The sequence below is a fragment of the Myotis nattereri genome, assembly GCF_964212035.1.
Source record: "Myotis nattereri genome assembly, chromosome: 10".
Taxonomy (NCBI): Eukaryota; Metazoa; Chordata; class Mammalia; order Chiroptera; family Vespertilionidae; genus Myotis; species Myotis nattereri.
Genome location: NC_138085.1, coordinates 66,300,658 through 66,441,244, shown reverse-complemented (window position 1 = coordinate 66,441,244; position 140,587 = coordinate 66,300,658). Strand labels below are relative to the sequence as shown.

Genomic DNA, 140,587 nt, shown 5'->3' with positions numbered 1-140,587 from the left:
CACAATATAGATGAACCTTGAAGACATTCTGCTAAGTGAAACCAGACGCAAAAGGACAAGTACTATATAATTCCAGTTATTTGAGGTACCTAGAGTAGTCAAAATCGTGGAGATGGAAAGTAGAATGGTGGTTGCCAAGGGCTTGGGGGAAGGACCTGGGGAGTGTTTCATGGATACTGAGTTTCTGAATAGAAGATGGGTGCTGATTGCACATAATGTGAATGTATTTAATGCCACAGTACACTTGAAAATTGTTAAAATAGTAATTTTCAAGTGATGTATATTTAGCCACAATTCTTCCAAACAGGTGTGACTTTAATGAATCACTCATTAGAATTGACCTATACCAGTGGTCATCAAACTCATTAGTCAACAGAGCCAAATATCAACAGTATGACTGAAATTTCTTTTGAGAGCCAAATTTTTTAAACTTAAACTATATAGGTAGGAACATTGTTATTAACTTAATTAGGGTACTCCTAAGCTGGCTTTTGGTAAAAACGTCCTAAATCTGATTGAGGTACGTTCGCTGAGGTCGACCCCTTCCAACTCTCCCATCCACACTCGTCTTGTATACTTGTTTCAGATAGACGAGCGTGGATGGGAGAGCTGGAAGGGGTCGACCTCAGCGAATGTACCTCAAAACAATGTACCTTCCCCGCGCTGCGTATCCCCTGGCCCGCCTGCGCCGAGTCACCCGTCGCCCAACGGACAGACACCCCCCACTTCTTCTAACGCCACTTCTTCAAAATAGACTCGCCCAGGCCGAAAACCGACTTCTGCGCATGGGCCATGAAGTTTCAATCGCACTGTACATGCGCAACCGCACGTCGCATTTTGTGGAAGAGCCACACTCAAGGGGCCAAAGAGCCGCATGTGGCTCGTGAGCCGCGGTTTGCCGATCACTGACTTATACAGATGTGCCCTGCTTATTTAACACTAGAGGCCCCCAGTGCACAAAAATTTGTGCACTCTGGGGGATCCCTCAGCCCAGCCTGTGCCCTCTCGCAGTCTGGGAACCCTCGGGGGATGTCCACCTGCTGGCTTAGGCCTGCTCCCCAGGGGGATCGGGCCTAAGCTGGCAGTCAGACATCCCTCTGGCAGCCCAGGAGCCCTTGGGGGATGTCCACTTGCCAGCGGGGAGCAGGCCTGAGCTGCAGTCAGACATCCGTAGCGCTGCTGAGGAGGCAGGAGAGGCTCCCGCCACTACCACTGTGCTGGCAGCTGGCAGCCTGGCTTGTGGCTGAGCAGAGCTCTCCCTGTCGGAGCACACTAACCACCAGGTGGCAGCTCCTGCATTGAGCGTCTGCCCCCTGGTGGTCAGTGTGTGTCATAGTGATCAGTCATTCCCAGTCGTTCTGCTATTAGGGTTAATTTGCATATTACCCTTTTATTATATAGGATAGAGGCCTGGTACACGGTTGGGGGCTGGCTGGTTTGCCCTGAAGGGTGTTCCGAAATAGGGTGGGGGTCCCGCTGGGGTGCCTGAACAGCCTAGGGGCTGTTTTCAGGCTGGCCACACCCCCTTTAGGGTAGAGGTCCCCACTGGGGTGCCTGGCCAGCCTGGGTGAGGGGCTGATGGCTGTTTGAAGGCTGGTCAAGCCCCCCAGTGGGGACCCTCACCCCATGGGGGTGTGGCCAGCCTGGGTGAGGGGCTGAGGGCTGTTTTCAGGCTGGCCACACCCCCTTCAGGGTGGGGGTCCCTACTGGGGTGCCTGGCCAGCCTGGGTGGGGGGGCTGAGGGCCGTTTTCAGGCTGGCCATGCCCCCTGGTGACCCAAGCTCCCAGCCTCTCCTTTTTTTTCTTTTTTCTTTTTTCTGGGATTTATTTATCTTCTATAATTGAAACTTTGTAGCCTTAAGTGGAGCTGAGGGCTGGCCAGGGCAGGTGGTAAGCTTGGCTTCCTCCATCGCCAGGGGCAACCCAAGCCTCCTGCTCGCTCCAGCTCAGTGGCTGCCGCCATCTTAGTTGGGTTAATTTGCATACTCGCTCCTGATTGGCTGGTGAGCATGGCTGGTGGGCATGGCTTGAGCGTAGCGGAGGTATGGTTAATTTGCATGTTTCTCTTCTATTATGTAGGATTTGATCTCCTTAAAAGTGGATTCAAATCAGACATTTAAAATTAGTTCATATGCTGTGTGTAGTAATTGTTGATGAATTATTAACTTGTTAATTATCTCTCCTATTTTACTGTATCTTATACTGCAATTATACAAATTAACTTCACTAGAGAGTAATAAAAGATTTAATATAATAGACTGTTACCATTTGAAGACTTGAATTTGAAGGTCTAATTCTGAGGATAAGAAATTCAGTGGAGATGGGAAATCTCTGGCCCACAAAGGGACAAAAAATGAAGAAAAGAAATAAAGGAAAATAGTAAGACCTCTTCCTGTTGAATTGGGGGAGGAATGAGTGAAAAAATAAGAAAGCTCTATTGAGCACAAGGACAAGTTGTCAGAAGGTGACACGATGGGAGATTGAAAGGCCGCATTCAGAAGACGAGGTGGCATAAATAGAGGCTCTGCAAGGTTCACAGAAAGAAAGAGATGCAGACAATTCAGAGGAGTTTGTAATTGAACAGAAGCCAGGAGTCTTGAATCACATTTGGATGAGATAAATGGACTCTGTAAATGATCATACTTTTTGTCTGATCCAGGTTGCAGTTAATATTAGTCATATGCATTGAGTTCTGTTTCCTGATATGCCTATTGATATAAAGTTCTCATAAGAGTATTTGTCCCCAATTTTCTATAGTCTCAAGAGTATTAGGACAAGAGAACCACACCATCCAGCAATATTCCATAAATCAGCCAGACTCCCCCAAATCTGCAGTGATGAGAGGTGTTACAGGAATGAATGTTAAAACTGAAGTGTCCTACTCCTTGGAACTTTACTTTTTCAGGTCTTTGTTTTTTCTCCCTCCAGAGATGTTAACATTTCTTCTGCTGTTTTTAGAGAAGGAACATTTCATTGTGAATGGGGTTAAGGTGGGGCAAGACTTAGGAATGGGGATGTCTATTCTACCGATATTGTAATGTTTTAAAACTGTAAATTTAACACGGTTTTTCCTTTTTTTTTAATGTCTTGACATTAGAAGAGCTGCACCAATATTGCCACATCAAAATGTTGTGGACTTAAATAAATAAACCACAAGTCAGACTCCAGTTGGATCTACAAAAGCAAAACAATGTGGTCTATTAAGATAATTGTCTACATAATTTAAGTAAACACACATAATTGCTCAATTTCCTGATTGATTTAACCAGGGTAAACCCAAAAGTAAGTTAACTGTTTTTAATCTGATGTTAGAGGGTTAAACTGTGTGCCTTGGGAATTGCTTGTTGTTGGGTTTTTTGTTTTGTTTTGTTTAAGAAGTGTTATTTTTATTTCAGGTTGTAGAGAGAAAGTAACCTGGTAACTCTGAAGGACTAATTTGCCCTTTGAAAGACTGGATTGGCGTGTACCCTGAGTGTCCCCAAAAAATGTTAGCAGGGTTGACCTCAACCTAGTAGGAGGAAAGGATGCAGAGCAAGAGGGAATGTGATGGAGGCAACAACAAGCCAACCCTCCCCCGCCTGGTTCCCAGGTCAGCCCCGGGCAGGGAGGGGAGACGTTCTGACATGACTATATGATGAAAGTTGTTATTCACATTGAGTCAGACTTCTTTATACCTCAAAATGAGACTTTTCTGATTTCTGAAAGTGAGTGAAAAGCCAGCCAGAGTGGTGAGGAGAAACTGGGCAGAGCGTGTTTAAAGGCTGAGATGGGAGCGGAAAGGGAGCCTTTTCCTCATTGTGCTCAACCAAGTTCAACCCATTCAATAGTTCAGTGCCATGATCCTCGACAGCTTTAGCTCTAACCACCTAGGACAGCCATGCCAGCCTCCATGTTGCCTTGTGTGATGATGTAATAAAATGCTTTCTAAGTTCTGGCATCAGGGAAGAGTCCCGGTCAAGCTGCACTGACACCTGGTCCTGAGGTCCCTGGAGAAGTGTCTCTGTGTCATCTCCAAACCACAAAGCAGCTCCTGCTGCTTCCCCAGCTCTCGGTGCAGCAGGACCCCGTTCTCTGTGTGAGACGTTCTCAGAATCACTGCCTCCTCACTTGGGTGTCTGACCAGAGAAACGAACCTCTTGTTACTCCCCAGTATTCTTCCACCGTGGGTTCTCCCCCAACAATCCCAACACTCCCCCTCCACCACAGGTTTTTTTGGGGGGTCTGAAACCCAATTCGTGCTCTGAAACAGAGAACCAAACAGTAGACATGAAATCCTCTAGGAAACAATGCCTTGAGCGCTAACGTAGCAACTGCTGCTTTCTTTTTCCTTTTTACTGTTGAACTTGGAACTGTGATGGTTTTTGGACAAATGTCATAAATTACTGTTTTGCTGAGACTTAAAAACACCACCACCAAATTGCCAGTCCCATCATAAAAGAATGATGGACGGAGGATACCCACTACTGGAAGTCACAGGAGGCTGAAGACACCGGTCGTGCAGGTTAAAGGGAGTTTGAGAGAAAGTGCAGTTCAGGTGAAGGTGACAGTCACCTTTTGCTGTGAGGTGCTGTGATCTGGGTCACCACGTGCATCCAGCATTCCCACCTCAAAGTTTAGGGGTTTGGTATTTGACAATTAAGGACCATTTCTCCTTTGTTGAATACTTAATTTGATGCTGATATATCATCATTTTTACTTGTCAAAACATTTTTTAATTATTCACTTCTTCTCCTTTGTCATTCAAGTTTGCTTTGTCACAGCCTGTGAACACATTGATGGAAAATGTTGACAGAAAGGGGGAAAAAATAGGTCAAAGATTCTAGAGCAGCGGTTCTCAACCTGTGGGTCGTGACCCCTCTGGGGGTTGAACGACCCTTTCACAGGGGTCGCCTAAGACCATCGGAAAACACATATATAATTACATATTGTTTTTGTAATTAATCATTATGCTTTAATTATGCTCAATTTGTAACAATGAAACTGGGGGGCACCACAACATGAGGAACTGTATTAAAGGGTCGCGGCATTAGGAAGGGTGGTTTACTTACCCTTGCGGGTCAGGCTTGGGTTAGCGGCAGTGCTAAAGATGTCCGACTGGTGGCTTAGGCCTGCTCCCCCCGGGCATAAGCCGTCAGTCAGACAGCCCCCAAGGGCTCCTGGACTGCAAGAGGGCGCAGGGTTCTCTAGAGCCTCTCATCCTGATGAGATTTCACCCCTTTGTTCAATGATACCTTTCACTAATGGGATAAAAACAGCCAACACTTAGGAAGCAGCAGGGTCCATTTCCTCTGTCACTAACAGCTGAGAAATGTTTTCGGTTACAGAGAACTGAAAATCTCTCTCCAGTTCTCCCAGTAAAATGCACAGAGAAACAACAGCCCCTGGAAAGGCTGTTGTATTCAAACAAAGCTGCGACTACGATAAGCCTCTATTATTATGGGCAGTGTCCTACCTGTGAGTGATTTATAAAGGAGAATACGTTTCTATGAATTGTTTCCAAGATCGATTTGTTTCTAAGTTGGTTCTACATCTAAAAGTGATATTAAAATAGTCTCCTACAAGTGAAGGGTGACATAAGCTAAAGACTTTGTTCTTAATACTCCCTGAAGCTGCATTGATTTTATATGTGTTTAATAATAAATGGTAAGTGACCCTGGAAGCAGAGACTCATTGCCAGTGACTAAATAAAATGAACAATATTTAGTTCTTTGAAATTAAGTTCTTTATCAAAGATGTGCCATAGGAAATACGGCATGTACATCTTCCAAATATGTCAGAAGAGCAAAGAAGGATTATCTAATTATTAACTTCTTCAACATATTTATTTTATTTGCAAGTAATAATAGTTGTAATGCACCAAGTTATTTTTGAAAAATAATTTTTTTAAACTTACTTATAAAATAATAATATTTTCATTTATAGCCTTGGGATTTTTAATTAGGTTTTGAAATCCTTTGAATCACATAAAGTTCTCTCATGGTTGGTAATTGCATTATCATATTGCTTGTTTTGACAATTTGTAAATAACTGGTTTTAAAATAAATAATGTGTATGATTTAAATTCATGCATTCACTCATTCAGCTCAACCACAGCCTTCAAATATTATTCCTTATCCAAACTCCCTACATACATATCTTCTTTTATCCCCTTTCCTTCAAATTTTTCTATTCTATTTGTATCCTTCCTTATCTACACACTAGAGACCCGGTGCACAAAAATCGTGCACTCGGGGGGGGGGGGTCCTGCAGCCCGGCCTGCGCCCTCTTGCAGTCCAGGAGCCCTTGGGGGCTGTCTGACTGACGGCTTATGCCCGGGGGGAGCAGGCCTAAGCCACCAGTCGGACATCTTTAGCACTGCCGCTAACCCAAGCCTGACCCGCAAGGGTAAGTAAACTACCCGTGACTCCCCGACTTCGTCTTACTGTCATTTCCAATGATCAGGCTGCACAAGGCCTTACCAACCAAGTCTAGCAGGACGGGCACATGGAGAGTGCAGGGCCTTCATCTGACCTGCCACTGGAATTAGGTCAGCCTGAGGGGTTGGGGGTAGGGTAGATGTTTAGGCTGCATCCAAGGTGTCACCAGAACAAAGTGTTCACAGAACAGTAATGGACTCTATAGCAACCAATATCAGGTTAACAGGGTTCTCTGTCTGCACAGGTGAGCAAAGCATGGTGACCAGGATCAGGGAATATCTAGAGACTCAGTCAGGCACAAAAAGGGTAAAGCGTAGAGTAGTCTTCTGGCAAATAGTGAGCCTTGCTAGGTCATGACTGGTCTTGGAAAATGAACCAAGGCTGAGCCTGCCTGTAGGATCTGGTGCAGAGGTGGAATAACCAAGAAGCTAAACAAGTGCTAAACTAGGTACTCTCACTTGCCCCAGGCACTCACGAGACTGTGAGAGGTCCTAGCAAAGCAGAGCGGGGTCAGTTCATGGAAAGTTAAACAATAGTCACTGCACAAAACAACTGCATTGCTCCAAAATCTTAGAGCTCATGAGAGACACTTGAGAAGTTTTTTTTCCCCAAATTTGCCAATAATCTAACACATTTACTTGGCAGTATTACTTACAAGTCATGAACCTGAAACTTTCCTAAACTATCAAAAGAAAGAAAAATACTTTGACAAACTATGTTAGAGGAAAGATTAAATTTTATTGTCTATGGAAAATGATGCTACAAAATTGCAGACTCATAGAGAGGCAATTTAAGATTAACAGCCAAAATGTAAGGGAAAAGTATTTTAGAGAAATGTTAGAAAGTTAATTACTTTAAAATATTATGTTGTTTTCTGAATTTTATAATGGCTTTGATACTTGCCACATTTTGGAAAATATAATATTAGTTACAAATTTTTTTCTCATTCTAAATAAATATTTACTTTGATAACTAATTTTGTATTCTTTTTAAAAAAAAAAACAGATCCCACCAAATTATACAAGCTTCAGAATCCACAAAGTCTGGATCTGCCCCCTAGGCAGGTGGCCTCTGCTAAGGAGATAGTAGAGTCAGACAGGTATGATTTGACACCATTATTTGCAAGTAGTTAAATATTCACGAATATACAATTTTTAAGGCTTTTGTTAAAATTAAAATAGACTAAACTATTCTTCACTATATACAATAAGTGTCAGGGGGGAGATTTTTATAGCCAAACAGGGAGGGACCTGTGGTAGACATTGCCAGTCTATAACCACCCTAATCCTCAGGCTGCCGGGGCACACATATGGACTACATTTCCCAGCCCCTTGCTTGGTGTGATCATGTGAATGAGTTCTAGCCAAGGAATGTGGACAAAAAAAAGATGTACACCCCTCCTAGGCTTAGCCCATGGAAACTTCCCATACATGCATTTCCATTTCTTCCCCTCCCATTGGCTGAATGAAGACAAGCAAATTGATGTTGCAAACCACTGTCGGAGATGACAGAGCCACGAAATGGAAGGAAGCCGGGTCTCTGATTCACTAATTAGAAATTAACCAGATTTGAATAACCAGTTTGATCTTTAAGATAGCGACAAATACACGTTTTACTGGGTAGCCACTGGTACTTTCCAATGCTTTGGGGCTAAATATAAATAGGCACAAACTTTCTAGGGGGCAATCTGCCAATATATACGGTATCGGTAAATGTCCAGTTACACGATTTAGACAGGGGAAATTTAATGCAAGGATTTAAAAATTGTTAGGAGGAATTGAGGTACCAAATGGGAAGATGGTGCTACCTAGAGGGCATTAATACAGGGAACTACCTCTACCCTTTGGGCTGGAGAAGCAAAAGGCAGAAGGTGGTGTTACCCGAGTCTACTAGTATAAGCACCACCACTGACGCTGAGCAGAGAGCCAGGAGCCCACAATCCTGTTGATGTTTCTGGGCTGGCTGCTGCTGCTGGCCCCTGTAATCACCTACATTTGGCTCCCCTGGGAGCGGGGGAGGGGAGTCTTCTACCCAGTGGGTAAAGGAGTCTGGGAAATGTAGTTTATAGGCTCCTAGTCCCCACAGGAGAGTATAAAAGGGCAAGTATGGGTCTCAGAGCCAAAATATAAAAGTCCAGCACAAGCATCAATAACATACAAATATTTGTACTGTCTACTTCAATAATTTTCCTATAAAAGTTTAATGACATAGGCAGCAAAACACAAAAAGATTTATGTACAAGGACATTTGTAATGGTGTCATGTTCAGTAACGTTTGCCAAGCCTGGTTCTTTTTCTCCTCCTGGCCTCTTTGTGGTTGGGTGAGACCTTGCAACTGGATTTGACCGATGAGGTCAGAAGTGGCCATGTGTCCCTTCCAGGATGCATTTAATTACCAAAGTTATCTTTTCCCCCTGGCACGATGACCAATGACATTTGAGATGGTGCTGCTCTGTTAGACCTGGTCGCTATGTGACTATGATGTGCAGAGGTCCCTTGCTAACTCCACACATGAGTGAAAAATAAATCTGTTATTTTAAGCCTCTGAGATTTAAGGGTTGTCATAACAACACAGACTAGAAAAATCTGACTTACACACACTGAATGACTTATGAGAGCAGAGAATAACACACAACCAAAGTGTTGCATTTTATGGGAAAGTGAAATAAATTACTATACATCCATATTGTGGAATATATTGTTGCCAGTGAAAAGTACTTTTGAAGAATATTGAATGAGATGGGGAAATCTTCACCACAGAAAATTAAATGGGGAAAAAAAGAACATAAAACAATGTACAAGGTGAGGCAAAAGTAGGTTTACAGTTGTTCAGATGGCAAACAATACAGTAATTAATAATAATTCAAGAATAAACTGTGTTTCACATACAACTGTAAGCCTACTTTTGCCACACCCTATATAGGATGAGATTCATACATGAAATTATATATAAATTGCTTTTGGTAGTAAGTGCTCAGTGGTGTTAGTTATTATTGTGTAATCAGAAACCTGTAGATGTCTTAGTACTGGGCTCAATTGATGAGCCACCCCAGTACTGGGCACGGTTTCCATTCTGGCAGAGGGAACCCTAAGCACTGGCTTGCTGTCCCTGTGGTTGTGGTGACAGCCAATGCTGCAGTCCCTCATGACTCTTGTGAATATGATCAGCGTCTCACTTGGACTTCCCTCTTGCTGCTGGGACATTAATTGAATGGAAGCCAGAGGATAAATCTTCTCCCTCAAACCCCTGGAAGGAAGATGTAATAGCTTCGTATCATCTCTCTGAAGACAGAACAAGAAGGAGCCTTCACCAGCACTTGTCACCAAGCTGTGGCCAACTTCATAACCTGCTCTCCTTTGTCTCCTCTTGCCTCCCAATTTGCACTCCCCATTAAACGATTTTAAGGTTTAGCCTCGGGCACTGTTTTCAAGGGCCAGGGCCGATACTTCCAGAGCTGTCTCATGGCTCCAAGTATAAGAGCGATGCTTCCACAATAGCTCACGTCTACCTCATCGCAGCACACAGCAATGTCACCTCCGACATCACCTCCCCCAAGCTCTTTCAAGAAGAAACAGAGGTGAGGATAAGACACAGGCAGAACATACAATGGAGGCTTTAGTGCCATAATTGCTTAAATCTTAGCAAAGCTGTATGAATTTTGGATATTTATTTTAGAAATGCAAAGGAAAGCAACATACTATTTCCAAGGAGATGACAGCAAATATGAGCTTGCTAATAATACAAGCACGTATCACTTTTCTAATGTTTTGCCAGAGGAGGGTTCCATTACAGTGTGTCTCAATCTTCACAGGAAATTTATTTCTTCCTTCCTCTTTTATCTGATCTGACTTTCTGCTGCCCCAATTCACCTACTTGTACCTGGAGGACCTAGCCAAGCTTTTCTGTGATTGGCTTCTGACCCTCTGACATACACAAGCCTTAAGAGCTTAGAAGCAGCTATCAGCCACATCTCCTTCGCACAGATGTGTGCTCCAGACCCCCGAGTCCCTGATTGGCTACCTTGAACTTCAGGACTTTAGATCATGCTTTGGTCTGAGCCGTCTCTGGTCTTGAGCTTTTCTATAATTGTAGCCAGGCTCCTGGCTTCTTATGGCTTCTCAAATGTGGGTGTCCTGTTACCTGTGAGTCATCTTGTTTGTTGACTCTGGCCTGCCTTCACTTTCTGACATTGGGGCTTGCGCTGGTACCTCTCACCCTTCAGACTCTGACCTTTGGCACATGGCAGATGCGCCTGGCCCCAACTTTTTACCTTGACCAGTAACCACTGGCTTCCCATATCTTGTAGCATAAAATTAGATTCCTCAGTTTTAAAGACTTGACAGCTTTTTCTTGTTCACCCCAAAGAGTGCTAATTACTCACCAATAGTCTCATACTTGTTGAAAGCAGAAGCCAAAAGGAGTTATTTAGAATATGATTGTGTAAAAAAAAGAGTTTTATTAAAATAATAAAAGAAAATTGCAATTTTATGAACACATGGAAATGAGTTTCCACTTATTCTATAATTAATGGTGTCTAAAATTTATGTGTTCATTTATCTAAGAAATATTTAGCAAGCTTCTAGGAAAAAATGAATACATAAAATAAAATGTGATTATATGCCAGTGGCCAATAAGCAAATGAAGAGCACTCACGATCATTAATCATCAGGGAAATGAAAACTAAAACCAAAGTGAGATACCACAACACGTCTACCAGAATGGCTACAGTTTAAAAAGACTGACACCACCAGTCACTGGTGAGGACATGGAGAACCCACACGCTTCTTAAACATTGTTGGTGAGGGTATAAAGTGGTACCACCGATAGGGAAATGGTCTCAAAGTTTCTTATAAACTAAACATACACCTGTGTGTAAACATACACTTATGTCATACCCTATGACCCCACAACTCTAATCCAAACAGAAATTTTAAAAGCTCACAAAAAACTTGCACAAAGTCTTCATAGAAGCTTTTCTCATAGCAGCCCCAAATTGGAAACAACATGTGCATTAATAAGAGATTATACAGCAAACTGCCCTATGTTCTTACAGTGAAATACTGAGCGATAAATAGGACGAAATCACTGACACAAGCAATCATATGGACGAATCTCAAAGACATTACATTGAGTGAAAGCAACCTTACCTAAAAGAGTACATACTGTATGATATTACTTCCGTGAAGTTCTAAAACAGGTAAAACTAATTTATGGTGGAAAAAACTCACAAGTTTGCCTCTGGGAGATGAGTGGGGACTGACTTAGAAGAAGCATGAGGGAACTTTTGGGGGGGTAATGGTAACGTTTTAGACCTTGTTAGATCTTGTTGATGTGTACCCTCTTCAGAGCTAGCAAAGGTATGTTTAAGATTTGGATATTTTACAACATGTAAAGTTTACACCAAAAGAAAAATACTGTAAACAAATGTTAAGCTTGCCCAGCCAGTGTGGCTCAGTGGTTGAGCATTGACCTATGAACCAGGAGGTCACAGTTGAATTCCTAGCCAGGGCACATGCCCGGGGTTGTGGCCTGGAACCCCAGTAGGGGGTGTGCAGGAGGAAGCTGATCAATGATTCTCTTTCATTACTGATGTTCCTATCTCTCCCTCCCTCTCCCTTCTTCTCTGAAATCAATAAAAAATATATGTAAAAAATAAAGATAAATGTTAACCTCTAATTAGTGACATATATACTGGGGTATTTGAGAGTATGTGTACTAAAGTTTGCAATTTACATTGAAGTGAATCAAAAAATAAGATGGACTGGTGGGTGAACAGATGGACACATTGATAAAGCAAATATAGTAATATGTTAATGATAGCATGTAGGTTGTATGTATATGGGTGTTCACTGGAAATTCAACTTTGCTGTAGGTCTGGAAGTTTTCATAATAAAATGTTGAGGGGAGTGGAGAGAGACTGGGTAAGTAGGATAATATTAATTGCATCATGAGTAGTTGGAGGGAGCCAGAGGCTATCACTTTAATGCTGACATACAGAATTGTAGAAGCCTAACAAACAAAGATAAACACTAAGAAAGATAATATCATTGACTGAAATTGGAAAACAGTAGAGAGATGACTAAAAAACTAATTTTATTGTTCAGAGCATGAAATTAGTACACAATAAGTAAGGAGAGAAGGGATTGATTACTAGTATTTATAACATGTATTTTTAAAAATATATTTTATTGATTTTTTACAGAGAGGAAGGAAAGGGGACAGAGAGCCAGAAACATGGATGAGAGAGAAACATCCATCAGCTGCCTCCCGCACAACCCCCACTGGGGATGTGCCCGCAACCAAGGTACATGCCCTTGACTGGAATCGAACCCGGGACCCTTCAGTCCGCAGGCCGACGCTCTATCCACTGAGCCAAACCGGCTATAGCTATAACATGTATTTTTAAATGAAAGAAATGAAATCAAACATAGTGGTTATGCTAATACACGTAAGTGGGTTTAAATAACCTAAGATAAAAGCAAAATTCAACTCTATGATCTATACAAGAGACTTGCCTTAAAAGGGTGATGCAGAAAGTTTAAAAATAAGAAGTTAGGCAAAGTAGTGCCAGTCAAAAGCAAGCGAAAAGACAGGGTGGGGGTCAAGGCTTTGATATCAGGCACGGTAGAATTCAATCCTAAAAGTATTAAGCTAAACAAAGAAAGAAATGCATAACTGTCCAATTCAGTAGCCACTAGCAACTTATAGGTATTGAGCATTTCAAATGTGGGATAATGTGACTGAGTAACTAATTTTTTAATTTCTGTAATTAATTAAGTAGTGCAGAAACCATTTCCATCATCAGAGAAATTTCTATTGATTATCACAGAAAGTCCCATTGGATAGTGCTGCTTTATAATGTTAAAGTCTCCAAATCACAATGATGTAAAAGTTATAAATATCTGTGTGCCAAATAATATAGCATCTTTCATAAAGAAGAAAGGTGAGAAGATGCAAACCCACTGTAATAAAAGATTTAAAATAGCCCCAGCTGGTTTGGCTCAGTGGATAGAGCACCTGCCTGTGGGCCGAAGGTCCTGGGTTCAATTCTGATCAAGAGCAAGGACCTTGGTTGCAGGCTCCTCCCCGGCCTAGGCTCTGGTCGGGCTCGTGCAGGAGGTAACCAAACGATGTACTTCTCTCACACCAATATTTCTCTCTGTCTTTCCCTTTCTCTTCCATTCTCTCTAAAAATAATGGGAAAATATCGAGTGAGGATAGAAAAAAAAAGATTTAAAATAAATTTTCTCCATACAAGACAAAACAAGTAGAAATATCCAGTGCTTATATTTCAGAATTGAAAAATAGAGGTTGTAGGAAGACTTAGTGGGCTGATTCTTCTTTAAATCCTAAAATGTCTCTTAAATACCTTTCTCTCTCAGCACAAGGTTTTCAGTCCTTGGAAATATTTGGTGATGGTACTCAATAAATTTTGTTTTCCTATTAAACAAAAGAAGTAATGGCTGTATATGTAACTTCCCTAAAAATATATTTGCATCATAAGTTAACTAACCTTCAAAGTTGTGGTGCGAATACAATTAATGGAAATTTTTGAAGTGTTCTGAATTTTTAGGAAGATAGTCATTGCATAAGCATTTTTGTTTTGGCCTTTTAACAGAGTACATTGGGTCCCCAAGGAAAACCATCTTTGTCCTGCTTCAACTATTCACCCTAATTAAATCCTTCAACACTCAGGCCCGTTTGAGGAACAATGCTCCTGACTCAGCTGACATTTCCTCTGATAATAAGCTATTTGCAAAACATTTTGTGAGACTTCCTGTCTTAAGCCTACAACCTGATGACCCGTAGAATAATCCAAACTTTTAGTACTTTAATCTAAACTTTCATGGGGGGCAGACAGAAGAAGAGTCATATTGATTTTCTCTTTAAATTAAAGACACATCCATGGTCTACCCACATCAGCTTCCCAAAAAGTGTACAAACAACTGTAGGGCAAAATGGAGAACCAGGGAAACAGGTATAAAACTGGATACAATCTCATCAAAGCCATGAAAGCCACTCTACTTCCTTCTCTGATATCAACCATGTCCCTCACGAATACTATCCCAATGCTCTATGGCCACAAAACTGCCCACACTTATTCCATCCATCTTAGGGTTGAATAGTGTAGTTGGATAGGATTGCTTATAAGAGAAAGCTTCTCCCATCCTCATAATTTTCTTTTCTAGGGGCCATAAATAACGGTCTTTATTTTTAAGGATTTGACAAGAAGGCATTTTGATGGGTTTGCATATTAGGTGTTAAAGGTTACCTGTGTAGCAACAAATAGAGCCTGGCCATCAGAAGACTGGTCAGTTATGTGCATGGAGTAACTTGTGTTGCAAAAGATGTTTGTTTCTCATTTCAACTTCTTTACTATAATCTTCCTCTCTAACCCCCATATCTCATTGTTGATCACCAGACAGCACAAAGTTGGGAGCAACTCAGACTGAAGCAGAAAACACTGAAAAAGCCCCATGGCCTGGAAGTGTTTGCCCATCTCGAAGGTCCATTGGATGGCTTGTCCACCCTTTTCTCCAGAAACAGCATGTGGCCACCAGTCAGCTCTGTGTGACCAATAAGGTTTGCTTCAGCTTGCAGGTGGTCAGATTTCAGATCTTGATCAGCCCATTTCAGCTGTAGTTGATGATGACAAGGTTGCTCTTACTGAGTTAGAAATGAAAGTGCATTATCCACTCTGAGGTGCCTTCATCATGAACAATGTATTTGCCAACACCCAGGGCACCCTATAACTTGATTATCTTCCTATGGCACATGTCAGAGGAGACGGTCACACTTACCCTGTCTTTGGCAAGACTCCTAAAGTGGTAAGAGCTCTCAGAAGTGGCGGGTATCAGGAGGGCTAAGATGCCATCTAGGAAGGTGACCACATCTGTAAATTGGTGTGAGCCCTCAGGCTCCACTGGGGAATTCTATAAAATCCTATAGACAACATCTGGGAGTCAGAAAATATAGCAGTTCTGCATCCAGGCCGTCTTTGTGGAAGGCCTTTTGTTCACACACAGGTTGTGACTGGAGGATTACTTCACCAGAGAGACCGAAGCGTTTTGTTTAAAGAAACACAGCAAAAGCCTAAAACTGTTTTTGCTGTCCAACTCTTGGTGACAGCAGTGATTACGCAGTCTGTATATGCTGATGAGGTTTGCTTCAAGCAAGCATCGAGGACCACTTCAGGCTAAAGGAAACCGCATGGCCCAGTCTGAAGGGGGAGTTAGCCTTGATAATGGTGGGGGGATGAGCCCCGTGGAGAGAGACCCTGTCTGGATTCACTATGCGTATGTATCTGAGTGTTGGGTTTTACTCCTTCTCTCAGAGAGGCAACTTCACTAGTGAAGCATCAGTATATAGGGTTTGGAGTGTTTTTTTACAATATAGAAGTCTGATCTTTTAGCGTATCCTGTCTTACCCTCTTTCCTGTCAATTTTAGATGAGAAAGGAATGTGCTCAGAAGGCTGTGTCTTAGAATCCCGGGTATAGCCCACCGCACGCTCTTTACCCAAGACTGCAGAACATGGAACTGGCTAACATATAATAATAGAGGTCTCAAAACCAGAGTCTAGACCAGAGGTGGGCAAACTTTTTGACTCGAGGGACACAATGGGTTCTTAAACTGGACCGGAGGGCCGGAACAAAAGCATGGATGGAGTGTTTGTGTGAACTAATATAAATTCAAAGTAAACATCATTACATAAAAGGGTACGGTCTTTTTTTTCAATAGTTTTATTCATTTCAAATGGGCCAGATCCGGCCCGCGGGCCGTAGTTTGCCCACGGCTGGTCTAGACACTTGACCCAAAATGCATCTGTCCATCCAAGTGGCTATTTGGAGAAATCCAGAGTATCAACTTTTTTTTTTGTTCATTCATTCAAGAAAAATACATCGTTCATCAAATAGATGCCAGGCACTATTCATGAAGTTGGGGATTTGGCTATAGACAACAACAAAAAATATTTATCCTTTGGGAGTCTTATGTTGCGTAGAGAGGGGACAATGTTGAAGGAATATAGAACTGTGAGACAGAAAGCTAGCTGGAAGGTCTCCCAGAATGAGGGACAGGCAGCTATAGCAAGTTAACATACCATTTTGCTTGGGCATGAGGGATATACTTACGGAGCCTGAAGCTGGGCAGCAAAGCCAGTCAACCTAGAGCCTATTTTTCCATTTGTAAAACAGGGATAATGATATCTGTTTTTACATACTTTGAATTCCAGGTGTGGAAATGAACCCTGATGTGAATGCAAAGTTGTTCTCACTCTGGCATGAAAGTTCACTGGGCTTTTTGATCCTCTCACATTTTGAAAGCTGTGTGTTCCGGTAGGATGGCCCCCTGGGATCCAATCATGAGACCCACGTTCTGGTCCAGCTCTGCCATCAGGAGGTGTGTAACCTTAGGGAAGGTGCTTACTCTCTTAGAACCCCAGCCTCTTTACCAGTGAAATGATTGAGTTGAGCCAGGTGATCTTTAAGTTCTAAATTATTCTGGTCTCTGATATACGTCAAAGAAATGTCATTTCCTAAGATAGTTTTACCAATACAAGTGGTACTCCTAATTAGGAAAATTCCTGTTGTGGCTTTTGACCTGAACTAATATTTGTTCATTTAGTGCAACAACATTATTCTTGTTGTTTCATTTGACTAAAATTATATATATTTCCTATTTCTCACTTTTTTTCTTTGTATCTAGTTTGTTAAGATTCAAGATCTCGCTCAACATTTGCCATTATCATCTAAATTTTGGCTTACATTAAAGATCTTTTCCCTCTGTTTTCCTGCTCCAAATAAATATTCTTGATGTTGCTGATATTATATGGGTCCAGCATATTAGTAATGTACAGTAGCTTATATTTAGTGAGTGCTTATAATCAGCCATGCACAAAACATCTCGTGATTGTCACAGCAACTCTAAGGAATAAACAATCACCATCTTTATTTTATAAGAAGAGAAACACATGCATAGAGGGGACAAAAATTTACATGTCTACTAAGAGCCCACTTGAGATTGCCGGATCTAGAATTCAAATTCCAGACCTCTCTTCTAAACTGACTCAACTGGTATATGAAGAGAGGGGGAGAAAGAGAGAGAAGGAAGGAAATTAAACTGAGGGAGGGAAATTTAAATGTTTACACTATTTTTCCATTCTAAATACAAATAATTATATTTAGCCCCAGAAAATGTGTAGTATTATAATTTATATTATCTACTGTATTGAAAACTAGAGTACCAATGAGAAAAATAATACTTTCTTTAGCCATTACAATGTTGTTATCTGGGGTTTTTAAGGAAGTAGCGAGATGGAGGCAGCTTTTCTATCCTTTACTCTGAAATTAGGTCGTGGGCCCTATGGCAAGGGTAAGATAGGCAACAGGTGGCTCAAGGTCAAACATTGCCCAAGAATACCCAAAGGCTCCTGCCCCCAAAGAGGTAAAAACTAACTCACAAATTACATAATAATAAATGGTGACTCTTTCTGAGCATCTGAATAACCCAGTCTATTTTCACGTAAAGTCAACCCAGGAAGCTGAATTTAGAACTACAGGGCCAATAATATTCTTGGCTGGAAAGCTTGCCATTAACAATTGTGTGAGTGCAATGCTCTCTGGCCAACCTAAATTCACGGCCATCTGAGGAAAGGTATGACGTCTCAACTTTGCACATAAAGTTCTGGTGCCCACAACAAAGACGCAGGCAGTGGCCCCCTGCAGAGGAAGCATAAGCTCTGTATGTGTGGGCCTTCAGCACAAGCACAGCTGTTGGCAAGAGGTCTTTACACTCAATCACGTCTATTGACAATCTCAACCTGCTAGGTCATGGACTGAATGCTTCTCTAAAGTTATTTCTGAGTCACTGTAACTTCAGAGTTTTTTTGTTTCATGCAAAGATCAGAAATACAAAAATAGATTCATTTAATCAGAGACCGCTAGAGAATAACTTTCTGGTACTTGTAAATTCTTAATTTCTACAGATCAGCAATCACGCCTCACTGCCTTTAAAACAAGTACTTATATAATTTTATTCAGTTTCAAAGATATTATTTCCTCCCACCCCCAACCCATTCATGTGGTAGCAAGGGAGCAGAGAAGCCTGTGTGAGCAAATACATTTAGGTTTTATAAAACTTAAAAACATGTATATCTAGCAGATACCAGTCTGCATCTCATTTCTTTAAAACAAGTTTGCCTAAAACTAGAGGATATTTTCAATCCAGGTATCCGATTTTTAAAATAACATTTATCTTTTTTCTTTACTATTTTAAGCATTTTTAAATGTACAGTGCACTAGTGTTAACTACATGCACATTATTATGCAACAGATATCTAGAGCTTGTTCATATTGCAAAACCAAAACTGTACCCATTGGACAACAACTTGCAGCCACCATTCTACTTTGTCTCTGTGATCTTGACTGTGCTCACTGTCTTACTTCATTTAGCATAATGTCCTCCAGGTTCATCCATGTTGTAGTATTTGACAGGATTTCCTTCTTTTTTAAGGCTGAATAATCTTCCATTGTATATATATATCACATTTTTTGTATCCAGTATTGATGGGCATTTTGGTTACTTCCACCTCTTGGCTATTGTAAATAATGCTTCAATGAAGATGGGTCTGTACATATCTCTTTGAGATTCTGTCAATTCATTAGTGTATATATCCAGAAGTGACATTGCTAGATCATATGGTAATTTTATATTTAAACTAGAGGCCGGGTGCACGAATTCGTGCACAGTTTGGGTCCTTCAGCCTGGCCTGCAATTGGAGCCGATCAGGGCCATCTTGCCCAGTCCCAGTCGGGGCTGGCCAGCCAGGGGGAGGGACTCCAGGAGGATGGTCAGCCGTGGGAGGTTGGCTGTGGGAGTGCACTGACCACTAGGGGGCAGCTCCTATGTTGAGCGTCTGCCCCTTGGTGGTCAGTGCATGTCATAGCGACTGGCCGGTCATCCAGTTGTCTGGTCATAATGGTCGCTTAGGCTTTTATATAGATTTTTGAGGAACCTCTATATTATTTTCTATAGCAGCTGCACCATTTTACATTCCCCTCAAAAGGATTCCAATTTCTCCATATCCTTGCCAACACTTGTTATTTACTGTGTTTTTTTTATAATTAGAAATAAACTTTATTATCAATTTAATCTGACATTCTAACTTCTTTCCTCTCTGCAGAGGAGGCTGAATGAAAAGTTGCTTGCAGCAGTATTTACTGTTTGTTGTTTTTTTTTAATGACCATCCTACTGGATGTGGTTCCTCACTCCCTTGTACAAAAAGAAAAATAAACAAGCAAATAATTCCAAGTAATTTAATTAAACAATTGAATTCTTTGCATACAAGATTCAAACACTATTGTCTCTCTGGCACTAATTTGTTCTTCGTCCAATAATATAAAACACTGTTTATGCAAAAAGTAGTCATCATACATAAACCTTCTGATGCAGCCTTCCATCCCTAGATATAGAATCAGCATAAACGCGTATGTATATACACTAACAGACATGTATAAAAATGTTCATAGCAGCTTTATTCATAGTAGCCCAAAGCTAAAGACTACCAAAGTCCATCATCAGTACAATGGATAAATTAAGTGTTGTATCTAAATTAATAAAAGCATAATATGCAAATCGACCAAATGGCCAAACAGCGGAATGACCATCCGGACGACCTTCCGAACGAAGCATGGGCTGCAAGGACCGAGGCAGCCGGGGCTGCAAGGGCCTACTCTGGCACTATTTTCGTGCATCAGGCCTCTAGTATTTACAGAATAGAATACTGAACAGCAGTGAAAACAATGAACATGTGAATTTACTTGGACAAATTTCACATACATAGTATTGAGTAAAAAAAAAAAAAAAGATCCAAACGACTACACACATTTTATGAAAATAAAAGAAAGACAAAACTATGGAGGTAGAGGGCAGAATGTGATTTCCTTGGTGGAGTACTGACTGGTAGGGTACACAGGGGTTATTTGGGATGTTGTAAATATGCTATATCTTGATCTGGGTAGTAGTTACATAAGGGCATACGTATATGAAAATTGATTAATCTGTAAAGTATATTGAAATCTGTACATTTCTCTTTATATAGGCTATAACTATCAAAAAAGTAAAAAAAGAAAAAATCGTAGAAAAAGGGCCCATTTGCATTGGTAAGATAGCCCCATTTTTGCTTTTTAAGAGATGCTATCACTACAAAATCAAATAACAGGTATGTTTTGGGAATGTTGAGTAGGACCAAAAAAATTCCAAAGTTAGTGTTGAAGTGAACTTCAAAATATGGCAAAGAAATGGAAGACAGAGACACAATAATAAACTTCATTCACCCTGCACCTAAGCCACTCCCCAGCAGTAAATCAGAAAAATACGGTAACTTGGAGGGTATTCATAGTTCTCCAATTTACGTGGTCTCCTCAGCACTTGCATGTGTTAACTTTTAAATGCTTAAATTCGTCACTCAGTTGTCATTCACAACAATTACTTGGGGATCCACTGTGAGCTTAGCTTTGTTTATGTGCAGTTGTTGCCTTGAACAGTTAGGCACAGTTAACTTTTGATTGTATTCATCCCTTATTGCAACAAAGCAATCCCATGATGTAAGTAGAGGACTGAAAACCAAGCCATCGCTGAAAGATTAGTGTTCTACATAACTCAGCTCTAAATAGAGTTCCATCAACTCTTCAATATTACAGGAAGCACTGCCTCATGAGGTCATCCTAATTTATAGCCAGGACTCTTTATTAGTAATAATAACATGGCAATGTCTAGATTTGGAGATATAAAAATAAATCCTGTAATAAATCCTACTTTAATTAGCCTGTGTTTTCCATTGAAAGAGGCCTTGGCAACTTCAGTAGCAATATCTATTCTGGGATAGACAATTAGGTGGTACTGGATCCCTCCAGGATTAGAAATATATACAATTAAAGACAAATGCTCTTCTTATGTGCTGAGCCGAATGAAAAGTTACATTTCCTATCACCACCCAGTCCACCCACTGTCATCTCTCACCTGCACAATTGTAATAGCATCCCACCCAGTGTCTCTGCTTTAACCCTTACCCTTAGTCGACTGTCTACACAGCAACTGGAGTGGTCCTTTTAAAACCAAAGTCAGATCAGAACACTAATTTGCTCAAAATGCTCCACAGGCTCTCTATCTACTCAACATAAAACCCAAAGTCCTTACAGTGAATCACAAGGCCCTACGTTATCTGGCTTCTTTAGCCCTTTGACCTTCTTTATACCATCCTCCCCTTGCACTCTCTCCTCTCCAGACAGCTGGCCCCTTCCTGACCACTCCCGACCGAAAGGCTTTGCACTTTTCCCCAGATATGGCATAGCTTGGACCCTGATTGCATTCTTGACTTAGTTCACCTATCACTTCATTTTAGAGATTCCTGAATACTCCAAGATAGCCCCTTCAAACAACATCTATTTCCTAAACTGCATGCTTTATTTTTCTTCATAGCACTTGTCAGCACCCAACATGTTATAAATGAATGTGCTTATTTGGTTGTCCATATTTCTCCTCTAGAATGTGAGCTCCCCCTACTGGGAGAGTATGGGCTTTCTTTGTTCACGGCTGCCTTCCCACAATCTAGTGCAGTGCGAAAATATTCGTTATGGGCTTCATACGGCCCGTGGGCCGCGAGTTTGACATGCTTGTATTAGTTCATAAGATATACGATACATAAAAACAGTCACTTATGGTTTTACAATTTAAAGCTTTGATCAGCCTTGAATTTATTTTTGTATAAGCAGATAAAGAGTTGGTGCTATTTATTTTTTGTTCCAAAGGGCTATCCTATTGGCCAAGCATCATCTCCTTAATAACCCGCTGATTTGCTAATCTATCTTTATTGTTCATTTATGTACACATTCCTTCTTTCATTCAACAAATATCAGTTGGATGCCTACGGAAGGAAGGCCCACTGGATTTAAGCTGGAGCTCCAAGAATGAGGTTGAGCCAGCCTCGCAAAGAGCCAGGGGACAAGCGCACCATATGGAGGAAGCGGTGTGTACAGGGCTCCCAGGGAAAAAGAGAAAATGGGCCAGTGTGTCAGAGAGATGTGAGCATGGAGAGATGTGCTGTGAGATGAGGTTAGCGTGACCAGTAGGTCCAGATATTCAGTGCAAGACCATGGATTTGACTCCAATTGCATTGACAACCACTGAGAGCTTTTAAGCCAAAGGTTTTTATGACTCTGTTATGGTTTTAGGTAACAACTGGAAGTTTTGACGAGAAAGGCTAGAAGGAGGCTAATGAAAGAAGTATGAGGACTACAATAAAGCAAATTAGGGCATCATTGAAGTAAATTTGGGGAAACAAAACTTCCATATACCTTGAGGTCTAGTTCAGATCTCTATTCTGTTCCATTAATCTGATTTTTATTCCCATACCATAACACATTAAAAACATTTCTACAGCTTTATAATACATTTTATAATAAAAATTATATAATATTATGTTATATTACATATATAATATAACATAAATATAAATTATAACTTCATAATACATTTGTGGTAAAGCAAATTTTCTCATCCATACCAACTCAGATTTCCCTAAATATTCCTGCATGTTTATTCTTCCATTTGACCTTAGAAATCATATTGTCAAATTCACAAATAATCCTGATGAGATTTTCATTAGGACTGGATGAACTTTACAAATTACTTTAAGGAGAATTAACATGTTTGTAATATGAAGTCTTCCTATCATCCAATAGCAAGGCACATCTCTACATTTATTCCTATCTTCATGTCTGACCCTCAGTAGCTATTTTTATAATAATCTTGTTAGTCCTGTACATTTCTTTTGAAGTTAATTTCTTTTTTTGTTTTTTTGAAGTTAATTTCTTGATTCTTTTTGTTATCATTGCTGTTCTCATTGGGATTTTTTCCTTTATATTTCCTAACTTAGCTTTTGTCATATGTCCTCATATTTATAGTGGAAGGGGAAAGGATATGGGAGAGAGTTGAGGTGGTCGCATATTTTTCCCGATTCCTCAGTCTCACACCTGGATTAAAATTCTTGAAATTAAAAATCAAGAATTTGCAGCCTTTGCTATCTGGTTCTACCATCACATCCTCCCATGAAGCACAGAAAGCCTCCTGTCTCCTGACCCATCTGGGGAAGTGCTATAGAAATAAAAAGAAGTGTATGTATGTGAGTGTGGGGGGGGGGGATAAATCAATGTGCTTCTAAATATCACCCCATTATATTATATAAAAGTATACATATTTACATGAAAACAGAATGTTGAATGCCATTTTTTTATGCTGTCTCATATTCTGCTACTCCCCCAAGATGGAGGTCCACACACTCAAGGAGATGTGCTAGACATTTTCTCGGCACTTACACACTCTCACACACACACACACACACACACACACACACACACAAATCATACACACTCTAAAATGCAAAATGGAATCCTCCAAGGGATACAAATACAAATTGTTTTATTTTATTCTCATTACTCTTCTATATTTTCCAAATATTTGCCAATGAACCAAATTTACTTTTATGATTAGGGGTTTGGGGGAGTTAGCTACCTAAAAGAATTTCAAATAAATCAAAATAAAGAGGAGGAAGGTTCGATGCCTAGATATTCTCAAAGTATGTGGTTTCAAAGTAATACATGCATCTAAAAACTGAAATCTGACCATAAGATCCTCCGTAATTCCAAAATGATTGGAGGACAGAAGTGAGGAGAGACAGAGAAGTGGATGAAAGGGAAAGAAACCGAAAAGCATAATGAACTCAGCGTGACTCCACGGGGAACTCTGATAACTGGGGAAAGCCAAGCCTGTCAGGTTACTTGTTCTTCAGTTAAGAAATGGAAAACACGCCCTCAACAGGTAGGAGAAGGAAACGCGCCGAATGAATTGATCTTAGGCTCAAATGCCCAGAGTGCAGAAGCAATCCGTCAATGTCACAGCAAAGCCACTTCAGGTAAGTGTTACAAGATCACGGACAGTGGTAGGACTATCTCAGGCAGCCTGAACTTCAAAGAGGAGAACAAAACACTGGATAGAAGCAACAGACAGAGGAGTTTGATAGCCACTCCAGGAAAAGTCTAGTTTGAATTAATAAATTGGCCTTAATCTTTGAAAAGTGCTAGCATTTCAGCTTTGAAACCCCTGAAAAAAAAAAAAACTCCAGCTCTCTTTCTACCCGTTAAATTAGCTCTAATTGGCAGATGCATGTGATATTCTTTGAACAACAGTTCCATTGTGCTCTGGTGGGAATGTAACAGGCAGTGATGGAAAGGCTGGAACCACAGGCCAGTCTCATCCCCAGAAATATTAATGCAGCAACGAGCGTTTCTTCAGTGGCTGTTGTTTCCCAGGCATTGTGCCAGGGATGCAGTAAGACTAATGCACCGTCCTGCCTTCCAGGAGGCCACATCCCAGAGGGGAGATAGCTGGCAGGCCTATTACAACTATGATAGCACCCAGAGACCATCTTAAAAATGACACATAACCTTTTGAGGCCATAGGGACAAGACCTTGAAGAATTTGCCGTTTGAAGAGGTTGCCCTGACAGACAAAGCGCTGTCTTTCCCTGGGTGTAGCTAAGCAGAAGCCAAATGGCTTTGTTTCTGGGATTCTTTAGATCCCTCCGGAAGCAACTCTAGATTGAGTGTCCTCTGACATCCCTTGTGTTCTCTACATGCCATACTTCTGTAAGATCAGGAAGGACTGAGTTAGTAAAGGCTTACAGGAGTGAGACTTCCAGGTGTTGGCACTCTCTCTCAGTATAGGTTTTCATTTGTTCTCACCGCCTACCTGACTGTACCATGTATTTCTGCAATGCGTTCACCAGTGGGGTAGGAGATTTTACCAACAGGCCAAGAAGAATAGAGCAAGATGCCAACAGAGTACATGTGTCCCCTCTCTGAAGTAACACATAGAAATGAAACGTGATTTACATAGCACATTCATTTCCCCTTTCTTTTCAAAATTGCTCTCTTATGCAAGAGCTATTTCATCCAAAAAGAAACAAAAACATCACTAAGAAAAATACATTCTTAAGTATATTTATTAATAATAAAAAGATAAAAGAACAATTATAAAGGAATACAGAACCAATACATTAATCATTCCATCAACATACACAATACCAAACAACCAGACTGCTGTTTTCATCAAATTACATGAAATTGCAGGTTATTTGTATAGTATACTACCTCAACCTAAATTGGTACACTGCATTATATCTGAAAAGACTCAAAGTAGATGGAACTTTAGGGCCTTTGGAATATTTAAAAATAATCTAATAGCTGAAATAATTCTTTCCATATTCACAAGTGCAACACTTAAAATAGAATCTGTAATACAGCATACCACTTGCATATTTTAAAATTTCTCTATGCTGTTCACATCCCCAAAGAATTCAGGCCCAATTGATACCATTCAACAGGGGAGTGTGGCACTTTTGAAGAGAGATTATACTATTATATACCCAGCAATTTGGTGAGGACATGTCTTCACTTAAGAATAATACATATGACATAACTCACTTATGAGAAACTAAAGCATTGCTCTAGGTTATCATTTGTATCAAGGTTCCCTTTCTGCCCATTGAAAGGGCAAGATACAAAACTCAATAGCGCCCCATTGTGGAACTGTGGAACAACTGACAGCTAATAAGGGTCGCATTATTTTTCTTTCTGCTTTGTTTTGTTTTAAGGTTTTCTCTTTAAAAGAGAAACTTTCTCTAGTTTAGCTATAACAAAATTCTTTAGGAATTGACAAAAGCAAAGGATAGATCATTTCCATGAGTGTATTAATATACGCATGTTATAAATTTATATTTCTTAAAAACAAAATACCCTTCATATATCCTAACTCAGATGCTGTGACTATTCCAACAACTAAAGAGAAAATAAAAGGTACTTGTTCAAAATGCCGTCTTATTTTTCCACTTGATGTCTTCAAGGTAAGGATATTTACATCATAAAAAAAGAACACTGGCAACATTATAGAATTCTCTTTCCCCTAAAGGAAAGAGGCAAAAATGGGCATAAAATATAATGGCACTCTATTTCCAAGCTTCATCTCATAATTAAATCAATTAAATTTTATGAGAGCTATGTATATAATTCACACACTTACCTTTTTCTTTCTATTATGGAATGTATATTGTGCAGGTCTAAAAGCGAGCAGAGCCTGGGGCAAGGGCTTGAAAACCGTGCCTGTTCCTTCAAGCCCCACTGGCAGAAAGCACCTCACTGCAATGTGGTCCATCTGCTTGTTGCATGGCTCCAATTAACATCTTTTTCTGCATATTAAAGCTAGGACTTCTTCCTTGTTGAGTCCGCCCCCCCCCCCCACCGCCCCCGTTATCCCAATATTTAGGGCAGTCCTTATGCTTTCCTGGGTGTTCTGGGTTTGTTTTTTTTTTAGATTAAAAAAAATAGATTATTAATTCTGTCACATTTTTTAAAAATATATATTTTATTGATTTTTTTTACAGAGAGGAAGGGAGAGGGACAGAGAGAGTCAGAAACATGGATGAGAGAGAAACATCGATCAGCTGCCTCCTGCACACTCCCCACTGGGTATGTGCCCGCAACCAAGGTACATGCCCTTGACTGGAATCGAACCTGGGACCCTTGAGTCCGCAGGCCAACACTCTAGCCACTGAACCAAACCGGTTAGGGCAATTCTGTCACAGTTTTAGTGCTAAAACTGTGAAAACGGTGTTCTGCTTATTAGGTGAATTTTTCTCATGATCTTAGATGCTCTCTCATGCAACACTGTTTCTCTGCTTCTCACTCCCCTAGTGGCGAACCAGAGGGCTGCACCTCCAAACTTAAACGAAGACATAAATGCAAAATGATCTGAAAGAACCAAAACAGTACCCAGTGAGATGCGTTTCTAAAACAATGAACACATCTTCAAAACACTTGAGTTTCCATTAAAGAGGTACAAGTCACCAGAAACCTAGAGAAAAAATATTCCAAAAGTGGTGGTAGTCTCATCACAACAGTAACAAGAACATACATTTTTGCCCAAGTCCTGAAAGCAATGGCCCTGCCTCCTTTAAAAGAATAAGTAAGGATGGTTGAAGCAGGAGGTGCTAAGACACCTGAAGAATGAGCCACATTTGTAACACTAAGGAGACACTGAAAGCACAGGTTGAGAGGACGCTGCGAAGCAAAGAATGACTGGCACACGGATGGGCATTTACCAAACGGAAGTGCCATGCCATTAATCAAAAAGATGACGACGGCTCAAAGACGCCGATAAACAACAGGACTATCTGCAACTACAAATAATGAAGTAATCCCAAAACGCCAACAACGAAGGAAATATAAGCAGGAAATTTAAAAAACAAAACAAAACTATCTGCTGATCTGAAGGATAATTTCAGCATGTTATTATTCGGCAAATAAAAAAAGAGCCCATTCCGTTCGACTCAGAAACCATCCGCGCCGACATATACTTGTCACGATTTTACACTTTAACCAAGGCAACATTTCAAGACTGCCAGGAAGAAACAAGAAGAAACACTTAAAGATGGAAGTGATAAGAATGAATTTGGGCCTTTTATCCAGTCTTTTTAAAAAAAATCTTATAGAAAAAAATCTTATAGAAAAACATCTAGGAAGTGGGAGAAACCGACCTGGAATTGTGGATTATGTGCTCATCTTCCTTGAACGTGGTCTGCTGCTGACCGGGGCAGTCAGCATTGCCAGCTTGTGTCCCAGAGCAGACCACTCTGCTCCTGGTCAGTGCCCACAAAGTACAGTGTGCTAGAAGTTTAATAATCAGAAGTTTGGGGGCCAGAGGACGGGAGGACCCTGTGGCGCCCAGAGAGGAATTGAGGGAAGATACCGTGCTTCGGGGCAGTGTGTCCGAGCGGAATTATGTGGGAGATACAATCAGACGTCACAGCAAGCAGACTGCAGTCCTAGACGGACGTGACAGTTTTCGGGTAGAAGGAAACAACACTGACAGTCTAGGAGGGCGTGGCAGACAGGGGCGCTCACGGCAGCTACCTGCCCTCCCATTTCAGCCCAGGGTAGCTTCAGTTCTTGGGTTCCTCTTTTGCCCAAAGTGCAATTTTAATACATGTTTTTAAAATTCTTGGGCCCTTTATGGAACACCTGGTTCTCCATTAGAGTCAGGGGCCACTCTGTCACCAAATCTCCTTTCTCCCGAAAAAGAGAAGGTCAAAGTCACCAAGCAGAGATGGGACATGTTTCGTGAGCTCCAAAGTGTCCAGAGCGACGTGTTATGTTTTCTGCATGGTGGAATGCCCTGGCGTTTCTCGGACTGAATTAGGGGTTGAACTAATTGGCCAAGGAGATGAGAATGAAGAGTAAACAGCCATCTGGCTTCTGTAGCTACCGGGAAGCCTGGAGAAAGCCCGTCCTTTGTTCTTAGCAACCTATTCTTGGAGATGCTACACATCCAGCTGGCACAAGAACTGAACAGATCAGTTTACTTCTTGTTTTTCAGTAAGCTCTCACACAGCCCTCTCTTCTATTTTTATGGTTTTATGCATGTGCTTTGATATTTTTCTATTTCTTTTCCCCATTTTCCCCTCAAGAGCCGACTGTTAACCACGAAGCGTAATGATTGGAAACATATATTTGTTCAAGATAGCGTTAGAAGCAGTTTACATTTTTGCTTCGCTTTGCCCAAATGGGAACTTTTCTTCCTTTTAAGGTGTTTCCAACTACAAAATTAGGGAAGGAGGGAGGGCAGGCCACCCACGGAGAATCTGAACTCTGGTTGGCTTGAGTTCACTTTTAAATTTAGAGCCAGAAAGCTTGAAACTAAAACAAACTGCAATGCATTTGGCTACGTGTGGCAGGAAATGAGCTTTCCAATGCTGAAATCATAAAATAATTTATCATCAGAAATCCTCTTTAATGATAAGTAATAGCTTTTTCAACTCATAAATTTTACTTTTTTTTTTTTTTTTGTCTCAAGACAGATCTTAATTTGCTAACTAGGCAGGATGGCCATTGTTGAGGTAAAGGGGAAGGGACCACACTCCACGTGTCCCACCTGGCCTGACACTGACCTCAGAAGCCTAGTGCTCGGGGTGAGGGGCCGTCACGTGCAGAATGGAGGTTACTGACAGATAGAGAAGGGGAGACCACGGGAACCTAAGAGGAGAGTAAAATAGAGCAAGGAGCCTAGGACTGAGCCCTGCGGACACCAACAAACAGGGGAAGCAGAGGAGGAAAAGCCAGCGAAGGACACGGAGGAGTCGGTGTGGTGGGATGAATCAGAGAGGGTGCTTCGGCACGTAAAGGCTGTGGCCTGCCCTTGGATATCACATACCTGTGAGCCTGCTTGCCAAGTCCACTACTTTACAATTCCACCTTCATCTGAGAATTCCAGAAGGACATTCTCATACTGTTGCTATTAATGGAAGAGAGACAGAACTCTACAAATTGTTTTTTAAATCCTCAAAAATATTGCACATAAACCATGGCATTAACTTCAGTATCAGAACAACGTGTCGACTGCTACCTGATCAAAAAAGAAGGAATTCTCTTCTGGCTTCTTACATTTAGTATGTAGCAACAGCGCCCTTTGATACCTACATTTAATGATCACGCCTTCAGTGACGATGAGAATTTCATGATCAAAATTGATGGCGTCTGGGCGAAAGGCACTTTGCACACTGAAATTTAAAAGCAGATTCTACAAACCAGTTATTTACTGAAACCCTTGAGCTATGAGTGGCAGAGTGAAATAGAGTGGTCAGCAATTGTCTAGTGAATTTTTAATAAGTTAAACCATTCCCAGAAAATAAAATTTCTATTCTTTTTAATGGTAGCTTTGCTTTTAAATTTTTCCAGGACAGTCTGATATTTAATAACCCCAGTTAGTACACATGCTCAGACAAAATATTCACATTATTTATGATTTTGTAAGCTATTAACAGGAATACCAAAAACATTATATTTCTATCACTAAACATGTATTTATTTAACAAACATTTATCAATGTCTGCCTGTATTCCAGGCTCTGTACCAGGCCCTGAGGACAGAGCAAAGAGCAAAACTTAGCTCCTGGATTCAAGTTCACAGATATTCACAAATAATTCTAGCAAGTGACACATACCTTGAATTCCCTTCAAGGTCCTATGGAAAGTGAAGACACATATGTAGAGAAGAATGAGCAGGAGTGTGCTAGATGGAGCCAGGGAGGAAGGACATTCCTGGCTGAAGAGCTGCACCTGCAAAGACAGGAAGGAGTCACCTCACACAGAACAAACGGAGCAGGAGATCCGCTCCGCCTGTGCCCAGGGTAGGGAGGAGGGGGTGGGAAAGAGGTCAGTACGTCAGTACCATAGAACTGGCAGGCCATGCCCTGGAATTTAGACCTCCTCCTGCCAGGAAGCAGGATGTAATCAGATGTATGCTTACAGATTCCTCTGGAAGCAGCGCAGAAAGTGGACTGGAGGTGATAAGACTGGGAGCAAAGAAACAAATTAAGAATGTGTACAACTGTCCAGTCAAAAAGCGATGAGCACAGTGGAATATTATTTCACCCTAAAAAGAACTAAAGTACGGGCATATGCTACAACACAGATGATCCTCAAAAACAGGATGCTAAGTGACAGGAGCCAGTCACACAAGCCCACATAGTGTGTGCTCCATTCCTAGGAAGAGCCCAGAATTGGCAAATCTATAGAGACAGAAAGTAGATTGGTGTTTGCCAGGGGCTGGGAGGAGGGGGGGGATGGGAGAATAGGTAAGGGGTACTCTCTGTGGGGTCATGAAAATGTTCTGGAATTGTTTGTGGTAAAAGGTGCACTTATCTGAATTTCCTAAAAGCCACTGAATTGTACACTTTAAAAGGGTGAATTTTATATGTGGATTACGCCTCAATAAAATATTTTTTAAAGAAAAACAACAAGGCTGAAACAAGAGTGGGGACCATCCTCTGATGCTGACCTACAGAACTGGGTGAATGAAGCTACCACAAATCAAGGCATGGAATTCAGAAAGATGATAAGCCTCTGTCTGGACATTTCTGGACTTCTGGTTTGAGGCACCTGTGAAGTATCAGGATGATGATGAATAACAGCGAGGGGAATTCAGAAGAGTCCAGAGATAAGGAATAGAAAGAATTTAGCATATACAGGGTGTCCCCCCCCCCCAAAAAAAAATTGTATACACATTTTTCCTGATAGCTCAATTGCTGTTTCTTTCTTTTCAGATTTAACCCATGGAATTAATAATTATTCAAGTGTGTATGCATTTTGGGGGACACTCTGTACTTTGTACTTAAATCTATGGAAGTGAATTCAATAAACCAAAAGGGCCCCTGGGTGGAAAGAGGCCCAGGCTAGACCACTGAGGGCAGTCACTTTAAGGAACAGACAGAAGAAAAGGTGCCCTCAGAGGAAGGTGAAAAGAAGCTGTCAGAAGGCAGAGGTAAATAAATACCCCAACCCACTCGCTGAGTCCAGCCCCCGTCACTACCTGTGTCTCAAAATCCTGGGGAGCATCTCTCAGCACAGTTTTGCTAAATTAGGGAATCGAGGGGGCCAAGTGCACTCCTCCTGGACTCTGTGAGATGGCCGTGGCCCCGGGACTCAGCCCGCTAGCTGGACACTGACCATCAGACTTCCACACTTTCATGAAACAGTGTTTCTGCCTTGCTCCCCTGTCACCTGGGCGGGAACGTCATACTCTTCCGCTGTGCTGTTTTCATTTTCCTGTTCTGCTAATGAAGTGCTTGTGCTCAGCTGTCATCATAATTAGCATTCATTTAATTCAAGGGCTTTGTCATTAGTCGTTAATGCTAATTAATCTTTTCATACACTAATACATCACAAAACATGGGAGAGAAAACCATTTTTCTTATTAGAAAATTAAAGTAAGCCTAGTCAACCTAAAAGCAAGGTGGAAGGAACTCTAGCTCAACAAATCAGGCCAATGAAAAACCCCCTTTGCTGAAAAACGAACTCTCCCATTGTATTAGGTATTCTCAGTAATCTAGAGATGATTTAAAGCAGGGGTCCTCAAACTACGGCCCGCGGGCCACATGCAAATACAAATATTGTATTTGTTCCCGTTTTGTTTTTTTACTTCAAAATAAGATATGTGCAGTGTGCATAGGAATTTGTTCATAGTTTTTTTTTTAAACTATAGTCCGGCCCTCCAACGGTCTGAGGGACAGTGAACTGGTTCCCTGTTCAAAAAGTTTGAGGACCCCTGATTTAAAGTATACAGGATGATGTGTGTAAGGTCACATGCAAATACTACACCATTTTATGTAAGGAACTTGAGCGTCTGTGGATTTTGGTATCCCTGGGGATCTGGAACCAACCAAGGGATGACTATATTCGTCCTGTATCCAGGTACAACCAAATGTGTGTCTAGTTTTCTCTTTAGGATAGATTCCCAGATTAAGTCGAAGATTACAAACTTTTATTTAATCTCATAGCACAACTTGCCAAATTGCTTTCCAAAAATGTTTTTAAAATATATTGTTACTGACTTCAGAGAGGAAGGGAGAGGGAGAGAGAGAAAAACATCAATGATGAGAGAGAGTCATTGACTGGCTGCCTCCCACACTGGTGATCAAGCTGCAACCCAGGCCTGTGCCCTGACTGGGAATCGAACTGTGAGCTCCTGGTTCAGAGGTTGACGCTCAACCACTGAGCCACGCCCATGGGGACGCTTTCCAAAAATTTACAACAATTTCTACTGCTTGCTGTAAGTAGTGCATGAAAATGCTGGTCTTTACCCTTACTAGTGTTGAATATTTTCTTTAACAAATCTGTGTCAACAAGCTGAATAAAAATGGTGTTTCGGTGTCATTTTAATTTGTATTTCTTGAATGTCAAGATAGGTTAGATGGTTCATCCCACATGTGTATTGACCATTTGTTGTGTGTGAGTGGGTATGTGTGTGTGTGCATTTGTTTATATCATTGGTCTGCTTTTTCCACTTGGTGGTTTTCTGAGGTTTTCTTATTGATTTTAAGTATTTACATTTTACAAATATTAACCATTTGTCATATTTATTAAAAATACCTTTGCCCATTTGGTCATTTGTCTTTTAATTCCTTCACAATGTATGTGTGGATTTTTTTAAAACCACATTATAGTTTTTTGCTGTTGTAAACCTATCGCTATTTTCTTTTGTGATTTCTCCCATGGCTTTTCTTCCATTTTAGTTTTGTCCCTTTCAAACAGAAATACCATTCTCCATAGGACCTCTTTCCCACAGCAAAACTCTCACCTCTATCCAGAGGCGAGTCACTTAGACATGCTTTTCCAAATGGCAACCTGTCGTCGTTTTCTACATTAAGACCCAAACATTATGGCAAACACATTGACCTGTGACCAGGCTGTGTGAGGCATTCTTGGGGTCCCTTCCATAAAGAGACCCAGGCCCCCTGTTTGTGTTTAAAGGGCACTCAGAGCCCTCCCATAGGCATGTGGTGGGATGTGGTGTACCTCCAGCGGCACTACCTTGGTTGCTCCCCATCAAGGCCTGGGGCCTGGCTTCCATTTACTTCTCATTCACACAGATTTCACAAGCCAGCACAGTTGGGTGCCGTAGGCAAACAGTAAAGTTTGCTATATACGTCTCCTCCAGAGCAGCTATAACAAATATTAAGAAAAGGATCTGAATCCTGGATACTCTGATCTTACACATAACAAGGGCATATAATAAGTATCATTAATAGTAACAATTTGTGCAGCAATTTACAGATTACAGGGTGGTTTATTTTATCAGCTTCACCTCATTTGATAGTCAAAACAGTTAGGCAAATTACCTTCCTCATTTTACAAATGAAGAATCTGAGTGTTCAAGTGACTTTTCCAGACCGAAGAGCCAAAGATGTGAAGATGGGTCACCTGACACAAATATGATGATGTTTGTACTAAAATTTATCTATTTCTAATCCAATTTTCTATTCATTACATCATCTCTTTTCCTTTTTAAAATTTATTTTCTCGCCGAAACCGGTTTGGCTCAGTGGACAGAGCATCGGCTTGCGGACTGAAAGGTCCCAGGTTCGATTCCGGTCAAGGGCATGTACCTGGGTTGCGGGCACATCCCCAGTAGGAGATGTGCAGGAGGCAGCTGATCGATGTTTCTCTCTCATCGATGTTTCTAACTATCTATCTCTCTCCCTTCCTCTCTGTAAAAAATCAATAGAATATATTTTTTAAAAAAAATTTATTTTCTTATATTGAAGTAACTTCAGATTTACAAACGTGTGGTAAGAATAGTATGAAAAATTTCTGAATACTTTTCATCCCGCTTCCCCAAATACTAACATTTTGCATGACTACAATTCAATTCTCAAGATCAGAAAGTTAACATCGATACAACATCATTATCTAATCTTTAGACTTCATTTAAATTCTGCCAGTGTTCCCATTGACATCATTTTTCTGGTCCAAGATAGACTCTAAGAGCACATATTGCATCGCTTGTCCTATCTCCTCAGTCTTCTTCAATCTGTAACAGTTCCTCAGTCTTTGCCTTGCATGACCTTGGCACTTTGTAAAGGCATTAGCCTACTGCATTTGCAGACTCTTCCTTTCTTTGGGTTTGTCTGATGCGTCCTCATAATTGAAGTCAGTTACGCATTTTTTTAGCAGAGTACCTTAGATGAAAGTTACTGTGTTGTGTTTTCTCTGGGCACCATGTTAAGAGGTACATGATGGCAATTTGTCTACTTACTAATAGTGTATATGGTGATCATTAGGCTAAGTGGTGTCTTCTAGGTTTCTCCACTGTAAAGATATTATTTTCCCTTATTTAATGAATAAGTATCTCAGGAAAGATGCTTTGAGACTGCATAACTAGCCTGTTTCTCATCAACATCTTTTCACTCACTACTGTGTTGTTTGCTGAACAGTAATTTTCTATTTCATCAACCTCTTTTCATTTATGAGTTGGAATTATTTTGTAAAGAAAAGCTGTCCCTCTCCCCCCATTTACTTATTCAATTATTTATTTATACCAGTACAAACCCCCAAATTATTAGTTTATTATATGTTTTAAGTTATTAATATCATTATTTGGTCTGTTGTTCAAACTGTCCCAGATTTGGCTATCGAGAGCACCTTTACATTGGCCCCTGCATCCTTTTCACATTACCATCATTTTTCTCACTTATCAGCTCCAAAATGTTCCAAGCACATATTATGCTTTCCCATCCCCAGCCCTAGAATCAGGTATTTTCCAAGGATATGTGATTCCCTTTATTGGAGAATGATATTTAGAAATCAAGTTTTTGTTATACATATGCTCATTGATAGTGGGGTTTCATTGCTTCTAGGCATTCTCAGCAAACAGAGCTAAGAGCTATATGTATATACACACACACACATCTACATCAGTCTCTATACTGGTAAATAGGGAGAGCATTACTTGCTTTTTACTAATCCTTCTTTAATAGATTTCACTTTTTGAATTAATTAGCTAACATCTTTACTACAATGTGAACAGTAGTAGAGATAGTAGATATCTTTAATGAGTTTCTGATCTTAATATAAATGTCTCTAGAGTTTTCCCGTTAAGATGATGTATTTTCGGACAAAGGCATATTTATTTTATGTTAAAGTATCTACCAATTCTTATTTTCTTAAATATTTTTACCAGCAAGAACACAGATGAATTCAGACACAAGACATGGGAAGAAAGACAGTATGGTAAACATGGACACAGATAAAATATGCCAGTATGTGTATGAACTATAAAAATGTTCGCTCCTGCCCTGGGCAGTTTGCTCAGTGGTTAGAGCATCAGCCAGTGAACCAAAGGGTCTCAGTTTTTATTCCTGGTCTAGAGCACGTACCTCAGTTGCAGGCTTAATCCCTGGCCCCTGGGTGGGGGCATGTGCAAGAGGCAACCTATCAATGTGTCTCATATCGATGTTTTTCTCTCCCTCCCCCTCCACTCTCTAAAAAATCAATGAAAAAAAATGTCCTCAGGTGAGGATTAAAAAAAAAAAAAGTTCACTCCTGCCTTCATTCACACCCTTGCCATAGTGCAGGGGTCCTCAAACGTTTTAAACAGGGGGCCAGTTCACTGTCCCTCAGACCGTTGGAGGGCCGGACTATAGTTTTAAAAAAACTATGAACAAATTCCTATGCACACTGCACATATCTTCTTTTGAAGTAAAAAAACAAAATGGGAACAAATACAATATTTGTATTTGCATGTGGCCCGCGGGCCGTAGTTCGAGGGCCCCTGCCATCGTCTCTTTATGGGCAGTCTCATTCCCTGCCCCTGGACTTGGGCTCAGTCATAAAACTTGTCTGGCGAATGAAAAGGGTGAGAAATGACAGCGTGCCAGTTCTCAGACTAAGCCTTAGAGACTTCACATGTTTTCTGTTGTTCTCTTGTAACTTCGCCATGGCCCAGAGAAGCTTGTCCCCTACATAGCTGTTACTCTGCAGCCTGAGCACCCAAATCAGCACATGGAGGACAGAGGCTCATCAGCCAACCCACACACCTGCAGCGAGAAGCAGAGCTGCACAGCACGGCTGCCGGGAGCCGGTCCATGCTTGCTGTTTCAAGGGACCTGGCATATATGGCATACTGTTCTTAATATGTTTGCTCACCTTCTTGGCACTATGTGTTTTAACCAAGGTCTCTGAGAAAGGTTGTTTCCCCAGGTAGGGATTTTCCCCTGAAGTTAGGGAGGGAATAAAACCTCTTAACTAAGTGCCAGGCGGGTAATTAATCACTTTAACTATGAACAATCATGCTTAAGCTACATAATCTTTACTCCCTGGAATGGAGATAAGAAACGCCCTAACCTTTGTAATAGAGATTGATAGGATTGAATCAACTGGTATAAATACAGATGTAACAGGACAGCAAGAGACAGAGAGAGAGACAGAAATTGGCACAGAACCTACACAGAACGTTCTCTAGAGACAGAAGAACTTTGCTGGAGAGAACATGGCAAAAGATCCTGGACAGAAACTGGCCTCAGAACCTAGAGACAGAACCTAGCGAGAGAACATGGCAAAAGATCCTGGACTGAACCTGACTACAGAAATTGGCAAGAGAACCTGACTAGAACCTGGTGACTGAACCTGGCTGGAGAACCTGGACAGAACCTGGCTGGAGAACCTAGCGAGGGAACATGGCTACAGAACCTGGCTGGAGAACCTGGAGAACCTAGCTGGAGAACCTAGCAAGAGACCATGGACACAGAACCTGGCTGGAGATCCTAAACAGAACTTCGCTGGAGATCCAGACCAGAACTTTGCTGGAGATCCTGGCTAGGCTGCTGATCAACTGAACGCTGTCTCCGTGTCATTCCTTCTTCGCCGACTCCGTCCACACCTTTGGGGACCCCTGGACCCACTGGGGTTGGACCCCAGCATATGGCGCCCGAACAGGGACCCCTAGGTAAGTGCCCCGCCCTCGGGATGGATAGGACTCCACCATAGGAAGAGGGTGGATAGTCTTTGCCCCACAATCGGGACGGATCGGACTCCACCATAGGAAGAGGGTGGATAGTCTTCGCCAACTCCGTCCACACCTTTGGGAACCCCTGGAACAGGATTCCCCTAGGTAAGCCCCCCCCCCCATTGAGAACCTCCACATTCGGGACGGATAGGACTCCACCAGGGTACTGCAGACCCCCCTATAGAGGATAAGTAGGGTAAGAAGGTGGATAGTACAGAACTTAGATTGAGAAGATGTGCCATTCTGAGTCCAAAGAAAGAAGACTCTGTATTGATCTTTAGATTAAGAAGATGTGCCATACTGAGTCTAAAGAAATAAGACTCTGTATTGATCTTTTAACACATATGCTTGCTAGCAGAGGAATTAAGGTTACTCCTAGTCAGACAGAACGTTTTATACAAGAAGTATGTCCATGCTTTTCTGAGGAAGGAAAGGTAAATGTAAAGGCTTGGGAGGAGGTAGGCCCAAGGAGCCTTATCCTTAACCCCACTGCAGCCTTTCCACCCCGGGAAAGTGCAGGATTGGCAAGCTCTCCCTGGGGTGATAGATCAGGCCTCAGGTAATAGCGGAAAGCACCAATCCTATTCTTAAAATGGATACAAGAGAGCATTTCAGGTTTTTCTTTTTAATGCCTGCTTTTAAAAAATAAAAAAGGGGGAATTTGCCGGGAGCCGGTCCATGCTTGCTGTTTCAAGGGACCTGGCATATATGGCATACTGTTCTTAATATGTTTGCTCACCTTCTTGGCACTATGTGTTTTAACCAAGGTCTCTGAGAAAGGTTGTTTCCCCAAGTAGGGATTTTCCCCTGAAGTTAGGGAGGGAATAAAACCTCTTAACTAAGTGCCAGGCGGGTAATTAATCACTTTAACTATGAACAATCATGCTTAAGCTACATAATCTTTACTCCCTGGAATGGAGATAAGAAACGCCCTAACCTTTGTAATAGAGATTGATAGGATTGGAATCAACTGGTATAAATACAGATGTAAGAAGACAGAACGGAGAGAGACAGAAATTGGCACAGAACCTACACAGAACGTTCTCTAGAGACAGAAGAACTTCGCTGGAGAGAACATGGCAAAAGATCCTGGACAGAAACTGGCCTCAGAACCTAGAGACAGAACCTAGCGAGAGAACATGGCAAAAGATCCTGGACTGAACCTGACTACAGAAATTGTCAAGAGAACCTGACTAGAACCTGGTGACTGAACCTGGCTGGAGAACCTGGACAGAACCTGGCTGGAGAACCTAGCGAGTGAACACGGCCACAGAACCTGGCTGGAGATCCTAACCAGAACTTCGCTGGAGATCCAGAGCAGAACCTCTCTGGAGATCCAGACGAGAACCTGGCTGGAGAACCTAGCAAGAGAACAAGGACACAGAACTTCGCTGGAGATCCAAACCAGAACTAGGCTGGAGATCCTGGCTAGAGATCCTGGCTAGGCTGCTGATCAACTGAACACTGCCTCCTTGTCATTCATTCTTTGCCGACTCCGTCCACACCTTTGGGGACCTCTGGACCTGCTGGGGCAGGACCCCAGCACACGGCACAGCACAGCACGGCACAACAAAGCTTCGAGCAGCAGAGCCCCAGCTGACCAGTGCTCAGTGAACCAATCCTTTAGTTTAGACTCCATTTGCTTATTTGGCATAAAAGAGAGATAGAAGGCCTGTAAACTCCAGCCAACTATTTTGAGTAAAGTACTTGTTTTGAATAAAGTACTTTTGTATTTTTCTAATCTGCCAACCAGCAGCCTTTTGTTAATGTGAGGATCGACGTTATAACCACCAGTTCCCGATATCCTCCTCGTGGTCTCTGAATCTCTTTTATGCTATTCACAGTGACTTATCTGTATTTATTTTTCTGTCAATTTGGCCTCGAAGATTGTGGATGTTGTCCAATATACAGTGGTTCCAGCTCATTTCTTTCAGGGATGCATTTGGGAATAGTAATCTTCCTAACATTTAAAGAAAATGTTTTATTTATTGATTTGAGAGAGAGACAGGAAGAGGCAGGAGAGAAACACTGGCACGCTTTCCCACCCATCTATGCATGCCTTGGTTGCTCCTTGCCTGTGCCCTGACCAGGGATCAACCTGCAACTTTGGCAAATAGGACTGGTGCCGTAACCAACTGAGCTACCTGGCCAGCTGCTAACATTTTTTTTAATAGACTGAGGAAGAAAATGAATTCTATTGGTTCACTATCTCCTTTGTGCCACTACATTGACCTTTTGCATCATATTTCGTAACTCCTATCTCATCTCTAATCCATGTTTCCCCTCTTATGTATACCTAAGAACTCTTTCTTCTAATTTTTGGAGGCTCTTTTACATTCATGGCAAAATCTCTTCGGGCCATCTACTCTACCTGTTTGTAAGTTATTAGTGGTCCCAATTTGGCTCCATCAAATTTTTGAAAGGTGTTTATTTTCGAATACTTCTTTGCTTCTAACAGATAGTAATAAAATAAATTTAACAAAAGTCAATTATGGTAGTAAATTTTCCACTCTCCTGGACACTACTCAAAACATGTGTTTTTAGGAGGAACATTCCACAGTGTCTGGGAAACTGCAATGACACCTGCGCAGCACGTGGGGGAGGAGCCTCAAAACCGCGGAAGAGGAGTTCAAGGCACATCACATTTCTGTGAAAAACGGATGCAGCGTCAAACACAGTAGAGCCTTCACCATTTCGGCGAGCTTGTGTTATAAAAGGTGTGACTCAGTAAAAAGTATCGGGTGTCTGAAAAGGCTGCCTCAGTACTTGGACTCTTAAACTGCCATCCTGCATTTTTAAAAGTCGCATAAAAGAATGGATTTGTGTGAAATTCAAAGTCACATTGAATTCCCTGAGTTCTAGCTCTGGGGTCAAAAAAAAAGAAAGAATGAGGCAGCATTTTAAAGAGCCATCAAGTCCAATATTTATGACAACAATAAGAAACTTTTAATAGACACTCTTTTAAAAGAGATTTGAGTTTTTGTGCTCAATACAGTACAAGACGGGGGCCCCAAGTTTACATAATGACACACAGGTAGTTTAGAAGGTACTGATGCTTTCTCGCAACCACGGGTGACATATAAGCAAAGCACAATCTCAAGTAGCAGTGCAGGAAAAGTGAACATCACAGTTTCTGTTCTCAACTAGGAATGATCCAGAAGTCCAGTTCATGCCAGGTAGCAAGCTCACGGCCACTTACCAGGAAGCCGTGGTCTTGTTTTAAAGAAGTTAGAAGACTTCCCTGAGGCCGCCCACTGGGCTGTTTTATAGGTAAAAGGCTGCGGCCTTGGGTGTGGAGAGTGGAATCAATTCTCTGCATCATCCTCACTGGCCCACACAGCACTCCAGGACTATGGCTTTAATGTTTTTTATTCCATTGTACCCCGTTCTCTTTCCCCATAGGCAGGCATTCTAGTGTATTTGTAACCATCCATTTAGTTAACACTTACTGCATATATGCCTATTATGTGTCCATTTCAAGGACCAGGGATACATCAGTAACCAAAACACATTTTTAAAAAAGCCCTGCCTTGCCCTAGCCGGTTTGGCTCAATGGAAAGAGCATTAGCCTGCGGACTGAAAGGTCCTGGGTTCGATTCTGGTCAGGGCACATGCCCAGGTTGTGGGCTCGATCCCCAGTGTGGGGCATGTAGGAAGCAGCCAATCAATGATTCTCTCTCATCATTGATGTTTCTATCTCTCTCTCCTCCCTTCCTTTCTGAAATCAATAAAAATATATTTAAAACAAACAAACAAGCAATCAAAACACCCTGCCTACATTCTAGTAGAGAATGCATAGTTTAAAAATTTAGTAGTAAATATTATTAAAGAGTAGTAAGTACTGTAAGGAAAAATAAAACAGAGAAGAGGGAGAAGAAATGCTGGGGGGTGCGGGTGCCATTTTAAACAGGGTGGTGAAAAGAGGCCCCACTCAGAGGGCAACATTTGAAGACCTGCAGGAGGTGAGCAATGGGAGCACACAGGTATCTGAGAGAAGCCCCAGCACAGCAAGCATGGGCTCTGAAGTACCATGAGGCTGATAAGTATACATCTATACTAATAAAAAGGTAATATGCTAATTAGACCAGACATCTTCCCGATGACCTTCTGGACGTCCTTCCAGACAAAGCCATGGTGGCAGGGCCGAGGCAGAAGCGGTTAGGGACTATCAGGCTGGCAGGGGAGAGCAGTTAGGGGGATCAGGCCGGCAGGCAGGTGAGTGGTTAGGAGCCAGCGGTCCTGGATTGCTCTCTCTCCTAGATTGGAGAGGGTACAGACCAGGCTGAGGGAAATACCGCCCCCCCCCCCCGCATGAATTTTGTGCACCAGGCCTCTAGTTCATTTATAAGTGTCCTTGGAAAATGTGTACAGTTTTAGGTGTATACATTTTAATTTTTATAATTGTATTTAGACTTATCTGGGTTCTCCAGAGAAACAAAACCAATAGGAGATTAGATAGATGGATGGATAGATAGACAGACAGATAGATTTGTGGGAAGGAATGGCTACCATGAGGACGGAGGCTGCAGTCAGCAAGTTGGAGACTCCGGAGAGCCAGTGGTGTAATTCTAGTCCAAAAGCAGGAGAAGACCAATGCCCCGGCTTGGAGAGAGGCAGAGGGGACTCTTTCTCACTCAGGCTTTCATGCTATCCAGGCCTTCAGTGGATTGGTGGAGCCCCACCCACACTGGGAGGCCATCTGCCTTACTCTGTCCACAGATTCAAATGCTCGCCTCATCTAGAAGCACCCTCACCCACCCACCAGAAATAATGTCTATCCAAATCCCTGGGCACCTGGTGGCCCAGCCAAGTTGACGCACAAAACTAACCATCCCGTATCATATTATATTTCTCATTCGTTTCTCACTCTCCTTCAGAACAATGTTCTCAAGGTCAATCCTTATGGTAGGCAGAATTTCAGATGGCCTCCATGGTCTTCACCTTTGGGCATGATGATGCTATGCTATAGGTCAAAGCAACACTGAAGACACAATGATAGTTACGAATCAGTTGACATTAATATCCTATCAGCCTAACATAATCACATGAACCCTTTAAAAAGGGTTGTTGAAAAAGAGGAAGTCAGAGAGAATTCAAACCTGAATAAGGTTCAACATGCAATGGGTGGCTTAAAGAGGGAGGGAGCCATGTGGCAAGGACTGGGGTTACCTCTAGAAGCTGAAAGCAGACCTTGACAGATAGCCATCAGGGAAACAGCGACCTCGGTCTTCCAAAAGCAAGGAACAGAATTCCGCCGACACCGCAATGAGCGTAAGGGGGATTATTTCCCAGAGCTTCTAGATAAGAACCCAGTGCAGCCGACACTGATTTCAGCCCTGTGAGGCCCTGAGCAGAACGGTGAGATAATACATGGGTGGTGTTTCAAGACAGAAAGTTTGTGGTAATCTGTAACACAGAAATAGAAAATGAATACAGTAGTCTTGATGTGCATTTTATTTTTTTTTAAAAGCACTTATCTAGTACTTGCTTGGTTAGCATTAATTACATTCATAATGCTACGCCATCATCGCTGTCCATCCCTAAAAGTTTTCATCACTGCAAACATTGCTTTTTAATTTGCATTTCTCTTTGTGCATCTCTTCATATGCTTTTCAATACATGTACATTTGACTCTACCTTGTCCTATATAATAAAAGCCTAATATGCTAAGTATCCAGTCATCTAGTTGTCCGTTCAACCAATAGAAGCGTAATATGCTAATGATAAGCTAAGGCCGCTTAACCACTTGCTATGGCATGCACTGACCACCAGGGGGCAGACAGTCGACTGGTCAACCAGTTGCTATGACGTGCACTGGCCACCAGGGGGAAGATGCTCCGACCATTAGGTTAGCTTGCTGCTGGGGTCTGGCTCATCGGAACTGAACAAGACGGGCCAGACAGGTACTGGAACCCTCCTGTGGTCCCTCCCCAGCTGGCCAACCTCACACGTCCCTCCTCAGTCCCGACAATACACTAGTGGGGTCCCTCAACCTGGCCTGCGCCCTCTTGCAATCTGGGACCCCCTCAGGGGATATCGGAGAGCCGATTTTGGCCTGATCCCGAAGGCCAGGCGAGGGACTCCACTGGTGCATGAATTCGTGTACCGGGCCTCTAGTTCATCATAAGAAGATAAATTTAACTAATAAAAGAAGCTCTAAGTCCTAACATAGCACCTTGCTGTAAAATGGAAATAATAGTACTGACCCCTCTAAATTCTTCTAAAGTATTAAATGAGATGATATATGTAGAGGGCTTATCACCATGCCTAGCAAATTTGATGAGTGGCATTTAGCATTAGTATTAATATTAATGATATGATATTAATTCTTTTTTTAAAAAATATATTTTATTGATTTTATACAGAGAAGGAAGGACAGAGAGAGAGTTAGAAACATCGATGAGAGAGAAACATCGATCAGCTGCCTCCTGCACAACCCCACTGGGGATGTGCCCGCAACCAAGGTACATGCCCTTGACCGGAATCGAACCTAGGACCTTTCAGTCCTCAGGCCGATGCTCTATCCACCGAGCCAAACCGGTCCCGGCATGATATTAATTCTTGCGTGCCATTTCATCTGAACCTTCCCTAACTCACACAGTGGGACAGGCCGCCTTCCACGTGACAGCATCGTCCTTATCACCAATGGACCTATGCTCAGGACTTTATGGAGGAAAGAACAGGATTGAGAAATAATTTAAATGCAGAATCTACAGAAGAAAAAGGATTAAATAACATTCAAACCATAATCTTAAATACGAAGCAACCCAGGGCCACCAGCTGAGGAAGGGAGGGCTGCTGGCAGGGGAGATTCTCCAGGCTGCCCAGTGCTCATCCCCCACAGGAGGGAGTCTCTGTGCTAGCTCCCCCTGCTGGAGGAAAGATGCTCTGCCACGCTGATACACATCTGACTCCCAAGGAGCACCAGATGTAGTTGTTTATGGTCTGTTTTTATAATGCTGTGACATGCTAATGCGTGTTTTGGGTCTGAATCCCTTCCATTTAATTGATGACACTAATACATAAAGAACTAAAATCAGCAGATTTCACTTACGATGCGAGCTATCCACCACTGGGCTTTTGAAACATGCATGAGTCCAGTTTTGCTTCCCACTATTATTATCTTGTGTCCTGTTACTAGCAGCAAACACTACAGTCATTTCAGTAAGCTTGCCAAAATGCAGAAGGGACCGAAGTGAACGAAGCCAAAAAATAGCTCTGACATGTCGGAAAAGCAGCATTCTCACTCCAAAAGCGAGAGGCTAGTACACTCAGCGTGTGGTGTTTGCTGTGTCTTTCTTTACGCAGCTTGTTCACTAGCATTTGAAAAAGAAAGAAAATGGAATTGCCCAGCTTAAGCTGCCTTTAAATTACATATTTTCATTTTTTCTAGGTGTTTCCACTTCTTAGAATTTCTAATTGTAGAATTTGCTTACTGAAAATGCATGCTTTGGGCTAGAAAAGAATATTTAGAAGTCCTTACCCTCCCCACCCCCACCCCCACCCTCATCAAAAAAAAAGCATGTGGGAGTGGAAATTTGAAAGAGGACCGCCTAATTCAGCACTAAAACCAGTGTGAGAAGCAGCGTGTGTGTGTGTGTGTGTGTGTGTGTGTGTGTGTGTGTGTTGTAAAATGTGCTTTTCAAAGTGCTCAGAGGTTGATGGGAATGTTTGATTAGCTCCTCTGAGAAGAAAGGATGCTTGGACCTCTATTTCTTCTTTAGAACAATTTGGATGGGATTTGTGATGCTGAAAAACTTAAGGAAAAAAGGATATTCATTCTGTGTGGTGGAAAATTCCTGAAAAAAAAATTTGCTTTCTTCAAACAAGGTATGTCTGATGAATTATTAAGCCATGCAGCTAGTTTGCTTTCCGTTCCTTATTATGAAAACATGAAAATGTATTTATCATTAAGAAACTACAATACATACCTTGACCAAGAAATCAGTCTGTACAAATTTCAGTCTCAAGAGAACTGGAGGTGGGAGTGGGTAGTAGCTGACATCCTTGTAAACAACTAATATCAGGCATATCAACTATAAACAAATTGCACTAAGATAAGTTTAGAACAAGATTTTTACTGTATTTTTAAGTCAACTTAATTATAATGAAAATAAACTGAAAAGTGTGACATTTGTGTAGAATTTTAAAGTACATGTAAGGCTTTTTTTTATACCTGGCTTCCTATATGAAATTTAACAGCACTGTAACAACTTGATTATAACAAGCTATCAAAAGCAGTATGAGAAACAGGCACATTGGTGCTAAGTTAAAAGAGAAATTATTTAATGTGGATCTGTACTTCTCTCTACTTACACAGATCGCGGGGGAATGTGGCTGGATGTGCAATTCTGTGTCTTGTTTACACTGGAAGTGTTTTCTCAGGCTGAATGCTTTTTTACTGATAAGCCCGGGAAAGGGCTGGCATTGTTAACTACTGCAGCTCAGATCTGCACAGGAAAACATGGTACGGAATCCCATTTAAGCATGACTAGTGTCAAACCAGCATAAACATGAAACAAATGCCTCACGCACAGATTAAACAGGGAGGGGAAGACTGAGTTATTAGACTTGATGGTTTGCTCTGAGCAACCCATGGCATCTTTGCCACCTCCGAATCGAGAGTGGAATTCAAGATTTTCTTTGGGTTTATTGTAAAAATAAAACCAGGCATTCTTGGCCACGGTGGTTATTCAAAAATGTGAGCGCTAAGAAAATAGCATTTTGCCATTATGTTGTGTTGCAACAAATTTGGAAGTCTTGGTGGTCAAGTTCTGAGGTTATTTTCCCTCCGTCTCTTAAAAGATAAAAACACCCTGCACAAGGCGGGACTCATGCTTGCGTGCTTCCTCTGTTGTGTGTGTCCGCCGCAAGCGGCAGCTGTGCGCTGGAAGCGCCTGTCTTTTATTTACTGAATTAAAATACCCTCTTTGGTAAAAGGCTTTAGACAAAGAGTTGCAAGACTGCACGGGCTGCATTGTTCATCGCAATAGGATGAGTTCCCAGGCTGAGCTTCATGTAAATAGATCTCACACCTCACCACTGAAAGGAGACACCCGAGGAACATCGGAAATGCTTCCTAACGATCCTGAAATCGTGTTGACTTTATGAATATGGTTGAGAAGATCTAATTATCTTTTCCCCTAAGTTACTGAACACGTGAAGAATAGTTTCTTTCAGAGAAAATACCCTGGGTTTGAAAATAGTTTACGAATAGCATCAGGAGGACAAAACTGCGTGCGCTGCTCGCCTCTGTAACTCCTGTGAGATGTGCCGTATACGGGAGGGCAGTGAGGCTCAGGGCCAAGAGTCCCAAATTACAGGAACAGCCCTGCCACTGCCGACCTGTGTCACCTTGGAAAAGGTGTGTAGTAATTCTTGACATGTGTTTCCCCATCTGAAACACAGAAACATCCATGTCTGTACACCCCTCTCCCAGGGTGGCCAGGAGGCTCAATATTGACTCTAGGTTTCAAAAAGGCTTTGAAATGTGAAAAGTTCTATAGAAATGTAATCTCTTTCTGCACATATTCTAAGAAAAAGGATTATACTGAAAGTAGCTATTGGCCTTCAAAGTAATGCTTCTTGGACCCCACCATGTTCCTGTCACTTGTGCCCACGTATGTAGCTTCTCTCCTTGCTCGGTTAGAAGTATGAGCCTGGTATCAATGGCAGCGGATGCAGGACACGGGCCTCTCTGTCCTTTGAAGGGCACTCTCGCTGTGTGATCTTGGGGAGGTTACTCGACACCTCTGTGTCTCTGTTTCCTCGCATATGAATTGAAGAAGTTAGACAAAATAGTGTCTAAGTTTCCCTCCTAATCCTACAATTCGCCAATGTCAAGACATGGCCAGGCCAATTTCATTGACGGGACTTTCTGTATGTTACAAAATGAAGAAATATCAAAATGGGGTTTCAGAACTATGATATACTTAAAATGTTTATGTTTACCTAACTAAAGATTTTAACATATACAGAAATGAAGTGAGTGAGTGTGTGTGTGTGTGTGTGTGTGTGTGTGTGTGTGTCTCCACAGGGTACTGAGGACAGTGTGGTCCAAGTTGTAGGACAGACTTTTCTCAGGTCTCTGCTGTACTTCTATGGCTGCCTGTAACATATCATGTGGAGATAATGTCAAACATCCCAATGTCAGGCCTTTCAGACACGGCCCAGGCCAAGGCCAAATGGCCCTCCTGTACTATGGGTCCCGTGGGAGTTTGTCAGGCAGGAGGCTCTGCCACTTCTTAAATGTATTAACTTTGGCAACTTCCTTTTCTGAGCCTCCGTCTTCTCATCTCTAAAAAGGGTCTATTGTTAGTGCCTCCCTCAGAGGACGGTGGCAAAACGCTTTGGTCAGTGTCTGGCACACCGTCCACACCCAAATGTTAGCACATACTTTCTCCATTACATGTGACTAGAATGAAGAAATCAGAGCAGCTGTGAAGCAAAGCAACTGTGATCCTCTTCTCACTTTTCAACATTAACTCTCTGGATATGGTCAGCAAATAGACTTATGGAATTATGTGATATTAATATAATTATTAGAAATGTGTAGCCATCTCTTCATTCAGAGGGTCTGAGCTAATCAATCCATCAGCAAGTGATAACTCGAGAGGCAAGTTCTGTGACGTCCGTAACATGAGAAATCCCAGGGGTCCCCCTCTGGCGGTCTAAAAATGTGTGCCTCTGTGGTTGCAGAAGGTGGTGAAATCCCTGGCCTCCCGAACAAACATAGTGTGAGCGAGAGAAAAATGCAAAGGACTTTGCTGCTTGGCAGGTATGAGAGTCCTCGTGCAAGCAGCAGTGAAAGCTTCTGTTAGTGCAGAGACTGGGGCAAAAGGGAGCAATAGACCAGGGTAAATTTAGGGGAGGCCTCAGAAGCAACTTTTTGATTATGCTGATTGTCAAACTGTAATCAAGCTGCAGTAGCACACCCCGACAGCTAGGGCATCCACAGCCACTGCTGGCTCGGACCTGGCCCTGGCTCCTGTCACCAGATGCTCCACTGGGATCACCAGCAACTAGCCACTCCGGTTGTGCACTGCACCCCGCTGGCCCAACTCCCAAACCATTTTGGAGCCGTGCACAGCCTGTGGAGACCCTGAAGCCACCGGAGTGTGCCTGACAGTTAGGAGCCCCGAAGCGGCTAGTGCACCTGCAGGTAGCCCGGTCCTTGCTACTGGCCCTGGCTCTCACCACTATATGTGCATCTGCAACTGGCTCCTGGCATCCACAGCTGGCCCTGCAACCGAGCACAGGCACCCCACCAGCTCCGGCCGTCATCACTGCTGCACCCTAATGCATCACTGAGGACCCCAGCAGCCCTTCCAGCCTCTGCAGACCCCCCACTGTGCTCACCGAGCACAGCGCAGCTGACGGTGTGGACCCCAGCAACATGATGTCTAGACAGCAAAGCCACCACAAGCCCACACTTCGTGCCTTGCACCACCAGACCCGGGATCACAGCCCCAGGTGCCTCCACCCACGGGGGAAAGTCTTTCCTGACCCTGCAAGGCTACAGGGATCGTGAAGAACCAGGGAAACATGACACACCAAAGGAGCGCAGTAAACCTCCAGGAACTGTACACACCACACACACACACACACACACACACACACACACACACGGAGAAACGGAGATATGTGAACTGCCTGACAAGAATGCAAAGTAACTGCTCTAAAGATGCACAGAGGGCTACAAAAGAACACAGATAAACAATCGGATGAAATCGGGAAAACAATACCAGAACGGACTGAATTCAACAAAGAGACAACATAGAAAAGAACCAGATGGAAATTTTGGAGCTGAAGACACAATTTTAATTTTAAAAAATATATACACACACACACACAATGTAAGTCAGTCTGAGATCTCCTAAGTGAGTTCCTGTTTACAGACCAGGAGGGGAAGGGCCAAGCTCCCAGGAGAGTCCCAGAGCCCCATGGCCACAAGGAGCAAAGGCTATTTCAGTTTTGTTGGTTGCATTTTCCTACGGTTACCTCATTGGTAAAACAAACAGTGGTGGAGACTGGATTTAGAATTTGTTTCTAATCAACTAGGAAACGTTTCCGCCTCTACTGCAAATCCTTAGAGACGGCCCATCTGAAATGCTCGGGCTGCCGGGGAGCACGCAGCACACCAGGCGATGCTCTGAGTTGAGACTTATAAAAGCTGCAGGTCCTGTGGGACCTGCATAAGGCAGCTCCCCCAGGAAGCAGAGGTGCCTGGGCTGAACCCTCTGCCACCCGGCATTCCAGGGCTGGTATCCCGAGGGAGGACGGTGAACTGAGACAATGCCGCCAAAAACCTTTCCTGAGTCAAATCCACAAGCCAGGGTCTTGAAACAAGACAAATACATATTAGTTTTGTTTGACTCAGCTCAGAAAATAAGTTGGTGTTTGTTTTTTATTCTGGCCCTAAAATTTAAAAAAAAAAATGTTTAGCTCATTTCTGCTGCTTCTTACTTCACTAGATTTTTTTCCTTCAGTTCTTTTTAAGAATGTTGGGTGTCATTCCTCAGCCATTTGATTGGCCCAATTATCCTACAATCATCTAGAAGATTTTCATGACGATGGGCTAAAGACCCTTATAAATCTCAGAGGAGAGAAGGAACAAAGCTACAGAATTGCTTCCTTTCTGTGTCCTAGAAGAACTGGACTCAATGGCAGTCACAAACCTATGTGGTTCCTTCGCCAAGAAGTCCAAAAATCAAGCATGGCCAACCCTGGGCAGCACCTTATAGTGAGAGATTAAATTTATTGCTTTACCGCTGTTAAGTCCTCAACTAGAATCTAAATGGCTATGTTTTGCAAAAGGATGGTGATGAGAATGATGATGGTAGTAAATCACGATTAATCACCACCCCAACAACAATAATAATTGCTAACATGTACAGAGCTACTCTTACGTGCCAAGTACTGGTCTTTACACATACTAATTCATTTCATCTTACAGCAGGTACAGATTTACCCACTATATTATAACAAAATAGCCTCCATTCTCCCAGAGCTGCCAAGCTGTGGGCACATAATAAACAAACATGTGACAGTAGGAAAGGGGGCTGTTCATGCCTCTGCCCAGGGTGAAATCTGAGCCCTTTACACATATTAATTCATTTCATCCTAACAGCATCCATATGGGGTGGGTTATCACTATCCCCATTATACAGATGAGAAAACTGAGGTACTGAGCAGTCAAGGAAATTATCTGAGGTCACACAGTGAGGAAGTGATGGAACTCACCTTCAAACCCAAGCAGCCTAGTTCCAGAGTTCACACTCTTAACCTATCAGGCAATAACTGCACAGTCCTGGTTCTTCTATCACTGCCCTCAATTCATCTTTGTCATCTCCGGAAACACTGCTTTCAAGCCAAGTCAAATTTCAATGAAAACTATTCTTCCTCACAAGTATAGACAGGGCGCTAATAAAGATGGTGAAGAGTGAGCGCAAGGACTCCCAGAGGCTGGTGGGAAGGAGGAGGTAGTTCTGGCATTCCTGGATCATCTCCTGATTTAAGAATCGCTTCTCCAGTGTGTTGGGCAGACATGACTCTTGGGAGGAAAGCACAGAGTAGGGTCATTATCAAGCCCTTTGAGCAGCCAGTCCCCCAAAGGTGTCCTTTACCCCTATAGGTTAAGTCCTCAGTGAGTCACAGAAAGAATCTTGTTTTCCTCTGGCTCAGATTGCTTCCAAAAAATCACTTTCCCCGATAAGAGTCTCAACATTGACAAGACCCCTGTAGAAATTTCTCAAATTCTTTCCCTCAGTGAGAGAAAGGCAAAAGTTTTGTGTGGACAGGTGGTGAAAATTCATAAAAATCGCCCTCCAGGCTATAGTGAGATGGGGCTCTGTTTCTGCATTCCTTCTTCTCAAAAAGAAAATAAAAATCCCTTCCTTCGGGGAACCCAATGTCTGGTTTCCAGGGGAAGAGGTCACTGGCATCTCAGTGCTCAGTGAATTCCCTCCTCTCGGCTCCTTTGTGTCGCCGAGAAAACATGCTCTGGCTGTGAGGTGCAAGCCGACTTGCCTGGACTGGCTTTCTTGTGTAATACAGTGAGTAAATCTGTATCCTAAAGCTGAAAGGAATTTAGGGAAGCAGAGGCAACATTCAGTGACGGCAGCAGCACATATTTATGAGGCCATCGCCATGTGCCATCCATAATTCTGTATTTGGGAAGAAGCGTGAACAAAATAACCTCCATTCTCCCAGAGCTGCCAATCTATGGGCACACAATAAACAAATACCCATAAGGGGCCTGGCAGTGATCTGGGCTATGAACACATGAGACAGTGGGAAAGGGGGCTGCACAGAGCAGTGAGGGTGAGGGGGGATTTACACTGCATGGTCATGTGAATGTCTTATCCAGGGAGGCTGAACAGAGAGGGAAGGAAGCCAGGGAGCAACCTAGGTGGATGCGTGGGGAAGAGGAGGGCAGAGGGAAGAGCAAGGGCAAAGGGCCTGAGGCAGGACCTTGCTCCCAGGCCAGTGTCTCTGGAGCAGGCTGAGTGCGGAGGAAGAGGGGAGATCAGGGTGTGGTTTGGACAAGCAGACACAGTGGATACCATCCCAATGCTCTTCCATTTCCCCCAACTGCCCGCTTGTACACTGTCCTGTGGGCGGTTCTTGCCTCTGCCCAGGGTGAAATCTGAGTAGACCCCTTAGTATTGCAGATCACGCTTCTTTTTTTCAAAAAGACTTTGTTCATATTACATCTCCAAAGAATCTCAGTTGTCATTCATATAGAGATAATACTTGGGTAATACTTAACAACTTTACAATGGCCTTCCCAGTTTGAAGTTTCATCATCCACCTCTGGCTTGCTTTCTGCAATGGGAGGGGCACGATCAGATTCTCTCCTTCTCTGCCTTATGCCTCTAACTGTCTTCCCCGTGGCTGCTGTGACAGTCTCTTCGAGGGTGCAGAGAGGAGAGGTGGGTGCAGAGAGGAGAGGTGGATGCAGAGAGGAGAGGTGGATGCAGAGAGGAGAGGTGGCGCAGAGAGGAGAGGTGGATGCAGAGAGGAGAGGTGGATGCAGAGAGGAGAGGTGGCGCAGAGAGGAGAGGTGGGTGCAGAGATGAGAGGTAGATGCAGAGAGGAGAGGTGGGCGCAGAGAGGAGAGGTGGATGCAGAGAGGAGAGGTGGATGCAGAGAGGAGAGGTGGCGCAGAGAGGAGAGGTGGGCGCAGAGAGGAGAGGTGGATGCAGAGAGGAGAGGTGGATGCAGAGAGGAGAGGTGGGCGCAGAGAGGAGAGGTGGGCGCAGAGAGGAGAGGTGGGCGCAGAGAGGAGAGGTGGATGCAGAGAGGAGAGGTGGATGCAGAGAGGAGAGGTGGGCGCAGAGAGGAGAGGTGAAGGTGACAGAAAGGCCTCTGAGATGCTACTATTGTGAGCTGGCATTCCGGTCCATTGGGCTTGGTGGGAATTAAAGTTGGTTCTTGTTTCTGTGGGGTACTTCCCACTTTGTTGGGGACCCCTCACCCATGTTCTCCGGATGTTGATACATAAGAATCTGCTCTGGCTGATGTTTACAGTTCCTCCCTCAGCCCCTGTACAACTGGTGATCTAACCCCAGCTGCTTCCTGCTGTGGGCTCCCCAGCCCTCCACACACAACTGGTTTCAGAGAGTCCAACAGCGACACCAGGCTAGCTCTCCACAGGTAGTCTCATTTGCCACAAGCTCCTCCCTCTCCTGTAGATGTCTTAGTCACCAGTCAGACACCAGTCCCCTATGCTCCAGCCCCAAGGGACACCACCGCTCAGTAATTTCCAATGGGGTTACTGGGCATCCAAGCTGGTCTCAAAGAAGTAACCAAGAACCGCAATCTTCAGCTAACTGCCAGACTATACAGAGGTTACAGACACCAAGAGGGTAGCTGGAGTCGGAGAGCAGGAATAGCTTTAGAAAAAACTGTTGGCAGTTCCCTCCTCCTCTTCATCCTCCTCCTCCTCCTCTTCCCACTCCACACACTCCACCCACTTCAGGCAATAGTGAGAGGAGCCTCAGGACCACTTTGGAACATGGAAGTAGTTGGCACGTCATCTCAGTTGAAATTAAGACAAAGGATCATCCCATTTTAACATCCCATGACACAGTCAATTACAATGCACTCAAATGTCTATTTAGATGGGCGTATTATGTCTGGTCAAATTTAAAAATATGCCTGATGAATCACTTTACCCTAAATAACATTTGTGTGAGAGAGAAAGCTGTGAGCGAATTCAGGCCCAAATATAACTCAAGACAATCTCTTGAACGTAGAACTAAGACAACTTCATTACACAATGTATGTATTTTACAGTGTGAGTCTTAACTATTGTCAACAGAATACTTTAAAAAGCCTAGGATATATGTATCAGCGTAAAAAGAAAGATGAAACCATCAGCGGGGTGGTCAAATGGGGGTACTGAGCGGGGTTCAATGTTTGAGGCCTGGGATGGAATTCTGGTTGTTCGACATACTCATTCTATAACTCTGGACAGCTTACTAAGGTTCTCTAAGCCTCAATTTCTCACTCTGAAAAATGGGCATCAGAGTACTTACCTGACCGGATCACCATAATAATTCAATAAGGTCACATATGTGCAGTGTGTAGCATATAGTAAGCATTCAGTAGATGACAGTTATTGTTGGAGTGGACTCTAAACTTCTAAAACTTTCCACAAAGAACAAAGGTACCAATCCCATCTAATGTAACAGGCCACTAGATAGCTGGGTCAAATTGGCAGGAGGGTCATGAAAAAGGGTTCGAAGGCCTCGTCAGAGCTGGCAGTGGTCCAGAGAGGGCCTCTTCTGGTTTCCTTTGGAGCTGGGTCTGCTGCTTTGAAGTGACTCTCTTTCTGCTGGTCCCCACCACCCTCTGGGACTTAATCCTCCAGAGCCCCCCCCCCCCCCCCCCCCCCCCCGTTGCTCAGCCTCAGTCACCACCCTCCAGCTCCCCAGTGGTTGCTGGGATTCAGGAATGCACTTTGACGCTGAGCCCCAGGCCTGCCTCTGGGCAGCGTGGGGAGAGCTGGAACCCACTCTTTATCAAGAGGCAGAGAGGAAGATAGTATGCATTTTACAGACACACCCTCATCCTCCTTCCCACCTCAGCTGGAAGGCTCTGCCAGATGCGAAAAGTGTTTTTCCTGAGCCTCCGAATGGAAGGCAGAGCGAAAAGAACAGAATGTTCAGGCCAGGCAGGCTCTGGGGATCGCAGTTGGACTGAACCAAATACCCAGCTCCAAACTCACAGTGCACGGCCCCTTGGCAACCGCCCGCAGCCCCCAGTGCCCCAGGAGACAGCTCGCTGGGAGGAGGCAGTGTCAAACGCAGTAGGTGGAGAAGCTTCAGATGAGAGAACTCATCGTCCAGACTCCGCGGGAACGCTGAGACCGCGCCGTTTCCAGAGTAACTAAGGGGCAGTCAGGGCCCACCTCATCCTTTACTGAGGCCTCCCCGCTCACCACCACCACCACCGCCCCGGACTTACTGCTCTTCGTGCCCCGTCCATTACAGAGGATAAATGACTCTTGGAAGCAGTTCTCTAGAGCTCATTTGGGGGCATGCCTGCAAACTAGTATTTTTTCCCACTGGCAATATAAGATCTAAACTACCACTTCAGAAACGTAATTACTGTTTGCAGCCTCCCTAGAAATCACTGTTGGTTGAAGCCTTGGTGGATGTGGTAAGCATTACCATATGTCAGGTTCTTAACGAAGTAACGGTGACGGTCTGACACACACGCACCACAAAAGGCTTTCCCTTTTTGGTTCCCTGACATGTAGGAACATGCCACATGGATCAACGAACCCCACGGCCAGGCATACATCTGTCTTTGAGCACACGCATGAGCCCTCTGACGCACCCACGGGCCCAGGAGTGAAGATCTTTGCGTTAGGGTTTGCCCTGGCTGCACAGACAATCCAAGGGATCCCAGAGAAGGGGATCCTGAGGAGGTCACATGTTAGTCATCAAGAAAATTACCTGTAATACGTGTGGGAAATTCCTACACAACATTCTTTTTTGTATATATGAATACTTGGGGAACTAAACATGGTCTAAATCAGAGTCTGTCATTTCTGATGGATGCTCTTAGCATGTCGTGCTGGGTAATTCTTGGTTGGGTGGGCTGTGCTGTGCATTGTAGGATGTTTAGCAGCATCCCTGGCCTCTACCCACTTAAAGGCCAGTAGCATCCCCCACCCCAAGTTGTGATAAGCAAAAATGTCTTCAAACATTGCCAGATCTTTCCTGGAGGTGGGGTAGGGGTGGCAAAAACACCCCTAACGGTCCTAGCTGGTTTGGCTCAGTGGATAGAGCGTTGGCTTGCAGACTGAAGGGTCCTGGGTTCGATTCCGGTCAAGGGCACGTACCTCGGTTGCAGGCTCCTCTCTGGCCTGGGCCCTGGTCAGAGCTTGTGCAGGAGGCAACCAGTCAATGTATTTCTCTCACATCGATGTTTCTCTCTGTCTTTCCCTCTTTCTTCCATGCTCTCTAAAAATCAATGGAAAAATATCCTCGGGTGAGGATTTAAAAAAAAAATCACCCTATGGAACCTTGACCATAGATACATGAGGGACTCCACAGGGACATTCTTACAGCAGAGTTCCAAGGTCACGCACTCCCTTTTGCCTCCCAGAGTGTTCCAGGTGTGCAGGCTATCTCTCCTCTCAGTGGCTGCCACAGCTCATGAGGTTCTTCCCAGAGCTGGCTCCAGCGTCAGATTCAGCTTCTCCACCCCTGCCTCGATGCCACCAAAAGACAAGTACTCACGCCCTTCCCATTTTAATTGTTTTCATTTTACCACTAATCATTTCAGGGAAATGGGAGATAAATAAAACAACAATCAAAGCTTCCAGGAACAGAAACTAACTCACACTGGCTCGCGCAGAAGGGCCCAGCAACATCCATGTCATGCACAGGAGACCAGGTCCAGCTGGACTTCCTTCAGACCGGAAATGGGACCTGGGAAGTGGCCAGAAACTAAGGCGTCTGCTCTCTCGGCTTCTCCCTGGGCCACACGCTTTCTCTCTCCATCTCATTCTGCCCTCGTCTTCTACATCTTAATCAGGGCCCCATATGGCCTCCAGCTTGGCTCCCACAGTGTTCAAGGCTTTCAGTGTTCCAATTCCAAAATCCCAAGGGAGATCCTGATTGGCCTAAGTGATCTTTTTTTTGCCAGACCATTAAGTGTCCAGCTTAGTCACTGAATTTCAGTGAGTGTTATCTCTGCATCTGAGCCTGGTATTTGAGGCCCTTCAGAAGTCTTGTGTGATTAAAGTTATAGATGTAACCAGGCTTTTAAAAGTGAAAAGTGCTATACAAATGGGGAGTGGAATTTCCATTTTATAGTAATATCATACAATAAATCATAAAATCATTTGGAATTTACAATACCAGTCACATGAGGTGTTCGATAGAGTGAAAAGAGCACATGATTAATAGAGAGATCCGGGCTGTGTGACCTTAGGGGACTTCACTGCTCAGAATTATAGAAATAATGTCCATTCTACTTCAAGAGGTCTTAGGTGGTCCAGACAAGAGAACTGTTCAGAAAACACTCTGCAGACCGCATACACCTATCTGCTCTGCATGGACAGGCACTGGGAACGAGGGAGCAGTCAGGAATAATCTTCCAGCTGCAAGCCCAACTGAAAGGGAAGTTCATTGTCTCACCGGCCTCCAGGCACAGACAGTCAGAGCTCCAGCTCCATTTCTCACCACTCACTCAGCTCCCCGCCTCCTCTCTGTGTTGGCCTCAGACTGACTTGTCTCATGGTCAGGAGCAGACCTAGAGCAAACTGCCCCCCATTCATTTCCAACCCGAAAGGTAACCTCTCCCTGAAAAACATGGGAGTCAAGTCCTTCCGTTCTGATACAACTCAGGACACGCCCCCCTTGAACTAGTCACAGTCCCTTGGACAAGGAGGCCCTGTGCTGATGGGCTCAAGCCTGAGATCTTGAAGCAATCATCAGCAAGGGCATATCTGTATATGTAATAGAGCTCACTCTCTCCTTCACAGAATCCCGGGGGATTATAATAGTGACCGCTGGTGTCATGGCAACAGGAAATGCGGTGTTTCAGGCCCGGCCCAGAGCAATGTGGTCTACGTAAAGTTCCTCTGCAGATGGAGGCCACCTCCACATAGTGGCTCAAGTACCAGCCGTCCCTGTTCCATCTTCACCAGATAAACTCACGCCCACGGACAAGCAGCTGAGGCCTTGCATCAGGCAGGGATGAGGAAAGCAAGACCGCAGATGTGGCCGCTCCCCATTCAGAGATGTCTGTCCTCAAGGGAGTTCTGGCATTTTGGAAACACAGCACAGGCCTCTCAGAACTATTAAATGTTTCCAGATGGGTCTCGGATCTCTCTGCCTCATGGACAAAGAGTATTGCTAGGTGCTCCCATGTAGCATCATAGATCAGGCAAACACCAGCATTACATAAATCCTACACATCCACCAGGACATATTTTCTGCAACCGAGTGGCTCAAGTAAGCCTCTAAGGGGCTTATTAAAAATGATGAATGCACAAATAATGTTTAGGCCTCCGATTTCTCCCTACAGCCTAAAGGATCCATTCCGCATTCTTCAGGGATGACATTCAAGGCGGACATGGCCCCTTCTTTGCTCTCTACCAGTCTGATTCTTCTCCCAGCCTGGCCGAGCAGCTCCCAGTTTCTGAAGTTGCTCTGTCCCCAGTGTCCTGTCTCTTCTTCACAAATCATTGCTTTCCAACTTGCTAGTTAAACTAATCCAAGCCTCTTCCAACCCCACACCCCAGGCCTATCTGACCACCCGCCCTTTTTGCCATCACTGTAACCTCGACAGCAGAGGTTCTCATTTGGCTGCATGCACAGCGGAGTCACTGGGGAGCTTGAAAGCAATACTGACATCAATTCAGACCAATTAAATCAGAATGTAGGCGAGGGAGATGTCTTGCTTGTAATGAAACAGCCATGGCAAGTGGTGGGATGCAAATGCAGGGGCCTCTGGACTCAGAATTCCTGATTTGAATTCCAGCTCCTCTTTTTTCCAGCCTTGTAGGTAACCTTGGGCAAAATACCTAACCTATGTGTGTCTCCAATTCCTTACCTCTAAAATTAAGGCAAGAAAAACCCTTACCTGACCAGGTTGTTGTGACGATTATGTATTAATATATTACTGACACTTAGCATGTGCTCAATTAATGTTAGTTATGATGAGTGCATCAGTCTCCCTCTAAAAGACTCAAAGCAACGTGATGATAGGACTTGCATCTACTCCTGTCTGCCTTGCCCAGAGTATACATAGAGATTGTTTTTCTGAATGATTAAACAGATGTATGGATGAAGATGAATTTTGACTTTAGGAGATCAAGAAGATTTACATAGAAGAAGTGGTCCATAAGCTAAACCTTGAAAGATGGATAGTTATGGGAGGCAGGTGAGGAGTGGTAAGGTGAGGTATTCCAGCTAGAACAATAAGAGCATGAGCCCTATTTGCAGCCAGTAGAGAAAAAAACAAAAGCCTGGGTGTGCTGGGGTAAGAGGAGAGGATTACAGAAGAGAATTGCTATGAGATGCTTTGAAAGGTAAGTTGGACCATTTCATAAAAAGTTTTTAGTGCCTCACTAAGGAATTTGGGTTTTATTCTGTACAAAATGAGGGGACTATGAAAACAAAGTTCTGAGAGGATGAATACATAATCAGGCCTGAGCTTTAGGACGTTGATTCTTTCCAACTGGAGAGAAGGTTGACCTTCAAGCAAGGAAAGCAAGGAGCAAGGAGTGGCTTAGGAGATGACTGTGGCTTCTCATTTATATCAATATTGTCTGTGAATGGCAAATCTTCCCAAGAGATCATCTTATTAATTTCTGATTTATTAACATATGTGCACAGGGTAAAGATTTAAATAGAACAAAACTGTAAACTCAGTCCCATCTCTGATCACCACTTACCCAGTTCTCTTTCCCTGAAGCAACAACTGTTAGTGAATTAAAAAGAATTATGAGAGTACTATGAGCAATTTTACATAAACAAATTGAATAAATTAACAAATTCCTAGAAACACAAAACCTACCAAAACTTATTCATAAAGAAATAAAAAAACTAAATAGATCTACAAATACTAAGGAGTTGGAATCAGTACTCAACATAGACTGAAAGGTCTAGCCAGAGAAATCAGTGAAGGAAAAGAAATAAAAGTCAACCAAACTGGAAAGGAAGAATTAAAATTATCCTGTTTGCAAATGATATGACCTCATATGCAGAAAATCCTAAAGATTCCATAACAAAATTACATTTCATTAGAACTAATTAATAATTTCGGCAAAGTAGCAGATTACAAAGTTAACACACAAAATTCAGTTGCCTTTCTATACACTAACAATGAACAATTCAAAAAGAAAATTAAGAAACAATTCCATTTATATATAAAAAAAATACTTAAAAATTAACCTAACCAAGGCGGTAAAATTCTTGTACAATGAAAACTACAAAACATTGCTGAAAGAAACTAAAGCAGACATAAATAAATGGAAACATATACCATGTTTACAGATTGGAAGACTTAATATTGTTAAGATATCAATAGTACCCAAAGCTATCTACAAATTCAATGCAAGACCTATCAAAATCCCAATGATGTTTTTTGAAGAAATAGAAAAACCCTTCAAAATATTTATATGGAATCTCAAAGGACCACAATAGCCATAGCAATCTTGAAGAAGAGGAGAGCGAAAGGACTGTTCCTGATTTTTTATAACTGACTACAAAGCTACAGTAATCATAATAGAGTGGTACTGGCATTGAGACACACACACAAACAAATGGAATAGATTAGAGGCCAAAAATTAACCCTCTTGCACATGGCCACATAATTTTTGACAAGGTGCAAAGACAGTTGCTTCAACAAATGGTGCTGAGCAAAGTGGATATCCACATGCAAAAGAACAGCGTTGGACCCTTGCCCAACACCATATAGAAAAATTAACTCAAATGAATCAAAGATCTAAATATGAAACCAAAAAATTACAAAATTCTAAGAAGAAAACATAGGATAAAAGCTTCAAAACATTAGATTTGGCAATAATTTCTTGGCTATAACACGCAAAGGCATAGACAATAAAAAATAGATGAATTGGACTTCATAAAAATTAAAAATTATTTTGCATCAAAAGACACTAGCAACAGAGTAAAAAGGCAACACAGAATGGGAGAGAATATTTACAAATCATATATCTGATAAGGGACTAATATCCAGATTGTATAGATAACTAAACTTCAACAACAAAACATGATTAAAAACTGGGCCAAGTACCTGAACGGACATTTCTCCAAAGAAGAATACAAATGGCCAACGAGCACATGAAAAGATGTTCAACATTACTAATCATTAGGGAAATGCAAGTCAAAACTACAATGAGATGCCACCTCACACCCACTAGAATGAATACCAGCAAAAGAAACAGAAAATAACAAGTGTGGGTGAGGATGTGGAGACACTGGGACCCGTGTGCAATGTTAGTGGGACTGTAAAATTGCATCGCCACTCTAGAAAACACATGAAGTTTCCTCAAAAAATAAACATAGAGTTACCATATGATCTAGCAATGCCGCTCTGGGAATGCACACGAAAGAATTAAAAACAGGGCCGCAAACAGAACAATGCACACCCGTGTTCATAGCATAGCTTGAGTGTCCATGGACTGATGAATGATCAACTGATGAATAAATTAAAACATGGGGTATATACACACAGTGAAATATTATTCAGTCTTTAAAAGGAACTTCTGACATGTATTACAATATGAATGAACCTTGAGAATATTACACTATTAGAAATAGGCCAGTCCCAAAAAGATCAATACCATATGACTGCACTTATATGAGGTACTTAGAGTAGTTAAAATGGCAGAGACAGAAAGCAGAATGGTGGTTGCCAGGGCTGGGGGAGCAGGAGAATGGGGAGTTAGCGTTTAATGGTGTAGGGCTTCAGTTTTAGAAGACAAAAAGAGTTCTGGAGATGGATGGAGGTGATGATAGCACAATAGGAATGTGTTTACTTAAAAATGGTTAAGATAGTAAATTTTATGTTTGTGTATTTTACCACAATAAAAAAATTAAGAGAAAAATACTGCAAAAAACACACATATAAACATAAGGCCACATTGTTGTTTGTTAGCAACTTGCTCTTTTCTAGCTCTGAGCAACAATAGATCTAATTAAATTGGCTGGCTACTCTACTTGCTGCAATGTGTGTTCTTATTTCACAATCCGGCTTCATTTGCCTCACCAGACTTCATATTCAGGACTCTTTCTATTACATCTCACAGCACAATCCATAACATTATGAATCAGTAACACATTCTTTTGAAAACCCCCATTGTTCCATTTCTGCTAGAACCGTGGTGAGCACATGGGGAATTAAGATTACCACTGTGGGCCATAACTGGTTTGGCTCAGTGGATAGAGTGTTGGTCTGTGGACTGATGGGTCCTGGGTTTGATTCTGGTCAAGGCCATGTTCCTTAGTTGCGGGCACATCCCCAGTAGGAGGTGTGCAGGAGGCAGCTGATCGATGTTTCTCTCTCTCATCGATGTTTCTAACTCTCTATCCCTCTCCCTTCCTCTCTGTAAAAAAATCAATAAAAAAATATATTTAATTTTTAAAAAAGATTACCATTGTGTACCCCACGCTCCATGACATCGGACCACCTACAGAAACTGCCTAACAGGGCTGGTGGCTGTCCTCAGCCGGCCGCAGCCTCTAAAATGATTGAGAGAGAGTTTGAATTTTTTTTTACACATTTCAAAAGGCACATTTACATTTTAAGTGTGTGAGCAAAGAGAGTAACTGAAGTTTTAAGAAGGAAGACTCAAAACATTCTCATTCCAAGAGACATGGAACAGACTGACGGATCTCGGATGGGAAGGGGAAGGGGGCCGGAAGAGATTAACCACAGAACTTATTTGCATCTATGCACTGCCCGTGGACACACACAATCCCGTGGAGAAGGCCTGGGGTGGGGCGGGCACTGGGTGGAGAGGGGCAATGGATGGGGGAAAGAGGGGACATCTGTAATACTCTCAACAATAAAGATTTATTTTTTTTTTAAAGATTTTGGAAGCCTTGCTCTACAGCACTGGTTCTCAAACTTGGCTGCACATTTGAATAACCTGAGGAGGTTGTTAAAAGCTTAATGCCTAGACTCCACACCCAAGAGATTCTGATTCAGTTGGTCTGAGGTGCAGCCTGGGCATCTGAGCATTTTAAAACCCCCGGATGGCACTAGTATGCAGCGAAGTTTGAGAGCCACTGCTCTATAAACTGTCCTATCGTCCTATGGGGCCTGCACACCCTCTAACGTTATAGTGATATGTGACTACGGATGTTTTCCCACTTCTATTAAACTATGTCTCTTAAGAGCAAGAGTTGTTTTTTAATTCCATTTTTTGTCACCTAACAATACCTAGCCATATAATAGAAATTTAATACTTATTGAATGAATGATAAACAAATTATTTGTAATCTAAAATTGCTCCCTCAGTACTCTAAGTGTGGCTTCTGTCCTAATTTGAAGACCGGTTGGACATATTCTTGAAATTGTCAAGTTACTTCCGCTTTAGTTCTAAGCAGAGATCAGATCTCTGAAGGGCAGAAGGCTGGTGGCTAGAACGGGTTTTCTAGGTGAGAATGGGCTCTCTGGGTACCAGTGCACTGGCCACTACCATCTGCATGAGCTCTTAGAGGAACTTGCGGCTTAAATCCTCAGACTCCAGAGGGCAATGCAACACGAACAGCCTTGCCCCACACTCCAGTGCATCCCGCTCAGAACTCCTGGCTGAAATGTGATGGTGTTATTGTTTCCTCCCCTCCAGGGTGCCACTTGGAGATTCATGGGGGTTGTTGTCCTCACCATGAAGGCAGCTGTTATTGAAATGGTCCTTGGTAAGTACTTTTATATGTGTATCTGGATACACCGTTAACATTCTTCTAAGGTCCAACGAAATCCTGCCAAGAAAAGCATATAAACAGCATAGAGTATCTCTTTATGATAAACCTTTTGGAGAGAAGTCGAAGTGAGAATGCTAAGTGTAGATCAAATTCAGGGGGTGTGTGTAAATATATTTTTATGTACAGCAAGTACATCCATTACATTAGAGTGTCTCTATGTATTGCATACACACATATACACACATATCTGTGTGTGTATTCTTCAGCAACTAACAAATATTTCAGATAGAGCATATTTACAGATTCTGAACATAGAGGCGCTTTTGCCATATGAATCTCTCAAGAAGTTGTGTCACTGACAATGGCCTTACTTGTACCATTGGCAACTCATACCTTCAGAGATGAAACCCTTTACACTCCTCCATTATCACCAGAGAATGCAACACGGGAATCAGCAGGTCAACCAGAAGGGGGACGAGTGCAGATGGGTGTAGCAGTAAGCCAAACGGTCATCTTCTGCTAATCTCCACCCCACTATGCTGTGGACTTGTCAGACGGGTCCCTGTGGAACTATTGCCAGGAAAGGCTTTCTGACAATCTGTACTAGTGGACTCGGGCTGCCATAACCAAATACCACAAACTGGGTGGCTTAGAACTACAGTTTTATTCTCTCATGACTCTAAAGGCCAGAAGTACAAACTCAAAGTGTCGGTAGGGTTGGTTTTCTCAGATGGTGAAGTCTGTTCCATGCCCCATAATGAACCTCATCCTATCTGTGTGGCATTCAACTGGCCATTGGTCTTACTCTCCAAAAAGCTGTGTCTTGCTCATGTTGCGTTTCCAGTGCTGAGCACATCAGATAGGCCCTCAAGAAATACTGCTAACAGTCAATGAAGGAAAAATAGCACATGGTCTCACTCATTCAGGGATAATAAAGACCATTATAAACTTATGAACAATAATAGATACAGAGGCAGAGCTGCCTCAAACCTATTGTCAAACTGCAGCGGGAAGGCCAGGGAGGGTTGGGGGGCAGGAGGGAGGGGGGTAAGAGATCAACAGAAGGACTTGTATGCATGCATATAAGCATAACCAATGGACATAAGACACTGGGGGGTAGGGGAGGCCAGGGGATTGTCAAGGGCGGGGGGAAAAAAGGACACATATGTAATACCCTTTGTAATACTTTAAGCAATAAAACAATAATAATAATAATAATAAAGAAATACTGCTAAATAAATTATTCTCCTAAGGGATGCCAGATTTTTAAGGTAGCAGAGTCGAATCCTGCCCGTTTTGTTTTGGGTAACAAATTATGAACAGAGACATTGATCATGTCTTTGCCAGCAATGTATTCAACAGAGGTCTGCTGCAGGAATTTCAGAAGCCAGCAGCACATGGGATAATGTCTCTCAATGAGCCAATAAAGAAACAACATACTCCAAAGCAGTGATGGATCAACTGCACTATTTTTCTAGGCAAAGCGAGATGAAAGAAATAAAGTCCAAATTCAGATGAGGTGTATCTTTTCATATGCTAGGCACGCAGGAGAGCCGGCTTAACCAACTGCCCACTGACCTACAGCTGCCAGTGCCCAAAACGAAAGTCATGTGTTGCTGCCACGTTTCTAGGGAATGGCAGCGCTGGTGCTGGCGGGCAGATGGTCTTCGCTAGGTCAGCGTGTGGCATTCACCACTGTCTGAGAGAAGTCCCTTCGCCAAGACAGAAGCTAATGCCCCAAGGGTCTCCCAAGGGCGCTTGGTCAGCAAAGTGATTCCTGCCCAGGCAGACACTCTTGATGAGTCCTCACAAACTCTCAGTATTTATAGCACAAATGTCCCCTTGGCACAGTTGTTTCTCCCCGTGTTCTGATGGCTAAGCCCCCAGCAGGGACCCTCAGCAGCTGAGCCACTGATTATCAGCCACAAAAGATGAGACGATGATACCCTGACACGACTTACTTCATCCTTATATCAAAGCAACTTTATTACTAAAAACCTTTGTTGTTGTTGTTTTTGTCTTTGCACTTATAAGGAGCAAGTAGAGAAGAGGCAAAAGCTGTGGCCAGCAAACCTGCATTCTGGTTCCAACTTCTGTCCCCAAAAACTATAGCTTTAACCAAAGCATACACCCTGACAATCGTTTCTTTTCTATAAAATAAAGGGGTGACCTCCAAAGCTCCTCCCAGCATTACTATTTTATGATTTGAAACATAATTTTGTGATTTATATGATTGTGGAGCATGGTGTCCTGTCTTTGCTACGAAGCTCTGATTTATGTGATGCTAGATGCTTCATTGAGTACATAATCCCAAATTAAAGCATGGGGGAAATTTGAATGTCTTTAAAATGATCTGCTTTTTATGTCAGTTTTTAGGAAGGCATTGTGGACAGTGGTAAAGAGAACCAGAGCTGGACAGTGGTTAAAGTGGTAAAAACAGGCTTTAATCAGGGAAAAATGACAGTATAGAACTGGGCTCAGTTCCGAACACAACAATGAAAGTGGGGGTTTACAACCAAGGAGGAGGTCAGTGGATGGAAATCACTAAGAGGAGACATAATAAGTAGACGGGTTCTCCACGAGGGCAGCTTTCTCTCCGAGGTTTGCAGCGGTTGCTGGGACTCTGAGAGGCAGAGCCTCTGGGAATGGGACTGAGAGCAGCCATAACTGTTCGCTCCGCCCACCCTGTTGATCTCGTGTGACCCGCCCCGCCCAAGTCCTGCGCAGAGCCATTTGCCAGATAGCCTCAGGCAAAGGCTAGATTAGCACCTCCCCAGAGGACAGAAGTTTTCCCACTGCAGACACAGCTGATTCTCACAGCCAGTTGACCTGGAGGTCAAATCCCCCTAGTATTACTACAACAATCAAGGCTTAACTACAACAAGACTGCACACAAAGACCACTAGGGAGTGCACCAAGAAAGCATAACAAAATGCGGAGACAAAGAAACAGGACAAAACTGTCAATGGAGGATATTGAGTTCAGAACCACACTTTAAAGGTCTCTCAAGAACTGTCTAGAAGCCGCTGATAAACTTATTGAGATCTACAAAAAATCTAATGAGACCCTCGATGTTGTGATAAAGAACCAACTAGAAATTAAGCATACACGGACTGAAATAAAGAATATTATACAGACTCCCAACAGCAGACCAGAGGAGCGCAAGAATCAAGTCAAAGATTTGAAATGCAAAGAAGCAAAAAACACCCAACCTGAAAAGCAAAATGAAAAAAGAATCCGAAAATACGAAGATAGTATAAGGAGCCTCTGGGACAGCTTCAAGCGTACCAACATCAGAATTATAGGGGTGCCAGATGATGAGAGAGAGCAAGATATTGGAAACCTATTTGAAGAAATAATGACAGAAAACTTCCCCTTCCTGGTGAAAGAAATAGACTTACAGGTCCAGGAAGCGCAGAGAACCCCAAACAAAAGGAATCCAAAGAGGACCACACCAAGACACATCATCATTAAAATGCCAAGAGCAAAAGACAAAGAGAGACTCTTAAGAGAAGCAAGAGAAAGAAACTCAGTTACCTACAAGGGAATACCCATACGACTGTCAGCTGATTTCTCAACAGAAACTTTGTAGGCCAGAAGGGAGTGGCAAGAAATATTCAAAGTGATGAATGCCAAGAACCTACAACCAAGATTACTTTATCCAGCAAAGCTATCATTCAGAACTGAAGGTCAGATAAAGAGCTTCACAGATAAGGAAAAGCTAAAGGAGTTCATCACCACCAAACCAGGATTATATGAAATGCTGAAAGGTATCCTTTAAGAAGAGGAAGAAGAAGAAAAAGGTAAAGATACAAATTATGAACAACAAATATGCATCTATCAACAAGTGAATCTAAGAATCAAGTGAATAAATAATCTGATGAACAGAATGAACTGGTGATTATAATAGAATCAGGGACATAGAAAGGGAATGGACTGACTATTCTTGGGGGGGGAAAGGGGTGAGGGGGACGCGGGAAGAGACTGGACAAAAATCGTGCACCTATGGATGAGGACAGTGGGTGGGGAGTGAGGGCGGAGGGTGGGGTGGGAACTGGAAGGAGGGGAGTTATGGGGGGGAAAAAGAGGAACAAATGTAATAATCTGAACAATAAAGATTTAATAAATAAAAAAAATAAATAAGTAGAGGGGTTCTCGCTGAAGCAACTTGACAGGATTCCTGCTAAAGGCAGACCAGGGTGCTCGGATTTCCTGGGAGTGGAAGGGGTTCTCTCTAATCAGGATTCCTGTTAAAACTGGGCAATGCAGGTCCAACAAAGATGGACACTCAAGCCCAAGGTCAAAGCATAGTTGAGCAGAGGGCTTAGAGGAGTCTGACTACCATTTGATCAAGGAGAGGGTCCTTGGCAACACTCCCTGAGTTAGTATCTTTAATGCTCTAGCAGTTTATGGGCTAGAATGAGGCACTTCTTGAAAAGTCCCAGACCTATGCTAAGCATTCAGAAGGTGATTCCTGATGTGACCACTGATCAGATGTTCTGGCACTTCATGTCTTTCCTTAAAAGTAAATGGATTCTGATTATAACTCATTACTGACAGGAAAACTGGAACACAAGTTCCCATGAACTCTGTCAATGGTTTTAGAAAGCATTTTTCATTACTGTGAATATATATGATTTCAATATGACCAAATTAAAGAAAAATTATGCTGGCTTTTTCTAAATGTAAGAGAAGCATAATCAATATAAGACATAGAATATATATGAGAAATATACTACAAAATGGGAAAAATACAGGTAAGATAGAAATTATAATTACGTCCTTATTAGCATTTGTTATATTTGCTCCAGTTACTTCTCTCTACGTATATTCTTGTTTTGTCAGAATTACTCTTAAGGTGAGAGCTGAGCATGTCCCATGTCATTTAATCTTCTACATATCATTTGTAATAAATCTTATGATTTTCCTGTTGTTGGAGCATTTCCAATATCTCATTACTTCCAGATTGCCACTAGAAATAATGCTGCAATGAACATTGTTTACATAAATTGTTGTCTACATCTCTGATTATAACTAGAGGTATATATTCTAGGACAAAGAATATGAATGTTTTTAAGGCCATGATTGCCTTGGAACTTTGGCATCTAGACATAATTTCCTCAAGGCTTCTAGATACTAATGGCCTCAGTAGCCAGATGACTACTCCCCCAGGAGGGACTGGCTTTCACACCTGTATTTCACTTTGTATTCTGAAGTGAGCACCAGCCATCTCCACCTCTGACTGGTTTCCTAAGAAAAGGAACACAACTGATTTTTCTCTCACCCAAGTTCAACACCCAAGGCAGCATTTTTGGTAGAGCAAGAGAAGTCTTACTGATGAGGAATGAAGACTCACCCCAGGGCACAAGCACATTTGCAGCCTTACTGCCCAGCCCTCCTCTGGAGAAGTGATCTCTGGGAGCTTTAATTAACAAGTCTCACGAGGGGATGGCCTCTGTGAACCACTGAGAGTAATGACTTTATTAACCAGGGCTGTAAACTGAACCCCCGCTCTGCATGTTTTCAGCCTGGAGGGTCTTGGGTGAGCAAATGTGGGTGAGGTGGTCTTACTGAAATATTTATAGTCCTAATGATACCAGGGCTTATGTACTCCACTTGCCACAAACACACAAGCCAGACAGGATTTGGTTTTCCACAAAAATGGATACCCACATTTATTACTGTGTCACTTATTCCATCAACTTACCTTGTGCCATTTACTTTCTATATATTTATTTAGTACTTGTGGTTTTTTTTTTAATTTCAAGGATTCTAGTTATTTATTTTTGTCTATAAAATGAAAATGTGGTCTTTGCAGTGTTAAATGACACAGAGGCTACTATAAAAAATGAGACCTCCAGGACGCTCACACACACCCAAACCCCAGAAGTAAATAACACCTAAGAGTGTCTGCCTTCATTCTGCTTGGCTAGACTTCGGGCTCTCACTGAATTCTCTTTCATGTTTCTGTTCGTACAGGACATGGTATGTCATCTGTCCCGGCCTTGGCTAATGCCAGTTGTCAAAACTGGGGATAATTCAGTGGCTGCATCATTGGCAGAGTAGCCAGAGAATCATAAGATAAATAAAGTCCCCAGAACAAACTTGGGGACATTGACTCCTTTTACCTTAAAGACAGTTTCCAATTCAAGAATTCCTGAGTCCATTTATGCCTAAATCCAGCTTCTGTGTTCTGTGAAAAAACAAACATAACAACTAGAGAGGAAAATGCCCGTTTGATTAGTCTATTGCCTCCGGTTCACCTCAGAGTCCCACCCCTGTCCAGAAAGCGGGTTTCTCAGCAAAGTGGCTAAAAGGGAGGTACGTTGAAGCAGCACTACCTTACAATGCCTGGAGAGGAAAGAAGAACAGAGAACTGACTGACCCTTTGAAAGGAAAAGCGTTACTGGTAGAATTAGTATAGGTACAGAGAAGTGAGAATTTCGCCAATAAAAAAAAAAAGTCACAATATAAATCAAAATCTTAAGAGGGCATAGCTTTCAGGTAAGAAATCCTATTTGGAGGTTTATTTTAAGGAAATGATAATGGATCAGTGCAAAGATGGAGCTACTCGTGTTAAATTGGAAACTGGCTAAATTATGATACATGCATAGAGTACATATATATGTAATATATACACACATATTTTTTTGTAGGAAAGCAAGCAAGAATTTATTGACTGCAGCAAACATCTTCTTAGGCGGGGCTGCTCTGGCTCACTGGGAAGTCCGAGAAAAGGGGGCCTTGGAGACAGGTGCAGGGGGTTCGCCCAGGACGAGCTGCCATTGCCCATTGCTCCCCTGATTGCAAGTCTCCTGGGGACCCTTAGAGGTTAGGCGATAAGTTCCTGTCGGGGAAAGAGAGTGGGGGGCGGGGGGGTGGGGGGAATGGCGTGGGCGTGCTCCCTGGAGGGAGAGCAACAGTACATATATTTACAGGCAGTTAAAATTATTTTAACAGTAACATTTAATGACAAAAAAGTCTGTGTATATCCTTAATAGACATAAGTTCTAAACCACTGGGAACAGTATGACAATGATCAAATATTTGTTTAAAAGTACCTATATGAATACATATGACATATAGAAAAAGACTGAAAATATACTTTTGAGTTCATCCATGTTTTCTGTACTGCTTTTTGTGTTTTTTACATTTTCCTGCAAGGAACCTATGTATTCTTTTGGTAATAAAAAAAAAAATCGGTCAGTGTTATTCTTAAAAAACATGAGGCTCATACTGGTAATGTGACTTTAAATTTAAAAAGATAAAGAGGTCCCCTTTCGCCCCCCACCGTTACACTTCCCGAAGGAGAACAGCATCCAAATGCTGCCTGCGGCTCTGCTCCTGTTTCTGAGGAGGCTCAGCCATCCGCAGGTGGCCTTTGTGGGGGGTACAGAACCCTGTGCTGCTGGAGGGACCACCTGGGGACACTCAGGTCACACCTCAGATCTTGTAGCCTCTCTCTACCCCTTTTCCTTGTCACCTTTTCCTCGTCTTCCTTTCCCAGACAGCCCTCCTCTGGGGCTTTTCACATACCTCCTCTATTCATTCCTCCCTCTGTGGCACTTGCGCCCCTTCCCCTCCCCCCCACCCCCCCACACACGCGCGCGCACGTACATGCCATTCTCTGGCCATTTGGAAACTCCCATTCCTGGGACCAAGCAAACCACGTTCCCTCCTTTGCAAAATGGAGATGGTAGGATTAGTGTGTTGAAATTTAAAGACAACAAAGAAAAGGCTAGGCATCTGAAAAGTATTTCTGAAAGACTTTTCTCCACAGAGGCTAAGTGTACAATAGATATGTCTTATTTCCTCACCTTAATATAAGGAGAAATTAATTTAATTCACGAGAATATTTTAATATGTGACCCAAGCAAATATCAGGATCAAAAGAGAGAAAGTGGCCCTAACCAGTTTGGCCCAGTGGATAGAGCATCGGCCTGCGGACTGAAAGGTCCCGGGTTCGATTCTGGTCAAGAGCATGTACCTTGGTTGAGGGCACATCCCCAATGGGGAATGTGCAGGAGGCAGCTGATCGATGTTTCTAACTCTCTATCCCTCCCCCTTCCTCTCTGTAAAAAATCAATAAAATATATTTTTTAAAAAAAGAGAAAGTGTTTAGGTAAAATCATATTGATTAGTTATTTTGTGTTTTCTTCATGTAGTTTTGCTGGTGACTGGAATACATTCAAATAAAGAAATGACGAAGAAGATTAAAAGGCCTAAATTCAGTAAGTAAAACTGTAATTCCTCACTGACATAAGGCTTGTGTCTCCATGAGGAGGGTTGTTACGTTTTTTTTTAAGATAATTTGGAAGGTTTTTTTTTTCTTTTTCTGTACAGTGGGGCCTTGACTTACGAGTGTCCCGACTAACGAGTTTTTCGAGATACGAGCCATCTCTCGGCCGATTTTTTGCTTTGAGTTGCGAGCTAAAATTCGGGTTACAAGCCAGCTTCAGATACCCCACCGCTAGTTGGCGCAGCGAACGTTACAGTGAACGCCACAACATCAGCCCAGCATCACGTGTCTCACTCGTTCACTTTTTGATTTGACATACGAGTAATTCGTCACGGAACGAATTAAACTCATTAAGTCAAGGCCCCACTGTATTTCACTGTCTACCCCAGCTCCATCCATCATTCACATTTCAGCCAGTGAGAAGGGAGGAAGAAGGGAACATACCCACACCCTTTAAAGAGGAGTCCAAAAAGTCAAAATGCCACTTCTACTTAAAAACCCTCGGCCATCAGTAAGGGAGGATGGAAATGTCTTGATGTCAAGCACCCACACGACGAAGAGAATGGATGTTGGGAAATAAGTAGCAGGACAGGACACAGATGGGAAGTCTCACACCCAAACGTTGTGAGGAACCTGGAGCGAGATCTGTGGGCTTGATGGAGGTTCGGGTTAAGGTTTATGTAGAAAGGACCATACAAGAAAGGCTTGGGATATAATCAATGTTCTGGGCTCTCCACAACTGAAATGTCTTCGCAGGCATTACATTTTGGTGCTTGAAATCAGCGACATTAATAATTTGAAATAAAAGAAAGAGATTTGCTTCACACACCATCCTTTTTTTTTTCTTCGGCTCCTTTATAACCTCCATGTGGGATTTCCTGTTGAAATGAGACCAGAAGGGCAGCCATCCACAGCCTCCTCGCCTGAAACACTAAAAAGGAATCTGTTGTTTATTTATTCCTGTCAGGACCCAGAGCCAAGAGAATCGGCCCAAGGGCAGATGTGTGTTCAAAACAATGATTGGGTTAATATGGAGACAAATGCACACCCAAGTATAAATTCCTTTGGGCTGTTTCCAGTATCTTCATTAACTCGTATACAGAATCATGAAAGGTTCCATGATTACCATGACAACAGTGTTCAGTGACTAAGAAAGTCTGAGCTAAGTGACCCAAGGGCAAACCTCTTCGAGAGATCTCAGATGGATTGAATTTCTGATACACTGAATTCTACCCTTAGTCTCAAAATCTCCTCAGCGATTCAAATGCAGAACATTTGAATCAATAAGTGCATGAGGCCCTTTTCTCTAATTAGAAACTCTGGCACAATCATTAAATAAAGGGGGGGGGGATACAATGAAGGTAATGGGATATTCCCAAACCATGATGATATCTGATTCTTCACCTCAGGAGTAGTTCCTAATTATAGTCTATAGCTTGGGGCCAAAGTAATTTTCATTTTTTTCTACTCAATGTTGTCTATCTGCCACTGGGTAAGTGACTGATGACATAGGATCACAAGCACATGGTTCACTCATTTGACAAGCATTTATCAGGTGCCAGCCAAGTTCCAGGTATTGTGTTTACAGGACAGCAATGGAGACTCAGAGAGAGCTCTGAGAGAGCTCAAAATCGAGGGAGGAAGAAAGACAAGTCAACAGGCAATTATGTTGTCTTATGTAAGTGCTCCGACTGTTAAAGGTGCTCTGAGGCTCTGGAGAAGCAGCTGTGTATCTGGGAAGGCCAAATAGAAACTGGCCAGACAATAAGGAGAAAAGAGTGTTACAAGAGGGGAGACAACAGCATACTCAAATCCTGAAGAGTAGAAAGAGCTTTAAAAAAGAAAAAAGTAGCTAAGTATGACTGAAATATAGAGTAGGAGGTAAGTGTGTTCAGATAAGAGATGGAGGGGTAAGCAGGCACCAGATCCTGCAGATCTTTGTTACTGTGTCCAGGAATCTGGACTTCATCATGAAGGCAACAGCGAGTATCTCAGGGAAGGTTATTTCGGATGGAATTAGCAGAAATCCAAGGCCAATTTGCTTAAGCAATAAAGGGAATTTGGGCGGGACGTGGGGTAGCTTGCAGAATCCAAGGCAGGGAACAACAGCTGGAACTCACTGGGTCTGTCCCCCAGATGTAAAGCCCTCAGGAATCGGCACCTCTGCTTCTCTCTGTGTATCTGCCTCACTGCGTGTCTCTCTCTCTCCTTCTCTCTCTCTCTCTCTCTCTCTCTCTCTCTCTCTCTCTCTCTCTCTCTCTCTCTCTCCAGACCATGTCTCTCAGTTAATCCCAGATTCTGGGGCAGGGGGGGAGGGGTTGAGGGGGTGCAATAATCTAATTGCATCAGCCTAGGTTGGCACAGTGGTTCAGCGAAGAGTAAAGTGGACAGGGTTGTGTTAGAGAAATAAAACAATCTTGGCAACAACAACAAACCCTTTGTACCAACACATAAAGAGAAAAGAAAGAGAATACAATGTATTAGTGAGTAAGCATTTCAGATTTACACGCAGGAGGAATGAAAGCGCCTACCAAGAAGGTCACACAAATTTATACAGTAAAGTGGAAAACAGAGCAATTACAGTTTCTCTTATCTCCTTGAGATATGCACACCTCGCAGTTGTCTCTGGTAAACCCAGACACCTCTGACTCCTTCTGGAGGGAATGTTTACGGATCATTTTACTCTTACAGTCGACACTTCAAAATATATCTTACAAGGAGCTACTAACGGGTTTTGAGCAGAAAAGCAACATCATAAAAGCAGGGATTTAAACAAATCACTTTGGCTTCAGTGTGAAATGGACGAGGTCAGTGGTTCTCAGAGGGTGTTCCTGGACTAGCAGCATCAGCATCGCCTGGAACCTTCTGCCCCACCTACCCCAGACCCTTGAATCCAAAAATTCTAACACAGCGGTTCTCAACCTGTGGGTCGCGACCCCTTGGGGGGTCAAAAGACCCTTTCACAGGGGTCGCCTAAGACCATCGGAAAACACATATATAATTACATATTGTTTTTGTGATTAATCACTATGCTTTAATTATGTTCAATTTGTAACAATGAAATTGGGGGTCACCACAACATGAGGAACTGTATTAAAGGGTCATGACATTAGGAAGGTTGAGAACCACTGCTCTAGGGGGAAGGAGGAGGGCAGCAATCTGTTTTAACAAGCTCTCCAACGCCCAGTAAAATTTGAGAACTGGTGGACTAGAGAGAGAACCAAGATCAGGGGGTGTGGACAGGCTCTCTTCAGTGTCCTCTGACCTCTTCTAGCCAGCCTTGATTTCCACCAGCATTTGTTCCAGACTAGAAGTCCTCACGACCCAGGAGACTAGAGGTAACGTAACGAGGAGGAGGCAATTTGAGGGCTTGGGTCAGTGGGCAATTTACGGACCCTTGCTGCACATGTGGCACTGCTCTCAGCTCTTGAGGATCTGCTGTCCAAGATATGGTCCAGCCAGCTGGCAGAGCCAGATTTGAAACTCAGGTCCACGTGAGGCTCAACCCTAGACACTTTCCCCAAGGCCTCCTCCCAGTGAGCCAGGAGGAAGGAATGAAATGTCTGTTGCCTGGAGGCAGATGAAGGTGTTGGATGACCAAGGGCTAACTGAATAGGAAATAAAGCAGAAGAGACGCGGGGATAATGGAAAAGCGAGGAACCAGGATGAGTTTCTTCCCTTGGCTTGGCCTGAGACGATATGCCTTACTGGTGTATCTATTCTGTCTACACATAAGATCGCTGTTGTTTTAGGTAACTGTCTCTTTCTCTCCTCCCTATTTCTTTATTTTCTGGTCATCACCTTTTCCTTCTTTCCATTATTTGGTCTTCTCATGGCCCCAGTGGGGGCCTTTTGGACCCAGAAGTTGGTATATGTTGAAAATAATCCAGCATGGGGGTTTTAAAAAGGGAAAAGCAAAGATGAAAAAAGGGATGCCTTCTTACAGCTCTACTCCCAGTGGTGTATGACCATTCATTCCAACCTAATGTTTCGTTTTCACATACACAGTTGTATTGGGTACGGTTTCACTCCATCGCATGTGGCTTATCACATCACCGAATTTTCTAAATCAAATCAAGTGTGACTGACTCCAAACTGCCAATTGTCAGGGCGAAAAAAAGTCCAATTCCAACACTGCAGGACTTCCTCCTTCCCTGCCCCAGCCCCTGGGTGCCTTGTGCAATCTAGAACCGTCAGGGAGGACCCTGAGATCATGAAAGCCCGCCTACCATCTTAGAATAATAAAGGGGGAGAGGGAATAAGAATAAGCATAAATTGCTAAGTGAAATAAGCCAGTCAATGAAGGAAAAATACCACATGATCTCACTCATTCATGGATAATAGAGACCATTATAAACTTTTGAACAATAATAGATACAGAGGCAGAGCTGCCTCAAACAGATTGTCAAACTGCAGCGGGAAGGCCGGGGAGTTTGGGGGGCAGGAGGTAGGGGGGTAAGAGATCAACTAAAGGACTTGTATGCATGCATATAAGCATAACCAATGGACATAAGACACTGGGGGATAGGGGAGGCTAGGGGACTGTCTAGGGCGGGGGGATAAAATGGACACATATGTAATACCCTTTGTAATACTTTAAGCAATAAATTAAAAAAAATAATAAAAAAAAAGAAAATATAGAATGGCAAAAAAAAAAAGAATAAGCATAAATTAATGTCTTCATAAATTAACCTGTTGGATAGTCCATGGGAAAGTTTACCTCACTGAACGGAATGAGTTTTATCAAGTTTGTTTTCAGAGGTGACTTTCCAAGGTTCTCGTTTTCCTGATGCTATGGAGCCACAGAGCTGACCTTCCCCAGGGGCAGCTCCATGGTGGATTCAGTCAGCACCACCCACCCCAGCAGTTTGGAACAAATGACCAAAATGTGGCTCCATTTCTCTTGACTGCTGAAGGCTACCAATACCGACTGAAGGCTGTCGGTGTGTTCCTGGCACTCCGCTCCTAAGGCAGTCATGACACCTTACAGATTTTAAGAATGAACTTCAGTTAAGTGTAGATTACACAATCAGAAAATGTTCTACGCAAGTCAGAGCCTCTCAGCACATACTGTAATAAACTCATCGAACATTTCCACATATATTACGCCAACCACTGACTCCAGAACATCCCTGCATCGCAGAGTGTCTGTGCTAGAGAGGGGAAAATCTATTAAGTTGTAAAATGGCTTTTCTACTTGTAAGGAAGCCCTGGAAGAGTCCAGATGCAATGGCCTTGGTCCAAAACGGGTTCAGATGAGCTAGCGTTACACAGGTGAGAGCTGTGGTTATTAACTCCGTCCATCTCTGACTTCAGTGGGCGTCCAACCTTGTAGAAGATAAAATAAATGTATGCAAAGGAAAGCCTTCCTGGACCCAACTCCAAATGCCAACACACACATACAGAACTAGTTTAGATGGCTCCTGTGTGTGCTACACTTCCTCTACTATATACTTATCACGGATTATTGTAAGATCTCTTTTACAGTCTGTCTTCCTAACCAAACCAAAAGCACCATGCAGATATGCTTATTGCTCATTAGGTATTTGCTGGATGGATGGACAAATGAACAACGATAAACCACTATAAACTACAACAGGATTCATACTAGTTTCATGAAAGAGCGTCCAAGGAAGGACATGAAAAAGAAGAAGAATTTTACAGGCAGAGGTAGATGGCAGGGCTCTCTAGGTGGACTAAGCCCAGATATCATGGGAAGCACATAGAAGTTTCCTGGGGAAACAGTGCGTGGAGTGGTTTTGTTTAAGGGTCGGGGTGTCATGGGAGATGCAGCTGGAAGGTGGGTTCAGACCTGGCAATGCCAGTCTGAGCAGCTTTGTTCTTCCCCATTTTTTCGCCCCTGACAATTGGCAGTTTGGAGTCAGTCGCACTTGATTTGATTTAGAAAATATGGTGATGTGATAAGCCACATGTTAGGGGATGGGGACTAAGAGTTTTCCGAGCAGAAAATCTAGATGATGAACACAACGATCAGCAAGATAAATAAAAGCAAGCTCTTCTCCACGGGCAGTGAGGCTACATTCTGAAATATTTTTATTATATTTGAAGTCTGTTGAAATAGTCTTACCCTGGAGTGAAATGTACAACGTTTAATTCACATAGTTCTCTCCAACAGTTAACGTTAATACCTTGTAAGGCAGGGAAAGATTTTCCCAATCAACCCTGAAAGAATAGATGATTCCTAGAGGTACTGCCTCAGGCATCGAAAGGCCATTGTTCTGAGATTTGGTTATTTCGTGTATTGGATACTGATGAAGAGAGATACAACTCTGAGGTTATGGGATTTTGGTATAACATGCATTTGGCTTCTCGAGTAGGTTCCCATATTGTTAGCTGTAACAACTTGTAAGTAACTCACATTGTCTGCCTGCTCCTTAGACAACTGGTGCCAACACCAGTGTGCTCTCCCTACAGATTGGTGCATGTGCCCTCTCTCAGACCATGAAAACAGAAGAGGATTAGCTTTCTAGCTCTCTCCTTCTTCTCTTTTCATTGATTTCAGAGAGGAAGAGAAAGAAACATCAATGATGAGAGAGAATCATTGATTGGCTGCCTCCTGCACACCCTTTACTGCGGATTGAGCCCAATACCCAGGCATTTGCCCTTGACCAGAACCGAACCTGGGACCCTTTAGTCCCCAGACCGACACTCTATTCACTGAGCCAAACCAGTTAGGGCTCTAGCCTCTTCTGATGTGTGGGTGAGAAGGGAGGTGAACTCTCTCAGTGTTAAAGATGTTTAGTTATGTAAATTCTACCCATAGCAATTCTCAGAAATAACAGGAAACCAATTTAAGGAAAATTACACTAGAAGACTTGCCTTGCAGGTATTTGGGATAAATGCACAGATGGAAATACACACACACACACTCATCCACACAACCTATTCACAAGACATATCCTGCATTCACCCACCGGTAGTTGTCAGTGACCTTCAGTCAGAAAAGCCCTGTGGCATCAGAGTAGGGAAGCAGCAGTTTAACTCCTCTTCACTTATAGAAGAGGCAGCCAGGTAGAGATGGCAAAGTTTCGAGCTTAGAGTCAGAGGATCTGATTTCAGATCCTGGATCTGCCACTTTATTGGTCCCCGAGTCTGAGCAATCAGCTTACCTCTCTGGAAATGAGGACAGTATGCTTCTCAGGGTTCTCAAAGGGTCAAGTGAAAAAATGTGTCTGATTGTCTTTGTAAACTAAAAGTAGGTTATTTTCAATCACAAACTTCTGCAGCTGTCCAAAAGGTATGTTGCTACAGAAAAGTTCACTCTGTTATCCAATCACTGCTTCATCGCCATCCTTCCATGGCAAAAGCGCTGGTTAGAAGGACCAATCTGAACAGACTTTGAAGTGCTTAAAGCCTGGGCTTGGAGTTATCTGCTGAGGCAAGTGTGCTTTACCACGTTTGTCTTTATCAGCTACTCCCATCATGTGCCCTGTTTTCCCCAAACTGTTGCTTATATATATATTCTTCTTGAGAAACCTTTAATGACCAAGGGAAAATATTTCTTTAACCGCCCCCCCCCCCCCTTCCAATGCTGCACATCGTCCTGGCAAAGGCTTGCTTGGCTCAGGAGAGAATGTGATACAGTGTAAGAATCAGACACATCTGGGTTCAAATCCAGCCCATCACTGACCAAAGCTGTAGTTTCATCATCTGGAGTGGTGCCATCCAATATTTGCTTGGCCACACGGCTCCTCGGATGTCAGGTTGTATCTGTGTAAATACCAATTCCGTAACCTTTTTAGAAGTCTTGAGCTCTCCCTGTGACTTATGGGGAACCTGAACTGCACTCCTCAGTTTTATCTACCAAGCCCGCCCGTCCTGTGCTCCCATGGCCTTCCTGTCCAGCTCTGCCCTGTGACTCAGCTACTTGAGCAACTCCTCAAAGAAACTTCCCTTCATTGAACATTTTATCACATTTGGAGCCTTTCAGTTTTTTAAGGATCAAAAGAAGGAGTCACCTCGTGGAACACAAGATCTTCCATCAGCACCTCATTACATCCTCACCCCCTCTTCTTCACCATTTTACAAACAATCTTCTCTCGCCCATTTAACAAGCCCGTTTGCCAGGTAGACTCTTCCCCGTGCAGGCCCATGGAAGCGCAGCCTCTGTCCCAAGTAGGCTTGTCAGGAAATTCCTCCTGGAAAGAATCCTGTGCAGCCTGAAGATTTATGTTCTTTCACCACCGAGCCCATCCCCACATGAGAGGTTTTGCCCTGGCTCTTCCTTCTGTTCAGAAGGTTTTCTTCCAGGCCTTTGCGGACTGACACCTTTTCATCATCAAGTAACAGTGTTAGGAGATTAAGTACAGAAGAATTCAGAGACCAAATCCTTTAAGGCCTTATAGATCACCTCAGGGAGCTTTGGCATTATCCTGAGGGCAACAGAAAGCCAAGGAGGGGTTTTAAGCAGGAGAATGATGAAATCTGATTATGCTGTTAAAAGCATCACACTGGCTGTTCAATGGAGAAAGGACTCAGGCAAAGGATGCGTAACATGGAAGGGAGAAAACAAGACAGGAGGCTATTTATTGGGTTAATAGCTGAGACAGGAAATGTCAGTGACTTGGACCAACGTGGAGGTAGAAAGAAATAGCAGATCTGGAACAGCAGGACTTGCTAATGGACTGGTTTCATCAATCACTGACACACACTCTGTTGGGCAGCAAACAAAAATCCTGCCCTCATGGAGTATATATTCTAGTAAATGAGTGAACTATTAACTGGAACTGGGACACAGAAAATGTAGTATCATTTAAACACATGAACGGAGAAAGAGTTCCAGGTGTGAGAAATGCACAAGCCAAGTCTGCTTCGGAAAACCACAGGGACAGCAGTGGCACATTCCATGGAGGGGACTGTGGAAAGGCCTGAAGGATTCTGGAATTTTTCCTCAAGTCAGAAAAAAGCTATTGACCAAAGGTCCAAATTTGTTTGAATCAAAAGTGATCAGAGGATGCTTAAGAAAAATGAGGAAAAATGCTTTACGACATAAGTCAGTAGAAAGGAAGAATTAACATGATCTGGCCACTGAAGCTCAGGATCAAGGAGAAAAGTGCATGCATTTTCCAATTTTACTTAATGGTCATTTTTATTTTGTTAAGCTAACTTTTTGCATAAATCTCTTAAAGTGGGATTTTACTCTATTTGAATACCACAGTCCAACAGAACCATTTACTATCAAAACTCTTTATGCATAAGTGCTTTTATGTTATAATAATTCCTCCTCATTGACGTCCAGGAGGCAAACTTACAATGGCCTTCTCAAATTGGTTAGGAAATGTGCTTTCCAGAAGCAATGGGCTTGCCTAGGATCATTGAAAAGATGAATGGCAAAATAAGAAGTAGTGCACACAGTCTGATTTGGCTGGCTACATCCCTGGCTGATTGCATGTGACATCCCTCAATAATGCCTCTGTTACTAGACCCGGCAGGAGACTCAAGGCAGAACAGAAACATTTGCAGTTCCACCTTTAAGATCCCAATGTTGCATGAAAATAGTGGCTCAGGCAATACCTGTTTTTCCCAGGAACTCTTGGAGATCAATACGACAGACACATTATCTCAATGAGTAGCAATCTAAAGGCTATCCCACAGTTTTAACCATCTGAGCTGCAAGTGCTTCTTCTCTTTTCCCTGGGGCTGGTGCCAAGAACCACTGGGAAGGGATCCTTGGCAGATTCTGAGATGCTCCAATGGGAGCTCTGTAATTGTGACCGTGACCTTGAAAGGTCAAAGTAACCTAAAGGAATCCTATGAGAGAGAAGCAGAGCAGGTGGCCAAGGAACAGGTCTGTGCAAAGGCCCCAGTGAAGCAATTCTGGGCTCCCCCAGGACCTCTGTGACTTTAGCCCAGGTTCCCTCACTCCCACCAGCAACCATCCGCTCAGGAAGGATGGGAGAGTCTCAATTCTTGTTGCTTCCAAATGCTCCTGGGAGGAACCCTTCTATAGCTTCTGCCTAAGTTCTCACCTGAGGTGAGCAGCAGGGACACAGCATCCCCAGCACCCGGTTCTCTGCTTTGACATTTGTCAAATATCTTCCTGTCCCTTCAGACCTGGGAATGAGACTTCTTGAGCTGCCTTAATTTTGACTTGTCCTCCTAAGCAAGGCTTTTTTCTGCACTTTTGAGCTAAAACCCAGAGAAGGGAAGGGAGATATGAAAGGGAACCTAAGCAACAAAAGAGAAAGAAAGAAGGGAAACCTAAGCTAAAAGATGGAATTGCTCAAAAGTACCCAGAGGAAATGCAAAGATAAGTCATTTCATACGGGCCTAAAGCAGAAAAAGGGAAGATGCTTGGAAGGTTATGGGACAACAGACAATTTCACACATAACTGTGAGGAGACTGTCAAGAGGTAAACCATGGCTTCCACTGACTCCAGCGTGAGCTGCCAAAGGGGCAAACGGCTGCTTCTCCCCAGCTGGAGTCAGACATTATCATTCCCAGCGACTTGGACAGTCGCTCTGGCATTTTTACTGAGCTCCCTCTCTCCAGCTTGGTTTTCTGTACACACCTAACAGACAGCTGACCTTTAGCTACACTTTGCCATTGCACTTTATTTTTCCAAAGTGCACAAACCTGGGTGCTTGGTTTCGTTTTTCCTCCCTGTGGGATGAGCTGATCCACCAGTTTTGCTAACCCACTTGGGTGCAGATAAAGCAGATCTTATTTAAGGTACTGCTCAGGTCTATGTGCAAACAAGACCAAACGAAGAAAAAAAACAATGCTCCCTAAAGCAGTGGTTCTCAACCTTGGCTGCACATTAGAATCACGTGGAAATCTTTTTAAAATCATGATTTCTGGGCCTCATCCTCCGGAAATTCTGTTTCTTTGTTATGGGGTGGGGCCACAACATTAGTAACAAAGAAACAGAATTTCTGGAGGATGAGGCCCAGAAATCAGGATTTTACAAAGATTCCCAGGTGATTCTAATGTGCAGCCAAGGTTGAGAACCACTGCCTTAAAGGAAGGGGTAGAGAATTTGATGAGCAGGAAGCAAAATATTCCCATGGAACATTTTCCCCCTTATCTTTTTAAACCAACGATTTCATGAGACATCCTACTGCGTGTGCTCAGTACACCCTGAAGTCTCTCAATAGGTTTCGCCATCATGTAGAACTCATACAGTAAGAATCTAGATGGAGCCCACTTACTTCACTTCCAAAGATTTGGGTTGGCCTGCCAGGAGATACAAAATCTTAGCGAGCCAAAGTTATATCCAAATTGAACCCCAGTTCACAGAGCTTGTCACATGAACCAAGAAGGGATGGTTTCCTTTACTTTCTAAGGGAGGAGGTGCATTTGGGAGTGGGGATGTGATCGGCAGACAGGAGGAGAACTGAACGCACCGAGCTACATCCAGGGATCAAACAGCAAACCAGTTTAAGGAGAGACTACACTGGCATCGTCAGCTCCCAAATTGCCTTAAAAAAAAAATACTCAAAATAGTAAATGCAGCCTTGAGTATCAGGGTTTAAAAGAATGAAAGATAAAAAGAAAATAACTTCGGAGAGGAGGCAACCTGTGGCGGGAAGAATGAAACCACAAAACTGTTTTAAGCACAGTGCTCCTCTCCTTAACCTAGACCACAAATTGTTTTAGCCTGTGATCAAACTCAGCCCCTGGGCTCCCAGGAGCAGGGCTCCCCTACTGGCCCAGCCCTGACTGTCAGGGAGGGGTGTTTAAGGAAAGAGTAGGCGTCCTACCGCCCGGTTCTCTCCAGTTGGAGTAAGGTGCCGCTCTGCCCCACTCAGGTAGGTAAGGGTTAAGGAAACCAGTGTGCGCTCTGACTACAGCTGGAAGCCATTAGCAGCTCTGAGACCATCTCAGGAACCCAGTCAGAGGGTGGGTGGCCTGGCAGAGCTCCTGACCCGTGTGCATGTATGTAATCACAGACTCCTGGCACTGGGTGGGGCTTTCGTTCTACCTCCCGCCCATTGTGGAAAGCCCCTCCTCGATTGTCCAGTCCCTCCTTGCACACTTGAGCCCATTCACTGCTCATGGGGTGGCCCACTCCTCAAGGGCAAACTCTATTTCCAGATAAGTTTTTCCTGGCCACTCTTGTCTACCCTTTAATTCTAACTCTGCCCTCTGGTGTCAGCACACAATGGCCCCCCTTGTGGAGACAGCTGTCACTTGCCTCCAATTTCTCTCCTTCCTAGGGCCAAACAGCCCATGTCTGCCAGCCATCCCTTCATCTGGTAGTTTCCAGACCCCCGTGAGCCTGCTTACTCCTTGAACTGTGCTCACGTTTCAGAGTCTCCTCTGAAGAATGGGCCCAGAGCGGGAAACATTCCCAGCTCAAAGGGCATCGGTATAGTGTCATCTAGGAGACCTTTTCCCTCGGGAGTTTTAGAGGGAAATTTTTTCAGGGAAGATGCAGCCGCACTTCCTTGTAGGTCCTGCCATTAGAGCCTCTCCCTGCTGCACCCCTAGCAAGCTCTCAGCTAGGAAGACTCGCCTACTCCACTGGACAGTACTAGCCTGGCAATTACAGTCACAGCCAAAAAGGTGGGGAGGCGAGGGGAGGATGAACGAGCTTCTCCTGGGTGCTCAGCAGGGAGCTCCCAGCTTTCCACCAAGTGTGGAGGCAGATGAGGAAAGATCCCCTCTTGACCATGTACCTAGGACCCAGCCTTTAGACCAGCAGTTCTCAACTTGTGGGTCACGACCCCTGAAAATACTTCCTGCATATCAGATATTTACATTACGATTCATAACAGTAGCAAAATTACAGTTATGAAGTAGCAACGAAAATAATTTTATGGTAGGGGGTCACCACAACATGAGGAGCTGTATTAAAGGGTCGCAGCATTAGGAAGGTTGAGAACCACTGCCTAGACCCGTGGTCAGCAAACTGTGGCTCACAAGCCACATGCAGCTCTTTGGCCCCTTGGGTGTGGCTCTTCCTAAGCCTTAGGAGTACCCTAATTAAGTTAATAACAATATACCTACCTATATAGTTTAAATTTTAAAAATTTGGCTCTCAAAAGAGATTTCAATGGTTGTACTGTTGATATTTGGCTCTGTTGACTAATGAGTTTGCCGACCACTGGCCTAGACCAAGACAAAGAGATCACTTCCATTGTCTATTGCCCCTGTCCCCAAACCTGCCATCTCATCCCACACCCCCATGGGACACACTCAAGCCTCCTCCCGCTGGCCTGGCCTGGCCAGTCCCAGGCCTCCCAAGGGCTCCAGCCCAGGGCCTCTGCCACAGCCAGCCTGGCCCGGCCAGTGCGGAGCCCGTGGCCCCTGCATCCTTGTTTGCCTTTCCTGGAGCAGCTCTCCTTCTCGGGGAGAAGCCTTCCTTCTCCAGGGGGGTTGTCTGAGAGTTTTCTCTTTCCCGGGGCGAGCTCCAGAGCACCAGAACACCAGAGCACCCCAGCCAGGGTTCCCGGTGATATTTCTGGTCACTGGAACAGGTCTTTTCCCAGAGTTCTCTTCAATTAATTGATTGCCCAGATAAACACAGGAATGAGCCTTTTGCTTTTGCTCTCGGCAGTTAAATGCAACAGAAGGTGTTTGTTGTGTGTCTGGTCTGAGGGCTGTCCTAATTAATTACATCTTTGCTTTCATTACATGGAGGGGACCTAGGGTCTGCCCAGGCTCTGGCTCTTCGTGATTAACTAAATGAATAGTTATGGCCCGGCAGAGTCACCCCATATAAGCTGATAGCACCGGGTGTCAGTTTGACCTATTTTATATTCTCAGCGGTGCCTCAGATCAACTGTGATGTCAAAGCTGGGAAGATCATCAATCCCGAGTTCATTGTGAAATGCCCGGCAGGATGCCAAGACCCCAAGTACCACGTGTATGGCACGAACGTCTACGCTTCCTCCTCCAGCGTGTGTGCCGCTGCAGTTCACAGGTGGGTAGCACGGACCTACGGAACAGCTAGCAATCGGTGTGGGCGGGGAGCCAGGGCAGGGTTGCCGATGTAGCAAACAAAAATGTACGAATGTAACTGAGCACCCTGGATTCCACGTGGCCCGCCTGCCCCTCTGGACTCCGCAGGAGCTGCGGGTGGTCCTGGACCTCCTTTCCCAGTGCTCTGTGGACAGCAGGGTGCCCTCCTCTGTACCCCTCAATGGAGATGGGTTCCTGACAAGGACACCAAAGTTCTTGATGCTGTAAATACCTGTGTGTGCTGAGCAAGGAGATACTAGGGATGAGACGAAGGCAGGCCCAGACGTTTGGAGAAGAAATGTCCCAGCCACGGTGATGCCGGAGACCGAGGGACAGGAAGAGTGAGGAGGAGGGGGCTGTTGGTTTGAGACCAGGCAGGAGGACAGGAGGCATGGCATGCTTTGGACTAAGTCCCTGCCTAAAAGAGGAGAGGCAAAGGTGACCCTCACAGAATCCTCGTACAACACAGGGAATGTATACTTACTTATACTGATTTCAGAGAGGAAGGGAGAGGGAGATAGAAACATCAATGATGAGAGAGAATCATTGATCAGCTGCCTCCTGTACACCCCCTACTGGGGATCAAGCCTGTAACCCGGGCATGTGCCCTTGACCGGAATCAAACGCACAGGCCAACGCTCTATCCACTGAGCCAAACTGGCTAGCGCTTTACTTAGTATCTTTGATAATAAGGTTAATGTGTATGTGTCAAGCACCCCACCTATGTTATCTTATTTAAGCCTCACCATTGCCCTATGCGGTATCGATTACAATTAACCACACCTTAAGGATGAAGAGAAGTTGAATAGCCACACTATTAAAATGTAGCAGCACATGGGGACTTGAAGCCACATCAGTGCCCGCAGTCCTAACCACCACAGGCCCTGCTGTGAGACGTGGCTCCTGACTCAGGCATGGACACTGGATACTGGATGGAGTGTCTGAATTATTCAGGCTTCTGGTATCTTTCCCCTTTCCTTCCTGGCACACCAGTTGCTTAATTATTCGGTTGTACCTCTCCAGAGAGGGGGGAGAAGATGTAAAATGCATTTCCCTTCAAGGTATGTAGCAAGTAGCTTCTCTGAAATTGAAAAAGCAGTAAGAAAAGAAAAAAAAAAATCTACGTGTAAAAATAGTTGTAGGAATTACTAGATTTTGTTGGCCATACTCCTCTTTTCCCCATCACTGCAGAGAGAGAAGGAATTAACGGATCGTTCAATGTGACAGGACTACAGAGGCTCTATTAGAGACAAGTAGAGGAGTATTAAAGAAAAACAACACTAAATGCTATTTCTTAACTCCAGACTATGGAATAACAATATTTTGCTTTCACTCTGAAGTCAATTTCATGCCAAAAGAAAAGAGGTATGTAAAGATTTATATACACACCTGCACGTGCACGAATACACACGTGCATGCCTCCCAAACATACCTGCACGCGTGTGCATGCTCACATTCATCCTTCACGCCCATGGGCGTGCCCACAGCTCCACCACATCAGCTCTCTCCCGTCTGTATCTGTGTAGACACTGACCTCTGTTGCAGAGGCTGAGCCTGTCTTAAGGTGCCTGTATTTTCCCAACTGTGATCTGAGACGGTTGGCACTGGTTTCCGCCGACCACTCTGGCTCTCTCTTGCCTTTCCATGTTTCCTATGCAGGACAGAGCCATGCGAGTTCATGTGACCTCGCCAAAGATGTCATCAGAAGGGCAGTAATCCTTACACTGTAATTCTCGCTTTTTAGCATCATCTCAACCCTATGAGGCTGCTACTAGCATCCCCATTTGTTAGAAGAGGAACTGAAGCATAGGGAAGTCCATTAAGCTGCTAGTTAGTTGCACATTCAGGATGAGAAGTCATGTCCAAGATTCCAGCCCAGGGCCCAGGTGACACACTTCAAGCTCTGTCCCTCTTCCAGGATCTCCTGTGGTGGTCAAGGGCCTGGTGCATTCGCCTCCCTGGACTGCTGTTGCCTCCTGTAGTTTACAGGCCACTGGCCTCCCAGGATCTGCCCTTCTCTGGGAGAATGTCTGGGAATGTCCTCACCCTCCAGTTAAGTCCATAACATGAGGCTCAAGCTCTTCTACAACCAGAGCACCGCACGGGAGCACAATAGGTCTACACCTACACCTTTCCGAGTCTGGGTTTTCAGTCTTACGTAACGTCCACAAGTCCATCGTAAGAACCCTGGAGGCCTCCACAAGCCTTTCCAACAGCCCGAGGAAAGCACAGCACGGGCCCCTCCCTCACTCTGAGTGGCAGCTACAGGGAGGGCACACACATACTTCCTCAGTACAATGGAACATAAATCCAAGAGCAGAATAATTTCTCTGGGGGAAAATAAAAAGCCATAAGTTATTTTTATTTCCCCCATTAATTATGAGTAAAGAGACCACGGGATAATTTATTTTAATAATTAGAAGTTTCCGGATACACCACTGGTATGCCGGTAAATGTTTAACCACCGGCTCTCCAAAAGGGTTGGGGTTGTTGATTTACCGATTTGGGTGGAATAAATACTCCCATCGTGTCTGATTTCAAGCTACTGATGTGACATGAACCAGCTCCCACAACCCTAAAGCTTACCAGTTGGCTTTGGGAAGCAGAGCCCAACACCATCGACAGGCCTGCTAATCACAGAAGCAGGAAACATGGTCGTTCCCATACGAGAATTTCCAATCTAGCCGGGAGACCAAATTAACTCAAGAAATGTTTAGGCAACAGCACGAGACGAAATGAAATCAGAGTCTCAACTGGGAGGCAGGACTTAAGGTGTTGCTAGGAAGGGGCCTAGGGAAGTCCTGTCAATCTCGGTGGGGAAGGCGGGGCTAGGGATCCCGTGAGGCAGAAGTGGGAACCAGGTTCTCAGAGCAAACATTGCAGCTTGAACTGAGACAGTGAGAAAGCCAGGGTCTGTGAGGGGAGCTGAGACCAGCCCTGCTGCAGCTGGGAGAAGTGGGGTCACGGATTCTGAGAGCTCCTGAGCGAAGAGACAGCAGGGTTGCAAGGACATGAGGAGTTGGCGGCAGGAGGTACCCGTGCTTTTGAACCCAAGAGGCCACTGTGACCAGTGGGACAGACCCAGGATTCCAGGTCACTTAGACCTGGGTTCAAATCCCTGCCTTGAAATTTACTAGTTACAAAATCTGGAGTCACTAACCTCTCTGAGTCTGTTTCTACGATCTGGGAATAACACATTCACTCAACTCCACAACTCATAGGTTTGCTGAGGGACTCGGAGACACCATATATGGCAGCTACCAGTATTTCCAACCTTTTTCATCTCCTGGCACACCTAAACTAATTACTAAAATTCTGCGGCACACCAAAAAATATACTATATTTTTTGCCGACCTGACAAAACAATAGGTATGATTTTGATTCATTCACACCAGACACCTATTGTTGTGCTGCCTGTTGTCATTTTTTTACTTGACAATCTAAGCAAAAAGAGGTCAGTGCCCCTGACTAAATAGTCAGGTTTTGGATGTTTTAAAAATTCTTGCAGCACACTGGTTGAAAATCGCTGATATATGGGGATGATTTTAAAGCAATTTAGTGCTGTGAATGCTAAGTATTATTATCACTTTCTTTTCTTCTGGGTCATGAAGTTGAGTATTGAACGTTGTTGACTCCCATAAGGCGGGTGAGCAAGAAATGGCAACCACTACTCCTGGAGGGAAGGAAGGGTGTTGATAAACACAAACCTAAGTGTTTTTTAGCCCCCCTATGCCATAAATTACAGACACCCAAAGAGCCGTGTTAACCTCTGTGGCCAGGGGACGACAATGTGAAAATGATATTCAGAAACCGGAACTGAGCGTCACTTACATCATGTCAGGATCCAAAACCTTCAAAACCTAGAAGTGAAATCAACAATTCCAGTGTTTGAGGACTCTTTTAAAGAGTTTAACTTAGCTGCACACCTTTCTAGCCCAAAATAAAAGGAATAATTTGCTTTTAAAAACATCATACCACACCCTTTGAAATAACTGGATTCATTCTGTGATGTCACACAATGAAATTGGAAATTGTCAGGAAAGAGGTTTTACTTAAGAGAACCAATAGGGCCCTGGCCAGTGTGGCTAATTGGTTAGAGTGTCGGCTTGTGCATGGAAGGGTTGTAGCTTCGAGTCACAGTCAAGGGCATATACCTGGATTGCAGGTTAGATCCTGGCCTGGCTGGGGCATGTGCAGAATTTTTCAAACATCCAAAACCTGACTATTTAGTCAGGAGCACTGATCACTTTTCCTTTATCAGTGGTTCTCAACCTTCCTAATGCCAGAACCCTTTCATACAATTCCTCATGTTGTGGTGACCCCCAACCATAAAATTATTTTCGTTGCTACTTCATAACTGTAATTTTGCTACTGTTATGAATTGTAATGTAAATATCTGATATGCAGGATGTATTTTCAGGGGTCGCGACCCACAGGTTGAGAACCGCTGCCTTAGATTGTCAAATAAAAAAATGACAACAGCCAACACAACAATAGGCATCTGATGTCTCTCTCACATCAATGTTTTTCTCTCTTTCCCCCTCCCTCCCTTCCTTCCACTCTCTCTAAAAATCAACAGAAAAATATCTTTGAGTGAGGATTAACATCAAAAAGAAAGAACTAGTGGGAATGAGGAAACCAGGGAAAAGAAATTTGAGGCACGGTGGCAAAGAGAAATTCCTGACCGAACGATCAGGTCCTGCAATAGGAAAAAGAAGGACATCGGGGCTGGGAGGGGGATGCTGGGCCATGTGGAGGAGGCACGGTTCTTGGGGGCTGGGCTGCAGGTCAAGGTGACCCTTTTCTTAACCTCGCTGCTTTCCTATCTCTAAATAAAGATGGAGGCTGGTTTGGTCTTCTGTTGATCACATCAAACAATATTTGTTCTGTTCTTTCTTCAAAACATTTCTTTTCTCTTCACAGTGGTGTGCTCGATAATTCAGGAGGGAAAGTATTTGTTCAGAAAGTAGCTGGCCAGTCTGGCTACAAGGAGAGTTATTCCAACGGCGTCCAGTCCTTATCCCTACCCCGGTGGAGGGAATCCTTCGTCATCTCAGGTACGCCCTCACTCCGGGGGACGCTGCTAACACGGGTGCTTGGGTTAAGTAACCTCTTGGGACAAAACGTGCTCTTTCCAATGTGCTGTGAGCTTTAATTCATGGCCCACCTCATTTCATAAAACCTGAAGGATTCTTCTCATAATTAGGATCATCAAACAATGAGTTATAATTACATTGATAAATCACTGCAGTCTGGAGATACTGAAAGGCTCCAATTACTCATGTTAAACACACTGCAGCTCTCTGTAAGCCCAATCAAACTTTTTAATTAAGTGAATTACACTTAATAACTTGGGTGTTGTGTTTTTTTTAACTATTCCTTTGGTTATGCCAAATGAGTCGCAGATCTAGAACCTTATTCCTCGAGATTTCTAGTAAATAAACAGATAGGAACAGGGGAAGGCGATGCCCCCATCACACCTCTGCTGCTGCCACTGCCAGCAGCACAAGCCTCAGCTGGCCCTGGTTACCTGAGCCTCAGGTGGCCCTGGGCAGCTGGGGGGCTGAGGGGGACTGGGTGCCGCCATCTTTGAGGGTGGGGCAGTCAATAGCATATTCCCTCCTTATTGGCTGTGGGCGCCGCCATCTTTGCGATGGCATGAGGGTCAATTAGAGGGTCAATATTCCCTCTTTATTAGATAGGATTGTTGCACTAGTCAATCAGTTTTCACTATCTACCTCTACTGGATTTTTGTAGAAAATCATTTTCACTTTTCTCCCCTTTTCCAAAGAGGTAATGTCAGTGAGCTAGTGACTAGTACGATTTCACAGTGAAAAAGTAACCAAGTATCTTTGTATTATCATGACCCCCCGCCCGACCCTTTTATTATATTTGTGAATTTTCCCAACCTAACCTTTTTTAAAAAATATTTTTATTGATTTCAGAGAGGAAGGGAGAGGGAGAGATATAAACATCAATGATGAGAGAAAGAATCGTTGATCGGCTGCCTCCTGCATGCCCCCCGCATGACCTCCTGGTACATAGGTCAATGCTCAACCACTGAGCCACGCTAGTCGGGCTCCAATCTAGCCTTTTATTTTGAATTTTTTTTAATTTACAGAAAAATTCGCATGAATATAATGAATATCTAGATCCCCTTTACCCAGATTCACCAATTGTTAATATGTTGCTATATTTGCTTTATCTATTTGTCTACCTATCATCTGCCTGTATTTTGTCTAAACCAGGCAGGCATCATGACACTTGATCTTCAACACTCATCTTGCAAGAGCAAGAACATATTCCTAAAAAACCAACACCATATCTAAAACATTAGCATTGATAAGATATTATCTAACAAATAGTTTTCTATTCAATTGTATCCAATTATCCTAAAATCGTCTTCAGAATAATTTCTTCCTTTTTTGGATCAACAATCCAAAGACCTTCCATTGCATTTAGTTGTCACGTCTACTTGGTGTCCTTCAATCTAGAACTATCTCAACACATTACCTTTTTGGTCATGAACGGCAATGACATTTTTGAAGTCCCAGCCAGTTGTCTAGTAGTATGTCCCACAATCTGGACCACACACAGGTCCAATTTTTTCCTCCTGTTTGGATTCAGGTTAAATATTTTGGCAAGGATACTATACAGGTAACATAATGGCATATCCATTATGTCATATCACAATGACCATATCAGAAGACACATAATGGCAATGTGTCCAGTTGGTGAGGCTAAATTTGATTAATTGGATACATTACCTTCCCTCTCCATGCTGAAAATACCTCGTAATTAATAAGCAACCGGCAGGGTGATACTTCGAAACAGCATGAATAGCTTGTTTCCCAACAAATCACTCAGTGGTGTAAACATCTATTGATCCTTGCTGCAGCAAGAATTACATTAGCAATTAAAGTTGTTCTAATTCTGTCATTTCTTCCACATTCATTAGCTAGTATTTTTATAGAAAGAAGAAACAATCCCCTTCCTCGCCTGCCCCCCCTCACCCCCTCCTCCCGCTGCACACTTAGGATAGAAACTAGACTGCTTCCTAAGTCAGAGAGTGGAAAGTTGTCAACCACAGTACTATGAGGTTTGCCTTGTAACAAAGAATTCAGAATAGGGGCCTTATGAAAATGCTATGTCTAGAATACAAATTTGTTGCGTATGGAGAGAAATATAATCTCCACATAGGTGTTTATCAAGTTGCTCCTGGCTAAATAAGAGTATTTTGATCTAAAGTACTTAGCCTGCCATCCAAGAATCCCAACAGAGGTTTAAAAGAAAAATTAATTCATGAGCATATCAATCTGCTGAGATTATTCCCTATAAATCTCAACTTCCACATCCCCTCATTCCATCTCCTGACATATAACCGAAAATCCTTTTGGCCAATGGTAATAAACACTTGTGCTTCTGCAATGGCTAGAAGTGTCTTTCTTTTTAAAATATATTTTTATTGATTTCAGAGAGGAAGGGAGAGGGAGAGGGATAGAAACATCAATAATGAGAGAGAATCATTGATCGGCTGCCTCCTGCACGCCCCCTACTGGATCGAGCCCAAAACCCAGGCATGTGTCCTTGACCGGAATCGAACCCGGGACCCTTCAGTCCGCAGGCTGACACTCTATCCATTGAGCCAAACCAGCTCGGGTGGTCCTGTTTTCTATGTCTCCATTATTTCCCTGCTATACATTAGCATTCCTTCTTGCCTGGCATCTAACTTTCTCTCCCTGGGTGGGCAACTAATGCTTATGGTCAAGGCTGATCTACAATTCCGTTTCCCTACTTCCAAGGTTTCTGTAGGGCCATGGAATTCAAATGGATCCCGCGGGGTCCATGAAAGTGAGAGGCAGCCGTTCAGGCATAGCCAGCCTGTGGCCAGAGCTCCAAGATCTGACGAGGGGCACGGGGAATGTTTTCACATCCATCTCTTGACCTAATTAAACATTCAAAGCCACATGTATGAAACCTCAGCTTCCATGTCACATCTTCATGGGCAGAACAGTGGATGCTAATGTGAGCTCTGAGTCACGGAGGTTTCACTGCTTCCTTTCGGATATTAATGCAGCACCGGCTGTCCAGGAAAGCAAGATGCCACTTGACTTGTGTGTTGTAATCAACAATTCAGCACGGGGGAGACGGACTGATTCCACTGAACTCAAGAAAGACAAATTGGAAGGAGGGAAGCAGCTTATCAAAACAGAGCCATCTAAAGCCTCTAGTTCTAGAAATAAATCTTTCTTCTCCCTTTTGCAGAAGGTAAACCCCAAAAGGGCGTAACCTACCCGTCGGCTCTTACATATTCATCAGCTAAAAGCCCAGCTGCCAAAGCAGGCAAGTATTCATGAGTGACTTCATCTAAATCTGAGTTCGTAAACATGCAATGTTGTGTCTGAGGAGATAGTGCGGCAATTAACATCTTAACAGGGCAAGGTCCACTGACTTCAGTAATATTTTAACAGATGCCAGGAAGATGGGTCCAGAAATCAATGGGACTGGAGGGCTGGGGCAGAGGAATGAGGCTTTTTGTTGTTGCTTTTTCCCAATTCCAAGATTATCTCTGTTTATGTCATTCATTCAGATTTCAATGCTGCTGCCTTCAATTTAATTGTATTGTTACTTTAGAAGATGACATGGCATTCTGTCTGGAAATATTCCCAGGCAGCTGAAAGGGAAAAGGCTGTCTTCACTTAGGTATGAAATGAAGGGAAGGGAAGGATGTGGCTGAGGAGATAACAGCAAACAGCGAATCTGAATCACCCAGGCCACAGACACGCTGCCTCTGAGGCTGGGACCTAGCATCATGTAAACCTCGGGCCAAGAAAATACCTTTCTCTAGGCTTCTGTGTTAGAGCGGGAAGTGTGCTCTGCCGCAGTGTGTCTGTGGGGGTTCTTTCATTTCCCGCACAAAGAGAAGCGGTGCGTTGCGTTATAATGGGATTTTGCATTGCTCCCAGAAACTTGCTGGGCTGGCCCATTTTGTTCATGGACTTAAGGAGAACATGGTGTAACAATAGTGTGAGAAGCTAGCATTTGCTGTGTGCCAGGCACTGTTTCCAGAGCTGATTACTGCATTCCATCACCCCAACACCATGGGTAGATACTATTCTTAGCCCTAATTTACAGCTGAAGGAAAATACAGCGCAGAGAAGTTCAGTAACTTGCCCTTTGTCACACAGCTAGAGCCGAGAATCAAACCCAGACAGTGTGGCTCCAGAAACCTCTCCCTATACCATTAATCTGTATGTTTATGCTAATAACAGTGTATTTAAAGAGCCTTGATTTGAGAGGCCTTGGGATACAAATAGCAACTGTTTTTCACCCCACCCCCCACCCCCACCCAGTTCCTTCTCCAACTATATCTTTAATGGCATCTTAATGTTTCTGGCTATCTAGCCTTGTTTTGGTTGAAGTGCAAGGATACAACCGTTCCCCACCCCTACCCCCACGCTGGCAGCAGACTGGTGGCTCAGGGACCATTTCTGATCTCGCTCCTGCCCTCTTTTGGTGTGGGCACAGAGGAGGAATAGGTGACAGAGGTCCATACAGCCTGACCAGCTGATGGAGGGAGATCGTCCCTGGCCTCTCTGTTGTCTCATCGAGGCCAGCAGTTCTCCGTGATTTCTGGGAGGTGATTATGTGGATACATCTGGAGCCAGAGGACGGGCCCACTCTTCATCTGAGTTAGGTCCGCTCCCTGGCTCAGCAGCCGCTTGGCACAGAGCCATGGGAAGGACTGGGGTTGTCTTCTTCCTCTCAGGGGTTTGAGGAGAGCAAGGATGGAGTGAGGTCACCTTTCCCTCCCATCTCACTTCACCTTTGGCCTTCTGAGCCCTGCACCCACCCCTTCAGAAACAATCCCTCTGTTCAAGTAAGCCCCCCAACTTTAGGGACATGTCAAGTACCCCTATTTTTACACTGAGAAGGAGAGTACTTCTAGACTCCAAGAATACTCCTCGAAACTTTTTCTGCAAGCCTGCTTCTGCAGTGCACCCGGTGGGCCCGTGGGTGCCGCGGCTCAGCAAGATCAGAGAAGAGAGAGGCCCATCTCTCTCCCTCAGGCCCCTGCAGTCGTGGTGAGCCAGTTCCTGGAAGTTCCCTCCTGTGGCTTGGGAAGGGCAAGGCCAGAAGGAAGGAGGAAAGGTCCTGAACACAGCTGTCCCCAAATAGTGGCTACTAACCCCAACGCTTCTGGTCCCGTCCTTCTGCTGACTGGCCCCGGTGACGTGGGGCTGGTGATCGTGCAGATTCTAATCGAATGCCCCACCCCCACCCCCTGTGGGAAGTTCAGTGGCACTGCCCTCATTTAGAATGGGCACTGGGGCCTCTGGCTCCGCTCTGGGCCTTAGCCAGAATCCAGACCACGAGGGAACCCGGACAACCTCCTGCGACGATAGCTACCAATGAGCAAGTGTTTTCCCTGCCAGACACCTGTACTTCAGAGATCCTGAGGCTGAGTGCCAGTGGCCCCCCACTTCCAGATGAGGAGATGTTTCATGCCTTGCCCAAGGGCACCCCTCTAACTACCCCATGCCACACGCAAACACTGACTGCACCCCTAAAAGAAGGTAAAGAGTGGGGAGAGAGATGAGGGGGAGAGACTTTACAGCCAAATGGCAGCTTAGGTTATAAAATCCGTTGGGCTTCTACATACTCCACCTCAGAGATCATTTCCAAAACTTCTCTATCTACCCCAAGTGCCATGGCCCAGCTCACCACCACCTACTTCTGGCAAGTACTTATTCCACACGCCTGAGTTACTGACATCCAAGAGGAGGGTGGAGAAGCCAGACAGGCTTTCTTGCACATACATTTAAAATGAGGAAAAGCCATCGTTAGAACATCAAGTCAAGTATTGCTGATGTCACTTGTCCCCTCTACCAAACCTTCTCTATCTCCAATGACATGATCACCGGGTAGTGCTATCCTATTACAAGATCTTGTAGAGTTGTCATAGTGGGAAAAATTAAGTTCATGCATTCATTCTTTATTCATTTATTCAATAACCATAAATCGAACACCTCCTATGTACCAGTCTCACCATGGAGTTAATTTCACCCACTCAAATAAAATATCCAGAGAGAATCATAAAAGGGTGGCCCCTTTGTTGCTACTCTTCCTTACGTGATGAAATTCCTGTAGCAATATGGGGAAAGCAGGAGAGATGGAGATGTGAGGCCAGCAGCTGTTCAGGTCTCAGCAGGCCCCTATAAAATACTTCCTCATCTCCCCAGGAATGTGAGTTAACAGGTAAATCAGGTTAGCATGACCTCTCAAAGCATCACAGCCTTCTTCCCTGGGAAATTCTCTCACTCAGAAAATAGGAAGCACCCTGACTTGGCTGCACAGCTCCTGCTGGACAGGCGTCGCTTAGATTTAAATGCTGTTCCCCAGGCAGAGGCAAACAGCCATTATTTGGCTACAGCCTTGAGCTCCTCTGAGCTCAGTAAAAACAGGTGTTTGATTCATAATTTGCAAGTAAAGTGTACTGTCCATTTATTTATATCTTTCTCTCTAAAGTAATAATTATATCCCATTTCAAAAAATAGACAGTGATTCTATTATGGCTTTTTCCTCTATGAAGTAGGCTGGACCTGGGCTGCACCTCCCTAAAGAGGCATGAAAGCTGGTAGCACTTACCAGAGGGTAAGACAGAAGAGAAGTTTAGAGAGATTAGAAACTTCCCGAAGACTTGTAACGAGAGCTCAAGTCCTTTAAAGTCATGGAAACGCCATAAATCACAGGTTCGGTTTTGCCCATGGATGGCGTGAAGACTGGCCGAACCCCAAAGCCGCTGCCAGCTCTTTAGCAATTTGTCTGGCACAGTCTAGGCAGACTTAAAGGCGGGATCTGCTTCCTGCCTTGACAGGCCGATGCCCGAAGGCGCAGACCAGATGACAGGACTCCAGCCCCATAGCAGGGAGGGTGCTGTGTGCTGACTGCTCCCCCAAGTCAGTGCTGTGATTGGCACAGGAGGTGACAGTGTCAGGGTGGGGAATGAGCAGGTGCCAGTGCTGAGCAGCGGCTCTGAATAACCCGCCACACATCCCTCTGCACAGCTGGCCTGGGGCCATGGTAGGCAGTTTCCCAGCACGCTGCACAATGTCAGAGAGGAAGGTGGGTGGTTCCCACAAAGAGTGCCCCACCTTTTCATCTCAGATGTTATCCCCTATGCCTGCTGATCAGTGTACCTGAGACACACCAACCATGAGCCAAGTTAAGGCTAGAGCTGGGATGCTGTGGTAGGCTGAAATATACCTCCCCACCCCAACCCACCCCAAAGATGTCCATGTCCTCATCCCTGGAACCTGTGAATGTTACATGGCAAAAATGGGCATTGCAGAGGGGATAAAGTTAAGGATCTTGCGATGGGGAGGTTATTCTGAATTATCCTGATGGGCCCTAAATGCAATCACATGTATCCTTATAATAGTGAACCAGAGGGAGATCTGACACACTCACACACAGAGGAGGTCAACTGAAGATGGAGCAGAGAAAATTGAGGACACTGGCCTTTAAGATTGGAGTAGTGTGGCCACAAGCCCGGAATGCCAGCACCCACCAGAAAATGGAAGAGGCAGGAAACAACTTCTACTCAAGAGCCTCCCAAGAAAGCTCAGTCCTGCTGACACCTTGAGTTCAGACGGGTGACACCTACTTCCAATTCCTGGCCTCCAGAACTGTCAGAGACACAGATGGTCAGCTGGAGAAGCTGGCATAACCCCCATGCCTGGATCCACCAGGCATTTTCGAGGGGGCTGTTGTCCTCCCAGGACTGGGGCGCTCTTCACTTTGTGGGACCCTTTTGTGTCTCCTTCCGGCACAAACCCATGCTTCTGAAGACAATGCCCAGTGGGTAGCCACATGTCCCTTGCCCTAAACCAGTGGTCGGCAAACTCATTAGTCAACAGAGCCAAATATCAACAGTAAAACGATTGAAATTTCTTTTGAGAGCCAAATTTTTTAAACTTAAACTATATAGGTAGGTACATTGTTATTAACTTAATTAGGGTACTCCTAAGGCTTAGGAAGAGCCACACTCAAGGGGCCAAAGAGCCGCATGTGGCTCGCGAGCCGCAGTTTGCTGACCAGTGCCCTAAACCATCAGAAATACTCCCAGAGCCCCCAGAGTAGTAACAAGCTCATTTAAAATTGTGAAAGCAATCTAAAGTGTCACACATGGATGAAGAGCACAGGTTAGCAGAATCAACATGATCCTTACAATCTAACTAGTTCTCTTACTTCATTGGACAGATGAGGAAATTGATACCCAGAGGAGTTAGTTGACTAGTCATGAAGTAGAAATCTAGAATGCATTCTCTAAAAGTAAGTGAACACTAGAGTACCTTTTATCCCTGGACCAATGCTAATTGAAATATCAAAAAAGTATGTTTAAGACCATGGCCTCTAGCGTCTGGAAAATTAACTTGGCAATTAATCATGTTCTGCCTTATCCACATCTCTGAGGTTTGAACTGTCTTTAATTACTTGATTGTTCTTCAGTCTTTGGTCTGTGTATTGGCTTCTTGCTCCATCCCTGTGGGGCAGGTGAATTTCGCCCTCCGCAGCCGCTAGCACAGGTCTTTGCTCATAAGCTAGTGTCCAACAAACGTTTATTCTACATCTGTCCTGCAGAGTCTACTGGCTATTTGATAGGCCCCAGTGTAATTTCATTTTTTTACAGAGGAGACCACAAAAGCCTATCAGAAGCCATCAGTTCCAGGGACAACCGCACAGCCAGTGACCCTGATGCAGGTACCGGGGACCACCTCTGCAGAAGGCACCCACACCACCTTGCCCAAGCCATCCCCCCCTGCAGGCTCCGCCGCCAGCAGCCCCAGACCACAGCCGGTGGGCCACAGGAGCTGGGAGCTGGGTCAGTAGGTACACTGTGTGTTTCCATGTGCAAGAAAGCCAGAGACTGGCTTTTAGATTAGCCCTCTGTCTGAACGCCTGTGTGGGGTGCCTGTCTCCCACCTTTGGAGCTGGGTGAGGGAGGAATGCCTGAGACCTGGGCCAGGGGTATGTGTTCTCCCAGATTTAAGGGGTAAACATGAGCCCAATAATAATAATAGTTTAGGATCAAGCTAAGAGCTAATAAGCAAACTGTATAGAAAGGGCTTTAAATAGATTTAAAAATAGGACCTTTGTTATCATACTTTTGAAGGTAGGATATCACATGAAACTTTCCCATTACAAAATCCCCATTTCTCCAAAAGCTCAGTTGAAGGGATAGGAGGTTTCTCTGTAAACACTGTTGAGTTCTGTTTTGTTTTAAGTGACAGATTATAAACTCCTGGGAGCTTTCAAATATTAGAAACAAATAAAACAAAAAAAAAATCCCTTTAGGAAAAGCCAGATAGCTAAAATCTTTATTCCTTTTATGACTGCTTTTTGTCTTCCTGCTTGTATCCATTGCTTAAGTAAAGCTTTAGGTTTTACCAATGTCTAGTTTATGGGATCAATCTCGGTATTACCTCAAACACAACCTGAAGCGTGCACTGGTAACCCAATCTCCAGTTTGTGTACCTCAGCTGCAGGCTCTTCCCCGGACCGGGCCCTGGTCAGGGCTCATGCAACCAATCAATGTGTTTCTCTCACATCAATATTTCTCTCTGCACAGTTACGTGTGCATGTAAGCCATCCTGGCTCATCAGCGCCTCCTCATTTCCACAGGCCTTCTGGGAAGGGGGTGGAAAATTCCACTGGAGTGTCACCGCTGTCTCAGCAATTTGTCCTAATATTTCCCTCCTGGGGCCACTTTGTCCTTCGAGGAGGAGGTGCTCAGAACTTGTCCTTTTCAGCCTCACCTCCAGCTTCCAAACATTCCGGCCACACAGCACGGCCCTTCCCCTCCATATCAGAGCCAACCAGCTCTCATTCCATCTTTTTATTTAACCAATACAAATACGCACTTTAAATGTGCTACATACTCTCCTAAGCATCTTACAAATATCAGCCTATTAAATCCTCACAACAACCCCATCACGTCGATGTCACCTTCCATTTGACTGATCCAATGTGTTGACAATGAGGAAACCAAGGCGTAGGGAGGCGAGGAAATGGTCCCAGATCACACAGCGGGGCAGTGGCAAAGCTGGGTGTGAGCCCTGGCAGCCTGGCCCTCCTGTGGCTCCCCTTGCAGGAGGCATCCCTGCCATAAACCACACCCAGCTGCTAATGAAGATCACAGAAGCAGGCCTGACCCGTCTTGACATGGATGGGTGGCAAGATTAGACACAGCCAAGTCCCACTGTGATTAACAGCAAGTAATGGAGCCCACAGTGGATAGAGTGTCCACCTGTACAAACCCAAGGGTGTCGGGTTCAATTCCTGTCAAGGGCATGTACCTCGGTTGCAGGCTCTTCCCTGGACCAGGCCCTGGTCAGGGTGCATGCAGGAGGCAACCAATCAATGTGTTTCTCTCACATCAATATTTCTCTCTGTCTTTCCCTCTCTTTTCTACTCTCTCTAAAAATCAATGGAAAAATATCTTCGGGTAAGGATTAAAAAATAATAATAAGTAATAGAATGCACATAGTCCACACTTTCCGTGGGCCAGGCACCCTGCAAGCATTAATTTATTTAATCTTCCCAACAACCCTATGAAATAGAGATTATTATTATTATTCCATTCAATGAACAACTCATGGAAGAAGCTATGATATAAAGTCCCCAAATAAATATAATTTTGGCCTAGCTGGCATGGCTCAGTGGTTGAACATCAACCTATTCCCGGTCAGGGCACATACTCAGGTTGTGGGCTGGATCCCCAGTGTGGGGCATGCAGGAGGCAGCCAATCAATGATTCTCTCTCATCATTGATGTTCCTATCTCTCTTCCCTCTCCCTCCCTCTCTGAAATCAATAAGAAAAATATGCTTAAAAAGTAATAATTTCTGAAGATTGATAGACACTTCTCACCACCCTATTCTTATTCACCTCAGGTTAATATGAACACAGGCACACTATGCCTGACAGCAAACGAGACAACACTTAGGAAGGATGCTGGGGACAGAGCTCCCATAGGCAGACATTTTCCATTTTCTTAATTTCAGGCTCTTGACTTTTGGAGGCTTTGATTCTTTCAAAGATTTCTGAGTAGCTGAGTAACTTGTTGTTTGCTCCTGGTGGCTCCTTTGAGGACAACTTTTACCTAACACATATCATCAAACATGTGCATATTTGCTTGGCTACCCTGGAAGCTTGGAAATCCTATTACAAGTGGGGCCTGTGCTTATGGAAAACCTCAAGCAACTTGCAGTAGTGGCTCCCAACCTGGCAACACTTCATTATTCCTGGCCTGGGGATAGGGACCTTGGACAACAGCCCCCCACGCCCATCAGTGCTCCTTCTTCATCCTTGTCCAGCACCCGCGCCCATGCTGCCCCACAGGCTGCTGGACAGATCCGCTTAGAGCGAGCGTCCATGCAGTATGCCCAGTAATTGCTAAGAACGGAGCCAGGCCATGGAGGGGGATGGGAGAGAGGACTTTTAAAAGCTTATATTGCCTACTCAAGGGACTTTCTGTAGGACTGAAGAGAAGTGAAAGCTGATGTGTGAAGGGCTATGTCTTTTTAATAACTTGATTGAGATACTTTTCACCTACCATACAATTCACCCATTGAAAATGTACAATTCAGTGGTTTTTAGTATATTCACAAGGTTGTACAATCATCACCAACAATCACTTTTAGAACGTTTTATCTCCCCAACAAGAAACCCTGTACCCCAACTGAGTCATTCACTATATCACCCTAATCTCTCCTTCCTCCAGCCCTAGGTAACCACCAATCTACTTTTATAAATGCCTACCTTAATATATGGCTATAGATGTTTTCTGTGATATTTTATCCCAACTATACAATCTTTAGTTTACAAATAACTCCTCTGTTTCTTCAAATGAGCTGAAAATAATCTGCCTCCTATAAGAGAGTAGCCCTGCTGCTGATAGACGACTGGGTTGCTGCTATTGTATTTATCAAGGTTGGCTTTCTGTTTTTGTTTTCTCTTATTTTGACTTTAGTCAAAAGATTTAAGAAGTGGTTGTGAATGAGGGTGTTCCCGTAAAATCCAATTCATTTACTTATTCGACAAATATTTATTGAATGTCTACTATGTGTCAGGCACTGTTCTAGGATCTTGGGCTACACTGGTGAACAGATCCCACCAGGGTCCCTGTAGCAGGTCGCTTCAGCTTAGGACACATGAGAAGTATGCAGGTGGGAGAGGAACAATCTGCCTTTGGGGTCCATGACTCATCTTTGCTTTACAATGAGGTACAGAGCTGCCTCTCAGATGGGACATAGGAACTTGGGAGGGATTTTAGTAGAAAGTTTGTGGCAGGAAAAGACAGGGGAAGAGGAGCTGATGTAGGTGGAAGGACTCCAATGAAGATGGGACTGGACACCAAGGTCTCATCATAGCCCCTTTACTGATCCACGAATGTGCAAAGCTAACAAGATACTGAGGAGCAACTCAAGGTTGGGGGTAAGGGGTCCCGAGAGCCAGAGTGACAGAGACCTCCTCTCCCAGGCAGGAGTGAGGCTGTTCTTCAGGTAGAGGCCAAGGACTATATTGGCACCCACAGGAGTCAAGAGGCCACAGAGCTGCATCCTAGGACCAGAGGGGGCAGCCTAGAGAACCATATCCATAGAGACGCTGAGGAAAAAGTTCTGGAAAAGATGGACAAATCCCTCCAGGCCCACCTGCAGAGTCAGCTGAATCCACCAGGTCTGCAATGTGGAGTGGCTTTGCCCAGCACGGCTTTCCAGGTCAGGTTCATTTTAAGAAGCTCCATGGTTGCTTCAGCTAATCTAGCAGATTAAACGCCTCCACAAGGAAGGGTAGACCAATGAGGGAAGCAGAGCGCCACCTAGTGGCAAGGCACAGTGATGGCTCTGATCACCTTTCTACTCCACTCCACCCTCTGACAGGTGTTAGAAAGGAGAAGGAAGTGGTGAAACCTGGGACAGGAAGGCGACCAGCATCTGTAACTGCCCATCCCTTCCTCATGCAATTTCCCTGACTGCCAACATTTATCTCATCTCTGAAGGTTTAATTTCCTTAAGGTGTCTGGAGAAAGTTTTTCCTAAAATCCAGTCTTACAAATAGGAAAACAAACATTCCAAAAGAAAAATGGGTGAAGGTCATGACCAGGCAAAGCTCAAGTGGAAGAACTATTACGTGGCCAATAAATATAACAAAAGATGTTCAACCTCACCAAGAATAAAACATGCAAATTAAGCAGTAAGACGTCATTTTCACCAATTCACACTGGAAATTGATAACACACCGTTATGGCAAGCGTGTGGAGACATGACCCAGAATTTGCACTTACAGAAATATATTCTCAGGTAATTACCAGCCAAGGGTGTAAAGAAGCCCAGACACGGATGTCGTTCATCATAGAAAACTAAATGGAAACGATTTAACTGTCCATCATCAGACCAGTAAAGAAGTTACTCTACAGCCATTAAATTTTGATGACGAGGTGCACTTACTGACAGAAGCTTAGCCTGGGACAGAGTGTGAGGTTAAAGAAGCAGCTATAGAACAGCACAGGCACCCATCTCATGCTCCTAACTGTGTGTTGTGCGTGAGAATGCTGCATAGAAAAGGGGATATAATTCTACAAACCAAAATTGCATACCAGGATAGACTGGACACTCGAATACAGGGATTACATTGCAGGTGATTTCTTACTGTCCTTAGTATACTTTTTACAGTAAGCATGTGTTGTCTTTATAATTAGAAAGGAAAGCTAGTTTGTCTTGTGTCCAAATGATTGGAACAAAGACAAAGGGAATGGAAAATTGATGGCGATAGATTTGATTGCAAGAGAAGCTGATGGTTTTCCATGGCCTCTTACCTCTTCCCCTCCATGAAATTTGGTTCTTTCCCTCTGCTTGTTTTTAAGTGGCCCCTTCTCCCCCAAAGGGATTTTGCATTGCTCTTTACAGAACCTCCACCCCCATCTCCGTCCTCCCTTTTAAAACCTTGCTTCAGAGAAACTGCCCAATAAATGATGAATGCTGAAGCCTATTTGATTCTCTCAGAGTAATTAAGGATAACCCATTGTGTACCTTTAAAAATCACTGAGTGCTAACGCTATTTGCATCAATGCCATGTTAACACAGTTTAAGCAAATTGCTCAATGTTAAGTGACATGTCTTTGAAGGATTACTTTAACCACCTTGGAAGTGGCACAATTGAGAAGAATTATTGTAATAATGAAGTATAAAAATATGGTACTTTCGTAAAAGAAGTGAAATACAAGGGTTATTATTACCTGGAATAGTGTTTTAAGTTCAACCCTTTTCCTTTCTTTCTTTTTTTTCCGTTTCAATGCTTCCTCTGGGGCAGGTTCAGACCGCCCAAGGACAAAGCTTTACCTTGGTTCTGGCCTTGGTAATGTCTTATTAGGTTAGATCATGGAAAGAAGGATTGCGATTAGATTAACATTCATGCCCTGACCAGTCAAATGTTATTACAGATCTCTGGTCCACCACCTCCTACACAAGCAGCCAAAAGAGCCCCCGTGCCAATCCAGGTAAGAACCTGAACTCACCTTTCTAGCTGATGAAACTTACGTTTGTTTACACGGGTTTTGTCTTTCCAAATCCTTGCCATTTGATTTAGATTTGGAGAGAAAGCATTCCACCGGTTATGCCAACAAAAGATACAGCCCAAGGGCCCCACTTGTAAAGAAACTGGTAAGAAAAGTAAGGAAGCCTTACATAAGCAAAGTTTTTGCTCATCGCCATTCCCTGGAGGCAATTTTGTGGGGGGTTTAATAAGAAATTCCTAAGGATTCAGTAACTGGCTCTTATAAACCTGAAAAGGGATACTCTCTAGGGTTTATGCCTGAGGAACTAGGGTAAAAGGAGGAGAAATTTTTATCTTTTCCCAGGAAAGGCAGAGCTAAGTTGGCCCTGGTACTTCCAGATGTGAGGAACAGAAATACGTTCCCTCTCCGCTCCAGGATTTCTCCTGCGCACCGTGAGGCTCCCTGGCTCCCTCTGCTCCCTTCTGTGCGCCCTTCAACGTCTGACCCAAGCACTGGGAATGCAGAGGAGGGAGCAGTTCTCTTGATGGTGAAGCCTGTGGCGATTAGAAGGGGAACTGAGTGACCTCAGGGCAGTGGTTCTCAACCTTCCTAATGCCGCGACCCTCTAATACAGTTCCTCATGTTGTGGTGACCCCCAATTTTCATTGTTACAAATTGAACATAACTAACGCATAGTGATTAATCACGAAAACAATATGTAATTACATATGTGTTTTCCGATGGTCTTAGGCGACCCCCAAAGGGGTCACGACTCACAGGTTGAGAACCGCTGCCTTAGAGGCTTTCCACTACCTCCGGGCCCTGAGCTCAGAGACTTGATTGATACAAGTACTACTCCCTTTGCAGCCGCAGGGCGTTCGGATGGGCCCAGACCTCCAAGGAAAGCAGAGTAGGTCGGTCTTTTGCTGGGGGTACCTGCCTGCCCTCCACATGGTGAAAGACTCCTAGAGAGACGGAAGGTTCTCTTTTGCTTTGATGCCCATTGGAGCAGGGGCTCCATGAGGTCCCCGGACAGTACTAGCAGCTTCTACGAACTTCACAATTACACCCTTGCTAACGTGCCTGCTGCTGTCCTGGACAAAGGGCTTAAGAATCAGATCGCTGGGCGGGGCGAGGACTGCAAGGCCATTTTAGGCCTTAATAGGCCCAGGGGAGTATTCAGGCAGCCAAGCATGGGGCACTCCTTCCTCCTGTCCTCTTGGCCAGGATCTTTGCCTCCTCTGCAACCCCCAAAAGGAGGGCCAACCACAGAGAGCTCAGCTGGCTTCCAAGGAAAACCTGAACCAGGGCATTTTCATCAGGGGGCAAAATGAGGGAAAGAAAGCAGACTGCTGGCTGCATGTGGATCGGCCGGCCCAGTGCAATCCCCTCCGGTACCGAAGGCAGATGCTCCGGGAGCTGCTCTCCGGAAACCTGCGGGCGGGCGGTGTCAGCCTGGCCAGGCTGCCCGCTGCTCAGCACCCCCGCCCGGCTTCCCTTGCCGACACGCCCTCCCCACATACTGCGGGCCTCGGCGGCTCAATCCAGGTCACCCGAGTTGTGTTAACTTCTAGAAAACGTCTCTTGGCTTTGTCTGTTCTGTCGAAGAGAAAACTTCTGCCGGTCCAGACACCCCAGGGCTCTCCCGGGGCTGGTCTGCTTGAGAGGCCCCGGACCTGGGCAGCCTAGGCTCTTGCCACTGGAATCAGGCACGGCCAGGGGCACCGCCAGGGGCATGGTTGGCAACAAGACCTATCTCCAGGCCCTACTTTCTTTTTCTTTTTTTTAAAAAAAATCATATTTTTATTGATTTGTAAGAGAAAGGGAGAGGGAGAGAGAGAGAAACATCGATGATGATAGAAACATCGACTGGCTGCCTGCGGCACACCAGGGATTGAGCCTGCAACCAGGGCATGGGGCCTGACCAGGAATTGAACCGTAGCCTCCTGGTTCATAGGCTGATGCTCAACCACTGAGCTATGCTTGGCTGGGCTCCAGGTCCTACTTTCTACTGTCCAGCAACCCAAGGTTGTTGTCAGCCTTTGACCACATTCCCTTTATCTATCCTCCATTTCTTCTCCATCCTCCTCCTGCTCCCAATAATCACGTCCGCTCTCGCTGACCCAACAGATGCTCCCAGCTCCCTTTCTACCCTCAAATCCTACCCACTTCTGTTGCTGCTCCCCCTCCACCATCATCGCTGCAACTTTGCTCTGAGCACCTCAGATCCTCCCAGCGAGCCCTTGGCCTTGACCAGCCGTGAAGCCCCGTCACAGTTCCTGCAGGTGGAGGGCACCCCCCACCACACACTGTGGATAACGGCAGCCCCTATGCCAAACCCCCCTCCCACCAGGGCCCTGGGAGTCGGACAGGAGCCACCTGTGCCAGCCTGGTGGCTCCTGCCCTATTCTGAGGAGGAGGCAGGAGCAGTGTGCTCCTGATGACTGACATTAGAACTGGGTGACTTTCCTTGGAACCATCCTTTTGCCCTCTGAGCTCTGTTTGATCAATGAGCTTCGCTGGCCTGGAAACCTAACCATGGTGTTAATGTTGTCTCCATGGGAAAAGGGCAGCCAGGTCCCAAACAAATACCCCGTACCGAGCTTTGGAGGGTGATCTGTTTGTAAACGGGGCCTGTCGGCTTCACGGGTGTGACGGCTCAGGCCCAGGCCTCAGATGGTCCTCAGCCTTCTCGTGGCCGCAGCCCCCCAACAGCCGCAGCTGCTCTCTGCCTGCTTCCTGGGTTCCCGCAGCCAGAGGAGAGGAAGCTCAGGAGAAATGTGCAGCCCTCGCTGCAGGAGGCCAGGCCCAGCGAGGGGGGAGGCCTGGGGGGAGGCATGGGGGAAGGCGTGGAGGTTCCCCAGCTGCCTCTCAGAGCGCCACCTCCTCCTAAAACTGCACCCCGGGGAGTCACTGGGGAGAAACCGGGGAGTGGCAGGACCACCTGTGCTTCTGTCCCATAAACCTTTGGCGCCGAAGGGCCCTGTGTTGCAGCTCCCGCCTGGGTCCCCTGCTGGTGACTTCCAGATGTGCGGCACGGAAGCAGCTGTGACCACTGCACGGGTCATCACTGGGGTCTTAGTGCGGGATGGATCGGGCCCTCTCACTGCAGGAGGTGTGCCAGGGAGCGAGCAACTCAGGGGCCTACCCACGTGCCCTGAGACACTGACGCAATGACTCATCGCGGGCCACAGACGGTGGCTAAGTGCAGGCCCCAGAGCCGCCTGCTGGCCTTGAGGTTCGCTCTGCCACTCCCTGGCGGCAGTTTCCTCGCTTGTGAAATGGGAACGTCGTCGTACGGAACTCACAGGTTCTTGTGACTTAACCTCCTCTGGTGCGTGGTCAGTGCCTGACACCAGGTACGCGCTCAGTAAGTGCTAATGTTTCTACTTTGTCACTGTGGACATCAGTCAGAACCAATACTTCCCTTAGACACTGACTGTCCCGATGAGACGACCAAGCAAGAACTGTCACAAAATTAACTCCTTTTTCAGCAGTGCCTGACACTCCAGAATGATTTTGATACATTTACCTCCATGTGAGGCAGGGTGACAAGTCTTTTTTTTTCTTTTTAATATATTTTTATTGATTTCAGAGAGAGGAAGGGAGAGGGCGAGGGAGGGAGGGAGAGAGAGAGAGAAACATCAATGATGAGAGAAAATTATTGATCGGCTGCCCCCTGCAAGTCCCACACTGGGGATCCAGCCTGCAACCCAGGCACATTCTCTGGGAATCGAACCGTGACCTCCTAGTTTATAGGTCGACACTCAACCACTGAGCCACGCTGGCCGAGCACAAGTCTCTATGACTTCAGCTTCGCCGAGGAGACTTAAGGTCAGAGAAGATGGGCGAGCCCCGCAAGTGCCTGGCTAGTGTTTGGTAGCCCCAGGATGGGTCTTCCAGCTTCTTTTTCCACACCACCCTTACGCCTCAGCACAGGAATACAAATGTTCTAACAAATTTACTTCCTTCTCACTACAACCAAGTCCAAAAGCACCAAGTCTCAGCTGTCCAAACATTTTCCAGCCTCAGCTTTTGGATAAAAGTGATTTGGTTCAAACCTGTCCCAAATAAATGAAAGTGGCACCAACAGGACAGGCTTCCAGGGCAGGCAGAGGCATGGAAACGGTCTCTCCCCAGCTAAGGTAACAGCACCCAGCATTCTAATTCTTCATAACCTTCAAGGTGCTGAAAGCGTTGGGCAAAAACAGATGTCACCAGCACCTTTTTTTTTTTTTTTTTTAGGGAAAGGGCAAAGTGCATGTTTTTACCAGTAGGTGGCAATAGAGTTATAAGGCTAAAGAAGCAGGATATTTAAACATATAAATCCTAAATATTTTGAACCTGGCAATCATCTCACTCAATCTGCTAATGTTATTCACAAAGGAATTAAGGTTCACAGAGGGCATGTGACTTGCTCAAGGTCACACACCTGGTTAATGGCTGAGCTAAATTAAACTCAGCTCTCACCATTAAATCAGAATGTGCAAGAGCACAGAGTGACTTGCAAAACAGCATGCCATCTTAAACGTGTGAACAAAAACACCACTTCTTTTGAGTGTGTTAATACTTCCAGCAGGCAGTAACAGTGATGGCTTTGAGAAAATGGTTTGTTACACCCTTAGCTCTGGGCTTTCTGAGTCGGAGTTGGGTAGGGGAAATGGGGAGGGAGGGAGGGAGGGAGGGAGGGAGGAAGGAAGGGAGGGAGGGAGGGAGGGAGGGAGGGAGGGAGGGAGGGAGGGAGGGAGGAAGGAAGGAAGGAAGGAAAGGAGGGAGGGAAAGAAACAGCTGTTTGGGTGTCCTTTTGAGGCTTCCTAACATGCCAGTGTTCCTCCCAGCCCCTCTCAACCATGATTCCCCCAAACAGGTCAGGGACTTGGGGGTAGGAATTTCCCCTTCCCAACCACCCTTTCTACTTTATCAGCCAGCACCAGTGTGTGTGTAGGGGGTGGGGGAGCATTAAATATTTTACTGCAGAAGGAATGCCAGGTGCCGCTTGCTTTATTCTGCTTGAGGCGCACAGTGAGAAGCAGAGCCTCAGGAAATGAGTGCCTGCTCCCCGAAGGGGCCACATTTCTCCTGTGAAGTTCCAAGGAAGAGAACACAAACAGATGGGCGGGTGAGGCGAATGCACCTAGAATGTTGGGTACACACTGTGTTTAATTGGTGCGGAGGGAGGGATGGTGGATAAAGATTTCAGATGGATACAATGAAAATTTTCCTCAAAGTCTCAATAGTCCAAGAAGAATTCACTACTTTGGTTGTGTAATTAATGAGTTCCCCATCTCTGGAGGCATTCAAGCACTAGCCATCCACTCACTCTGGTAAGGATGCTGGGCGGTGTTTGGGTTGGATGACCTTTTAGATTCCCTTGAATCCCAGGATTCCTACTTTTCCGTGATCATTCATGCACAATGAGAGGAAGAAAAGAGCAAAGGTGTTTTTGCCTTGGCTTCAAGACCTTTCAATGGGAATATCCCACACATTTCAGGCTGCTTCATCCAAAAGTCTGCCCCCTGCCCTGCCCCTTCACTGAACTCCTGACACCGTTGGAAAAGGTGATCATCCTGGGGGGTCACTTGAGAGAGACTGCTGGTTCACCTACATAACAAGTTTGTCTCTTTTTGCTCTGAAAATCAGGGGACACGGACTTGTGGAAACCTGGATCGGTCCTTTTAGATGCAGGTAATTATGCAGCCCAACCTCCTCACCAAGACCAGATGGAGATACATAGGATTCAGAACCAGGGAGTCCAATAACCCAGCCGGGCCCAGAGGCCAGGCCCACAGAGAGCAGCCTCAGCGCTTTCACCTCCCACATCAGGGTCTGATGACCACGCACAGGGCACCTGGCAACTCCACAAGAGCCTGGGTTAAGGGGGAACATTATGGCAAAGCAGAAAAGCCAACTGTGAAGACACAGAGCCAGAAGGGGGTGCGGTCCCTGCTCCCAAAATGGGTTTGGACCAGTGGTTCTCAGCCTTCCTAACGCCGCGACCCTGTAATACAGCTCCTCATGTTGTGGTGACCCCCAACCTTAAAATTATTTTCGTTGCTACTTCATCACTGTAATGTTGCTACTGTTATGAATCGTCATGTAAATAGCTGATATGCAGGATGTATTTTCATTGTTACAAATTGAACATAATTAAAGCATAGTGATTCATCACAAAAACAATATGTAATTATATATGTGTTTTCCGATGGTCTTAGGCGGCCCCTGTGAAAGGGTCGTTCGACCCCACCCCAAAGGGTCGCAACCCACAGGTTGAGAACCGCTGGCTTAGACCCTCTCTCCATCTGGACGCGCTTGACTTCCTTCTGCTTCCCCTTCCTGCTTTGCAAATGGTACTGAGGCTTTCCCTTCACCTGAAGGAACGGTGCTCACTGTTCGCTGCCTTAAGTGTTTGAAGCTGCAGCAATAAACGGGCCTCTGCCTCTCGGTGCAAGAGCAGGACGGACAGAGTGCAGGAGAGGACTTAGCCTGGGGACTCCCATTTCTTCTCTCCCTCCAACGCGGACCCTGGGCAGTTTCCCTGAGAGGCTCCTGGCTGAGAAAGGCCCGCAGATGCCCAAAGTGAACTCTTTAAATGACGTGAGGCAGTGAGATGAGTAAGCTGACCTTTAATGGGAAGATGAAATCATGTGCTTTGCAAGTTGGAAAAACGAACAAGCCAGGAGCAAGCTCACTGCCGCCAGGAGTGGGCAGAGCCCCCAACCCCTCCCCCCATTGGCAGACTGGGAGGCTGGGGGCTGTTCTGAGCATCCTCAAAACAGGGAGACCCACTTCCGGTGCAAGTTTCCCTCTGCCTGTGAGGTCATTGGCCTTACCAAGCCTAAAAAGAGTGCTTATGTACTGTCTTTAACTCCTTAAATGATATATTTGTGATCTTGGCTCCCATGTAAATGGCTTCTAAAAAAAACAACCTGCGATTGAAATTCAGGTCATACAGCCTCTCAAAGCACAAAGCTCTTTTGCACCTTTACTTAGAGGGGCCACATTTTAGATCCTCTTACTTGTTTGAGTTACTTGTACCTTCTCCACCCCTCTAGACTCCACCCCCACCCCGCAGGATGGTCCTCCTTGTGTCTCAGCCATCTTTGTTCACTGACTCAATCACCAAATGTCAGCTGAGGACCTGCAGGTGGTGGGCACCGTGCGGGTTTATGACGAGCGAGGCACGGGCCCTCCCCTGGAGGTTCTCATAGTTCTGCAGAAGGATGAACTACAGTGGCAAAGCACCTCCTGCTTTCAGATAAGGAAACTAAGGCTCGAATGAGTCAGTTAACAGCAGGAGACAGAACTCACGTCCGACTTCCAATCCCTGTGAGCACCAACCGTGTCTTTAGTGGGCAGTCCGTCAATACTAATTTCTTCTTATCCCTTATGATGGGGGTGGTGCGGAGACGAGCACAGTGAGCGATAAGCCAAGCCCCCTGAGCTGGGTGCGAATACCCACTAGGTCCCCATCCCCCGGGGTAAGGCCAGATGCTTCCTGCCCTTCCAAGTCACCAAAAGTTTACTGCTTTTTCCAGGATTTGTCCCAAATGAAGAAACAAGCACACAGCCTCTGGACCCCGCATCCCAGGGAGATCCAAGTAAGTTAATTAACAGCTAGAAACCCAGAGTGGCTCTGACATCTGATCTGCTCGCTCCTCTCTTCCCACTCACTCCCACCCAAACCCGCCTCTTTCCTACCATGGATCTGCTTACCTCCTCTCTTCTGTCACTTTGTTCTAAGGGGAAAGGGAAGGCTTGAAGGATTTAAACTTTCTGTGTGCATGAGGGGGAGAGGATCAGCTGTTTGAAACATCACTATGGCAACAGGGTAGGATGGGGAGACAAGAGCATATGAAGAGAGGAGGCTGGCCAAAGGACAGCGGTCCAATGGTCCAGTGGAGATGAGAGTAGACAGAGCTCAGAGTTGCAGAGAAATAGCAGATTCAGTAGATATCAAGAAGGGAGCATCTACAGCATTGGAGGAGGAGGTGCAAGAGAAGGAGTAATTAAAGACGATTAGAGCAACTAGGGATGGTGCTGCCCTGAGGACCACTGCAAACAGGGCAGGTTGGGGCAGGGAGGTCGTTTAAGTCTGTTTGTCTTCTGCAAAACACTGAGAGTTGACTATCCAGACTACCCTGACACAATGTTCAGACGGAACAGCCCAGCCAGAAATTTAGAGTTGGAAGGTGATGAGCTATGGCTCAAAACCAAGCCTATGAAAACAGGCAATATGACCTAGGACTTATACCTGAAGAACTTTAACACTAAATAGGTAGAGGAGAAGCCACCTGAGGATACCAGAAAGGAGGGACCAGAGAAAAAGAGGAAAGCCAGGAGGGAGTTGAGTGTGCAAGCCAAGGAGAGCATCCGTAAATTCCCCCAGAAGCTTACTATGAATCAGCCACCACTGGGCTGTGAGTCTCGACCCCACTGTGTATGAGAATCATCTGAGGACACTTTTAAAAATTAAAGATGACCAATTCCTGCCTCATACCTACTGAATCTGAGTTTAGATCTTGCTATTCCAAGTGTGGTCTGGGGACCAGAAGTGTCGACATTTCTTGTTAGAAATGCAGAACGCCAGGCTCCCAAAGCAAGTGGTGACTCTGCACAAGAATTCCTGAGAAGTAGGCACAGCCCACAGTGCCTCCCGGGCTGAAGCTGCCTACCTGGCTGAGGCTCACCCAGGGTTAAGAAACACTGGCCTGATGTATTTCTATGGCCAACACACAGCATCTTACCTAATAGGCAAACATGGTAATTGACCATACCTTCGCTACGCCTCCCATTGGCTAATCAGTGAGATATGCAAATTAACCACCAACCAAGATGGCGGCCGGAAGCCACGGAGCTGCAGCAAGCAGGAGGCTTGCTTGCTCCAGTGATGGAGGAAGCCAAGGTTCCCCGCCTGCCGCGGCCTGCTCTAAAGCTACACTGAAAGCAACAAAGTTTCAATTATAGAGGGTAAATAAACCCCAGATACCTGCTTTCAGCCGGCTGTGGCCACGGAGCTGGAGCCTTGGGTTGCCCCTGGTGATGGAGGAAGTCAAGCCCTGGCGGCTCTGAGCTCCACACCAGGTTACAAAGTTTCAATTATAGAAGGTAAATAAATCCCAGGGAAAAAAAAAAAAAAAAGAGCCGAAACCGGTTTGGCTCAGTGGATAGAGCGTCAGCCTGCGGACTGAGAGGTCCCCGGTTCGATTCCGGTCAAGGGCATGTACCTGGGTTGCGGGCACATCCCTGGTGGGGGATGTGCAAGAGGCAGCTGATCGATGTTTCTCTCTCATCGATGTTTCTAACTCTATCTCTCTCCCTTCCTCTCTGTGAAAAATCAATAAAATATATTTTTAAAAAAAAAAGAAAGAAAAAAAGGAGATGCTGGGAGCTTCCGTCGCCAGGGAGGCTTGACCAACCTGAAAACGGCCCTCAACCCCTCACCCAGACTGGCCAGGCACCCAGTGGGGACCCCCACCCTAAAGGGGGTGTGGCCAGCCTGAAAACAGCCATCAGCCCCTCACCCAGGCTGGCCAAACCTCCATGGGGTGGGCTTGACCAGCCTGAAAACAGCCACCAGCCCCTGACCCAGGCTGGCCAAACCTCCATGGGGTGAGGGTCCCCACTGGGGGTGGGGGGGCTTGGCCAGCCTGCAAACAGCTATCAGCCCCTCATGCAGGCTGGCCAGGCACCCCAGTGGGGACCCCCACCCTGAAGGGGGTGTGACCAGCTGCAAACAGCCATCAGCCCCTCACCCAGGCTGGCCAAGCACCCCAGTGGCACCCCAGTGGGGACCCCCACACTGAAGGGCAAACCAGCCTGCCCCCACCCATGCACCAGGCCTCTATCCTATATAATAAAAGGGTAATATGCAAACTGACCCTAACAGCAGAAAGACTGGGAATGACTGATGATTATGACACACACCACCAGGGGGCAGATGCTCAATGCAGGAGCTGCCCCCTGGTGGTCAGTGTGCTCCCACAGGGGGAGCTCTGCTCAGCCACAAGCCAGGCTGATGGCTGCCAGTACAGCGATGGTGGTGGGAGCCTCTCCTGCCTCCTCAGCAGCACTAAGGATGTCCGACTGCAGTTTAGGCCTGCTCCCCACTGGCAAGTGGACATCCCCGAGGGCTCCCGGGCTGCCAGAGGAATGTCTGATTGCCAGCTTAGGCCCAATCCCCCGGGGAGTGGGCCTATGCCAGCAGGTGGTCATCCCCTCAGGGGTCCCAGACTGCGAGAGGGCACAGGCCAGGCTGAGGGACTCCCCACCCCCCCCCCCCAGTGCACAAATTTTTGTGCACTGGGCCTCTAGTTAATCAATAAAACTGTACCTTGTTGGAGAAAACCAAAACAATTAAGAACATGGATAGACTGATTCCTGTAGACAACATACCTTACCTTTTCTTTCTAGTCCTTCAGTCTCTACCATAACAAATCATTCATGCTAAACATTTCATAACCCACTTCCATCCTTCAGTATTGATCTCATCTCAGTATGAGAAAGCCATTAGGTCTCAGTGAACACATGCCTTGAGACGGAACCATTGTCATTAGATCATTTAGATCATTCTGGGAAAGGGGGAGCAAAGGTGACCCCAATATCAGCCGTCAGGCTAGTGAGCAAAGAGAACTACCCAAGAAGAAAACCACCTCACTTCCTCAAAACCTAGCTGCAAAATGAACATGCCCATCCTGAACACAGTTCAATGTAAGAAATAAGGTGGGGGGAATGGTCTTTGCAGAACCAAATCAGAGGCTACAAAACCCATGGATTCTACTTTATACATTTTAAAACAAAATCTCCTTTGGCTCTTACTCTAATTAATAGTTACTAAAAAAACAAAACACACACACACACAACAGAAAACAGTATTCATTTTAAAAGGTGCATTGAACTGCTCAGCTGACACCTGGAAGGCGAACGCTCTTCAGGAGTTACTTCTCAAACTTGACTGTTCCCACAAATCTCCTGGAGACCTTGTGAAGAGGCACGTCTAACAAGATGGGCTATAGGTCTGGGTGGAGCCTGGGAGTCGCATTTCCAGCAAACCACAGGTGCCAGTGGGCAGCAAGCCCTGAAGAACACCAGTGCCACCTGCTGGCAACAATTCACATGGCAAGCCCAGGCCTAGGAAAGGAGCCGACAAGCCATAGAGCAGTTCCTCTTCTCTTTTGCTGTATCCCAGGCTTTAGTGCAGCGGTTCTCAACCTGTGGGTCGCGACCCCTTTGAGGGTTGAACAACCCTTTCACAGGGGCCACATTAGACCATCCTGCATATCAGATATTTACATTACGATTCATAACAGTAGCAACATTACAATTATGAAGTAGCAACGAAAATATTATGGTTGGGTTACAACATGAGGAACTGTATTTAAAGGGCCAGAAGGTTGAGAACCACTGCTTTAGTGGCATCTTTCATCTCCACTTCCTGACTTATTTGCTTCTTCCAATCCTCATGTCAAGGGTCACGCTGAGGCATAGGCAGTTTGGGGGCAGCAAGGACAGGGCAGGCCAGCTGAACAGGAAGAGTCAGCAGGCACTGTCCAGGCAAAAAGGAAGTAAACGTTTGCAAGATCCACTAATGAGCTGAGGCGGAGCCAGCCAGGCCCACAGAGGTCCCTGTCAAAGCCTGCTTCTCTGGCTCAGATTGCATGAACCACCCCACCGCAAGGTAATAAAGCACATTCTCACATATAACTTCTCCCCTTCATCGGACAATTCTGTGATGTCTCTTTATTAAATATTTCTCATCAATTCTGCTTAAAACTGTGTCAACCCATGCCCATTTCTTGCTTTCATGAAAAACAAAAAGAACAACAACAAAACCACATAAAAACCCCTCGCTGCCTACAGAGCTTCTCCTCCTCTGGTCACAGGGAAGCACTGTCCATGCCGTGCAGGGAAGAGCAGCCGGCGGCCTCATGGTAACCACGCAGCAGCTCAGAGAGACCCAGGCTTGTCTGGGCAGCGGCACCACCCACCCACAATACTCCAGCCTCTCTTTTTCTCCCCATCAAACTCGGTTTTGAAATATGTTGTCTCCTAAATTGCAGTCATTAAATAATTCATTCCTCATTTTTTATTAATCAAAGGGCTGTCTACCTCCCACAAGAAATTCTGATCAGCATGGAATAATCAGTTTTACCATACTGAGAGGATATCACTTCAGCCAAGAGCAAAGAAGACACTAACTTTTATCCGTGTATGTGGCAGTCCACAATTTCTGGTTAGCATTTGAAAGGTTGAAGTAGCTTGCAGCCCCACTGTCCTCCCCTCCCCCAGCATAACCTTCATATATGCACAGAGGTCCAGAGAAACTAGATGTAACTGTCCTGCTCATTATCACAGCTAAAAGAAAGGAGAAAATCTCAGATGGCTACAAACAAGTACTGGCATCTGTAGATACATGTGGGTGATGCTATGGTTGCCTCACCCAGAGGAGTGAAGGGGAAGATTGCTATCAATTTCTCATCCTGTAATTCCTGCCGCTCAGCATTGGCTTTGCAGGTTCTTTCGCACCTTTATAAAGACCCAACATACAATTCTAAAAGGTGAGATGGAGAGTAAAAGACTACAGACTCCCAAGAGTCAGTCTCAGTGAATTCCCGTGTCCGGGCTCTGCGCTTCTATGGTCTGAGCCTAGGACACGTTCTGAGGGCCTGCCTAGGCTTGACTGGAGGTCCCTGCTCTGAAGTCTATAACTATGGCTGATACCGAGATTCTGAAACAGCCGTGGTAATAGTACTAGCCCACATATCCAGGACCTTGGTGCCCAGTGAAAGTCTGTATCGGATGTAAATAAATGGATAGACCTTGCATCTTGCTACTTCTTTTTACCTTTTCATTGAATCTCGGGGAGCTCTGGTGGAGAAAGAGGGGGGAGAGCGCATGCATGCACAGGTAAGTGCAATGAGAGATCATCAGAATAACAGGGCCCTCTTCCACTCCTCAGGCTGCAAAGTTGACCTGGCGTTCTTAATTGACGGGAGCACGAGCATTGGCAGTCGTCGCTTCCGAATCCAGAAGCAGTTCCTGGCTGACGTTGCCCAGGCTCTTGACATTGGCCCGGCAGGCCCCCTGGTGGGCGTTGTTCAGTATGGGTAAGTGCTATTCTAATTCAGAAACCAAGAGAAGTCACATTGGCTTAATTTTGTGCCACAAATAATACCAACACATCCACGAGCACAGACTCAATCTCTGCCCTAATACTCATGTAAATGAAAAGGGACTGAAGCAAGCCAGATGCCATCTAAGGAATCTGAGATTCCAGAAGGAACAGATTATTGAACACTTGTAAGTGAATGGCATTTGTGCTTGTGATTGGTGGAGAAAATACTGATTTGGGAGTTAGGACCTCTGGGCTCAAGTCTTAGCTGAGCTGTGTGACCTTGAGAAAGGCCTCCCCCCCCCCCCCCCCCCCGTCATCAGTTTCCTCATCTGTAGATCACGGTGGACTCCTTTCCACCTTGACTATTCGAGCATTTGTTTGAGGGGCTGCACCCTGTGCTCCCACATATAAGGAAGACGCCTAGACATCATGGTGCTTTAGCCTGAACTCTTTCTCCAAACACCTCGAGGCCTTTGCACTGGTCCTGAAGAGCTGGCCAGGCAATGTGAGACTGGGCGGGAAGGGGAGTGGCCCCATCACTCAGCTCAGCACCCAGGTGACTGTCCCCAATCCGTTTTATTATTTTAGGGGAGAAATTGAACATTCATACCCACTTTTGATCTTAACCTCTTATCTTATTTGGGATAATAATCAATCTTACTTCAGATAGGAATAGGTTTCTCCCTAAAACAGATACACAGACATTGACAGATAACGAACAAACTATAAAAAGATCAAGCAAGCACAAATCTCAAATAACAGGTCGACTTTTAACCAAAAGACATTCAGGGCAGGATAATTATCTCCCTTTCAACAAAGGACCATCAGACACAGCATCACACAAACACACACACACACCTGCAGCTTAGACTCAAGGGGGACACTAACCTAGACCTCGGTGCCTCCTGCTCAGAAGCGACAACACAGCTTATTTGCTCCTCCTGAAAAGGGACAGCACTCACACCTGCCAACACCCGGGGCTCCCCAGACCCTGCAAACAGCTCCTGAGGACTCCTCAGAGCAGGTGGTCACTGAGGCTGTTACCTGAAAGACACGAGATATTTATGTTTGAGTTGTCAAAAGAAATAAACAAAAATGCCTTTTCATAAGACCTATAACACAAGCATTTAGAATTAAATTCCAAGAGCACATTTAGCACTATCTTCTATTTCTATGAAGAAAAAGTCGATGAGTTAAGTGATTCTTGTCTATAGTTAGAGTCAAATATGTGCAAACAACCAATGCTTACAAATGCTAACTCTCAATGTCAAATGATCTATCTTGAGGAATTTAATGTGAAATAGGAAAATACGTTTTTTGGGTCATTGTTTTCTTGTTTTCAAAATGTCAACCTATTTCATTCCTGTGTCACTTTTCAAAGGTAGAGAGTGGAGAGCGAGCTTCTCCAGGGAGGAAATGGAAGTGCTTTCGTGCCAGGTGTCCATGGTCCATTGTACTGGGGGGGGGGGGGGGGAATCTAAAGCTTGCTGTGTCATCTTGCATTAAAAATAGCTGCTTTAAAGGCTGTGTATACTGAGACTGATCGCATAATATGAAAATAAAGTGATAGCTATGTCAAGGAGAAGAAAAATGGCAATATAATGTTGTATGGTGATGAGAGAGAGCGTGGATGAAAGAATAAGTATAGCAGGGAAGGAAAAACATTCAAGAAAGACTCCGTCCCCTCAAGAAAACCCCAAAATTCTTTTCCCGTGTTTTCCTATTGTGAACACCATTTGCAGTTAAGAGTTTATCTCCCATGCTTTCCAGTTCTTCCTTCTAAAAATGCCTTCGCTATTTGTCTTCTTCCCCCCCCCCCCCCACCTGAGTCCCTTATTAATTTGGAGCACAGAAGGAAAATAGGTCTGTTTTCCTTCACTCAATTGCTCATACAAACTAAGCCATCATCCTCACCCTCCTACAGCCACAGGGTGGAGTGGGAAGTACAATGACCTGGGGACAGGCTGTCTTGAAATCTGGCCTGAGTCCCGCTCTGTGACCTTAAGCAAGTCACTTACCCTCTCCATGTAAGTGCTGCCATCTGCAAAGTCCAGGGTGGAGCAGATGATTTATGGGGGCTCTGCCAGCCCTGGCGCCCTGTAATTCAGGGACTGGCTCTGCACTCGGAAGACATCCCATAAATGAATATCTGGGGCTAACAGACTGGACGAGCCGCCTCTCCCTGCAGCCTGGGGTTCCCTGTAGGTGGATGATCAATAATGAAATGCTGGCATGCCCTACGTTACACACCCACCAGTGGGCCGTGGGGAACACAACTATCGAAGGGGGTGATGAGAACGAGCTGAAACTGCTTTTGATTTCAGCGGCCTGGCTTCCTTGCCTGGGTGGGTCCCCTCCATCCTTTCTTTATTTGTTTTTTCTCTTTTTCTTTTAATCCTCACCCAAGGCTATTTTTCATTGTTTTTTAGAGAGAGTGGGAGAGAGAGGGGAAGACAGAAAGAAATACAGTGGGGCCTTGACTTATGAGTGTCCCGACTAACGAGTTTTTTGAGATACCAGCTGTCTCTCGGCTGATTTTTTGCATTGAGTTGATAGAGTAATTTGAGTTAACGAGCTCCTTGACGAGCTCGGTCTCAGAACGAATTAAACTCATAAGTCAAGGCCCCACTGTATCAATGTGAGAGAAACACATCGATTGGTTGCCTCCTGCATGAGCCCCGACCAGGGCCCAGGCCGAAAAGGAGCCTGCAACCGAGGTACATGCCCTTGACCTGAATCGAACCCAGGACCCTTCAGTCGGAAGGCTGATGCTCCACCCACTGAGCCAAACCGGCTAGGGCCCCTCTATCCTTTCTTTACCAACCGGTCTAGGTGCCTAGAGAGGGAGGCAGTGGGGCAGGAAAGGGTAGGGAGACAGAGGTAGATGCCACTATGGGGCCTGTGTTTCTGGAAAAGGAAAAGCAGGCAGGCCAGCAGTTGGCACACCGGGAAACTGGTGCCTCTTCTGGCACTTGGGGCCCTCGCTACACCCCTGGGAATCACAGCGCACTGGGCCTGGGGAAGCTCCTGGCCCCACCTCCTCGTGTGCTATCGTGAGGAAAGGAGGCTCTGAAAGAAGTGGGCCCCCCTCAAGAGCCAGTACTCGAAGGGGAGGCTTAGGTTGGGCAGGAGCTGGTCGAGGAGGGAGGCCCCTGAACCTCGGAATTTCCCCTCCTCTCCGGCTTCTCACTCCACTAAGTTAGCGGCCACTGGCCCACGAGGTCCCAGGAGGGTTCCTGCCCTTGGTGCTTCTTAGGAGAGCTGAGTCAGGATTTACACTCTTATGTCTAAAGTTAGACTTTTAAATTTAGAGTTGAAAAAACTCATACTAAGTATTAACAGAAATAGAAGACAGTGCTAAATGTGTTAATGGAATTGAATTCTAAAAATACTTAGGATATCGTTCTTATGAAAAGAAGGCAAATAAGAAATAAAAATACAAGAAATATAAACACGGTCTGATTTGCAAAATGCAATGTTCATCCCACATTCTGACCCCTGGGTATCCCTCACAAAGATCTTTGGGGTACAAGAAACAGAACACCAGCCCTGGTAGCCCAGGTGAAGGGGGACTTGTGTCACAGGACTGCCAAGACCATGGTCATCCCCTCCCTCCTCCTCTCCCTGCATCTGTCTGTCTTTCTACTGGTCCACTCAGGTCTCCTCGCAGCAGGCCAGCGTCGCCCTCTACCAGGCTCTTGGGTTCTAGTCCCCATGACTTCACCTTGCACTGAGTCCCACCGTTGATACCGGCACGCTCCCTCTGCCGCATGCCCTCTCTCTGCACATGCAGAGGCTCGTAACCCACAACTGTGCAAACCTTTCAACAGCCACAGCATTCTTTCCACACTCATCACACACCTCCCGTAAGAGAGGCTGCGTGTGAAACAGACTCAGAGAGGGTGAGCGTCTCTCCCAAGGACACACAGTTAAATGCATGACGGCTGGGGAGAAAGCAGGTATGAAACCTGGGGTGGACCCCTAAAAAGTCAAGCAAAATTGACTTCAAAGCAGAGATTTTCTCACCTGCCAGAAAGCTTCTGAAGCTTTCCGCCAGACTGAGGGCTGAGGACTGAGACACTGTGCTTGAACGAAGGCCAGGGATCAAGCCCTCATCTTGCTCACACATTCTGCTTTAGAATAGCACAGCCAACAGGCTCGTGATGGCTCTTAATACCGACAGGAACGCTAAAGGGCTAAATGAAGAACGGCCGGAGCGAGCAGCTCTTGGGCGAACTCCCGCAGACGCAGACGGAATGAACAAGGCCCCGCGGCTCGTGTCTGGGCTGCAGCCTGGATCCACAGGGTCCACGCCCCCGCGACCTTCCACACGATTTCATTCGAGTCCCCAAGTGCGGTACCAATGGAACAGAAGTGCACATGTTCTTTTGAACTTTGTAATCAACCCTAGGATATCAACAGTGGAAAACAGTTGTAGAACGAAGCAAAATGTTGGTGTTTCTTCTTTTAAAAATGAAATAGATTGTTTTTTTCTGACAGCTGCCCTGTGCTTTAGGGAGTGGCCCTGAGTTGGGCTGCATCTCCTGTCTCTCTCTTCTTCTCAGCCCCAGACCAAAGACCCTGAGGGAAGAAGTGAGGTGTCAGATCTGGTGTGGGAGGCAGAGTAATGGCCTCCCTACCCCGAGCTGTCCACATCCAAACCCCTGGAACCTGTGAATATGCTGCCTGCCTCGCAAAAGGGACTTTGTAGGTGTGATTCAAGTTAAGGACTCTGAGATGGGAGGTTATCCGGGACTATCCCATGACTCCTTAAAAACAGAGACCCTGCCCCAGCTGTTGTCAGTTAGAGGGGAAGGCTCTGGGAGGATGACCAGGGATGGGGCTGCAGGCGGTGAAGGTGGAGGGAGGGGCATGAGCAAGAGACACAGGCGCCTGTAGAAGCTGGGAAAGACGAGGAAATGGATTCTTCCGAGAGCCTTCACAAAGGAAACAGCCCTGACACCTTAGTGTTAGCCTCGGGACATCCACGCTGGAGTTCTGACCTCCAGAACAAATAAGTGTGTTGTTCGAGCCACTGAGTTTATAGTCATTTGTTACAACAGAAGTAGAAAGCAAATACAGCGAATACACCAGCAAGGGGGACCATTCTGTCACATTCTCTAGAATCTGCATCCTCAGCAGGTGGGAGGCCCCGGGCATGACACACAGCAGGTGGGGGCCACGACCACAGGACCGGGAGGGACCCTCTGGGCCCTGACTTCACATTTAAAAATGCCGAGGCCTGGGCCTCACCCCAGATCTATTCAACCAGAATCTGGCAAACACCCAGAAGTCAGTATTTTAATCTGTAATTCCACCCTCCAGCCAAGGCTGAGAATCACCAACTGCCAAGAGGGAAGGGACTGCCCAGCTTCCCGGTACAGAGTGGCAGCGCCCAACTGGAACGCAGGCCGCTCCGCACCCCACACACTCGGTGCTATTTTTGCCCCCTCGGCCTACTTCACCTTTACAGGAACTAACAGAACCCCAGAGCAGCTGCCTGTCTTCTGCCTGGGGGGGGGGGGGGGGGAGGCTCTCCAGGGCCTAATGGCACTAGCAAAGGCCCACGTGCCATCCCTCCCCTCCGAGACAGGCAGGCGAACCCTGGAGCCAACTCCTCAGGGACAATCTCAAAGCTGAGTGAGCTGTGGATACAATCTGCACAAAAGTCATATCCTTTTTCTATTCCCCAGCATGCAGTTCTCCCACAGGTACAAATACCACAGGGCCTGCATTTGACTTCCTCCACTTCCACTCAAGGGCTTCTCTTGGACTCCCTCTGCACAGGCACCGGGATCATTCTCCCAAGATCTCCAGACCCGAGAGCAGATGATCACCACGATACACACTAGGATCACTTGGGGAGCTTCTGAAAAATCCCACTGCCCAGACCAAACCTCAGATGAATTAAGTCAGAATTCCTGAGTGGGGCATCACTACTCCTCAGCACTCCCCAGGTGACTCCACTGCACAAGCAGAGAATGAAGGCACAAGTATCTCCTCAGGCCTGTGCTGTCCTCAGGTGAATCCCAGGCCCTCCCATCTCTCTGAAGGGCCCTAGGAGCTCCACCCCTTCCCTTTCTTCTTGGCCTTTCTCTTCCTTGCTCTAGACTCGTTCTTCTACTCCCTTCCTCTCGTCACCGACAGCTCCTGTGCTGATGTTCTGGATTCTTACAGCATCCAAGACACTGCTACTCAAAGCATGATCCACAGTAGCATCCCGGAGTGTGTTGAAAGGCAGATCTCAGCCCTCACTCAGATCAACAGAATCAGAATCCCCAGGTGATCAGATGAGTTCAGGAAGCTCTGCTGCCAGGACATTCCCTGGCCCAGTGTGAAGCCGCAACCAGCACGGCTAGGGTTCAGGATCTGAAGAAAGGGCCGATGCACAAATGAAAACACTAGACAAGAAATATGAATTTAGAAATCATGGGGGAGCCAGGTGGATAACTTCCCTCTAGCGGAGAAGCTCCCTGAAAACTCAGTCCCTCTGCTTTTATTTACTTGAATACACATTTGCTTTTTAGGAAGGCAAACAGGCATATCAAAGGTAAAGTTCGGTAAACAGTAAAAGGATTATCAGGTTAGGGCAGTGGTCAGCAAACTGCAGCTCGGCAAATCAGGGCTCTCGAGCCACATGCGGCTCTTTGGCCCCTTGAGAGTGGCTCTCCACAAAATACCAACTTCTGCGCATGGGCCATGAAGTTTCAATCGCACTGTATGTGCGCACCCACACATGGTATTTTGTGGAAGAGCCACAATCAAGGGGCCAAAGAGCCGCATGTGGCTCTCGAGCCCCGGTTTGCCGACCAAGGGGTTGGGGATTGCCTTGAGCCATTTGGCCAACAGCAGGGCAATATTATGCTGATTTTCAGCCCTGCTGAATATCAAAGTCCATTAGCCTTCTAGTGGGACTTTTGCATTAATATGCTAACTACTGTTGGTTTTTGCCTCCAGCAGCCCAGCACTTTCCAAACCCTAGGACACAGTTACAGATTAGACCAGCGCCCCGAGTTCCTCCCAGGCCAGCAGATTGCACACCTGCCTTTCCTCCCTGCAGGAAGAGGCATGTAGGTGGTAGATGGGTAGAATTACTGTTACTAATTTTAAAAAACACTCATCTAAAACTGAATTTGGTTATAAGTCCCTGCTCTCCATCTCTGATCCTGGGAAATGTGAGAAAGGCCAGTATCTTTTCAAAAGGGGCCACTGGGTTGGCCATAGTGCTCAGCCCTCTGAGAGCCTGGGGCAGAATCATTTTCATCTCAACCAGGTTCTGCCTCCAGGGGCAAGTCTGCCACCCAACCTACAGCTGCCAGCATGTCCTTGGGCACCAGGGACACCCTAGAACATCTTCCTGATTTCACAGGCATGGTTCATCTCAGACTAAGTCCATAAATCACCACATTTTAGCCGTTAAGAAAATTAAATATAATTAGGTTATTTTACTGTAACCTTAAGTTGATGTCTTCTTGAAGGAAACGATTTTGAAAGGTTCTTGCTATAGGTAATATGATTAGTTGATATGTCTCTACTGGCATAAAAATTCATTTGGGACCCTCATTTCATGTACCTGAAAGTGTTACGGAGCAAACCAGGAGACTCTGGGACTTTAACCCAATGGGAGCCTTAGGACTGAAAGGGTCTTCAGAGGTCAGACTCCGGGGCTTCCCCACATTCCTGGAGAGAGATTCGCCTGGATCCCTTAAGAAAATATTCCCAGAACCCATCCAGACCTACTGAACGGAGCTTCTTCTGTGGGGCCTAGTAACCCATGTAGTTTAATTAATGCCCCAGGTGAGTCAGATCAGGGAGGTCTGGAAACACTGATGAACAGCCCCAATTCCCTACCCTCAGGCCCCCAAGCCTTGCTAGGGATCACCTGTGCCCACTTCCTACAGATGTTCTTTCTTCTTGAACACTTGTAGGGTAACCGTTTTCTATTGCACAAATAATCCCTTTATATGCACAGCCAAATTCTGGATCTCCACAATGTCTCTTCATTAGTCCCAACTCTTCTTTCAAACATAACCCAATTTTATATTTTCTCCTTGAGCTATAAATGTCTTTTTCCCCCCTCTTATTTTCAAAGAAAAGCTTTGATATTGCTAAGGGGTTTAAAAAAAAAAAAGTGGTTTCCTTTAATAAGATTTTGCAATAAAATTAAAAGGTTATTTACATAAAAACATAGTCGCATAGCTCTTTGAACTTTTAAAAGTAGCCAGGCCAGGGTGTCAGGCCACCAGCCCATATATCCTGAGAAGGACACACACCAGGTGCTCCCGTTACCGAGAGCCGCCACAGGCTGCAGGTGAAAAACTTATCATTCATTCCTATGATTTAATTGCATTACAGCTTAATAAAGATTTATTGAGTGTTTCCCATGTACTAAGCACTCTGCCATTTGCAGGGGATAATGAGGTAAAATTCATGTAAGTGGTTTGATCACATTTGCCTATAAGTCCCTTGGGGGATGAGCCGTGGTTTTGCCCCTAATCATCAGGTTAGCAATTGGAAAGAGTTTCAGAGGCCCTCTGATCCAACCTTTCAATCCAGTAACACTAAATAAATAAATGTGATAGAGAGTCTGTTCTTCAGGACTTCACCATCTAGTATGGGAGGCAATATTTTTTAAAGAAATAACATTAAATAAAATTAAAAGCATCTATTCATTGGTCATATGAATAGCTCATGTGTCTGCCTCTGAAGATGGATTCATCTACCTCAGTGATGTCATACAGAGTGAGTGTGATCCGTGGAGCTCAAGGCAGAGAGTGCAGCTCCTCCCAGGATGATCCAAGAGCGGAGCGGACGTGTGAGCCTCCTTTCTTAGTTATTGCACAATTATCCATTACCCCTGTCTGATAGGCACTAGGGGTGGGAAATACTGAGACACAGTGTCTGTTCTCAAGTCGCTTCCATGTTTGCAAAAACACCGACTCCCTAACATTTATTTGTAACTCCAAAATCAGTTACTTGTGGCACTTTCCTGGTCATTTGTAGACACGCACAGGGGAAGTTTTTGAGTCCTTTAACACACACACATTCCCAGCTGAGGTCAAACAAGGCCATGCTCTGCTTTCTTGTTGCGGCTCATACTTAAACAAGTATTCTTTTCACAGCCTGTTTAATGCCACATTTTTTGCATTTTTGTGCTTTTCTGGTGGTAATTTCACTGTTTAAAATGGCCCCCAATGGCATAGGTGAAGGTGGTCAAAGGTAGAAACTTCCAGTTATAACATCAGTCAGTCCCGGGGATGTGAAGTACGGCATGGTAACTACAGTTGACAATACTGTACTATATACTTACAAGCTGCTAAGAGACCTTAAAAGTTTTCATCACAAGAAAAAAAATTATAACTATGTGTAGTGATGGATGTTCAACAAACTTATTCCAGTAATCATTTCACAATATATATATTTGTATTAAATCACTACATTGTACACCTAAAACAAATACAATGTTATATATCAGTAATATCTCAATTTTAAAACCTAAATAAATACAATGACACCCCCCCCCCCCCCCCCAGTCTAGGCTTCTAAGTGCAAGAAGGTTGTGGTGTGCTTATGGAGAAAACACAAGTGCTGGATAAGTTTCCTTTTAAGTATGAGTTATAGTGCTGTTGGTTGTAAGTTCAAGGTTAACGATACATTTAGAAACAGAAAGGACATCTGCTGATCTGTATGTGAGTCTGCTCTAGAAAGTGCTAACGTAACATCGATAGTGCATGTTGAAGTTATGAAAAAGTGGCTGAACATATAAATTCATGAAATGACAGCTGATTTTTTTAAAATGCATAGTGGATGGCATTGTGAGGCCGAAAGCCAAAGATATTTGTGTAAACATTACCCAGGGTCAGGAAAATGTTAAACCCTTCTCAGCTAGTGTTTTATTATACAGAAATATTTCATATAATTATTTGTAAGAAACATATATTAAATTAGGTTTCGTCGAACAGAAACATACATCAATCAAGTTTCTGTATTCATCTACTGATGCAAATGTTGTAACCTGAGGCCCACAGGAACCTAGCCCTGTATTTCCCCTGGGAGCAATGGCTCAGTATTTGCTAATTTGATGCTCTGAGTGACTTCATAGAAGATAACTACCACACAAAAAAACAGAGACCCCAGTGTTTATGTAGAATAGGAAAGAGACAGGTAATCGACAATTGCTCTACAAAGTGATCAACATTAAGACGCCTCAGCACAGGGTTCTGGGGGAACACCATGGATGTGACTAGGCAATTAGGTTCCACATTTAAATAATGTTTTTTCTGTAAAAACTTTTGAAAGAAAGTTTTATACTTTTGCTTTTTAAATTATTTGTCTACAAGCAACACAAATTATAATTAGGTATGATTTCTTCACAATCATCAGACACACTCAGGAAATCTTTCAAAGTGAGAAAATCAAGCCCACAAATCATTTTCAAATACAATTAAAGTTTTATGAACTAAAGTTCTTATAACTAAAGAAGTATATATATATATATATATATAGTGTTATTTGGTAAACAATTACATATATCTTATGGTCAATATCAATTTTGCCTTTTCTTATTTTGTAGCCAATATTATTTTGTTGTTGTTGTTTCAACTTTTTCTTTTAGGCCCTAAAAAAGTTCTTATTCTTGGTCACCAAGGGAAGATCCAGACTTTAGGGACCCTGAAACGCATGCAATTTGGGGTTCCTTTTAGGAAAATAACATGAAATTACAAATACAAAATCAGGACCTTTAGAAGAAGCGTCATTCTCATTCTGCCCCACCTGCCTCTGTTTTGTTGTGTAGTTGTTTTTCTAATTTAATCCTAAAGTAGAACTTGGTTTTCCTCTGGTAGCACTGCACCTCTTTGGATTTTTCCGAATATCCACCTCGGTTGAGCTTGTTTTCAACTTTCCTTAGTCTCCCCTGAAGGTAGCTGCCGTGGTTTTGCCTAAGAACCAGCCCATGCCTCTCGTACTTACTAATACAACGGAATACAGAGGGTCATCTTTCCAGCGCCTTTACAAGTTCTCCTCTGACAGGTCACTTTGACCTAACTAGGAAGGTCAGCAAACAGGGATGGAGCTAGGGAAGGAGGGAGGGGGGCAGAGACTGTCCCCTCTCAGGTCCTCTGAAGGACCTCTAAGGCTCCATGCACTGTGGCCCCTTCGAATTCCAACCTGGCACTGTCTAAAGCTGCTTCTTCCTGGATCTACTTTTGGTGTTTGTGGAAAGGCTGCTTTTACTTTTTTTATTTTTCATTTTTTCATTTTTAATGAACTCATAAACAGAAAAGCTCCCATTTAAATATATATATCCTATCTAATAAAAGAGAAACATGGTAATTAGCTGTACCTCTGCTACCCTTCCCATTGGCTAATCAGGGCGATATGCAAATTAACTGCCAGCCAAGATGGCGGCCGGCAGCCAGGCAGCTTGAAGCGAACATGAGGCTTGCTTGCTTCAGTGACGGAGGACTCCAACATTCCCCGCCTGCCTTGCCGGCCTCTGAGCTTGCAGTTTGAAACATTGTTACAAATATAGAAGCTAAACAAAACCCCAGAAACCTGCTTTCAGCCAGCCGGGATCTCAGAGCTGGAGTTGAAACAGTGTTTCTATTATAGAACCCAAACAAACCAGATACCTGCTTTCAGCAGCCGAGGCCTCAGAGCCGGAGCCAAGCCTCAGAGCTAAAGCTGGCCCAGAATAAAAAAAAAAAGAAATAGAGGAGCGGTTGGGAGCTTCAGTCACCCGCCAGCCTGAAAACAGCTCTCAGCCCCTCACCCAGACTGGCCAGGCACCCCAGTGGGGACCCCCACCCTGAAGGGTATGTGACCAGCTGCAAACAGCCATCATCCCCTCACCCAGGCTGGCCAGGCACCCCAGTGGGGACCCCCACCCTGATCCAGGACACCTTTCAGGGCAAACCAGCCGGCCCCCACCCGTGCACCAGGCCTCTATCCTATATAGTAAAAGGGTAATATGCCTCCCAGCACCAGGATCAGCCTTACAGGGGCCAGCGCCCAAACCCCCTGATCGCCCTGCGGCTCTGTGTGTGACAGGGGGCGGGGCCACAACCTCCCTATCCGCCCTGCTCTGTTCCTGACAGGGGAAGGCGCCCCAACCCCCTGATCAGCCCTGCTCTCTGCCTGATAGGGGGGAGCTCCCTGATCGCCCTGCGGCTCTGTGTGTGACAGGGTGCGGCGCCCCAACCGCCCCCCCACGGGCCCTGCTCTGTGTGTGACGGGGTAGAGCCATAACCTCCCCATCAGCCCTGCCCTGAGTGTGACAGTGGCGGCACCCCAACCCCCTGATCCACCCTGCTCTGTGTGTGACAGGGGGCAGTGCCCCAACTCCCCTATCAGCCCTACTCTGTGAGTGACGGGGGGAGCTCCCCAAACCCCTAGTGGGCCCTGCTCTGTGCGTGACAGGGGGGAGCTCCCCAACCCCCTGATCGACCCTGCTCTCTGCGTGACAGGGTACAGAGCCCCAACCCCCCTGATGGACCCTGCTCTGTTAGTGACAGGGGGCAGCGCCCCAACCCCCCTGATTGGCCCTGCTCTGTGCGTGACAGGGGGTAGCGCCGCAACCTCCCCCTCGACCCTGCCTTGAGTGTGACAGGGGGCGGTGCCCCAACCCCCCAATAGGTCCTACCCTGAGCGTGACTGAGGGTGGCATCGCAACCTCCCAATCTGCCCTGCTCTGTGCATGACAGGGGCGGCGCCCCAACTCCCCAATCGGCCCTGCTCTGAGCCCGACCAGGGGCTGCACCTAGGGATTGGGCCTGCCCTCTGCCACCCAGGAGCAGGCCTAAGACAGCAGGTCGTTATCTCCCGAGGGGTCCCAGACTGCAAGAGGGCACAGGCCAGGCTGAGGGACACCCCCCCCGCAAGTGCACAAATTTTTGTGCACCAGGCCTCTAGTATACATATAATCTCCCAGGTCATATAGATGTTTCCAGTGATTGCATTTATCTAAGCACATACAGCCTTTGTTTCTCCCCAAATCTAGAAATTTTAGTTCATATGTACACTGGCCAGTGGTTGTGGACAGCCATTAATTGGTGTAAAGACCTTAATTTCAGTATAAACTGGCGCTGGGCAGCTTGGTGATGCCGTGTCCGGAGTTGTAGCCGCTGTAATTGTATTAACTGAGATAAGGCTGCTTTCTAAAGTCTCCTTCACACTCTCCTTGGAGACTTAGCAACCTGCAGCCAGGAGCAGCCACACAATTTGCAGGGACGCTTATTGAAAACCTATGAAGAAGTCGGAGACAGCGGCATCAGAGCATTGAACCAGGTGCAGCCTTGCCTGGAGTCTAGGGGCCCTGTGGGACCTTAGACGTCTCACTCCTACGGAGCCCTGCCAACAGCCTTGTCGGTGCTTCCTAAGATGGGGTCTTACTGCTCACCCGCACTCGCTCCTGGGCGTGGGCGCACACACCCCTGGCAGCACCCCTCTCCCACCTGCTCATGCGGGTCTGCCACACTCTGCCCAGCTGCTCCCAAGGCTGTTGTTTCCCCACGGAGGCTCCTCTCTGGAGAAGGATTACCCTCCGTTTCTCCACTTCATTCGCCCCAGCTCCTCTCGGGCTCATCTTTGTTAGGCTTCAATCAAGGAGATGCTGACCTCCTGGGGGAGAGGTGAATATTCTCACCCAGTCACGGGAGCCACAACATGAAAAAGCTGAAGGGATGTCTTTGTTGGACACCACTAAGATTCATTCCAGTGCAGAGGTAACCCAGGGAGCGGCCAGCAGCTGAGACTCTTTCTGGAGAGGAGGGTTTGGGGCAGCCTGGGAACATCCTGACATTTGCAAAACCCCACTTGAAAACAGCCCTGCTTTTTAGCAATATGAGCGCTATGGTCTTTGTTTTTACCGGATGAAGAAGCTGAAGCCCGGAGGAGTTAAATGATTTCTCAAGGTCACACAGCTAAGAAATAACAGTCAAAACTAGAACCCACGTGTCCTGAAGCCTGAGCCAGCCCGCTTTCCTCGCACACACTGGGAGGAGCCCATCCTCCCGTCTCACCGTTACTTCTGTCCACAGTGGGGTACCTCATTGAAGCAGCTTCTGCTCTGCCGGGAGCCGGTCCATCCTTGCTGTTTCAAGGGACCTGGCATATATAGCATACTGTTCTTAATATGTTTGCTCCCCTTAGCACTGTGTGTTTTAACCAAGGTCACCTCTACGAGAAAGGTTGTTTCCCCAGGTAGGAATTTTTCCCTGAAGTCAGGGAGGGGATGCCTCTCCTAGAAAGGTTGTTTCCCCAGGTAGGAATTTTTCCCGGAAGTTAGGGAGGGAATAAAACCCCTCAACTAAGTGCCAGGCGGGTAATTAATCACTTTAACTATGAACAATCATGCTTAAGCTACATAATCTTTACTCCCTGGAATGGAGATAAGAAACGCCCTAACCTTTGTAATAGAGATTGATAGGATTGAATCAACTGGTATAAATACAGATGTAATAAGACAGCAAGACACAGAACTTAGGAGACAGAATGAAGACAGCACCTACACAGAACCTACAGACAGAAGAACTTCGCTGGAGAGAACATGGCAAAAGATCCTGGACTGAACCTGACTACAGAAATTGGCAAGAGAACCTGACTAGAACCTGGTGACTGAACCTGGCTGGAGAACCTGGACAGAACCTGGCTGGAGAACCTAGCGAGGGAACATGGCTACAGAACCTGGCTGGAGAATCTGGAGAACCTGGCTGGAGAACCTAGCAAGAGAACATGGACACAGAACCTGGCTGGAGATCCTAGCCAGAACTTCGCTGGAGATCCAGACCAGAACTTGGCAGGAGACCCTGACAAGAGAACCCGGCTATGATGATCAACTGAACGCTGCCTCCGTGTCATTCCTTCTTCGCCGACTCCGTCTACATCTTTGGGGACCCCTGGACCCGCTGGGGTTGGACCCCGGCACTGCTCTACGTGTACATCAAGCATGCCAAACTCAAAGGCTAATATGGGGCAAATAAATGAGGCATGCCGCCCACGGGCCGCGAGTCTGACATGCTTGCTGTACAGGAAAGAATCCGCCATGATTTCTGCTTTCCTCCACCGGTAATAACTGTCCACCTAATTTTTATTTCTTGTTCTGGCTCCTCAGAGATAACCCTGCTACCCAATTCAACCTCAAAACTCACATGAGTTCCCGAGATCTGAAAGCAGGCATAGAGAAAATCACCCAGCGAGGAGGGCTGTCTAACGTAGGTATGTGATCCGGATTCGTTCTATCTTGCTACCAGGATTCTCTTTCTACATGATTGTTTTCTAGCATCATAGATAGGAGGAAACATAGTAATACATCAAGGAATGATTCACACAGTATCTATCATGTCTCAAGTATGATCACGGATTCAGTATGATCAAGCATCGTCATCACCCATATGCCAAAGGCCCTTGGGCCTTGAGGGAAGTTATGCTTTAGTTATGAAAGCAGTTCTCAGCAGCCAAGGTTTTCTCTGAGCAGCCAGCTCGCGTGGGATCTCTAAGACATTTCTCCAGCAACTGCATATGTAACCAGCTGATCCTTTCACTTGACGGGTAAGATTGTCCTGGCCAGTAGAGTCAGGATGCTGACCAAAACCAGAAAAGTGTTGGCTGTAATGACATTAATCCTAAAGCCTTAAGAAGGTAGTTCTTAACTTTCATTTAGATTGAAGACCCTTTGAGAATCCCCTGAAAGCTATGACCCTTCGACCCAAATAGATACTTATACACACAAAACACTGAATCATTTCAGGGGATTTATGTATACACACCTCCAGTGCCCTAGGGATCCACAGACCCCAGGTTAAGGGCTCTGTCTCACTCACTATATGCAGCTATGCTGACTTGAGGGTGACCAGTCATCCCAGTGGGCCTGGGAGCATATGGGCCTTCAGTGCTGAAACTGGGAAAGTCCTGGCAAACTGGGACAGTCACCCCAATTGACTCCAAAAATTTCCTGAGACCCTTGGCAGTATAAAACATGCGCTTGGGAAAGGCATGCTGGAGGCTCCCTTAGTCACGACAGTTACGCTCAGCTGAGGCAGTGTGTTGTCATGGAAATCCAGGCACAGAGACAGGCAGTGACCTGGGGCCACAAAGCCAACAGGCAACAGGATTAACTCAGTGCCTCAGCTCTTAGTGGGTGTTCACAGTGCCCTGGCAAGCCACACCTGTACCCCTGGCATGGAGCTGGATAGAAGGGACCATGAATCCGGAATACAGTCCTCCACACCCAGCAGCCCCTGTAGCCCCAGGCTCCCCTCAAGCTGCAGGAAGGCAGGCAGGTGCTCCGGTCACTCGGTAGGCTCCTCCCGCTCCATGCTCTGGAAGACAAGATGGGACCAGCTTATGGGCTTCGTGGGGCTTCTTTGTTCCCAAGAAAGTTTTCTTACCTGCTTGTTGGTCCCCTCTTTTTTTTTTTTTTTTTTTTAATATGAGACAATCAGAAATCAAAGGCTTAAAGGGAGACTGCAGAGGGAAATGGATAGTGGTGATGGCTGCACACCATTGCGAATTTGCATAAGCTACTGAGCTAAAAATAGTGAACGCAAAAAAAAAAAAAATAGTGAACGCGGCAAACAAAGCAAGAAACAAGGGAGGGAACGAGAGCGTTTTTCTGGGCCTCTTTATGCTGTTACGATCTATTCCTATCATTATAATCACTCCAAGCTTGACTTTTCTTTTTCTTCCAGGCCGGGCCATCTCCTTTGTGACCAAGAACTTCTTTTCCAAAGCCAACGGAAACAGAGGCGGCGCTCCCAACGTGGCGGTGGTGCTGGTGGATGGCTGGCCCACGGACAAGGTGGAGGAAGCTTCCCGGCTTGCGAGAGAGTCAGGAATCAACGTTTTCTTCCTCACCATGGAAGGCGCCGCTGAACATGAGAAACCGTACGTGATGGAGCCCAACTTCGCAAGCAAGGTATGTAACAGCCAGAGACCCACCCATCGCAAGGATTCTCTGCACTTTGCAAAGCTGTAGCAGCCTTCGGGGCTGTGTTTCTTGTTCCTCCAAACAAACCTTAAGCTCACGTCTAGGCAGGAGGTCTCCAGTGAGGGACTAGTACATCTGGAGCCAGGAATGGCCCTCTCAAAGCAAAACCCCACAGCAGCTGGGGCGCTGAGGCCAGCACCTTGGGAGGAGCAGTGTCCCCAGGTCCCACAAAGAGGCTCCTCCACAGTGCAAGGGACCTGAGCCAGGCAGCCAGCGAGCCTTCCCATGAACATGCACACGGGCACCATACACTAGCTCACACATGTGCATGCACGCACACTGCAGGTTAACCACTCTGATGAACAAGGAAAGGGTGGTACTGAGCCAGGTCAGGGAGATCATGCTTTCAAACGCTGCTCCCGACTCTCTGCTGTGACTCCCACACGCAGGCCCTGGGCTCCAGCCACGGGCGTCTGTCCACACCCAGCACCACTGCTCTCTCCTACCATGATATTACTCAGGCTGCCGGGGGGGAGTCTCTCCTCTCCATCCATCGGCTGGATTTCAGCTCAGCCTCCACATTCATGTCAAATGTCACCTCGTCCAAGGAAAGCTTTATGAACTCCATTTAGGTTCTTATAAACCAATTTAAAATATTTCTTGGGACACTGTTCAGCTATTTTTTGTTTTGAATAAAATGTGTATTATACCAGCTCATCTGGCGACAGCAGGTCTGCGATTCTCCTCTCTAGGAAGACCAGCCCGCTCACTTCCAGGAGCTCACCGACCAGGTGGCTCCGTGTTTATTCGCAGCTGCATTACAGTGTTTCTGGAGCGAGCTTGGGCACAAGTAAATAAATATTCATGTGCCCGGAGGCAGGGTTGTCTGGAGGACACAGATTGGGCTTTTAAGGCAGAGAGATTTATGTTCTGGTCTCAGGGACTGGAGATGTCCCTTCCCAGCTGGCCCTGGGTTTGTCCCGTCATGGCAGAGGGGTTATAACTCCAATTTGCAGGACGAGGGTGGGGATTTAATGAGAATCCCTCCAAAAGCATGGACTGTAACCCCTGACACATGCGAGGCCCCTTCTCGCTGGGCCCAGGGCTGCTCTGGAGACGTTTCTGTAGCTGCCTCTCGTGTGTGTGTCTCATTTTCTCCATCAGATCAAAAGCATTCTTTAATCCTCCCATGGCTGGTGCCCACCAGCGCCAATCATACGGCCAGCTCCCAGCACAGATAAACCAACGACTCTGCAGAGGCATAAATATGAAGCCAAAGCCCGTGCTTCATGGATGGCTCTCCACCACACAGAGACCCTGCTGAGGACGGGTCTGCCCCAGCCAGTGCCAAAGGGGGTGAACCGAGAGAGAGAACTTGAGGAGGACTAACTAGAGTAGCGAACAAGGGTCTGTTTGCTTCTTCCCTGCCCTGGTGGGTCCAGGGTAATCGAGACAGACTGGAGACTTTAACCCAGGGGTGGGCAAACTTTTTAACTCGAGGGCCACAATGGGTTCTTAAACTGGACCGGAGGGCCGGAACAAAAGCATGGATGGAGTGTTTGTGTGAACTAATATAAATTCAAAGTAAACATCATTACATAAAAGGGTACGGTCTTTTATTTTTTTAGTTTTATTCATTTCAAACGGGCCGGATCCGGCCCGCGGGCCGTAGTTTGCCCACGGCTGCTTTAAGCCCTGGCCTGGCAGGTGTGCCCCCTCTGTCTTCCAGGCCGTGTGCAGGACAAACGGCTTCTACTCAGTCAGCGTGCCCAGCTGGCTCAGTCTCCACAAGAGCGTGCAGCCCCTGGTGAAGCGGGTCTGCGACACGGACCGGCTGGCCTGCAGCAAGACCTGCTTCAACTCGGCCGACGTGGGCTTCGTCATCGACGGCTCCAGCAGCGTGGGGACGGGCAACTTCCGCACCGTCCTCCAGTTCGTGGCCAACCTCAGCAGGGAGTTTGAGATTTCAGACACGGACACACGCATCGGGGCTGTGCAGTACACCTACGAGCAGCGGCTGGAGTTTGGGTTTGACACGTACAGCACCAAGCCTGATATCCTCAATGCCATCAAGAGGGTGGGCTACTGGAGCGGTGGGACCAGCACGGGCGCTGCCATCAACTATGCCCTGGAGCAGCTCTTCAAGGAGTCCAAGCCCAACAAGAGGAAGCTAATGATCCTCATCACCGACGGGAAGTCCTATGATGACATCCGAATCCCGGCCATGGCTGCTCATTACAAGGGTGAGTTGGTCCTCCTGACCAGTCTGCTGCTGAGTGGGCCGGTGGGACGAGGAAGGGACTTTTTATGTCTTGCTTTTGTCTACCACTTAATAGAACGTTCAGAACCATAAGCAGAGCCCTAGCCGGTTTGGCTCAGTGGATAGAGCATCAGCCGGCAGACTGAAGGGTCCCAGGTTCGATTCCGGTCAAGGGCATATACCGTGTCCCTGGGAGTGTCCCAGCCACGGCTGGGCAGCCATCTGTCAGAATTGCCAGGACAAGGTTCTCTACAAGGGTGGGCTCAGGGACCTGAAAAACTGAATTTCTAACACCGTTTGCATTTCTGTTGGGGTGAGGGGACAGCCTTTCCAACTTTGAGCGGAAATGAGAGCTTAGTCAGTCTAAGCCAACCCCGTTCTGCCGCAAAGCTGTTCCTCTGCCACTTGCCAGCATGTTAAGGCCCAAAGCTGGGTGTTCCCAATGTAGGCGATATTCAGAGAAGACCCCGGAAAGGTAAGCAAAGGGACTGGCAGCTTAAATGCTGTTTAATGAGCCACAACTGAAAAGCAGCTTAGACCAGAACCATGTGAGGTGTGGATGGCTCTCCAGTCAGGACAGGGCACCCAGAGGATGCTGGAGATCATGACATGGGCCACTGTGGGTGGCTGAGGGACAGAGGCCTGTTTCACAGCATCTTGCTCACCCCACTCTGGCCAGCCTGAAGGTGGCCTGGGAATAGGCTTTTGGACAGTAAGGTCATGTGCCTGCTGGCCAGCTGCCCCCACCCCAAATCAAGAACCATACACCAGTGTCCCTGATTTCCCCCCGAGAGCAGACGCCTCGTCTCTGAATCTGTCCTCTGCTCCCCGGGCACCTCGCTCCCTGCTGTAGTCCCACCCCTTTGATCCCACTATTTGCATCTAGACATCCTCGAGCCTCTCCCTTCCTAAACAATAAAAAATGTTCTTTGGCCCCATGCTCCAGCCTCCTCCCCTTACAGCCCCACTGCTGAAAGGGTCAGCTGTATGTGCTGCCCGTATCTCCATTCCTTTTTCACTCTCAACGCACAGCAATTCATTTGGTTTCTTCGGCATCTACTCCCCTGAAACTGCTCTCTCCAGGCTACCAATGTCTCTCTGTTTTTTTCTAAATCCATTGAGCACTATTTTGTTTTCATCTTACATGACCTCCTTGCATTATTTAACACTGTTGGCCACTGACGTATCCTGAAACCCTCCCTTCATGGCGACGATGGAGCACGTCCTGAGTGGCTGTCTCTCCAGGTCCTTGTACAGTGTCCCTGCTCTGGGGATGAGCTTGGAGTTCATGGCTTACAAAGCCTAAAGTCATCCAATGCCACTGTCTTAGTTAAAAAGATCTTGAACTGCCTTTTTGATGCATTTAAGACTGACATTTTGTGTGGCTCCTCACGCAGGTAGAGCGGGCTTGTGCCATGTGGTATGGTCTGCATGGCAGCAAACGTTTCACTTGTCCCAAAAATATCATCCCCTCTGCTGCTCATGGATAGGAAATTCTGATCAAGCATTTACTGCATTTATCTGTTGGGGGTTTTTTTTTCCTCAAAAGACTATAACCTCCGGTGAGATAGCAACTGTATCAAGTTGGTTACTGTGAGTGTATAGCAGATGTTCATGCTTTGGGGCACATTTCTGATTCTGGCTTTGGCTGCCAGCAGAGCAACAGGAAGGCAAGGATTCATGAGCCGTGCCTCTGCCTGGAAATTTCCATCTGCTTCATGGAAACTTTGTCCCCACAGGAGTGATCACCTATGCAGTAGGCATCGCCTGGGCTGCACAGGACGAGCTGGATGTCATCGCCACTCACCCAGCCAAGGACCACGCCTTCTTTGTGGACGAGTTTGACAACCTCTACAAATTGGTCCCGAAGGTCATCCAGAACATTTGTACCGAGTTCAACTCACGGCCTCGGAACTGAATTCGGAGCGGGCAAATGCCGCTGCCCTGCCTCCCGCTGGGACAGCCCCCAACGCTTCACGGGCACGCACGGGGCAGGAGGCATGTGGGCTGGAGAAATGCCGTGTCATTACTATTCTTTGCCAGTGTGCTTTTTTCCTATTTCAAAACTTGGAGCTAGGAAGATGATCATGAATTTGTAGAAATGAGCCCAAATGATACATCCTTTTGAGGATGCTGAGAGTTTTACGTTTTGACAACTGTTTTCAAAATAACTATTCAGAATAGAGGACAGCACTTAAGACAGGCTTAACCAAAGCTTTTGTGAGGTTTTTTTTTTACTTGTCATTAGAACTCTGTAACCCTCAACAAGTTTCATTTTTGTCCTGACAATGTAGGAGTTGCTTAATTAAATATTTAAAAGGATACATGTGATCATTCTGTGTCATGGGTAGCAGTTCAGTGTTTGTGGCAGGGCCACCCTCTGCTCTTCTCCTTCCCCAGAGCACTTGCAGTGCACTCACGCCCAGCTCAGGGCGACGACACACCCAAGGGGCAGAGACACTGTGCTGGCAACCTCTAGTTTTAGGGCCGACTGGGGGCCGGCCCCAGAGAACCAGTCGGTCTGGCTTAAAAGCAGGTACAGAGGCTCTCAGCCCCGGCTGCGTATTAGAATCACGTGAAGACTAAAACGCTGGTTCCCAGTCCCCATCCCAGTCCAGTCCAGTGAACTCGGGTCTGGGAATGGAGCCTGAACACCGGCGTGTCTGAAGAGCTCTCTGTGGGGCTGAGATGTTATCAGAATTGAGAACCACTGAGCTCCCTCTGAGCAGTCAGTGCTACAGCTGTTTCCTGCGAGAGCCCTGTTTGGGTCCCATCCAGTTT

At 45.2% G+C, this 140,587-nt stretch overlaps 2 protein-coding genes across 2 annotated transcripts; both read left to right on the top strand.

The window, feature by feature from the left end:
• Positions 1–63,727: 63,727 nt before the first annotated feature.
• VIT (vitrin) lies at positions 63,728–99,844 on the top strand (the record flags this gene model as incomplete). The annotated part of the gene is made up of 6 exons (XM_081100910.1): positions 63,728–63,779; positions 71,951–72,016; positions 85,757–85,913; positions 90,875–91,008; positions 94,217–94,294; positions 99,645–99,844. The coding sequence occupies 6 exons, from the start codon at positions 63,728–63,730 to the stop codon at positions 99,842–99,844; spliced, it is 687 nt and encodes a 228-aa protein (XP_080957036.1).
• A 2,354-nt stretch (positions 99,845–102,198) lies between these two features.
• LOC308525913 (vitrin-like) lies at positions 102,199–140,128 on the top strand (the record flags this gene model as incomplete). Its single annotated transcript, XM_081100788.1, has 9 exons — positions 102,199–102,401; positions 103,499–103,692; positions 105,455–105,511; positions 113,044–113,106; positions 118,464–118,611; positions 133,732–133,835; positions 135,308–135,534; positions 137,276–137,789; positions 139,546–140,128. 9 exons carry the CDS (start codon positions 102,199–102,201, stop codon positions 139,722–139,724), a joined length of 1,689 nt encoding a protein of 562 aa, XP_080956914.1. The 3' UTR covers positions 139,725–140,128.
• Between the last annotated feature and the right edge of the window lie 459 nt (positions 140,129–140,587).